Below are 142,245 nucleotides of genomic sequence, written 5' to 3'. Positions count from 1 at the left end.
TTGGAAACAAATATTGAATAAAAACCACAAACATTTATATTAATCCTAATAAATACATATTATGCCTAATCCATATAAATGAATAAATGAATACCGACCGTACCCGTTGTCTGCCAACGGTTCGTTGCTTGCCACACATGTTTAAAAAAAATACATATTTGTTAGTTAATTAATGCATTTACTTTTTTTATATCTTTTATTCATTATTAATTTTGTCAATCCTGCCGCTAGCTATGCGCTATTTTGTCCAGTGCCCCCTCTTTCACTGTTTCCCCTAACAACATAATTCCCCGCGAAAGTTTAAAGGGACAAGGCGACTTTAGTAGGTGGCCCTGCACTATGAATAACGTTTTGGTCAATATACTTCGTGTCAATATCAACAATAATTTGAAGATGTTACTTAAAAAATAGAGCCAGAAATCCATTAATAGTAATTTGTAACTTAATCATACAATAAAATACGAACTTAATGGCATTCTATTTTATCACCAACGCCTTAGCTTGCAACTCCCTGTTTTATCCACACTACAGGGCCGCGCTTTCCGCCAAACCACACGTGATGTACCTCTCCCGCGAAATACAACTCGCGCGCTTTGCCCAAATTAATTCACCTAAAATTTATTGCTTGGGTTTTGCTGGACCGGGCCAGTTGTTGCTGTTGTTCACCCTCTCGTAATCACCCCAATCCACCCCCTTTCATCAGTCATCACAACTTCTAGATCTCCATAAACACTCGTTAGAGTATCCTTTATCCACACATCTGTTTATTATTGTGGAATTTTAATCCGAACACCTGTAATTTGGAATCATTTTAGCCCCGAACTTTCCGAAAGGGAATCATAAAGGAACCCAGCTGTACTGTTTACAATACACCAGTGCAGAGTGCATAGAAAACAACGCATCACAACACAATGCCGAGGGGTGGCTTGCAAACTTCACGAAGAGGTAACTCCACTAGTAGTAACACAATCCTTCCCCAGCACCATCGGCCCCGAATTCTCATCACCAATCCAGCAAACCAGCAACAGCAACAACTCGAGGAAAATCTGACATTTTCAAGTCCGACTTTCGGTTCTGAAATCACGAACCCGTACCTGGACGACTCGAACTGGGCGGAGGGCTTCGAGGAGTTGTTGGACGTAGTGGATTGTACTCCGGATTTGACGACGAAAGGTTCTCGACCAGCTCTCGGCAGGCCACTGGTATATTTCCCTTCATATTTTTCAGGTTATGGTTAAATAAACTATGGAGTTTGTAATCAGGTAGATAGGTAATATTCGTGAACAAAACAAAGGGGGGGGGGGTACTTTTTAAAAATATATTTATAGCCTGTCATTGATTGTTTAGTTACTTTTGTCATTGCTTTGTGGAGCCATCTGGCCTAACTTCAAGTTGAAGTTAAACTTGGAAATCCAACTGACTTTTTGTCCAACATTTGTTGTAAACATTTATTACAAAAGAATTGCACTGAGTAGCAACAAATATTTCTATAAGTTTTCATGTTTGCTAGCTAGATTTTTTTTTTTTTTTTTTTAATAATGTTGCGGAAACATTTCTTAAAAAAGTTAAACTTGCTGCAACCACTTTTTCATGAAATAACTTAAATAAGAATAATAAACTCCCTCAACTCAAAATATTATTTTTTTGCTTCATTTTGATAAAAACTGGTGATGTGTGTAGCGCGTTTATACATGTTACATTTTTCCAAATTTAACAACCAATTAAACTTATTAAATGCTTTGTTTTTAGGCCCTACATGAATTAAATTGATTAACGAAGAAGGAAGAACTTTGAGGGGTCACTTCATCTGCTTGATAATTATGAACAATTCAGAACTGTAAACAATATCGAAGTATACAATGAAATAATAAACAAATACTAAAACCACCAGGCCTTGAAATAACCCACTGCACCAACAGCAATAGAGGGATCCACTAAGCTCTGTCCCATTGCGTATTGACCAATCACAACCCATTGCGCAACCAAAATAAAGTCTGACATGCATATGCTTGGCGCACGCGGCAGAGTTGTGCAGAAAGGCATTGGAGAGGCTCACATGTTCTACTTTCTTGCTCACACATGCGCTGTGGGTGGAGCCTAATGGATCGGTCTATTGCCATATGTTATTGCTGTTGTGCCCTTGGCAAAATTCCAATACAAATGTACATTTTTCCTCATGTTAAGGCCAAATAAAAAAAAATACCAGTTGATCGTCCCGATTTTTCAAAAAAGAGGAGGATGAGGGCCTTACTATTTACTATTTACTTTTTTTTTTCAAGATGGCCGCTAAGTATTTCAAATCAAACAGGCCACCAAGTCTTCAGTTTGATTCAACCGCAAACTTATTTATACCTATTAGTTGCATGAGGACCTGTGTTAACACTAACAGGGTCGGATAACACTAAAAAGATTTGCTGGTATAGGCATTCAATAATATTGTTTTATGAAACAGACGGTTACAAGTGTTCGAGAGCATCAAGTTAGATTCGGAAAAAGCTCCTAGGCCAGTCCTTTTGAAAAGATGGATTTTTTTTTTTAGAAAAATAGTAACTAGTTAAAAAAAGGATGCGGCCCCAAAAAAGGATGCGGGCGGGGACGATCAACTGAGTATTTTTTTTTTATTTGGCCTAAAGCCCAATTCATACTTCCTGCAAAGCAAATGCCATGAGAATTTTGATGTCACAACTCCGTAACTAATAGTTCACAACAGTTAAGCTGTGTTCAACTCCTGTGAAACACTCGCTGCGAAAACAGCCTTGTGACGTCAAAATACGATTTGTATGAACCTGGCTTTACCAGAGGAAAATTGCCTTGCCCCTTCCAGAGTGAAGTTCAAGGCCTGAAACACGCATTGCCTTTAATAATTTTTTCAATGAAGTATCTGTTTAACATTGGTAATAAGCTTGGGCGGTTCCAGAAATTTGGGGCTCGGTTCCGGTTCCAAAAAAAAGCTCGGTTCTGAGACATACCCGGTTCCACTCTAAATAAAACATAAGCCGCCCGTCCCGAGCTCACACACACACACAATTGAGCCGATCTATTTTAACTGAAAATAACCAAGTTAATCAGACATCGGTCCGGAGCTCACACACACACACACACAATTGGAGCCGATCTATTTTTAACAAAAAGTTAATACCAGAATACCCACCAAGTCAATCAGACATTGTGCCACCGAGCACCTATTCTCCATGCATTTATACAAGTCTGCAGTACATCCGTAGTGCAGTGTGTCCGTAGTGCATGCAGTGAGCCGTCTCTGTACATAGAAGTGTACATGCCTGTACATGCATACAGTACTGTGTGTTTTGTGCATGGGACAAGCTTTTATGAATATGGATATATCGGCAGCCAATCACAACGTGCTGTCTGGTTGGACTTTGGACTCTGTATATTCTCAGCATATGCCTAGGCATCTGTGCACTGTGTGTTGTATAATAATGCAGCCACATGTGATAGTTGATGCTCATGTCGGCTTGAAGCCTTTGCACAGTGTATCTGCGGTCACCGTTTTCATCATCAAGCCTCAATTTCTGGAGCCGGTTCGTCCCAGGATCGGCTCCACAGAGTATTTTATAATTGGGACTCGGGTCTTTTGAAATCGGAACCGACAAAAGCGGGTACCTGGTTCCACAGAAGAGTGGAACCGCCTGTCCGGTTTTCAATTTGGAACCAGGTAGAACGGGGTAACCGAAGGAACCGCCCAAGCTTAATTGGTAATTATTGATCTGTTAATTGATTAATTGATTCTATTTCTCTAACTATTATGCAGGCCAAGAGGAAGTTGGATCTAGACTTGTCTTCCAGTCCAGGTCTTATTAATGTTAGTTCTTTCAAAGCACCGAGTCCAAGGGTTACAAAGAAACGTGTGACCAAGCAAAGTCCCAAAAGTATGCCTAGAGGTAAAAATCATATCCGTTTACTTTCTTTTGTAATATATACTACAATCCCAGCCAAAATGCTTTGGCCACCAATTTGCAACGATGCAATAATCATTCCCTGTCCACTTGCCCCTGACAACTAGCCTTCTCTCCCCTGTCCCTCGTGTCCCCGCTCATTGTCCCTCATGCATTGTCCAGGACATGGTTATTGTATGTTTTTGTGTTTTTCAACAGCATCATCTTTCCAAATATATTCAGAGAAGAAATTCTTTAAAAGAAACTTTTTTTCTGAGAGTGTTGAGCTGTGCAACTTTGCTATTTTAAAAGAACTGAAAAAATTAAAAGAACTAAACCTTGATTGTTGTATTTTTAAACCCATAGTTGTTAAGTCACCATTAGAAAAGTCCCGCTACGACACATCGCTAGGTCTCCTAACCAAACGCTTTGTGGGTCTTCTAAGAGGCGCACGAGACGGGGTACTAGACCTGAACCAAGCAGCTGAGGTCCTGGAAGTGCAAAAGCGTCGCATCTATGACATCACTAACGTCCTCGAAGGCATCAAGTTAATCACAAAGAAATCCAAAAATAATATCCAATGGAAGTAAGTATATTTTTAGTCACTCTTTGGGTCGAACGGGTTCAGTTTAAGTTGGGCAAGTAGAGGAAATATTGGGGGTAATTGTGCCTTTGCTGATGCAAGAATTAAATTGTTTTTCCCCATGCACTACATGTACTTCTAGGGTGAAAAATAGAATTAGCAAACAACTTACCAACCAAATGGACCGAGAGTATAAATGCAAAAAATAGTTATTGGCCTGACGTTTCGACCCTAGCAGAGTCTTTCTCGAAGGCTAGGGTCTAACATTTTAGGCCTCCGAAACGCTATGTATGTTTTTCAATATGGTCATTGATAGATGAACATTTGATGGTCATCAGCTTTCAGTTTCCTTGTTAACTCGCCTTTCCAAACACACTACATAATATTCACAATAAGTAGCATGTGAGGCCTTTTTTAAAATGTCCTACGTAATACTCGCTGAAGTTTTGCTGTCGAAACAAAACTCAAATGGTGCAACCAACCATTCCTTAAAAAAGGGTGTTACAAGATTTCTAGCTTAATAATAATATTTATTACGGCAAACACATTAACAAGCACATCTAGACATTAAAAATATTTAAGAAAACAAAGTAAAACAACAGTGGTGTGCCCAGGAGAGCACAAAAGAAAAGAAAAAAAAACTATCGCCAAAAGGCGCATGTCTCCTAACATGGCTTATACCACACTGTCTTTATTTGTTCGTTGTTCACACATAGCGCACAAATGAAGATAGAGGGGTGTGTGCCAGAAGCGTTGAACGGGGACTTGAACCCACACTCTGCTGATGATAAACACCAGAGTTTAAGTACGCTGCTCTTCATCGCTTGGTCACTACACGCCAATAGCTTTTCATAAACACATCATTTAAGTTTATTGATGTTGAATCGTGTTGTCTTTTTACAGAGGTACAACCAACTCAGTAGCAGCCAAGCAGCACCAGTTCAGTCAGCAGGATCCCACTGCCCCAATTACAGCAGCTTCAGTCAATCTACATTCAGGTAAACTTGTAGAACTAGTTGGGGAAGTAGTGCTTTCTGCTCTACCAGATAGGTAGACTGGGCCCCTGTCTTTTTCCGCAAGGATAAAGACAGGTACCTGCTACTCAGATCCAGTGATTCCATTGGATACATGCGATGACATGAGCTTTCCATATGCCCAAACAGCAGTACACTCCTGTCATGTCCGCCATAGAATTTGACTGTGTATCTCTATGTGAAATGAATGTAGGTCAAAGGTGCATGTACACGCCGGCTGGAGGCCGGTCTCTGGCGTTATTCACGAGCCTCGGAGTGTGATCTTGGATGTTCAGGCTACCAGCCAGGCTTCTGATGTATGATACCAAAGCTAAAATCTGTATGGACTGTAGAGGGGGTAACCCTGTTTTCAGCCTCGGGAGTAGGTGGCAACGAAAAATAATTGATTGTAGCCCTAACCGGTGGCCTTCAGGCCTTGTGTGTCTGGCGACTTGCATAAAAAAAAAACATTCTTCATCAAATTTAAAGGCCTTGTGTCTGAATTATCATCTTTAAATTTCCACACCATGCAAAGCTTTGGAGTACTTTCCAATCAACACTACCTTTAAGGCATTAACCATTACTATGTTTGTGTGTACAGATATTGCAGACCTAGACATGAGGGATAGGAAACTAGATGATCTCATTCACAGTGCAACAGTACAATTAAAAATGCTCACAGAGGACCCAGAGAATGCAAGATATCCTTTTCAAAATTAAGCTGTAGTCGGGTTCACCGTTCCCGTGACCCTAGCCAGGCATAGTTCCTTCAGCCATGCAGAGTTCCTTCAAGTAGTTGGTACGACACTGCTCTGGAATGGCAAAGGTCATGGCTTCGAATCCCACCCTAGTAATATGCCTGTGATTTGTTTTCACAGAGCTCGGGAAAGTACCGAGTATACAGTGCTAACACACATCTGGGTATATGGGTCAAACCAAAATGAATATTCTTTATCCCTGATGCAAATTTAACATCTTTTAGAGTGAAAGAAAGTTTTAGAATTTTTTCAAACCATGTAGGCTCCTCAAAGCACCATATATTTGTTGGGGTCCAGGGCCAAAGTTAATAGAGCTGCTTAAGCACAAAAGGTAAAATTGTGCTTACAACTTACAAGGATTTGGTTACCAGGCTAACTGCATTGTCTCGTGTAGAAATTGTGGCTGGTATCCTGCTCATTTCTGCTTGGCAGAAAATTGTTATGCAATATTTTCTGCTTTTAAAAGCAGCTATATGAAATTGGGCCCTGTTTTGGCCCTAAAGCATCCCAACTCCCAATGTCCACATATCAACTTTTGGTTTCTCAATCTATCTGAGTACAGTTTCCTTAACTGCTGCTTACATATGCCTATGTAACATACCACGATATCAGGAGCATCGACAGCTTTGAAGACCAAACAGTAATAGCCATAAAAGCCCCGCCAGAGACCAGACTAGAAGTCCCAGATCCAAGAGAGGTGAGTCTAATCACAGGACGACTGTGTGGTAGGGTGATCTTTATTTTTTATTTTACATCTATTTTCCTGTAGAATTTATACTGGTCCTGGTCAGTGCATGAAATAGTTAACTGTAAGCGATTTAGGTTGACTCCAAAAAGTCATTGTAAACTAGAGCAAGTCAATTTACTTGTGTTTTGGTTTACGCCTGGTAATAGTAATAACTAGTTCTTGTAATAAACTAGTTCTTCTACAATAACATATTAATGTGCTTTACATTAGTGCCCTGGTCATTGGGCCCATAACATTCCTTTTAATCTTTCTTAGCTCTCTGGGAGTATAAAACCCTGGGCAACCGCAGCACTCCAAAGGTTTTTCATACACATTATCAACCTCTACCCTCGCAGGTACACATTTATACTTCTTGGTAAAGAGAAGCAATTATAGTAAAGCATCTTGCTCAAGGATACAAGTGTCATGACTAGTGTCATGGTAAGCACCATGCAAGCAGTCACAACTTGTTAAAGCCATTATACACTTTCGGTAAACAGTATTATCCAAGGCCCACACTTCGCGAATCACAACTTAAATATAAACTAACAAACCTGTGAAAATTTGGGCTCAATCGATCATCGGACTCGGGAGAAAATAACGGGAAAACCCACCCTTGTTTCCGCACGTTTCGCCGTGTCATGACACGTGTTTAAAATAAATCCATAATTCTCGATATCGAGAATTGATGTTTTTTTAAGCTTGGGCGATATCGAATTATTTTATTAAAATCGCCGATAACATATCGCGGATAATATATCGCGATATTCGATATAATCGCGATTAATTAAATTTGACATCATCAGTCTTCAAACTCCCAGTGAAAGTTGTAGAAGAGACAATCATAGCATAAGAGAGGTGTTATAATGGCCTATTCTTATGGTTTTACTCCAAACCTATGGGGTGCAAGATGTCTCAGCTAGGAAATACATCGCGATATTGCGATACTAAAACGATATTGCGATATATTGCGATATATTGCGATATATCGCGATATATCGATATTTTGATTAAAACCATTTGAACCGATATCGAAATCGTTTCCAAATTAACATCGCGATATTCGATAATATCGTGATATCGCCCAAGCTTGTATTGTTTTAATGTGTTCTCAAAAAGTCAAGCATTTCATGGAATAATATTTCAAGACAAGTCTTTCACCATTACCTTCTGCAAACCCTGTAAGTTATTTGTAAATCTGTGAACTTTTTTTCTTTTTTTCTGTCCGAAAGTGTCCAATGGCTTTAACAAGCTTGCACGCAAAGCATGCAGTCACTATCAGTACATCCCTACCAGGGGTTAGTGATAAGACATATAGAGGCTTGGCTGCAGTAGCATGAATTAAAATGTCGTGTTTGTTTGTTTGCTTGCAGAGCATCCAGATCTGGTTAAAGAGTACCAGAGGACAGATAGAAGTATATTTATGCCCTGAGGAATGCAGTAAAGATGACAACTCATCAGATACCAGTGGGTCGCCATGCAGTAGTAAAGGTAGGTCTCACTGACTGATGGTGTAACATGCCATGGATCACAGGAATAAATCCACAGCAAGAGGGTGGGATTATAAAAAAAAACCATTTGTTTTGCCCGAAAAGGGGCTGAGAAGATCTGACCCCCTACCCACTAGAGTGTCTGTTCGCCAATAAAACATGACCATAAGGTTGGAATTTCATCTTTGAGAGGGCAAGGCCATCATTAAGTTTCCAAAATCTTATGGTCTGTGGCAACCTTTTGAAGAGGCACCTAGGCTAAGACCCAGGGTTAGCAGAGGCCATGACCCTGCCCTCCGTCTAATTCCAGCCTAACCCCCAACAAGAATGTCCTGACTTTTGAAGGGGCATCAAGGCCAAGACTAAGTAGCCATGGCTTGCAGTCTGCATTTAATTTCAGGCCTGCCATAGAATCGGACCCATCCCCCCACACAGGCCTGTAATTTCGTCTTTAAAAGGTCAAGGCCATTGTTAAGTTTCCAAAGGGCACTACAATTTGAAAATCTTAAAAGTCTATGGCAACCTTTTGAAGGGGCACTAAGGCCAAGACCAGGGCAGAAGAGGCGGAGATCACTAATGTCAATCAATGAAAACATGCATGTCTGTTTGTACGTTCCTTGCACAACCTGCATCCAATACAGGCCTGTATGTGAGGGTAAGGGGCACATGGCATTTTCTCATTGAGAGCACCCTATGAGGAAATTGAATTTTTTTAATAGAGCCTTTCAAGGGAACCAGGGCAATGACCAGGGGGCATGGAGGCGATCGTCTTGGTTGCCTCCGTTAGGTATAAGGCCTTGCAATGTTGGGTCCTCTTTGACCTGGCCGAGGATGCTGCTTGATCATGTGGATGTATGTTCAGTTTGAAACGGCATCATCTGTCAAAATATGTTCAAGGAAACAAATTATATTAAAACAAAACTTTGTGCCCCCCAAAAATAATAAGGCCAATTAAGGATGCAACAATAATGGTTGGAGTGTCTTGCTTTAAAGAACATGATTGTCACGACCGGGACTCGAACCCACACTCTGCTTATCAGAAACCACCAGAGTTTAAGTAATTTGCTCTTAACGGCTCTACCACGGTGCGCCACAAACTTTTTTTTAAGACATTTTCTGTTCACCTCTCTTCAGGAGATCCAGCGTTAAAGTCTTCCACTCTTGATGAGGATGACATCTCACCACTCAACAAGAGCTTCCTGATGGAGACCGAGGACCAGAACAGCACCGATGACTTCGATGACTTTGTTCCGCTATCCCCGCCCGCCGTAGACGACTATTTATTTGCACTCGGAGACAACGAAGGCATTTCTGATCTATTTGATGCATATGATTTGTTTTAAGATGTTCAAGGGCCGTGCCACAAGAGGCAATTTACAGGCAACCAGTTTCAGGCAACCTCCAAGAAGATAAGATGAACAAATGTCCATTTCAACATAACTTTCTTTAGGGCTGTAAGAATAACAGTTGTTATTGTAATTGTTTGTAGAATAACCCCTGTGCTACCAAAGTGGTCCTGTAGCATGCACTGCATTTGGTTGCCTGTAAAAGTTGCCTTGTGTGACAAGGCCTTAACAATTTGTTTTTTAGCATCCGTGAGAATTAATCCTTAAGAATTCAGAGTGCTTGAAATCTGCTGTCAATCAATTTTGAATTCATGCACACCAGAAGTTCCACAATTATCAATCAATTGTTAAATTAATAAGGTGCCAATCCAACAGTCGTTGCTCATAGCGCCGATAAGCTTCATTATAATATCAAGTTACTCGTTGGATCAGTACAGTTTTTAATGTAATAATAATACATGTACAGGGAATTTAGATGGCACTCTACAAAGTAGACTGCGCCTGTGCGGCCTAACACACGTGTGCAATTCGATTGTTTGACATTATGGCAATGGTGGCCTTTACATACAAGGCATCTGGGCCTAATTTCATAAAGCTGTTAAGCAGAAAATACTGCTTTGCAAATTTCTTTGCTAAAGCAAGAAATGAGTGGGGTACCAGTTGCAACATTGTAAAGTTTCTAGAGTTTTGGACGGTAACCAGTTTCTGTTTTAAGAAATATTTTTCTGTGCTTAGCAAGACTGTATACTTTCAGGCTTTATGAAATTGGGTTCTGTTCACTCTCTCTTGAGTGAATATTGACTTTTATCGTTGGGCATCCATCTTGTACTTCTCCCATTTTAAATGAGTATAACCAAACTGAGGCCGTAAGGGCACATAGTCTGGTGCATATTTGGTAGAGATTTGAATTGGTATGAAAAATTTTAGAGGCGCTGAATGGCGCAAGATGGGGAACTAGAGCTCTTTCTATATGTGAAATAGGCATGGGCGACATTTCAGCAAGCAATATGTGATATCTTTGATAGCAGTGGTCGTTGTCTGCATTGATATATTGTTGCATGAACAGAGTTGCTCCCTGACATGGCCTCTTCCTGATATGGCCTCTGAAATGGCTCTCCATCTTGCGCCTTTGGTGCTCTAAAATATTTGATCAGTAATACAGTATGCATTAGGACCAGTCACAACTATGGGTGCGTTCAATTAGCGGCCCCGGGTGGACCCGATCTGCCCCTGGTACGTTCGAATAGCTGCGATGTCATTCCAGGGGCTCCACCCTGGTACAATAATAAATAGGGAAAATAGATTGGATAATGTTTTAATAATGTGCAAAGTTTAACTCTGAATATGCTTTCTAGTTGTATAATATTTGGTTTGGTCTCTTTATAAAATGAAATATTACTGTGCTTGATATAGGGGGGGGGGGTAGAGGGTAACCCCCCCCCCAATGTTCCAAAACTTTAAAGGAACACGTTGCCTTGGATCGGTCGAGTTGGTCTTTGAAGCGTTTGTAACCGTTTGTAATAAAATACATATGATTAGAAAGATATTTTAAAAGTGGAATATAATGATCCACACACAGATCACTCAAAATTGCATGGTTTTCCTTTTACCTGGTCAACTAACACGGTCGGCCATTTATGGGAGTTGACTTGAGTCAAATTTTTGACTCGCATAAATGGCTGACCGTGTTCGCGAAGTAAAAGGAAAACCAATCAATTTTGTGGCAAATTTGTGTGGATCATTATATTCTACTTTTAAAACATCTTTCTAAACCATATGCATTTTATAACAAATGGTTACAAACGCTCTTACCAAATTGACCGATCCAAGGCAACGTGTTCCTTTGATACTATTTTCCTCTTGTAAAGAAGTAGCTCTTGAAATTCCTTTAAAGAATTTCTTGAGATTCCTTATCAAGCATCAAATGAAATGAATTGCAAATGGAACAATGCCTTAACTTTTCTTATTAATTATCTGAAAGTGCCTCACAAGAAGTGTTCCTTATAATTTTGGTAAATTGTAATGTGTCTTTTTCTAATGAAGTGTTTCCTTTATATGAACTTTTATGAAATGTTAATAAAAAAGAAGTTGCCATGATTTTGGCGACACAGAGAATTAAAAACTTGTATCGAAAGATGTGTTTTGTTTTTCTCGTTTTCGAAGTGTTTGCCCTAAACTTTTCTAGTAGCAGTGGCCAGCAGGCAGATAGTTTGTCATACTCATTACAAACTAGTATGTCAGCTTCATTTGAAGAGAAGTTGGACTGGTTCTTGGTTATTTTAACTGCTGTTGGCATGCATACACTTAAAACAGAAAGCTGGTTACTAAGGTAGCTATCTGTAACCTGGTTAATCTCTGGCAAGAGAGGGTGCTATTACAGTTCAATTATTAAAACTATAATTTGTCACTGCTTGTTTATCGCGCACTAACTGGACTTCAACAATCTAGCACATTTCTGTCTAGAGTTTTTTTAAATTTTACTGTATGACAAGGTGTAAAATAAAGGTCTGATTATCTAACCTTAGATAATTACCAAGCATTGTCTTTAACTTCCGGTCGGTTCCATTTCCACCAACGTTCAATTTAGCCATGAACTTGTTAACTTTTTTATATATTAGTAGTTGTGTAAGATTTTATTTATGATTGAATAACACAACAGGAATGCTCCTTTTTGTGTGGGGGTGCGTCACTAGCACTATTGTTTGCTGAGTCACATGACAACATGGTACGATCAGAGAGCACCTGACCTATTGCCCACTTACGAGGGGTCAACAGTGAGTCAACACACTAAATACAGTAATCACACTTGTACGTGATTGGTCAATTTTAATGAATATTCATAGTGCATTTACCAAGCCGGTCTCAAGCTGAGGTATAAGCCTGTAAGACAAGCCACGGACCGACAAATATATATCTGTAAAAACAGAAGAAACTGATGAAAACGAAACCTGCTACTTTATTTCGGCAAAAAGAACACATTTAAAGAATCGAGCACCCAAAACATTATGAAAACCCCTGTGAGTAATCCCTTGATTTAATTTTAAGGGCAGCGTTCTTTGAACAATTCCAAAGTCTAAGAACCACTTCCTTTGAATGCAACACTGACGTTACATTGTCTATGGACCAGACTAAACTGGGTAGCGCTGACGAAATTCTACGCGAAATTCTCGTCTGCCATTCATTTTTTGACGTGCATGCGAGGAAAAGGGGGTTCCAAATCGCCTACGCACAAGTTCAGAGTTTCCTGCCTAAAAACGTGCATTCTGCACATTTTGCAACCTTCAAAGACCGCCTTTCTGTCGCGCACAGGAAATAGCTTAGTACCCGTGAACGACATAATTTGGAAATTATCGCCATTTTTATATAGAGAAAGTTGAAAGGACGGTCGAAATAATCATGGAGCGTTGTCGAAGTTCGCTGATGTTTTTGGTGTTGGGTGTGTTCGTTTCTGTTGGATTCGTGCAGGTAGGTTTGTTAGAAGTGTTTAAGTTATCACCATTTTGTCTTGATTTGAAACAAAACACAGAGCTATGTCTCACGTATCGGGAGGCCTATATAAACTAGGCTAGCAAGTGAGGTCAATATTAAAGACAATTATATAGACAAGACTGACAATCAATGACGATGAGTTGACAACATGACCGGTATGCCCGTCCCGTGTACGGTGTTGTTGTTTTATTTAAATTGACCAAAACATAGCAAAAGCTTAAATTTGTTCAATTCTTTCAAATTCTAAAGTAAATACTAATTGTTTTAGTTGTAAGGTTAGTTGGGTGTACTGTGTTAGTGTTGGGGTTTTGTGATAATATTCAGGGAAAAATTTTACGACCTCGCCACCAACTTTGCGCATGGACGATGACCGACTGATTGGAGCGTTGAACAACAACACTCACACACACAAACAGCATAAACATGGCGGAGTTCGATGTCACTGGGAGTAAAAAACGGTCAAATTTTGACCTTTGTTACGCTATTTTTCTCTCATTTTTTTCTGGATGTATATATGCGGTAACCCTTCTTCTCAGGTAAGAAAAAAATTCAGTGGTTTTGGAGTTATTTAACGCCGGATAAATTAGTGGCGACGACCGGAAGATTATCCATATTTAGCCAAGTTGGAAAGTTTTCCTTATCCTGCCACCACCTTTTCACATGTTTTGTTTCCCCCCCCAAAAAAAACCATTGTTCTTTAATTTTAGTTAGTTGATTAAGCAGGATTTGTTGGGCCTACCACTGCCTTGTGTCTTGTAGAAAATAAAGTGTAAGGTAGAGATTAGATTATTGTATAAAGATTAATTTAAAGACTCCAGAATTTAGAAAGGCTGACCAGCTTTTTTAACTGTTTGTTGTGACATGACTGTTTCTGAAACCGTCCTTGTTTTGGTCAAATTGTACAATTTCTAGCTATGCTTGTTTGTTTTTGTTTTTATCAACTACTTTTCAGATTTCAGAAAGGCCGACAAAATTGTTTGGTTACTTTTTGTGACATGAATTTCCGAAACCTTGTTTTGGTCAAATTGTACATTTCTAGCTCTAAATGTTTGTTTTTGTTTTTAATAATTTACTTTTCAGGTTTCAGGGAAAACACACGAGGAGGGATATTGCATGTGGTACGGCCAGTGTGGAAAACGTATTGGCACAGATCACCCACTGAACTGCTACAACAATATACCGGCTCCTGAACTAAAGGACCCAGAAGCCCTGTCTATTCTCCAAGAGCTGTGTCCCCATCTAGTCAAAGAGAAGACTCACACATGCTGTAATCTAGACCAGCTGAAGACTTTTCAGAACCAGACGAGTTTAGCAACACAGCTGATGACCCGCTGCCCAGCTTGTTACCGGAACTTCCTCAATTTATACTGCGGAATGACCTGTGACCCAAGTAACAGCTTGTACATTGATGAGGTCACAATTCAGGAGTCTATTGAGGAGACGATTGATGCCCTCAACTTTGCTGAGAAGGAAGCCGACGATGGTCTCTCAGTAGTCGAGCCTTGGGTGGATAGCGACCCAAAGAGCAACGCCAGCATCCTATCCGTCGTGTACTTCCTGCAGGATGAGTTTATGTACGGGATGTACAACAGCTGTAAAGGGGTCAACTTCCCAAGCTCAAACGAGAAGATTTACTCCCTCCTGTGTGGTCAGTCTGCCGAGACGTGCACCCCTCAGAATCTGCTTGACTACATGGGGAACATCAACAACGGACAGACGCCGTTTAACATCAATTTCACCATTATACAAGGGAATACACCCTTCCAACCGACCGCCATGAAAGCCTATGAGACTAATGTCTTTCCTTGTTCACGGGCCATCGATAACTCCTCCCAACCCTGTAGCTGTCAGGACTGCTCTGCAGCCTGCCCGCCTGTCCCTCCATACCCACAGCCTCCACCTCCTTTTACAATCCTTGGCATGGACGGCATCATGTTTATTCTCATCTGTGGCTACAGCGGTTTTGTCGTAACCTTCCTCTTGGCTGTTATGATATCCTGCTGCTTGAACCACATGCAGGCCCAACCAAGTCGCAGAGAATTACTCAGCATCAACGACGACGACGACAAAACACCAGTCCGTCCTTTAGTCTCCCAAGAAGACGTTGGCTGTCGGGAAAAAATCGGTGCAGTCTTCCACCAGAAGCTGTCTGGCGGCTTCCAATGGTGGGGGACAAAGTGTGCCCGGTATCCCTTCTTTGTGATTCTACTTGGTCTGATTCTCGTGGTAGGCTTATCCCTCGGCATCCTTCTCCTTGAAGTGACGACGGACCCAGTCGAGCTCTGGTCTCCTCCGGAGAGCCGCTCCCGCCAGGAGAAGAACTATTTTGACGATCACTTTGGGCCGTTTTACCGCACTGAACAACTGATCATCACTGCCCCGTCGTATAATTATACAACGTTTCAAGCGAGTGGCATCACTGTGAGACATTGGTTTGGTCCTGTGCTTGATCTTCGTGTTCTTATTCAGGTAAGCATTACATACATGTACTGACAGTATTGTTAATATCAAGTATTAAACCACAAGGGAAACTGACTGACTAACTGTTAAATAATTTTGGGTTGAACAAAATTTACTAGAGCGGGATTTGAACCATCGACCAACTGAGCTACAAGTGTATCTAACCCTCTATTTGCATATGGGACACCATGCTACATATCAAAAATGAAATGAAAACTAAAGTACAATAGACCCCTTACATTTGCCGCCATCATTGATGAAACTCCATGAGTTGTGCATAGAGCGTAAACGCGTTCACTTTGTCATTGTTCGTCATCAACGATGGCGGTCAATGGCGTCATGTGATGATACAGGACAAAGACAAACAAGTTATACCCTGTACAATACCTAAATGGTTACTAGTGTACAATTTACAAACGAAATTCTCAACTAAATATAGGCACAAAAATAGCACCCAAAAAACCACACATCAGGTTAAGCCCGGTTTATACTTACGAATGCGATACGCATGTTGACCTCACTTATTCAATACGAATAAATGGGAACAGTTGAGCTGTGGGCAACAGTTGAGCTGTGGACAGCACCTGCAAAATATTTGCAGCGAAAACAGCGCGATGATGTCAAAATTCCCTTCGCATTCGCAGGAAGAAGGGGCTTTACAAATATAAGAATTTGCATGCAGTACATTATTATGGGTTTGTTTCATTATTTTGTGGATAGGTACTGGACCTTCAGAACCAAATCGCAGGAATCACAGCCTTCTACGAGAAAGAAAACCGCACCATCGGCCTTCAAGACATCTGCTTCAAGCCAGAAGCACCAACCAATAATAACTGCACCATCTTGAGCGTATTGAACTACTGGCAGAATGACATAGAGAAACTCAACAGCTCTGTAAAAGATGGCCCATACTTTGTCATTGCTGACTACCACACTCATCTGATTTCCTGTCTAAGGTTAGAATACTAATATGAATAATAGTCTTATGTAGCGCATAATAGAGAGGTTTCACAAGCATACGGATACAGATACATACGATAATCGTATCATTTCACGTGCATGTAATACGCGCATCAGATTTGGTTTTGCAATCATAAAACTATTACAGGCCGGATATTTCACGGAGGCGACAGGCAATTGCCTCCATGCCCCCTGGTCATTGCCTTGGTGCCCTTGAAATGCTCCAGTAGAAATTTACAATTTCCTCATAGGGTGCCCCTTACCAAGGAGAAAATACCAAGTAACCTTGATGCCCTTGCCCTTTCAACGTTATGGCGTGTCAAGGCCGGTTTATAGTCGGTCGCGCGATGGTCCGGTGATGGAAATCTCGACGCACGAGATTGCGCTTCCAAATTTGTGTTGCGCTTCCAAATTTCTATCGCGCGACCATCGTGCGGCCGACTATAAAACGGCCTTCAGCCCTACTGTAGGCCAAAGTATAGACACATGTGAGAAAGGTTTTGTAAACATTTTTTTCACTTTCTTGTCACATTGGAGAATTTGATTGAATAGTATTTTTGTTCATTTTTATAGATTGTTTCGGACCCACACATTAAACGTGTGTCAATCATGTTTCCAACAAGCACATCAAAGTTGAGATGCTTGTTTAGTTGCATATTCCCCATATTTTCCTGGTCTTTAAAAGCATTAATTTTTACAACTACCAGGCTACTCATACAGAGGGAGATGTACTGGTATCATACAGAGTATTGATGCTGCATTATTAGAATGGGTTAAAGTATTGCCTAAATCTTCTTATGTTTTGGTAAACAAATCCTTGAATTTGATTTTTTTCTGCAGTGCCCCAGCATCTATTGATGATTCCACAGTGCAGCACTATCCTTGTCTGGGGACATATGGTGGACCGATCTTTCCTTGGACAGCAATGGGGAGCTATAATGGTAAGTCAAAGAAAATTAAAGCATGGCTTGAATTTTTTAAAGTTCTCCCTTTTTGGGTATTGTGTTGTAGACCAAGCAACCTTTGCTTACAGTAGGTGTGACCTTGTACATTCTTGGGCCTTTCTACCAGGCAAGATACTGCACTGGTCATACAGGAAAGTTTTTCATTTTGTGTCGTAATTTCCACGTAAGTCCAAGAGTTAGGAAAGGAAAAGCTGGACAAGTTGTAAAAGCTGGACAAGTTTTGAGATGTGCCCCCTTTCATCATATCAAAACTTGATACAAATTAGACATTGCAATCTTTATAAAATATAAAGATTTGATTTTTTCTTCCATTGAGCTGTGTATATACATGTAAATCATGCCTGCAGGAAGTCCAGGCTTGGTGGCTCTTTTGTAAACATGTAATGTCACAGGTCACATCGTCTTTATACAGTTATAACAGCAATAGTTTGTGAGTTGAGTAACCATTGCATCATTGAGAGGGCAAGGCCATTTTCATTTTGCAAAGGACACTAAGGCCAAGATCAAGGGCACCAGAGGCCATGGTCTCTGTGACCTCCATGTAATTTCAGGCCTGTGACGCAGACGACAATTTTCTGTGTGCAGTCACTGCATGTTATCAGACCGAAGGCTGTTATAATCTAGCATTTAAAAACCACAAATCATTTGAATAGTTGAATAGAACATTCCATCTTTCAACTCATGAACATAATCGCACCATTGCACTCATAAACATTCATTATTTGTAATTAATGGGAGCCAGTAGAGTTTGTGTCAACATATGTACTGAGTGCAGGGCATGACTGCATGACTTGACATTTTGGGAGTGCAAACACAAAAAAGATGAATTTAGATTGAAGTCTATTTGTCCTTCTTATAGTGGAGTCAAGGAGGTACAAAAGTTTTGTTTACAGAGGCTTAAAAATACCGACCGCTACGGGCTAGCACCAAGGTTTCAAAGTATTTGTCTTTTGATAACTCTTTTCATAACAGGCATTACTAAAAAAAAAAAAAAATGGTTATCTTTTTTTGGCAAACTATTAGTACAGTTATCTTCAATAGTTTAAAATCAAAATTGTTCATGGCCCGAGGTTTTGACCCCAGACATGCTAGAAGGCTGAAAGAAAGGCTATTTTTGGGGAATTGATATCATAGGTCCTTTTGGTAGGTTTTGAAACTGTAGTCTGAAAAGCTTACTGATTAAAGACACTGGACAGTGGACACTATTGGTAATTGTCAAAGACTAGTGTTCACAGTTGGTGTATCTCAACATATATACATAAAATAACAAACCTGTGAAAGTTTGAGCTCAATCGGTCGTCGAAGTTGCAAGATATTATTAAAAGAAAAACACCCCTGTCGCACCATAGTCACACGAAGTTGTGTGCTTTCAGATGCTTGATTTCGAGACCTCAAATTCTAAATCTGAGGTCTCAAAATCAAACTCGTGGGAAATTGCTTCTTTCTCGAAAACTACGTCACTTCCAAGGGAGCTGCTTCTCACAATGTTTTATACCATTAACCTCTCCCCATTACTCGTATCAATAAAGGTTTTATTCTAATAATTATTTTGAGGAATTACCACGTTAGTGTCCACTGCCTTTAAATTAAATAGTTACATTATATTTGAGAAAACCGTAAAACTGAAAACCTATCAAAGGCGTTTTGAATGTAGGGTTCAGGATTTCAGACTGTGTATTGTACACACAATGACACATCTTTTATCCTTAACCTGTTATGTAATTCAATTCCATTTTATCAGCTATTAGATTAAACAGTTGTTATTGTGTTGATAACAGTTGGTATTTGTTAGTGCGTCATAACTTAAACCTTGCTTGCAACTTCGTGCTAAGCAAAAATGAGCAGGGTACCAGTCACAAATGTGGGATTCAATGGTATTTTTGCTGGTAAATTGTCAAAGTAAACGCTAATCTTTGTTGGGCTGTATTAAAACAAATATTTAGAAATGTCCCAGGGCTCTGAGTTCAAGAACAATGGCCTATCAATATTTCGTGGTTTGTACACAGTGTGGTTTCATATCATAAAAAAATATCTTGTTGTAGGATACATTTTGACCTGGTTGATAGGTTTAAAGGCACCGGAAACTGTTGGTAATTACACGTACTCAAAATAATCGTTAGCATAAAAACTTACTTGGTAACAAGTAATGGAGAGCCATTGAAAGTATAAACATTGTGAGAAACGGCTCCCTCTGAAGTAACGTAGTTCTGAGAAACAGGTAATTTCTCACTCAAATAATAAAAGACTTAAGCTTGAAGCCTTTTATTTTGCATCTGATAGCACACAAACTACATGTAATGCAACAAGGGTGTTTTTTCTTTCATTATTTTCTTGCAAGTTCGCTGACCAATTGAGCCAAAATTTTTACAGGTTTGTTATAAATGCATTTAATGTTGGGATCCACCTAATGAGAATACTAGTCTTTGACAATTGCCAAAGGTGTCCAGTGCCTGTAAACCCTGGAAGAGCATAGAACTTGTATTATTCTTTGGATTCTTTGGTTGGTACTTTGTGGTTACTTTCGGTTTTGGTTTTTGGTGATTTCTACTTTCTATTTTTCTACTTTGTTATGACAACTTGGAAACGAACATTCTTTCATGTCTTCAAAGTATATTTCCTGTTCTGCAGTTTTTGTTTTGTTTTTCATTTGTTAATTTAAATTGAGGGAAGTAATTAAGGCACATGAACCAATATGTTCTACACATGGTCAACTTTTAATGTTCTGTATAATTATGGTTACATGCCTTTTTCTTTAAATAGGTTCTGTTGGTCTGGAAATTTTTGTGTTTTAAAGCTACATCTGAAGTGTGTACTTGAGAACGAAAGAGGTCCACATACATGTAATGTAAGGGCTTGAAACACTGTTACACACGTCCACTTAGTGTTATTTACAGTGTTAAAAAAATAAAATTGTCCCTATACAAAAAATAAGTGTTCATACAAAGCAGAGGAATGTCCACAGACAGACTGCAACACAGAGTTGTGTGTTAAATGTTTTTAATCTGATAAGTTTGACTAACTTACGGGATTCAGTTCATCCTCTAAACACTGTGTCCGTTTCCCTTGATATTACGAAGTACGTACAACATTGCATTCCCTTTATAGGGTCATCCCTCTGCTGCCGCTTCCCAGGTGGTATCGTAATCATCGGGTCCGTTCACCGGCGGCCCACAGTAGGCCCAAGGGGTCAAGGGTTAGGGTAAAGGCTCAGGGCTGTGGAGTCGAGGGGAGATGCCGTCCGCGCGGCCGGGGTCGGTCGCCGTCCTCCTACCCTACCCAGCCTGCAGTCAGGCCGGGGCTGGGGACCGCTTCCTTCCCGATGGCCGCGGCACTTGACATCTCGGTCGCTCTCGTCTCCAGACCCGTCTTAGCCTCTCGGCCAGGTGGTCCCTGGCTATAATTATGGCAGTTAGCCTACAGGTTGTATGGCTTCTAACTTGCTACCCTGAACAAAGATATGACAAAATAGGGAGACCACTAACCATGCTTGTAGGATACATGTAGGTAACTCAGTTGGTAGAGCACAGGTACATGTACTAAAATTCAGAAGTTGTAGGTTGAAGTCCCACTCCATTCAATTTTCCTTAGTTCAATCCACAATGATTTTTTAAAATGTCAGCTACATTATATATGAATAGGGTTTGAGCTTCACTCTTGAAGCAGCACAGCAATTTCCCTCTGGCAAGGGGCACTTTTTTTTAGGACAATGTTGAATTGTAGTGGAACTTTGCAAAGGGCACCACGACAATTGCCGTGGGTGCACAAAGTTCGCACATGTAAACAAACTAATAAACAAATAAATACTTTATTTAAATTGCAGACAAGATCTACAACAATGCTTCCAGCCTCTCCATTACGTTCCCCGTGAACAACTTCAAGACCGGTGACCCACGTCTAGAACCTGCGCTTCTTTGGGAGAAAGCTTTCCTGGACTTCATGAAGAATTACAGCAATCCTGATCTTGTCATTGCGTACCAGGCTGAGGTGAGCTCCTGACTAAAGATTACAGTATTATTAAGTTAAAGGCAGTGACACTTTTGGTAACTGTCAAAGACCAGTCTTTTCACCTGGTGTATCTCAACATATGCACAAAATAACAAACCTGTGTAACAAACCTGCACAAAGTTGCGTGCTTTCAGATGCTTGATTTAGAGACCTCAAAATCTAATTCTGAGGTCTCTAAATCAAATTCGTGGAAAATTACTTCTTTCTCGAAAACTACGTTACGGCAGAGGGAGCCGTTTCTCACAATGTTTTATACTATCAGTTTTAAAGTTCGCCTCGGGTGCTATTTTCCCCTCGTGTGTACAAAACGCCATGGACCCCGCCACAGCATGCAACAATTGTATTGGACCACTTTGGTCCTACACGTTGCTTTAATGTGAGGAGGAATAAACTTGTATATTGGACCACTTTGGTCCTACACGTTGCTTTAATGTGAGGAGGAATAAACTTGTATATTGGACCACTTTGGTCCTACACGTTGCTTTAATGTGAGGAATAAACTTGTATATTGGACCACTTTGGTCCTACATGTTGCTTTAATGTGAGGAGGAATAAACTTGTATATTGGACCACTTTGGTCCTACACGTTGCTTTAATGTGAGGAGGAATAAACTTGACACTTATAAATAAATTGTCAAAATGTTTGAATATATGCCATAGACTCGCAGAGTCTATTGTGTATGAAGAGACTCCCCAGGGAGCTGAGAAAGATTACAGGAATTTTATTGGTAAATGACCAGGGCATTGTCTTTGTCAAAACATGTAGTTATTATTATTAGAAATAAAGGTTTGCTTTCAGAGAGATAAAGGAAATAGAAGAGCATTATTTAAGTGGATTTCTTGAAAAACCTCTGCGGCTTTTGAACACTGTTCATTGATTAAATATACTCTAATTTATGTATAACAATACTGTATTGTGATGTGATTGCTTTTTGAACAATTCTGTAGGCCTATAAGTTAGTTTGTTTGTTCATTGACTGTAGATATTATATAGCAGAACTAGTACCAGCAATTTATCTCTTATAGTGATGGCTTGTAGAAGCCAAATGTTGTACATCTGAAAACACCCACAGGCCTGATCAATACTTCATGGAGGCAACAAAGGTATTTGCCTCCATGCCCCCTGGTCATTGCCTTGGTGCCCTTGGAATGCTCTCAATAAAAATTTACAATTTGTTTGTAGGGTGCCTTTTTACCGGGGAAAAAACGCCTTGGTGCCCTTGCACTTGCAAAAACGAATCATACAGACCTGTACCTATTATTGTGCAAGGGTGTGTTGTGGCTAGGCCGTCTTGGCAGTCTACTTAAGTTCTGTGCCCAACTTCATAAAGCCTGTAAGCCCAAAAACGTGCTAAGCACAGAAAACTTGTGCACAGCAAAATTAGGTTACCACTCAGTCACAATACAGTACATTTACCATGGCTGTGACAGGGTACCCCACTCATTTCTTGCTTAGCAAAAGAACTTTTAAAGCAGAAGTTTCTGCTCAACACTAAACAACTTTATGAAATTGGGCCCAGGTGGTTGAAACATCTGAGTGTGGTTTTTATTCCCAGTCATGACATTCATGACATTTGTCGTGGCTGAACAGATAAGAGCTCTGGACTCAAGCGCTCGTGTTTCTCATGAGCAGAGTCTGGGTTTGAGTCCCGGTCTCGACACTTGTGTCCTTTTAACTACATGTATGATGCTTCATCCTTTGGATGGGACGTAAAGCCGTTGGTCTTGTACGTATGTGTAAAGTAGATAACAGAACCTATAGTGCAAAGAGAGAACAGGTTTGATCTGGTGCCCCTGGTCCGATCGGCAGTATATTGCGCCACATCACATTGTAAACCAGTAATGGTGCTCTTTAAAAGAAATAGGTTTCAAACGTAGACCCACATATACCTTGCAGGAAAATACTGAATGTTGAAGTTCCTTGAGCGTCACTGAGTGATGAGTTTCTGTATATAAGAAACTGCTACTATTATTATTATTATGATCAAAACTAAAAGGAAACTGAGGGATTGTCAATGTTTTCCCATTGTGTTCTTAATCCACAGAGATCTATTGAGGATGAGATTAACCGAGAGAGTTTCTCCGATGTGACCACGATCGCCGGAAGCTACATCCTGATGTTTGGCTATGTTGCCATTGCTCTGGGAAAGTTCCCATACCATAGAATGCACAGAATCTTTGTAAGTCCCCATTTCATTTATTGATTCTGGTTATTAAGTCAAGGGCTCTCAGAAAAGCAAATTTAATGACTGTACTAACCAAGAACCCAATGGAGAGAAGACAAGGAGGAAGTTTCAGGTTTCGATGTTAGACATTGGAGGAAAACCCCAGAGAAATATACCATGGAAAAATCACGCAGTAAGGTAGGGACTGAACAAAAACCCAATCCATGTAAATCCTTGATGGGACAGAAAGATGTCGGTCCCGCATGTACAAGAACCCAGTGCACTTATTGTAAAGAGAAGGAGTTCGCCTCGATGTTTCTGGTCTGATCACAGAATATTGCGCCACAGAACCTTGTAAACCATAACCTGGTGCTATAAAAGGATTAGGTCTCATACTTCAAAGTGTACCTACACGTAGATACATACCTTGCAGGAAACATACTGAGCGCTTTAATGTGCCCCTTACAGCCATTATACACTTTCGGTAAACAGTATTGTCCAAGTCCCACACTTCGTGTATCACAACTTATATATAAAATAACAAACCTGTGAAAATTTAGGTTCAATCGGTCATCGGAGTCGGGAGAAAATAACGGGAAAACCCATTCTTGTTTCTGCGAGTTTTGCCGTGTCATGACATGTGTTTAAAATAAATCCGTAATATTCTCGCTAACGAGAATTTATATTGTTTTAATGTTTTCTCAAAAAGAAAAGCATTTCATGGAACATTATTTCACAAGAAGTGTTTCACCATTTCCTTCTGTAAACCCTGTAAATTATTTGTAAATCTGTGAATTTTTTGTTGTTGTTTCTGTACCGAAAGTGTATAATGGCTTTAAGGGTGTGATGAAGCATTATTATGTATTATTATCTTTATTCTGTTTGTATTTGTCCAGGTTGAATCTAAGATAGTATTGGGTCTGTCTGGTGTGCTGATAGTGTTAGGGTCAGTAAGCTCCTCTATTGGGCTGCTTGCCTACCTTCATATTCCAGCTACTCTCATCGTCATGGAGGTGGTGCCATTCTTGGTTCTAGCTGTGGGTGTCGACAACATCTTCATTCTGGTCCAGAAATACCAGGTATTGTTTATGGTTATTTTCAAATTGTTCTATAAAATATTTGACTACTGCAAGCTAGTCAAATCGTTGAGACCAATTCAAGAACTGACTCCGCTGTAGTGCAGTTAATCCTATAAACTAAAGTAGTAGTCCCAGCCAATTTTCTATACCTTCCGCTGGGGTAGTAGTTAAAAAGCAGGACAGTTCTTTTCAGAACTGAGAAGTCTCCCGACCATCCGATTTGTCTACTCCGCAATAGTAGAATAAAGAAAGACAGTTCTCTATGAACAAATTCTACCTGGCAAATAGATACACACATGGTGTTACTGCAAACCAAATATATATTGATACATTGTACTTCACCATGCTATGCCTCAAATCCTATATAGACATATTTGTAAATGGATGGTGGTTAAATTTTGATTTTGTGAGGAGCTAAATCTTGGCTTAAATATATAATCCAGTAAAATCTTAATTAGGATGGGTTGATTGCCATAGTGATTTGTACTGTGACATTGCAGTTTGCTTAGCAAATAAGATTGAAACACAGTTGCGATCAATTTTAGTGCTTTGTGAAATCGGCCACTAGGCTTGTTGTGGCAGAGCAGATAAGATTATTGGACTAAAGCTCTGGTGATTTTGATCGGGAGAGTGTGGGTTTGAGTCTTAGTTATGAATCATGACACTTGTGTTTATGGTTTAAACCATTATTGCTACTTACTGCGACAGCTGGATTCATGTGCCAGTGCTTTACCAACTGAGCTGTTTAGCCTTATGTTGGTGGTCTCCCTATTTTGTCAATATCTACATGTATGTTCGGAGGTGACAGTCAGAAGCCATTCACCCTTTCACTGCGGCATCACCAGGGATTACACCCAAGTTTGCGATACAACCTGGGAAGTGACAGGAGAGGGATCACGTTTTACTTCAAGTAATATCCCTAATGTTCACAGCTCCCTTTCTTTCAATACGTTTGTTCAGAATGCTGTATTACAAATTTTATGACGTTTTGATTTTACAGAGGGATCAACGCCTCCCGCATGAAGAGAAATATCATCAAGTAGGACGAGTCCTTGGGGAGGTTGCTCCGAGCATGTTGCTGTCTAGTCTCTCAGAGTCTGTGGCTTTCTTCTTAGGTAATCATACACCAAGGTTTTAAGATTACCTTCTCAAATAGAAAGGAATCTTTATGTTACTTAATCTTAGATCTTGTCTTTGTACCACAAAATTCAAATCTCTTATCAAAACTTATCTTATGTCACAGGTTTTCAAGGACTAAATTTGTTGTGTCTGTTTTTGTTTTTGTTTTGTTTTTTTGGTTTTACTGCGCCTTGAACACCCAGCAGGGTGGATATGTGCGCATTACAAGTCTTATTATTATATTATTATTATTATTTGAGTGTAATAAGTCTTTTAGTACACATTGCATGCATTTGAAAAGTGTCTCTGATCAGCAGAGTGTTAGTTCCAGTCCTGGTCTTGGCACTTGTGTCCTTGGGTAAGACACTTTGCTGTGTCTTTCGGATGGGACGCAAAGCCTTACGTCCCAGGTATTGTGTAATGTACATAAAAGAATCCACCAATGCACTTATTGTAAAGAGAATGGGTTTACCCAAGTGTTCCTGGTTTGATTGGCTGCATATTGCACTTCATTTCCTTGTAAACCTTTCCCATTTCTGGTACTTTCCCATTAGCCTTTTTTAGGTACATGTACATGTATGGTGGTCACGATAGGAGTACGCCGTTAGACTTGGATGTACAGAGACAAATTTAACCAAACCTAATCGTGTCAAAGTACTGTGCCCACCCTATCTCAAAAAAGCTTATTAGGTTGTCTCAATTAAAACTAATTTGACTTTTCATCACTTAGGTGCACTGTCCGTCATGCCAGCTGTAAAGGCATTCTCTCTCTATGCTGCTGTGGCAGTCCTGATCAACTTTATTCTACAAGTCTCAGGCTTTGTAGCCTTCATGTCACTTGATGCAGGAAGAGAAGACGTAAGTCTAATTTTAGTGTAAACTCTAAAGCCCGGTTCATACTTCCTACGAATGCGAATGTGATACAAATTTGAACATCACAAATTCGCAAGGGAAAATTTGAAAGAGTTGAGCTGTGATAAACTCCTGCGGAAATTTGCTGTGACGCCAAAATTCACTTTGAATTTACATTCACAGGAAGTATGAACCAGGCTCTGTACAATATGTAGTTTGTTAATACCCCAGAATTGATTGGTCAACTTGTTTTCTTTCGTTCGTCCGTCTTGGTACATCCCCAGTAACAACATAATAGAATTACATTTTTCTTTTTACTTCAATTTTTTAAAATTCCGTTACACATTCTTTTACACAAGCCTTGTGTAGTCTCATAGAATTTCAGTGACAAACTGGAGCCCTGGAAGTTGCTGCATAATTAACTTGGGTTTATTTTCAAATTGTAGAAAAATCGGTTGGATGTTTTATGCTGCGTCAGCATCAAGAGTTCCGGCAAATCGGACAAGACTCCGGGGGTGCTCTATCAGATCTTCCATAAGTTTTACGCTCCCTTCCTCATGGTCAGCGTCGTTAGAACTATAGTGGTGAGTAACCTCCTAATCACACTTTCATTAAGCTGTAAGCAGAAAATATTACTAAGCAAATTTCTCTGCTAAGCAAAAAATGTGTCGGGTGCCAGTCACAACAGTGTAAACTGTATGGACTTTTGGTTCGTAACCAGTTTCTGCTAAGCGATATTTTTCTGTGCTGAGCAAGGTTTTTTGTGCTTACAGGCTTTATGCATGGAACTACTGCTAAAGTTTCTGCAGAAAGTTTCCTGGAAACAAATCAATCTTTCCATGGTCTGATAAACAAATTTGAAACCCTGCTGATTATGTAAACTACTGCTACCATCTGTAAACAACTGGGGCCAATTTCATAGCGCTGCTAAGCACAAAAATTTGCTTAGCATGAAATTTTGGCCTCGATAAAAACAAAATTACCAACCAAATTTCCACGTGGTTTTGAGAATAAACAAACAACAGTTAAATACAAGTAACAAGCAATATGCAAAACATGGAGATATGGTTGGTAATCCTATTTTTATCACGGATATATTTGTGTGCTTAGCAGCGCTATGAAATTGGACCCTGGTTGGTAAGGTTTTTTTGGTTATTTGGGTCCCCACCTATGGAACAAACTCCCTCCAGAAGTCAGTCTGTCTGACTCGATGCTGAAATTTAAAAAAGTGTTGAAGACTGAACTGTTCAGAGTTCATTAATTTGTTAATCGTTGATTCTTTATTTGTTCAGCGCCTTGATCTAGTGTCCAATGTAGGATATGTGAGCTTTATAAGAACTCAGTATTATTATTATTATAGCAGCATTAAAGGCAGTGGACACTATTGGTAATTACTCAAAATAATTATTAGCATAAAACCTTTCTTGGTGACAAGTACATGTAATGGGGAGAGGTTGATAGTATAAAACATTGTGAGAAACGGCTCCCTCTGAAGAGCCATAGTTTTCGAGAAAGAAGTAATTTTCCACAAATTTGATTTTGAGACCTCAGATTAAGAACTTGAGGTCTCGAAATCAACCATCTAAACGCACACAACTTTGTGTGACAAGGGTGTTTTTTTCTTTCATTATTATCTTGCAACTTCGATGACCGATTGAGCTCAAATTTTCACAGGTTTGTTATTTTATGCATATGTTGAGATACACCAACTGTGAAGGCTAGTGTTTGACAATTACCAATAGTGTCCACTGCCTTTAAGGAATGTGGAATACAAATTATTTTGTAAACACTCATAAAATGACCACTACTGACCACCAGATGACCATTGGCCAGAATGTATGACCATCCCAAGATAGGGTAGGTGTCAATGTTTAATTTGACCAAATGTCAGAATGTGGTTGAAATCGCCCAAACAGTTTATGGAATATATGTCCTTTTTTTTTTTGATCATGGGACTGTTTGAGTAAAGAAAATAAGAGCGAATTCTAGCATTACTTGCAGGGATTATATAAATGGAAGGAAATGCATGTTTAATAGGAAGTTGCCAGTATTTCCTGTTTGTGGTTGCTGCGGTTACGCCCTGCAAGATAATATTAAAGTTTGCCCTGTATTAGAAAAACAAACATTAAAATATGTTGGTCTTTATATCCAATTATAACATCAGATTAAATATTTGTTTGTTTAGATGATCTGCTAGTCAAGGGAATGCGACAAACTCTTACAAGAAGGGGATATAAATCCAAGTTGGCACAGCCAATCTCTCTCATACAAACATTTGTCTAACGTTTATGGTTATACATTGTAAGTTGCACAAAACAAGAAATTGTGATTTAGTAATTAAACGACAACAACTATTTTAGTCATTGTGAAATCAGAAGTTAGCTTGGTAGGATTGGAACCCACAACCTTGTGATTGCAAGTCCTGCAGTCTAACCACTGGACCACAGTTGGCTTGGTAGGATTGGAACCCACAACCTTGTGATTGCAAGTCCTGCAGTCTAACCACTGGACTGCATGCCTTGAATTTACCCGCTGCACCAACATCAATAGACTGATCCATTAAGCTCCGCCCCATTGCTTATTGACCAATCACAACCCATTGTGCAACCAAAGGTCTGACAAAATAAGGTCCGACATGCGTGCGCGTATGCTTGGCGCACGCGGCAGAGTTGTGCAAAATGGTATTGGAGAGGCTCATGTGTTTTTGCTCACACGTGCCCCGTGGGCGGAGCCTAATGGATTGGTCTATTACCATGTTGCCCTGTACTTTTGCTGTGGTGCCCTTTAAAGAGTTCCAATGCAAATTGACATTTTTCCTCATAGAGATGCTCCTTACCTGAGGTAAACTTGCTGTGCCCCTTCAAGAATGAAGTTCAAGGACTTGGTTCAGTGACTGTTTTATTTAATAACAACAACTTTGTCTTTCTTGTAGATGCTGGTGTTTGTTTTCATGGCATGTTTCAGCGGCTACTCACTCACTAAGATCAGTGTAGGATTGGATCAGAAACTCTCAATGCCCCGAGTAAGTTACCCCTTGATATTGATTACTCCACATGTTAATCTCCTGCTTATTTATCTTAACTTGTACACCATTATTCCCCTACATGTAAGTATTGTTTGAAGTTTTGCATGGTGTGGAGAAACAGGAAGAAACTATAAATAAATAGTAAACTTGCGGGTACAACCATGTGTAAATCTCTTTTGTGTGAGTGTTGGCTCTGAAAAGAGAGACAGAGACCAAACCTGCTCTTTTCAGAGCCAACACTCACACATAAAGATTTACACAGGGTTGTTCCTGCAAGTTTACTAGTTATTTATAGTTTCTTCCTATTATTCCCCTACTCCGACTTTACAATCATCTCAACAGTCATTGCCTATGTATAACATGTATAATGTGTTGTTTTCTATGGCCACAGATCATTTCCTTACTCCACACCGATTTCTTTGGCACAGTCTTCCTGTGCATATTCGCCAGGCTAGTTCTTCACAATGTTTTATGTCTCTGTTAATCACTCATTCTACGACCATACTATGTTGAATGCACCGGTTCTCGGCCGATCACTGAAGTTGGGCAACGTCTGCCCTGTCAGTATTTAGATGGGAGACCCCTTAGCCACTAACAAAAGCACCTTTCCCAAACCTGTATGAACTTGAAACTTCACACATAGTTAGATATTCATTAGGAGAGGAAACTGTTCAAGTAACATCATATGACGCCATCCGTTCTTGAATTATGAAAGTTCAAAGTTTATTGCTTGATAACGTCATCATGTGTCACGTGGTATTGCTTTAAAGGTGCACTTTTCAAAGCTGTGTGTCTGCCAAACCAAAAGTTCGACTGAGGTGAAACTTTGTGTATTGTTAGTCAAGGACATTAACTTCTTGAACTGGAAATGACGTCATCATGTTGTTTTGACAATTTTTGCAATTTTGATAATTTATTACAAATCTTGAGACGGAGCAAGGTGCCATATTTGTTTTTTACAGCAGGCTTTTACTCACGGAAACCGAACACCTAGAGTTTGTTTAAACTTTAAATTGCTAGTCATTCCTATCATTCTAGGATTCCTACATGCTAAACTACTTTGAGAACCTTGAAGAGCATTTCAATAGCGGTCCCCCGGTGTACTTTGTTCTACGAGAGGGCGTCAACTACACGGATGTGGACAGCCAGGATAAGATTTGTGGAGCATCGGGTTGTAACGCTGACTCGTTGACCACTCAGATTTATGTGGATGCGCAGTTAAATAATGTGTAAGTTTACAGACTTCACTACATTTGTTTAAATGTTTAAAAAATGTTTTAATGTAATCTTTATTTTAGTTGTAATAGTACTAATAGTAACTAGTTCTTATGAAGTGCATTTTACATAGATCTTCTGTGAGTGCTTGTTCAACTCATTTTGATTCTATCCAGTATTAATTTCATTAGAACGTATTAAGTTACTTTTGAGTCTTGAGGATTTTTTATCCAAGTTCAAGTCCTGCCAGGTCTATAAGGTCATTAACCCTGTAGAGACTGTTCATTTATGTATAATCATCACAAAACGCTGAGACATTGCCAATATTAATTTTTTTTTTTTTTTTTTGGGGGGGGTTTTTACCCATACACCGATGTGTGTTAGCACTGTATACTCAGTACTTTCCCGAGTCCTGTGAAAAAATATCACAGGCATGTTACTCGGGTACTGAGTATACAGTGCTAACACACATCGGTGTATGGGTAAAAACCAAAAAAAAAGAAAAATTAATATTCTTTATCCCCGATGCAAATTTAACATCTATTATATTGCCAATATTGTCATTTCTTTAATCAAATGTTGTCAGTAAATATGTCAACAGAAATAACATGAAATAGACATTTTAGTTTTGTGTTAAGAAATTGGAATACTATTTAAACATATTACACTGAAAAATTTCATATCCGGACATGACCTTGACTCTGACCTCTTTATGTGAATGGAAGTACTTGTATAAGTCGAAGCTTGTGGTCGTTTTTCCTCGCTCTTGGTATTTTAGTAAAAGCCGCTCGTGGCCGCTATGGTCTCCAAAGAGTTAATTGTATTTTCACTATCCTTAATAGTTACAAGCGTTGCTTAATTTGCTGAAACTTTTTGTTTGACAGCACCTACATTGCTAACCCAGCGACATCATGGATTGATGATTTCTTCTCTTGGCTTGCCCCATCACAAGGTGGCTCACCTTGCTGTATGTACAACCCTAAAAATGGAAAATTCTGCCCATCTACTGGTAAGGTTTAGTGTGTTTTTTTCAGGGTGCAAACATTATTTGTTGTAGTTAATAATAATAATAACTGTTATATAGCGCATTTCACAATAACCGTATCAATGCGCTTTACATTAGTGCTCTGGACATAGGGCCAATAACATCCCTTTTATGTTTCTCAGCTCCCTTGGGAGTAAACAACCTGGGCAACAGTTTATATCGCTCCAAACGCTTTTTCATTCACAATATCAACCTCTACCCTCGCAGGTACCCATTTATACCCCTGGGTGAAGAGAAGCCTTGATATTGGGGTAGATAGGATAACTTTTGGGGGAACTGCACATTTGTGGGAATTCTTATTAGCCTTTTGTTGTTATTTTGTATTTCTGGTAATGAAACCAAGGATGTGTCGTAAGTAAACTTAATCACTGGAGCTCGCAAACCTGAGGACATCTTTCAACTAGGGTGCTTGCTATGTCAACCCGAGGTTATTTAAACCCTACTCTTCCACAATAAGTGTTCTAAGTTTTTAAGCTAAAATATATTTTGTATAATTGCCAAACGAGTTCTGCAGCCGATTTCACAAAACGCTAGGATTAATCCTATCTCGCGTTAGGACGAGTAACTCATCCTTACTTAGGATGGGTTCAATGCATCATAACGTCTATGAATAAGGAAGAGTTTTGGTGAAATCAAAGGCAGTTCCTTTAAATTTCTCAAGAATAGAACAGTTTTTTTTTAAAAACCAGCTTGAAACGATCGTCAAATTACGTGAGGAACATTTATCATTCACAGGACCGAGAGAGGGTTGTGTGCCATGCCGTCAATCAGGGAAGACCTTTGAGAGACCGACAGTTGAAGAATTTGAGAAGTTCCTTCCATTTTTCTTGGTGGACGATCCTGGAGCAAAATGCAGCAAAGGGTTCGTACATAATTTATCACAGTTTAGAAAAAGTATATACAGGTATAATATTTGTTATATGAACTATCACCCAACTCACAAGGCCATACGGCCACTTCAACATGAGGGTGACATTTAACTGATTTGGGGCTGTCGACCGAGATCAGGGATGTGGTGCTCCAAAGGTTTATTTCTAATACTGACTGTAATGTAACATTATAGTGAATAGACATGTAGCACAAATCTGTTCCTCAGTCATGTCAGTGATAATCGTGGTGCTAAAACATTATTAACCCTTCTCATTGGGCCATTTGTTTCATTCCTTAAACCATCTCAGCTCCCTTTGCGCAGTTCTTCTGAAAAAAATATGTACTAAGGAACTTCTTTCTCTGTAGTAAAAGTATCAGTAGAAATGTATAAAGGATTAAATTTAGTTTGTCTTTCTTTATCTCATTTTACAGTGGCCATGCTGCCTACGGAACAGCAGTTGTATTTCCAAACGATACCAAAGCGCACGTAGAAGGTGAGTTTCTTTCAAACTATTTATTTTAGACCAGAATTCTACAGTAGAATAATCCATTCCTTTGTTGTCTTTTGTTTTATACTATCAACAGCTCTCCATTGCTCGTTACCAAGTAAGGTTTTATGCTAATAACTATTTTGAGTGATTACCAATAGTGTCCACTGCCTTTAAGTACCAAATGAAGCTGAGCGGAACAAAGCTATGCTGACCAATCTAAGTTTACCAGCCAAACTACTATGTCTAAATTACAATTTGTGACTGGTGTTCTGCTCATTTCTGCTTAGCAGAAAATTGTTTAGCAATATGTTCTGCTTAAGCAGCTCTATGAAATTAATAATAGTAATAATAATAATAACAACAAATTCTTATATAGCGCATTCCACAATAAACCGTATCAATGCATTTACATTAGTCTCCTGGTCATCAGGCCAATAATGTCCCTTTAATCTTTCTCAGCTCCCAATAGGGAGCATACAGCCCCGAGCTGACGTGGTGCTCCGAAGGCTTTTTCATTTAACAATATCAACCTCTACCCTTGCAGGTACGCAGTTCTTTGAATCTTTCCGAGTATTAAGTCTAACATTGGTTTTTCTCTTTCCCACACAGCCTCATATTTCCAGAGTTATCACTCGGTGCTTCGTGATTCTGATGACTTCACCAACGCTCTGATCCAAGCTCGTAAATCAGCAGACAACATCACCGTCATGATGAACCAAACAGACCTTAACTTCAATGTCTTTCCCTACAGGTAACTTAATACATGCTAAGAAAATTGTAGTACGTTATAAGTTAAAAATAAAAACAATAATAATTAGAGATTTATAAAGCGCACATATCTGCCTAAAATGGCACCCAAGGCGCAGTTATCACACAAGCGCGAGTGGAAAACAGTAAAATATAGCGCTTCTAAGTCCCATATCCAACGAGGCTGAAGGTCGAGTTTGGATATGCAGACACGCTATATTTTCCGTACTTCCACGAGCGCGCGTATTATAACATATTAATCTTCAAGCAAACTTTGCGCGTGACATAGAACACACAAGGCGCAGGTAGTGATATTAGCCGTGCAGTATAGGTTTTTATCACCACTCCATTCTGATTGGAGGATTAGCGTGTACTTGAAGATAATTGATTTTGTGTATGTGTTGTAACCACTAAATGTTGCTTGACATGTATTGTGAGTGACCTGTGACATCACATGTTTACAAAAGACCACCAAGTAGAACAGATCTTTTCAGAACTGAGAAGTCTCCTGAACTTTGAAAATATACTTTGCAGTTGTATAGAAGTCTCCTGAATTATCTTGAAAAAATCTACTCTGCGGTTGTAGAATATAAAGCAAATGAACATGATCTTTGTTTATCAAGTAAGACAATTAAGATACCACAAATTTGCGTTACCTATGACCTTTTTCTGTGCCTCTTTCCAGTATATTCTATGTTTACTACGAGCAGTATATCACCATGGTCAACGACACGGCAACCAGTCTAGGAATAGTCCTTGGGTCTGTTTTCATCATCACCTTCATCCTCCTTGGCTTTGATCTCTTCTCGGCTCTCATTGTTGCCGTGACGATCGCCATGATAACCATTAACATGCTGGGGATGATGTACTGGTGGAGTATTGATCTGAATGCAATCTCATTGGTCAATCTCATTATGGTGAGTTTCGGATTTTATTTGCACATAGTTTGATTTCTGAACATTGAATATAATTGAATTGGTAACTCAGTGACTTCAAGTCACTTGATGGTATTCTAGTCAAGGTCTCTGAGTCCCTGCTTGCCTTTACATGGTTTGGGGAGTCACCAATGAGGTTGCTGAATGCAATATTCTTGGTCAATCTGATCATGGTGAGTTTGGGATTTTTGTTCAACAATAATCTAACTGTATTCTCATTTTGATTTTGGTTCATTCTTATTTTGATTGTGGTCTTGTAAGTAAAATTCTGGTCCAATAAAATTTCTGAGCCTTAAGTTATGAGGTATATTTGGTTTGCAAAACTGAATGGTCTCCCGAATTCCAAAAATCTATTCTACTCTGCAGTAGTACAGAAGTTTCCAGATTTACGAAAAAAATCTACTCTGCGGTAGTAGAATATATAGCAAGACAATTTCTCAAAAGAATATTATCTACCCAGCAATTAGGTATACACATGGTGTTACTGCAAACCAAATGTTATACATGTACATTAATACCTTACCGTGCAATGCATCAAATCCCATAAATAAGTTCTACGGTCTTATTTTCCCCCTAAATTCAAGCCCTCCTTCATGGCTGTTGTTCAGAGAGAGTGTAACAGTAATATTGTTCTGTTTGTCTACAGTGTGTTGGTATCTCTGTGGAGTTCTGTTCTCACATTGTACGTGCCTTTGCCATCAGTACCAAAGGGAACCGTGTAGAGAGGGCTAAGGATGCACTCACTCACATGGGAAGCTCGGTAAGTCAGAATACTCAGAATTACTCATATTAGAAACTCAGTAAATCACTGTCTTAAGAATTACTCATATAGAGAGGGCTAAGGATGCACTCACTCACATGGGAAGCTCGGTAAGTCAGAATACTCAGAATTACTCATATTAGAAACTCAGTAAATCACTGTCTTAAGAATTACTCATATAGAGAGGGCTTAGGATGCACTCACTCACATGGGAAGCTCGGTAAGTCAGAATACTCAGAATTACTCATATTAGAAACTCAGTAAATCACTGTCTTAAGAATTACTCATATAGAGAGGGCTAAGGATGCACTCACTCACATGGGAAGCTCGGTAAGTCAGAATACTCAGAATTACTCATATTAGAAACTCAGTAAATCACTGTCTTAAGAATTACTCATATAGAGAGGGCTAAGGATGCACTCACTCACATGGGAAGCTCGGTAAGTCAGAATACTCAGAATTACTCATATTAGAAACTCAGTAAATCACTGTCTTAAGAATTACTCATATAGAGAGGGCTAAGGATGCACTCACTCACATGGGAAGCTCGGTAAGTCAGAATACTCAGAATTACTCATATTAGAAACTCAGTAAATCACTGTCTTAAGAATTACTCATATAGAGAGGGCTAAGGATGCACTCACTCACATGGGAAGCTCGGTAAGTCAGAATACTCAGAATTACTCATATTAGAAACTCAGTAAATCACTGTCTTAAGAATTACTCATATAGAGAGGGCTAAGGATGCACTCACTCACATGGGAAGCTCGGTAAGTCAGAATACTCAGAATTACTCATATTAGAAACTCAGTAAATCACTGTCTTAAGAATTACTCATATAGAGAGGGCTAAGGATGCACTCACTCACATGGGAAGCTCGGTAAGTCAGAATACTCAGAATTAGAAACTCAGTAAATCACTGTCTTAAGAATTACTCATATAGAGAGGGCTAAGGATGCACTCACTCACATGGGAAGCTCGGTAAGTCAGAATACTCAGAATTACTCATATTAGAAACTCGGTAAATCACTGTCTTAAGAATTACTCATATAGAGAGGGCTAAGGATGCACTCACTCACATGGGAAGCTCGGTAAGTCAGAATACTCAGAATTAGAAACTCAGTAAATCACTGTCTTAAGAATTACTCATATAGAGAGGGCTAAGGATGCACTCACTCACATGGGAAGCTCGGTAAGTCAGAATACTCAGAATTAGAAACTTGGTAAGTCGTTGAATTACTTTATATGGGCAGCTCGATAATAGGAAGCGTGATAAGTCATTCTCAGAATTACTTGTACGATAAACTCGGTAAGTCATTATACCCTGAATTACTAGCATAGCAAGCTTGGTAAATCACTATTTTAAGAATTGCTCATAAGAAGCTATATAATAAGTAATTTTACTCAGAATTACTCACATAGGAAGTTGGTTAGTCATTATACGCAGAATTATTCATGTTGGAATCTCTGTAAGTCATTATACTCGGAACTACTCGCATGGGAATTTTGGCATACTCCGAAAAACTCTCACAAAAAAACTTTGTTAGTCATTATACTCAAAACAATTCACATAATATCACACCGGAAGCCATTATACTCGGAATTACTCACATGAGAAACTGGGTTAGTCACTTTGCTTGGAGTTGTCTGAAGCTCGAAACCTATAATGTGGAAAGGGACTCGGCATGAACCTCTTTTTGACCTCTATTGACCTCCAGGTTCTGAGTGGCATCACCTTTACCAAGATCTGTGGCATCTTCGTTCTTGCCTTCTCACAGTCACAGCTGTTTGAGATCTTCTACTTCAGGATGTATCTTGGAATGGTTGTGTTCGGAGCCACCCATGGACTGATCTTCCTGCCAGTACTTCTAAGTTATATAGGTAGGTTCAAAGCCAGTCTTTTTCCTGTCAGTTGGTATAAACTTCTTGTTAAAGACTTGCTAAACACCAACAAATCTTGCATAACACTGGCTGCTTACCAGCCAAAGTTCCATAAGGTTGACATTGATCCAACTGGTGCCCACTCTTGTTTTGCTTTGCAAAGAAATTTGCTAAGCAGTATTTTCTGATTAACAGCTTTATGAAAGTTGCCCCAATGTCTTTTAAAAAATGTTTGCAGTAGGTTGTTTCAAACCAAACCAAGCTCCTCAACACTCCACCCCGACATTCTTAGTGTAAAAACAATCACAAAGCATAACTCAAGTCTTTCTCTGTATAGGACCTGGACTTAACAATGCCAAACTCCTTGAGGAGCAAGAGACAGCACCAATCCCACCTCCCTCTTCAAGCAGTGAGACAGCCAAACCATCCGGTGATGGACAATTTCCAAGTCGACCCTCGTCGGAGCGTTCTCCACTTATACCCAGCCGAGACTCGCAAGGATATTTTTACGCTTAAAAAAGTAAATAGTGAGTTAGTTTGTTTGATATGACTTTATACGTGTCCTGCCACGCCTTGAGCAGCCTTTTTTTATTGGAGATAAATCTGTCTCACAATTAAGGGGAACCTACGTTATGTAAATAAGGAAATTGTCTGGTTTGAAATGTGTAAAGGGAACCCAAGCCAATCTCAAAGTTTGGGAGACTATTGGATTCCATTTTGAGTAAGTTAGAGTGCGCACCATGGTTAAATAAAGGTTGACTATTTTGACTTGAACCCAGGCTGGTCGATCATTGGTTGACTACTGTGGTCGACCATTTGGAACCAGCCTAAGGACCATGGTTTCCTCCGTGGTCCCGAAAGGTTACATGTGTAAAGTGCAGAAGGGAACCAGTGACACTAGAGCTAAAATGCAATGGAAGTGTTAAATACATGAAGCGATGGTTGCCCTAGGCTTCCATTTGAGTCATTCAAGTGAGTGCTTCACTGTGCCTGTACATTGCTGGTCAGTAGTCGACTAAAACTTGCCCTATGTTGTGGTTTAGTTTGTCATGGTTAAAATAAGTAAAAGTAACCTTCAAAGGTAAGGTCACAGATGGGATTTTGTAGTGCTTTTTGTATAAAAATTATAGAAAGATACAATAAAAGTCACAGGAGAAAGTTTGAGCTGAAAACATTGTCTACATGCTAAGAAAATGGCATAACACTTGAATCCATCAAACTACCAACTCTGGCCGTTGCATTTGCAATCGGACACCAATATTTAGAAATGTTTGAGAAATAATTCATGCATGAATGGTTTCTCGGATTCAAATGTTTGGTATGAAAAATTATCCAAACCGTATTGCTTTAAAATCCTTTCTCAAAATAGTTTACTATCAACAGCTGCAGTGCATCTAACCAAATAAGTGTTATTGGTAAATTAGTTTTTGGATTATTTACCAATCTATGACCCAACCTCTAAAAGCTTAAGTTAAAATGCAATGCTTCTTATACACGTATTGAATGGGCATGGTCTGTGATCTAGTGTATATAATACTAAAGTAATCTAGCCTAGAAGCAGACCTCAAAATAATCAAAGGCACTCACTGCGATTGGTGCCGTCTTTGTTTGCCGCCATGGTTCCCATTCTCAAAGCTCCCATACAAATTTACATTTTCGTCATAAAAGTGCCCCTTACCAGTGGAGAAATGCTGCGCCCTTCAAGAATGAAATTCAAGTCCTGGGCATGCATTGTGGGTTTCAATCCCAACCAGGTAGCCTGTGGAGTTTTCATCCACAGGACTTGGAACTCACTGTGCTATCAATTTGACAATACCCTTATTCCTTAGAAGCTCAGGTTTGTGCAAAGAATGAGGTAGGCCAGACAGTGTTCAACCAATAATTAAGGTCAGAGTCAATTGCTTTGCTACAAATTCCCTCCCTGTGCTTGATCAATGCACCTCCGTAGACCCCAAAAACACCCAATAGCATGCAATTTTATCCATTTTAATTGACTGCTGTGCAGTAAAAGATCATCCTGATAAATTTTAAACTGAAAATAAATCTTAGAGATTACAAATCTCATTATGAAGGTGACCTTGTTCTTTTGTGTGAGAAGTAAACCTGCAATTAACTCTGTGATTGCTTTTCCTATTAAGTGCTCATTGTACATTGTATGGGTTGGTGCAGTATGAAAACAGCAGTACATGTTTTGATAGGAACAACCTACCTACACAGCTGATAGCATGCTGTTACATCACGTTACCTCAAACTGAATGTTATAGTCCTATATAATATTATTTTATAATGCATACAGAATAACAAGTTTAAACGAAATGGCACTCCTTATTTTATTTTATTTTAAGACAAACGGTTTGGGTAAATTTTATTTATTTTAATGCCATTGTGCAGTACATCACCTCTAAATTTTAACTGTTTTAATTTCTTTAAGTTTTTATTTAGTAAACAAAGTTTTACTTTAAATGTTTGCCACTATGGTTCTCTCCCTAGATCTAACCTGATTACTACAGCCCTTGAAATGTTCAATTTTCTTTTAATTGAATAGCCTGTAAAGTCAGCTGTGGCTATTATACAAATATTGTCTGTTTCGAGTGCTATAACTCCCAAGGTGATCCCCGGAGCGTTCTATTTTGGAACGATCCGGGAATCACCGAGGGAGTCGTAGTTTTAACCATAGCACAAGTTAAAGCAGTCAATGTTTGTTTTATAACACTCCCAACAAACTCTTTATCATCCTCGTATATGCAACATTCGTACGAGCGTTTCAGATACACAGATGCAAAACTGATTGGGTCCGAGGTAGGTAAAAAGACGTCTGGGTACTGCACGATGCTGTGTGATAGTCGATGCACTATCACAGGGCAAACGATGCACTATCAAATGGCTGCCGTTTAGTGAAAATTAGGCATGTCATGTGACGCGCTGTTAACCAATGAAAAGGCAGAACATTTGTAAGTGGTGTTATAATCCGTAGTATGTACATGTTGGTTTTTTATTTTAAATTTGTTGTAATTTTGACATTACATTTAGTCGAGCCAAACGATTAATCCCATTCTTAAAGCCAGTGGACACTATTGGTTATTGTCAAAGACTAGTCTTCTCACTTGGTGTATCTCAACATATGCATAAAATAACAAACCTGTAGTAAAAATTTGAGCGCGATCGGTTGTCGGAGTTGCGAGATAACTATGAAAGAAAAAAACACCCTTGCCACACAAAGTTGTGTGCTTTCAGATGCTTGATTTCGAGACCTCGAGTTCTAAACTTTGGGTCTCGAAATCAAATTTGTGGAAAATTACTTCTTTCTTCAAAACTACGTCACTTCAGAGGGAGCCGTTTCTCACAATGTTTTATACCATCAACCTCTCCCCATTACTCTTTACCAAGTAAGGTTTTATGCCAATAATTATTTTGAGTAATTACCAATAGTGTCCACTGCCTTTAAAGGGGAGGTATACGTTTGGTAATCACTCTTAAATTTAATGGCAATACAAACTTACTTTGTTAGAAGTACAGCAGCTTTCGATATATAGTATAAAATATTTTGTGAAACGCTTCCCTTTGATGTAATGTGGCGATGGAAAAAGGTGTCAAGATTTAATTCCTCTAAGTTTGATTTTGTCAATAACACTGCTCACGTTGTATATTCCTATCAGGAATTATTCTTTCTGTGTGTAAATTATTCTCTCCAGATTTGTGTGTTTTTTCAAGATTAAAAATGTAACCTTTTGAAATGAAATGTATCTACATTTAAATAAGATTAAAGCAATCGAAAGGTAAAAAAAAAAATACACTTTTCCTTTGAGACTGTATATTATTGTAAGTTAAAAATCATGTGGGGTAACTTGTTGTATATACTTAGACTTAAAATACTGTGTTGGTCTTCATACTGTAAAATACATATCTGAGTAAATGATGAAATATAAGCAATTACGTGGACATTTCTTGTTAATTTCTCACCTGATTGAGAATGTTCTTTTCATGGGGGTAAATTGCTATTATTTAAAAGATGTATGTTTTCCCTCACCAATTGTGAATATTGCTGAGGCTCTTTTTTTTTGTATGATTGCATTTTCAATAAAAGATCAGTAATTTGTCAAATGAATTTTCGTGATCTGTATTTCTTCATGTGCATGTCTTGGTTTTATTGCTTGGAAAAGCTGTAGAAGAAAACACAAGTTGAAGCACTGTGTCTCAACGTATGCAGCTAAAACATGATGGTTGTGATAAAAATGCGCATGTTTGAGCATATAGTTTTGTTGGTCTTATTGCAAGCTTCCTCAACCCTTAGACCCCCATACCCAGCTCTTACACCCCTGCCCCGCCCCAAACCCGACACGACCTCAAATTACTACCAGAACCCTCTACCATCAAAATTGCCCCTACCCCCAATACATTCCCATACCCTCACACCCTAACACCCTGCCCCTACCCTTGGTTATAAAGGGGGTGGGGCTCCCACGCCACGGTCACTGACATTGCCAAAATCTAATACCGTTATAACGTTAACCGAAATACGGGAGCGTGATTGGTTAAACTTTCCTTTGACGTGTATCGGCCACTGCATGCCAACACTACATACAGTAAAGTGTTTACTGAAAGACAGGCACGTGATTGGTTAACCACATTCTCTGACAGGTGTTGATTAACTGTTCATATGCAAATGGGGCAGATTTTACCTCGTTTTACCTCAGTCCGCTATTGCTCATTTTCAATTCGCGAATCTTGAAAAAGAAATCCTTTTATTGCTTTGAAACCTATGAAAATGGTTTACATATATTGCTTGAGAAAAACATTATAAAAAATTGCTATCATTTTGGTGTAAAACTTCTTTTAAAACAACACAGGTGAACAAGTTTTACACTGTTTGTTAACAGACAAGTTGTTTTGGCAAAGGTACGAGGTAAAACTTGTCTGCGAAATGCGTGTGCCAAGTCGCGTGCCACCACACGCCATAATTTACACACGTGGACCATCATTTCGGTGAGTTTTCTTCAAAGAGTTCACCCGTTTTTATCAGATTTTGGACAGCCAAGAACGCGGCTTCATAAACCCACAGTGGAAAATATGATCTTGGGACATGTGCTGGATTCCATGGAGGCATTCCGGAAAAGAATGTGGTAAGTTTGAGCCTGAAAATGTCATTTTTGATTTGCAAAGTTTGTTTTTTGTTTGGTAAAAATTTTATGGGTTAAGTTATTCTGCTCTTTACGTCGGCAGGCGTGTCATACACTCTTTTTTTCAAGTCGACGAAATTGAATTTACCCATAAGAAAATGTTATTAGGTGAACTGCAATTATTACAAAGACCGTGCCAGGAACATCCTTCTATTGCTACCATACAATAATGTATTGGGATGACAAACAAAAATGAAAATAATCCAAAGTTTACTGGACTTCGGCACAACCGAATTCAGTTTGTTTAAGTCCGGAATCTGGGAGCCACTGGTGATTTGCATACACAACCCAAGCACAAACAACACTGCTCGCTATCAAACTATCATAGGTTTGCCCTTCAATTTAAGTTAAATAATGTCAGTTAGTTATTATGTAAACGGTAACTTTCAGTTGTACATAAAGAGTTAAGAAAAAAGAGTTGATGTGCAAAAAAGAGACCCCCCCCCCCAAAAAAAAAAAAAAAAAAAAAAAAAAACACAAAAACCCGAACCCTCCCTTAAAAAAATCCCACCCAAAACAGCAACAATAATCACATTACAAATACAAAACCGGAAAACAGAAAATACACAAGCAAGCAAGGACTTAACATTGGAAGGTTGCAGGAAAGGACGAAAGTAATTATGCCGCACACAGACAGAACACGAACAATAATAACAGCACACATTGCACTGCTCTAAGTAAGTCTAGCGACTACTCCTCGAGTATAGTCCTATTTGTATACAAAATGTATCACACATAACAATAGTTTCAAATAATTGTGGGTTGAATTTCTTTGTTCCACCCACATTACTTATCAGTAATCTGGCTCTATAGTTAGATAGAATGATAAAGCAGTGGTCTTCTTTTGTATTAATAAGCACATTCAATAAAGTGTTACATTTTCAGGAAGTACAAAGACAGTAACTTACACTGAATTTGGGATTATAGCATTGTTGTGTATGTTCACCTTACCCGAGTCCACAGGCATGACATGGTGTTAACGCTATTTATAGATGGGGGGGGGGGGGGGGGGGCATGTATCATGGTTGGTATTGTCCCCAACACTATGGCAATCCTGGCATTTTATCTCTGAGCGGGCAGGGCCATTTTGCAAAGGGCACTTCTTTTGGAAAATCATGAAGTCTAATGGGAAACTTTTGAAGGGGCGCCAAGGCTAAGACCCACTGGGGCAACAGAGCGCATGACCGCAGTGGCCTACGTGTAATTACGTGCATGCTACGGGTGCATCCAAAACAGCGAAGGCCTCATGGTTATTTTGTAAAAAAGAAAAAATTAAGATGGGAATAAAAGGGGGTAGGCATAGAGTAAACACAAAAAATGCTCATTGTTTTATTTGGAGGGTGCTTGACGGGCATTGGGACACTCCGTGTAAAATTGCGCAGAGAATATTAATTTTAGGAGTCAATGGATGAATTAAACATGATCGCCGTTAAATTAATTTGTATTATCGTTTGACAAGTCAATGTGATGACATTAGTTTTATAATGCCATCAAGGTCTGAAGTATTACGTGCATTAGGTTTGAATACTTCAACTATATATATAAAAAACGTATTAAAAGTGACGTGATAGCTTTGTCATCATAAGCACGTACAAATCAAAGTTGAAGTCAGACTGTGTTGGTGATAATTCCTTTGTTCAATCACGCAATACCGGTGGATTTCAGTAGGATTATTTATTCGATTTGAAGAGGATTATTTCATTCTCATCTGAAACAACCTTCATCTCAACTATTATTAGCGTGTCTTCAAAGATAACGACCGTACGTGTGAATTAGACGCACAAAGGCTTGTCAAATTAAAAGACAATGGTTGGCTCAGAACCATGAGCTCTCAGGGGGCAATGACACACAAAAGAAAAACAATATTAGAAGAGCACGGATACCACTGTAGTTGCATGATGAAACAAACTTGATGGAATAATTACAAAATCATTTGACTGACAAAACAAATGTACAAGCCTTAAAAAAAAAAAAAAATCTTCTGGTGTGAAGACATTTTCTAGGGGAAAATTTCCCCCCCGAAAATGGCTTCACACTAGAGCGAGTTATTGCATCATTTTTTAACTGATTTCTAAAAATCACAATTCCCTACATCTGCTGCTGGTAATTTTTTGTTTATTTGTTACAGAACATGGGGGAAAGCAATAAGGTCTATAATTCTTGTCTAATCTGTAATAAAAGCGTTATTTTCAATGTGTGTAAATTTTCTCAGTGCCAACAGCTAGCTACCTTAGATCATAATGATAGGTGACGTTTGTTCTACTCGCTGACTTCTGATATAAAAATATGATTGATGAAATGATAGTGCAAATAAGGCAGTATGGCAATAAATCAGGGATATGCACTGTTCACATTTTGAACCCATAATCAACATTACATTCCGCACAGACTAAACATTTTCTGGTCTCAATTTTATACTGCTCGACAACAGTCTTTGCTAAGCAAAAATGTTGGTTGGGAACAAGTCACAACAATGTATAAACTTGATGTAGTTTTGGCTGGTAACCTGCTTTAAGCATTACTTTTCTGTGTTTAGCAAGTTTTTGTGCTAAAGAAAAAAGTTGTTGCGCTTGTATACGGGCTTTATGAAGTTGGCCCCTGCGTGCATGAGCCCTATACCATAATCATCTTACGCATTCCACACCATACCTACCTGCCTGTCATAAAAGCGCTATAATCAGATAGGAACATAGAAGCATCCATCCTCACTTTTCACTGACCCATATTTTGTTGTTTTTAATCGTCATTGAGGTTTGCTGATAATCAAACTTTGCTCACTTTTTAAGAAATGACCTTCGGTACACTTAATATTTTATAATGTATTTTTATCTTAATGTGTGTTTCCGGTCAAGTGCTCTCACAGCAATAAACTTAAAGTGCACATTCAACTTGAAACCTTTTGTTTAAATATGAATACATTTCGACCTTGCTGTAAATTTCTTCGCATTTTTCCAAGTGTGGATGGCCTAGAGGAATCTCACTTCTTGACTGCATCTCAAGCATTCAGACAAAAACAAAATACTGAACGACCCTCACTCTGATGAATTTAAAGAAATTAATGTTAAATTGACGTTTGCCACTCTTCATCTTTCAAGACGACGTGTAATGGATGTACCAATGAGGCCAAGGCATATGTATCAAGGATATTACTGAACCTTCACCGAAATCAAAGTGGGCAGTCATTGTGGGCAGTCACGGAAAGCAATTTTTTAATGTCCTCACGTTTAGACCATGAGCGTTTCCAAGTGTGGATTTTTTAATGTCCTCACGGTTAGACCATGAGCGTGTGTCCTTCTCTCGGATATCTCCCTCTATGCCTCTTTAGGGTCGAAACATAAACACATTGTTGTTTGCGTATATTTATACAATTAATTCCTTTGGTTGGTTTACATTTATGAATAGATAATTATATTTCTGCACACAGTCTCCTTACAGCGTTGATACATGGTTTGTACATCAGGCTGGTGACACAGTAAAGTAGATGAATTCTGTGGTGAGAACACACAAACATGGGACGCATTTATGCCGGTTTTTTTTTTATAGAGGTAGCCATCCTTGGTATTGTACGATGTAGATGTGGTCAACAAGAACTAATTTTTGATTTTGGGGTTGTAACAACAAGAGGAGGCACTACATCTCATGGACCCTACTCTCCGTGATTGCATTGCCTCTCCTACGTGTTCCTAATCGTAAACATCACCCTGTGACTTATCATTGCTAGCGCGCAGAAAACTTGTCCCCAGTTTGACTCGGTTTGAGCAATAATTTCCAATCATTGAAAGAGTTTTACGCATAAACGCACCTTTCAAATGACGGTACTGTGAGAGAAAAACATGTACGGGTCATCTTCTTGAAGTCGCGAGTAAATTCAATTGTTTTTCTATTTATAAAATGAAAATTTGCTTTGTCAAACAATTCAACTTCACGCTGAAAACTTCTGAGACATAAATTTGCAAAGCTTCAAATCCCATTGTGTGTTGCAGCAAACATTGACAGACTACACAATGCAAAGTTTCAAATTCTGTGTCGAGCTAGCGTTACATTTGTCTTGGCTCAGACAATTTTAAACATAAATAATATGTAATTAATGTCCGAAGATTTAAAATAATAGAACACATCCACAATGAAAAGTTTCAGACGTCAACATATTTTTAATTGATTACTTTAATAACGCTAAAAGCTAAGCTGGAAACAGTTTGTGACCATGTACCTATTATAGTTACATTCTTTGAAACGCATTTCAGGAGTTATGAAAATTCGTCTGGCGAGGCCGCTGGAAATGTTTTTAGCCGTGGAATAATAGCCATCACACACTCTCCCAATGGTAAAGAAATTAACTCACTCTGTTGGGAAATAGAAAAGCCATCGCAGTTTCAATAATGCCTAATGGCAAATATTCAATCGTTGATTTTAAAATGTTATGAGAGGACGATATATTAATTACTTTCAATCTGTGTATATATATATAGCTGCTCTTAATGGTTATCAAAACATTGAAGAGGAAAGATTGAAGAGGAAAGTTTGCATGCAAACGTTTGTTGTGACTGCTTTGGCGATTGCTTCTTGGATAACTCACAATAATTGTAAAATTGCAGATTTACTTAAAGGAACTCGTTGCCTTGGATCGGTCGAGTTGTTCTTTGAAAAGCGTTTTGTAACCGTTAATTATAAAAATAATGCATATGGTTAGAAAGATGTTGTAAAAGTAGAATACAACGATCCACACAAATATGCCTCGAAATTGCGTGGTTTTCTTTTTACCTCGTCCAATAACACGGTCGGCCATTTATGGGAGTCAAAATTTTGGCTCCCATAAATGGCCGACCGTGATAGTTCACGACGTAAAAAGAAAACCGTGCAATTTTGAGTGATACTTGTGTGGATCATTATATTCTACTTTTAAAACATCTTTCCAACCATATGCATTTTATAACAAACGGTTACAAACGCTTTTCGTAGACCAACTCGTCCGATCCACGGCAACGTGTTCCTTTAAGTTAAGAGCTCTGTTAATTGCAACGATTACTGAATATAGCTAAATGACTTTAAAAACGAAGACAACGAAGTTTTCCACTAATGGATGGGAAACTGTACCGTAAAACTATTGTGGCATTGATGAGCTATACCTACCTATGGGTGTGTAACCTGAAGTGAAAACCAAGCGATTTAAAACGGTGGATTTCTTTGGCCGATGTAAGACAAGAATCACCGACTTGGACTCCCAAATGATCCCTTGTCACAATGTTATCGGTAGTAATGCCAACACAAAGTCTATAAAGGGTGTGCTTTGTTATACTGCAACATAGAGAACAATTTTTCCAGAAAGTTAAATTTAGATACTGTTGTTTCTATACTTGTTTCTCCTCTTACACTTTTAAACGTTTCGTATCAAAAGAAAGCTTGGGTGGACTTGAAACTACACATTATTTATATTTTAGAGTAGACATTGGTTACCTGAAAGTGAACCAGTCACGATGGCGTCGTCATATATCAAAACACGAAATTGAGGCTGAAAAAATCATATTATTAAAAAGTCAGAGGCTTGACGAGAAATTTTCGTATATGGTAAGACACAAATCTTGTTGAGGGGAGGGGGTGGGCGGTAATTAAAATTGTATCGAAATAATCCAAGTGCAATTTTCTTTGTGGTGGTGGTGGGGGAGGGTATTCTGAAAAAAAAGGTTTTTTATTCAGATGTGTTTTCGAGTATGTTTTGAAGGTATCTGTTAAGTGCTTTTTAAAGTAACTTCAGATTGAAGGTTCTATGATGCGACAGTGTCAATAGCCCTGCGTCAATGGACGACTCGTACTCAGATGGTAATGGAGAGCATCCCTTGGGGTTACTGCCATCAACTGTTCTCTTTTAATTGCCGCTATAAGCACCTTTTTCACGTTTTAACATTATCTACCCGGCGCCTTAAAAAGTAAATGAAAATCACTTGGAGCAAGGACATGAAGTTGCAGTAATGGGCCTTTGAACATCGACTTTAGCCTCCAGAAGCGAAATAACCATTAATGGATTTGCAAGTATTAATTGAATACAGGGGTCCATCGGAATACTGACAGATGTTATGTCATACGAGAGGTCACTCTGCCGATTCATGTATTACGCATCGTCCTCCGATCGTATCATGAAGACGATGGAACACACTTGGTGAAACGTCGAGTTGTTAACCACAGCGGTGGTTAACAACTCAACGTGCACCGGGCCAAATATTAATATTCATGGCTCTGCTTGCCGTAAGCAAATAATCCGTATTTGCGAAGTATTTTTCACATCATCTATGAAACCAAACTGGAATCGTAGGGGGAACAGTTTAACAGTTTGTATTGGAGACAAAGAAGAGGCGATCTGTCCGTTAGGCGAGACTATAGACCAATCCGACGAAACAAAATTGGTAGCGCCCTCTATTGAAAAATTACCAACTGCGGTGTCTTTTTGTGCACAAATTAGGCATAGACCTTATCGCAAATACCAATGCGCAAGCGCAGACTGTTAGACAAGCTAGACCACAATGCATCTAATTCCAAGCTTTACGCGCGCGCCCCAGTATTTGCGAAAAGGTCTATTGAAGGTACAGTGGCGCGCGGTGCTCAATACCTGTGCGCCCGGTGCGCGCCTGGATTTGTCTATTATGCATGAACTGGGCAAGGTTGATTACCATTGACAATAAATGGTATCATCCAATAAGGACAATGAACATTTCTACTGTTGCTTTTCAACTGACAGAAAGGCAGAGCAGGTACCGGGATAATTGCCTCTGTTGCCTCCGTAAAATATTATTCTTCCCGTGTGATTACCATTCCAGATTAACGGTGACACATCAAAAACTATTACCACCTTTCAAAATTCACAAAGTGTTGTTGTTTAATAAAAAACAATTAAAACATTCATTATGACTAAAACAATCGAACGGTTAAAAAAAAAGGTTTAGCCTACTTTGTACTTTGCCCCCCAACCCCCCTACTATTTGATAGAGTACTATGTTGTCCCAAAAGAATTCATTTCTTATTGCGATTATGAGATGTGCGAACGTGCACAGAGCCTTAAGCAATATCCTTGCAATCTGAATACCTAAACAATAAAATAGTAACTTAGGTGTACACAACGGTTGGTAGGATTGACAAAATTATAAAAACGAAGGCAAAAACTTCTGTCTGCGGATTTAAACAAAAAATCGATTTGCTCCTGTTTTAGACTTTTGTCTTTATATCATCAATTGTCTTGGGAAATATTTCTAAAATAAAGCGAGAGACGAACGTGCATGACGACAAAAACACACTAATCAAATCGTTTTAAACTGTTTTTTTTTTTTCGGAATTCGCTTAAAATAGGTTGTTCACGTGCTTAAAATGGAGGATAATGAAGGACAGACAAATCTGGACTTAATGAAGGACACAAAGAAGGACACGAAGCCGGGCCGCAATTTCTTTTTGCTGCACACTTAGTTGTCATCCTCAAAAAGTTTCCGGTTTTTGTTTATTAAGGATGGCTTTTTCTAAATTGATTTATAGAAACAAAAATCCCAATTAAAAAGCACTACGATGGCAAAACGAGGTTTAATGGATGACCGCTTGATTCTAAAATAAGTTATTACCAAGGTTTGTTGCAGCATCTAATTAGGGTAAAACGTTAGGGAGGCTCAAGGGGGGGGGACCGTTTTTTTATTACTTTTTTACAATTTGTTTTTACACAGGGGTACTTCTGACCAAGTTCACTTTGCATTTTTCTTCAACAAGCCCTTGCTATGTAATTTTGTCTGTTTTTTGATAATACCAGTTTTGAAAAACAGCTTTGAAAACATCACATTGTCACATTAAAGCGTATAGAATGTGTTTTACTCTGGAAATGTTCGGTTCATAACGTCAAGACTTCGCTATATGGCCCTCCTTAAATGCACTGCAAATTAGATCTGTTGATAGTATAAAACATTAGTCTTTACAGCTCACATCACACTCAGAAAAAGAATGGTAAAAAAAAGTTATGTTAAATGTGTTAAGTAAAAAAATACTTAACATAAGTAAAAATTTATGAAAAATTTAAACAAAATGTTTGTGTAAATAAAAAACTACTCAAAAGGTTAGTAAATCTAATAGTTTACATAACTTAGCAACTTTAAACACATATTATGTAAATTTTACTGAACTGGTTGTAAAAGTTTACATAGTGTTTAGTAAACCACGATGTTTTACTCAAGTGTTGTGCAAAATACGCAGCGTGTGACTTGTCTGCTGGGGTCGCGCTCTGCAGTACCACAGTGTAACCACACACACATTCAGATGGATCTCATGAAGGAAAAACTTCTTGAGTGGAACTTCCCTCATTTAGTTGAGACGTTTGAAGGTAAGGACTATAACAGATTTCTGTATTGATGTTATTATCTGTAGTGATAGACTATCATGACTCGTTAGCACAGATAAAGGGACAGTTGAACGTCATATTTTGACTGACAAAACTTTTGAATAGTGACTTGAATATCACAAACACATACTTAGGTCTGATCAATGGTCCCCGTATTGTGCACACAATACACGTACAGCATGCATCGTTGGAGACCATTGTACACATGTACATCGCCACTGTGTTAAAGCACCACCACTGCATACAGCCCCGGTGCATCAGGCCAATGATTGGGCTAACTTTTTGTTCAGAAGTACAATCAAATAACTTTTCAACATTTTGTCTTTACAAGATACTGACAAATTATACAATTGACTTAAAATGCAAATTCTGGGAGAGGGGAATCGCACAAACACATCTACCCTTTGTTTATTTTAACCTTTTAATGGAATTATTCAAGAAATCTCACCCCCCCACACACACACACACAAAAAGGAAGAAAGAAAAAGAACAAAAAGAACAATCAGATAAAGATCAAGAAAAATCAAAGTTTTCAGGTAGTCTACTGTTATGTGGGATTGCATATACAGCACCAAAATTATCTCTCCCCTGGGATCCTATCACCTTATTCCAGAACTGCAAGTATCCATCCTTAAACATTTTGTTAATTTGTTTAATTTTTAGGCCCCTATGTGTTTGTTTATTTATTTTATTGATAATATGATAATTAAACCACTATTGATATCAAATAATGACTATTGATATCAAATAATGATTTAATCTGACATTTTGTGTACCCCATCCTTAAGACAATCAGATTAAATCATTATTTTTACAGCAAAATTGGTTTAATTGTACAACACTTTGAGTTCATACACACAATATACACGTGTAATACAATTTGTACTGCACCCCCATTGAAATTTAACCTATTGAGTTTAATATTATTCCCCTTTATGCAGGAAAACACAACTTTGGACCAGTATTTGAAAGACATCAACAGGGACACCAGATCGAAACCATACGCTGATACTAGGTGGGTCTGCACTGGCTCCAAAGCAAGTGTTCGTAATTTTTGAGCACAGTATGCATTTGAACAGTCATCTCTTGTGAAAGCACTGGATGTGTGTTTCAAAACACACTTTGTCTTCGACTTGAGCTACCAGGAGAAGTGTTCTGGCATTTGGGAGTTCATTGAATCGGTTGTGTTTGAACTGAAAGGCAATGTGAAGAGCAGCACTATTCGAGAGTTCAGGGCTTACTGTTCATCTCATGATTCATCTGATTAATGTTGACCATTCCATAAGCATTGTAGTTAAAGAAGTTCTTGCACAAAATGTTTGCAAATACGTATCAAAATCATAAGAGATGTGATAGTTGTGATAGTTTGGATTTATGGACCAACCGTACAATTCAATACCCTTCCAGTTTTGTCAAATTTGTCAAAATGTCAAATTCAACGCCGTTTTGATTGCTTGGCGACAATTAGGATAAACCAACAATTCCCCATACAAATTGTTCAAACCCAAAATTGAGTTTGACCTTGGAGTTCTTCTTTAAGCTGTGTTAGCCTGGAAGTATTTATTCTGACCTTGCAAATTAATGTTGACCATTCCAGAAGCATTGTAGTTAAAGATTTGCACGTATTGTTTGCAAATAAGTATCAAAATCATATGGAACAACCTTACAGTTTAAGCTGTTTTAGCCTGGAAGTATTTATTCCGACCTTGCCAATTAGGTAGATTTTTTGTAATTTTTTAAATTCACTGAAATTGTTGATTGATTATGAAACATACAGAACACCCCATTTTGCACATGTGATGTTTTGGATTGTTAATGTTGTTACCATTAAATTTTTATTAAAAAGTTGTTATCTTGAAATTCATGTTGTGGTCGCCAAGTCTCAGTATTTATAATGTGTCCATTTATTACAGCCCTAAACTCCATTAGATAACACTTTGCTAGTATTCAACCCAAGCATTGTGTATATTATTACCAGTTTTAAAGGCAAACAGTTTACATTAAAAATCGGTAAATACTTTACTTCAAAATTAAGTAATTATTTTACATGAGTGGGTTTATACCCAACAATTCAGTAAAGAAAACTACCCAATATTGATGTAAAGTTTTACACAGCTATTAAGCAAGATGTTACCCAACGCCTGTTGGGTAAAGTTTTACCTAATAGTTATGGTATTCACCCACTACATCTAAAACAGGTAATATTTTACACAAGTTGTGTAATCTTTTCTCTGTGTGCAAAAGCAACCTGACTTACAAAACTGTATTAGGGATTTAGTCTTTACAGCTCACATCAAGAGCAACCCGACCTACAAAACTGTATTAGTGATTTAGTCTTTACAACTCACATCAAGAGCAACTTGACTTACCAAACTGTATTAGTGATTTAGTCTTTACAGCTCACATCAAGAGCAACCCGACCTACAAAACTGTATTAGTGATTTAGTCTTTACAACTCACATCAAGAGCAACCTGACTTACAAAACTGTATTAGTGATTTAGTCTTTACAGCTCACATCAAGAGCAACCTGACTTACAAAACTGTATTAGGGATTTAGTCTTTACAGCTCACATCAAGAGAACTTGACTTGCAAAACTGTATTAGTGATTTAGTCTTTACAGCTCACATCAAGAGCAACCCGACCTACAAAACTGTATTAGTGATTTAGTCTTTACAACTCACATCAAGAGCAACCCGACTTAGAAAACTGTATTAGTGATTTAGTCTTTACAGCTCCATCAAGAGCAACTTGACTTAGAAAACTGTATTAGTGATTTAGTCTTTACAGCTCACATCAAGAGCAACTTGACTAAGAACAAAACTGTATTAGTGATTTAGTCTTTACAGCTCACATCAAGAGCAACCTGACTTAGAAAACTGTATTAGTGATTTAGTCTTTACAGCTCACATCAAGAGCAACCCGACCTACAAAACTGTATTAGTGATTTAGTCTTTACAGCTCACATCAAGAGCAACCTGACTTAGAAAACCGTATTAGGGATTTAGTCTTTACAGCTCCATCAAGAGCAACTTGACTTAGAAAACTGTATTAGTGATTTAGTCTTTACAGCTCACATCAAGAGCAACCTGATGTAGCAACAAATAGGGACTTAAATAAGTATACTTGAACGAGAAGAAAGAAGAAATAAGATTTTATGAAACTCATTGACAAGTGTTATATGACCAGACATGTTTCTGATCAGCAGAGTGTGGGTTCGAATCCCCGGTCGTGCCACTATAAGTGTCCTTAAGAAAGACACTTAACCATTGCTTCGTCCTTCGGTTGGGACGTGAAGCCGTTGGTCCCATGTGTTGTGTAACGCATGTAAAAGAACCCAGTGCGCTTATCGAAAAGAGAAGGGGTTCGCCCCGGTGTTCCTGGCTGTGGCTGCTGAATGCGCCGTAGCACCCTGGAAATCCTTACAAGATACTACATACTTGGGTCTCAGAATTCATAATTTCCAATAACATAACTTTCTGTATAAGTAAAACTAAGCGCCTTGAGTACCTTGTTAGTAGATTATACGTGCGCTACATAAGACTTCGATATAATGTTGATATTATTATTCAGTTTACATTCCATAAAAAATGTTTGTAAATACTTCAAACAAGTAATTTTGACCTGAACTCAGCGTTGCGTTTCGCAAAAAGCCCCGTGACGTTCTCCTTCCCAGATGAACAACCAATTTGTCAATAATTTTTAAATAGAGCCTTATGTTGAGAATAACAACTTATAACAAATTTTTCCAGAAATAGCATTAATTCGATTTGTTTAACTTGGTAGGGTTTGTCTTCCATTGTGATATTGTAAATACCTTAGAAATTATTTAAAAACTGTGGCTCTAAACTTGATGAATACTGTGCCTGCCTTTGCAATCATAGGCTTTGCTGCTTAGACAGTTATTGTCAAATATGACTTACTTCAGATATAGGTTTGGCTTCAAATAAAAAAAGAGGGGGGGGGGTGGTGGTTAGTAAAAACAGTTTATTTTAAAGGATAGACAGCTGAGTTTTGTCACAATGAAAAACACACACACACACACACACACCTTAACATCACGCACAGTGCACATAATACCAGTGTAACATGCAAAACTATTTGTACATGATGGCCAATGGGCATGAGATCGAATCGGGATCCTGACGATAAATCATTAAAAGTTTCTTATTAATTGTCACCTTTCATTGAAGGATTTGTTTTATAATATATTGCCTTAAACGGAAGCTGTTGTATTCATTAAAATGAAAATAGCCATTTCAAATTTAACTGCATATACCGGTGTCAAATCGGCCAGAAATTGTACCTATAGCATCTTCGAGATATGCATGTGTGTCACTTTTGGGAATTTGTCCACTTTGAAATCTTTGACTGGTTCGTATAAACAGTCGTCAACTCAAGGTTGAAAATCATTCCCTTCGATCATAACCAATCATGTTGGACCTTCAATCCAACAATAATAATATCTCTAAATGTATGTATGAATGCAACTCATTTAATTCGGTGATGCTTGAACATCTGGGACATAAATGTGAAAAATAAAAGAGGAGCAAAGGCGAATGTGAATAGAAGTAGAACCCAGGAAAGCCTATTACACATTGGTATATGTGGCAAAACAGGTTATCCCCATGATGCACGATTTACAATGTTTTATTTTCTCCTCACAAAATTCTCTAAGGGTGTAGCCCGTTGAAGAGGGACAAAACGGAGCGTCGGCGTCTTGAATAATTTGTAGACTTCTTAAATTAACTTTAAAGAATAAATGAGAAAGTTTTTTTACAGCACAGCACGAGAATTCAATGCAAAATAACAACATAATGCCCTCCTTCTTTTGTTTATTAACTGGTCCATATGTAGGGGCATGAACAATTTTTAACCCAGTTTAAACAGTTATTATCCACCGCACTTTTTAACTTAATGTTCATCATCAATGTTCCATCATGGATGTTTGAAATCACTCCTCTGTCATGACTGCGTAAACCCTTTTGTAATCAGGTACTTTCCAGTCAAGTATAAAATACTTTCGAGCAATATGAGTTTTTTTAGTAGTATACTTGAGTATCAGTATTAAGGTCTGCTAGTACCAGTGCATGTGTCCGAGCACCGAGTAATTGGACTTCGGAGCAGGAGAATAAAAAAGAAGAAGTTTCTTGAGTGCTTGCTGTGATAACATCATTCAAACACCATAAACAACTTCAATCTTCTTTCTATCTCTGCGTTAGTGCTTGATTTGTGTCACAATCGGGAATTTTTCCACATTGAAATCTTTTACCGGTTCGTAAACAGTCGTCAGCTCAAGGTTGAAAATCATTCCCTTCGATCATAACCAATCATGTTGGACCTTCAATCCAACAATAATAATATCTCTAAATGTATGTATTAATGCAACTCATTTAATTCGGCGATGCTTGAACATCTGGGACATAAATGTAAAAAAGATTATTTGATTATTTCAACTTCATTTCGTCGTAATGCGGTGTAACTAAATAGTGTCCACCAAACGAACAATGTTTATTTAAAGACGCATTCTTGCTTTAAAAAAACTCATCAGGATTTGCTTTTAGAACTCCTCTCTCTCCGAAGAAATTTTCTTTTGAAAAGGCCAAGTTTACGTACTAAACTAAAATATTATGAAAACACGTAATTTTAATTACGTCAGTAGTGATACGAAAATTTGAATGCCATGGAAGTATTGATCTCTGCATTGTTTGATTTCATTCCATGGATTATTAAATTATTGGTTTATTTGAGGAAGTAGGGAGAGAGTCCACGAGACGAATTTTCTTGTTTGGCTAAATTTTCAAAAGTTCAAACGTGCCCAGAACTTTGCGCGGTATATTTTGCTTCTTTTGCAAACCATATAGTCCTTCAAGCTATCATATAATTAGATTATTCACTCATGGACGTGATGCCTGTCGTACAAATCACTCCAAGTTCGTCCTTAAAAATTATAGGCGAAAAAAAGAAGAATTATAAACACAAGGAAGTTTGATCTCTGAATTATGGTGCGCAGGTAAAAAAAGTTTGGTTCTTTGGCAGAGTCTCTCGTTACGGGAGTAGACAGTCGTTATTTTTTACACCCTTCCATGTTCACCTTTGGGATAAATTTTTACTGAATAACACAGTAAAGTTAGTTTCAGTTTGCTCTGCTTCAAGTTTGGACAGGCGAAAGAGTCAAATTCTACATACACATTTACATAGCATTTTTGTGTGCATATACACTGTAATCTCTGTATTTTAAACTCAATTCAGCTTGTGGCTGCGATGTTTGAATGTGTTTTAATAAACCAATAATAATAATATTGTATCCACGGATATATCACTGGTTCTAATACCTGTCTTAATCCCAGGGGACCAGTGTACTTCGGTTCGAGTCCCGCCTCGGACTGGTGTTTTTCAGATCGATCAGGATTTTACAAACACTTTATTAAAGTTTGTTTTCTCCTATTCGTCGTCACCCAATAGTTTGCCATTTCTTCTGTTTCACAGGTACATATCGGCATACTGATTTAAAAAGTACCAATTGTAAAATAATTTAAACCAACATTTTACGATGTTTTGTGTAGAGAAGCAACCAGAACACAACTTAATGATCGAAATTACTGACTGCGGGTTCCTCTATAGGTCTTTATAAATGACGCAGTGAGGAAGAGTCAGGCAATGTATAGGCCCAATTAACTCGCTTCGATTTCAACGAATAGAGTTACACGATTAGAATGCAGAATTTCTGTGTCATGAGTGAAGATATATAGTGTATTGTTTGATACGCAGATGGATTCCTTTTAATGTTTAATGTTTTGTTTTTTCAATGACCCCCCAACAAAAAATAAAATGAAAAAATAAAATAAAAATGTAAAAGTCAATAAATCAATAAACAAATAACAAAATGGTCGATTATCTTATCTAGGATCTTTAGAAGACGCAACGAGAGCCATCTCGTTATGTCATCGACGAATCAGCTTGCTGCAATAAAATCATGCGCACTGTCATTGTGACATCATGATCTTGGACACTCTGTTCAACCAATCAGAAGACCGAAGCCCTCAATAAAATCAGTGAGCGTTTCACCCCCGGTTTGGAAGCGGATGATTTTGTTTTACCTCAGTACGCAATATCATCAAGTCTCAATCGGCAGTGGTTTAGCAACTGGGGTGAGCGTCGGTAGTTAAATTGCTCGCTTGGTTTCTCCTGTTGTTGTGTTACGTTAGCGTCGATCAAAGGTGTTCCTGAAATAGCTTTGATTTTTTGGTAAGTACATGTTGTAAAAGTGTTGCCGTAAAGTAAATAGGGATTTATTTTAACATGTGATCAATACAAATTTATAATAAAGTACAACAATTTAGGGAACTAAATATTAAGGAATTAAATAAAGAAAACAACCAGATGGCATAGGAACAATAATAGAAATATTTTATTTAATTGAAAGGTAAAAAGTTAAATACGTAAATAAATGATCAGCCATAAAGACTCTGCCAGGGTCGAAACGTTAGGCCGTTAACACTTGTTTTACACCATATATGTTCTTTTGCTTGGTACGCAGTATGTGAAAGCTCATACTGCACTTTTGTAATAAAAACGAAAAATACAAAAAATTAAAAATAAAAAGAAGGTTTTATTATGGCGATAACATAATTATTTCACAACAGATTTGTTTGCGGTGGCATCGCTGCTAAAAATTGTGTTCAATTGCGAGTGGTCTAAAAAAAAATCCTTTATAAACTTTCATATAAATGTTGTAACTCACGCATTCGTATAAACCATGATTTTGTTTTCTGTTCAAAATAGTAGTCTGAGATTGGCAACTGTGATCACTAGAAATTTTTGGTTTTGATTGAGGCGGTCGTGAAGATTTGATACTTCGGCAGCTTCCGATAGTAAAACGCATTTTCCAGAATTATTTCACTTCGAATTCACGTGGATATGTTCAAAGCTATTAGTTTTTATACCATCAAAGTTGAATCTGAAAAGCGTGAACGCGGTAATGCTGTTCAGATTTTGAATTATTCTTCCTGCGTGCTGGTCGACATTAGGCCTACCGCTCCGGATTTTTAGCGATATCTAAAAAAACGCTTTTGAAATGAATTTTCACATGAAAGTTTTTACAGTAACAGTATATACATCTATACATTTAAATAGGATTCAAACAATCGAATTGTTCTTAAACAAAATGTATGCTTTGCCTTTAAAATACAGATTTCGGCGCTTCTGCAACGTGGCTGTGTAACAGTATAGCCTAAGTTAATGAAAGCAAAAAAAAAAAAAAAAAAAAAAAAAAAAACTCACCTTGCCAGTACGAGCTGTCCCCTACAACCACATACAAACCTTCTTCTGAGTTAACTGTTGGTTGTGTTTTACCGATACTAATTAATACAAAACCTTTTCTCATTAAAACTGAAATATTAATTCACAATAATATACAAATATTGACTGCTTCGAGAGCTATGGTTAAAACTATGACTCCCGAGGTGATCCCCGGAGCGTTCTATTTTCCCGAGGCGAAGCTGAGGGAAAATAGAACGCTACGGGGATCACCGATTGCACGAGTAAAAGCAGTCAATATTTGTTTTATAACACCCCAAACATTTCTTAATACTGTACTATTATTATTAAGTTACAGACCTGCATGCTACAATCCACGGACGACGCGAATACAGACTGAAAAAAACTTTTACTGTGCTGCATGTAGTGTCGTACAATCCGAAATGGTTACAGACTATTAATTTATCATCCTCGTACACGCAACGGGCGTCTGGGTAATGCACGCCATGTGCTAGTCTTCGGACTAGCGCACGGCAAACCGACGCACTATCACACGGCCGTCGTCTAGCAAAACTAAGACATGTCATGTGACGCGCTCGGTGAAACAATACGGTTTGCACTCAGCTGTTATGTATTTGATCCATAAATTAGGGTCACTATGTTGCTAAGGTAACGTGAGATCAGATGATGACTTCAAAGAGGTGTTTCTGAAGCGGTCATGTGTTCATGACTTTTATAGACGGCCCATGAGGGATCATCATGTGACATTAAATGTCTGTCACATATCACATACAAACGAAACCCTATTTTATGTCATTATTATTAGAATTCATTTAGTTTGTTTAAGACGTCGACGTCACAGATGCAAACACAAATGAAATGAAATTTGAATGGCTCTGTTTCGTCATTATTATTGGGCGTTCAAACTATGATTGCTGAGGAATATTGGTATTTGCTGCTCCGTCTAATCAATTTGTATTGCGTAATGCAAACCGTGGGTGTAAGGTAATAAAAATACAAACAATATTTTCAAGGGACGAGTTATACTTCATTAAATAGTTTATAAAGAGCAGCTGAATGGGAAATTAATGGATTGAGTCTTGCCGAGGCCGACATCTTCGGATATTAAATTAATTGCTATCAAGAAATAAAAACTACATCAAGATATCTAGGCCACTAGTGCTCCATCGAGCATGATATTTGAACCTTGGAAAATAATAGAATTGTTGATCACCGGAGCTGGCCTACATTATTTGCGATAAAAGGTTTTGACTTTCTCAGGTCGCAACTGTTTTAATTGAAGGACAAGCATAGAGCCATAGATAAAAATTAAATTAAATCAACAAATCTGGAAATCGGAGTAAAATATGAAGATTATCAGTGCCCAATTTTATAAAGCTGCTAAAGAAATAAAATGGGCGATGCAAAATAAAATTAGGCTAACCAGAACAAGGTTATCCCAAATAACAGGTCAAATGTACAACTTGTGAATGGTATCCTGCTAGTTCTTGCTAAGCATGGGATTTTTGAGAAGTATCTTTTTTTGGGAAATTCGGCTCAGGTCAATTGCTTTCATTTCTGTTGTCAAACTGGAAATCTTGATGAATGGGATACCAATCACAAATTGAACACGCGGCGTGTTATTTTCATGGTAACCTTTTTCTGGGTTGCATATTTTTTTGCTCAGCCTTCGCTTTATGCTTAACCAGCTCTATGAAATTAGGCCATGTTTGTAACGCTTCAAAAGATAGTGTGCTTGTAAGTTTTTGAATTACTTTTTAGAGTGGAGGGGGGGGGGGGAGAGATCCACGTAAAATCTACATAGGAGGGCAGAAGGACAGCGGGAAGTTCGGTCAATCGTTCCTGATTTTTGTTTTTTATTAAATGTTTGCTTTGTGTTCGTTCACCTTCTTTTTGATTGGAAACAAAATGTCAGTATGGAAACAAAAAAGGCAAAATTGCATTGGAACGTACCTCCCAATTTCACCTTTGGATGCACCATCAGATAAGGCAATAGTAAAATCACAGGGTATTTTTGTTATACTTTCCAAACAGGATTAACAAAATGAGAGAATATATTCATAATCAGTTCGAATCGGTCTAACATCAGACTTAAATAGCAAGAAAAGATTCAGTGAGATTAGTCTATCCTTCGCCCCTGGCACTCGCACAATGGCGATTTAAATTCCTTGCGTAAGGAGATAGAGAAATAATAAGCAAAACATTGTTTCGATCAACTGATCCGAATAAGTCATTGCAAATTTGTTTGTGACGTCATGTTCGATCGCACTCGCAGGAAGTATGAACCGAGCTTCACTCGGTTAAAATCGGATTAAAAAATCAAAATGAAACCGGACAGACCATGATCGGTTTAATTGCATTATAGATCGAAAAGGTGATTTCATTTAGCCTTTGAAATGGACACGATCTGATGTTGATCTCGGCATATGACCCATTGTTATATAGCCCATGACATTATGACAGAGAAAAGTCTCTATATTATGCGCTTTAAATACACTGGACACTATTGGTAATTGTCAAAGACTAACCTCCACAGTTGGTGTATATCAACATATGCATAAAATAACCTGTGAAAATTTGAGCTAAATCGGTAATCGAAGTTGCGAGATAATAATGAAAGGATAAAAAACACCATTGTCACACAAAGTTGTGTGCGTTTAGATGGCTGATTTTGAGACCTCAAGTTCTAAATCTGAGGTCTCGAAATCAAATTCACTGAAAACTACTTCTTTCTCGAAAACTATGGCACTTCAGAGGGAGCCTCTTTCACAATATTTTATACCATCAACCTCGCCCCATTACTCGTCACCGAGAAAGGTTTTATGCTAATAATTATTTTGAGTCATTACCAATAGTGTCCACTGCCTTTAACATGAAAATAGAAAACTATAAGAAAATGGAGACAAAAGTACATAAAGGAACATTTAGTTGACAAAAGAAGAAATATTTAAACGGCTATTGCAAACAATTAATGTGTCTTAGCATTTTATTAAATAAATTCACTGTGTGTATGTAGACTATTTCATAATTCTGCTACTGCAACAACTATGGCGCCATAGAAACAAAGGAAATTTGAGGGCCATACTATTGCTATTTTTTTTTCTAAGGCCTTGAAGATGCTAAACCTTGTACACAGGAATAATACAGAATCTGGCTTGTATTTTAAATACTTAAAAACAAAACCGGAAACCAGTGTGTTTCACGCAAAAGGGAGAATGTGGTCATGGTAGGCCACGGTACGGATTACAATAATGAGTAAGTCAAAATTGAATCGCTGTAAAACGTCTTCTCGTTAATGATGGAATGTTTGTGAAATGTGCCTGGCTCTCATTCTTGTATTTACAGTAATGTCCCTTTCTTGGACCCTGGCAGAGCTAAACACCTATCTTTGTTATCTCCAGTGCAAAGCAGGCACTTTATACTAATAAATAATACTTTATTGTTTTACAGTGACGTGGAAGTACTATTGTACCTTAAGAATAATGAATACTACCGAAGCTGGGGTGTTCTCTATTGGCCACAACATCGACTACACCAAGGATTTCAGTGCCAATGTTGTGTTCCTCATCTGTACAATCATTATGCTGATCATGGGTTTGGTGGGGAACATTCTTGTGATAGGTGCAGTTTTGGTGCACAAGAGACTTCGGGTCCTCAGCAATGTTTTCGTAATTAACCTCGCCGTTGCGGACCTGTGCGTAACTATCGTCATAGACAGCTTCGGTATCGTAGGAATAGCGAGCGAGGGGACATTCTTTGACGATAAACGCGTGCTTTGCGACATGGTTGGCGTGTTCTGCGTCACGTCGTGCGCATGCTCAATGTGGAACATCGCCCACATCAGCTTCAATCGTTACGTCCGCATCTGCCACCACACGGTATACCCAAAGATCTACAACGGACACACTGTGCCGTTCATTGTGGCCGGTACCTGGCTCATATGCTTTTGCATTGATCTGCCCAATCTGCTTGGCTGGGGAGCTCATAATTTTGATGCTAGGATCATGATGTGTACCTATGATTACAAGGAGTCGTACACCTACACTGTGTTTTTCGTGAGCCTTGGGTTTGGCGTACCGCTTCTTGTTACATCTTTCTCGTACGTCCGTATCATCTTTATTGTAAAACGGGCCGAGAGTAACGCAAGGCGGTCCGCAGAGGATGACGTACAGACTGTTACTGGTAACGTACAGTGGGCGAGCTCCGTAAAGGGAACGACCAATAAACGCAACAAATTACGAAATACGGATATCCGTTTGCTGCGTTCCGTTTTCACCATATGGGTGGTGTTCACTGTGATGTGGTCGCCGTACGCCCTCACCGTCCTGGGGGATGTGTACCACGTTTGGTCTCGTAATATTTATGTCGTAGCTGTAATTCTGGCCCACACCAACAGCAGCATCAACGGGATCCTGTATGCTGCCACCAACCGTCACTTCCGGGAAGGTTACACCTACCTAATTTTGCGTTGCTTCAGAGGAAGGAGAGTGTCACCTGAGATGATTGACATGGACACCACAATGGCAGCAAAACCGAGTGGTCGAACCTCCGACGAAGAAAAAGAGACACTGTAGAAAGTTTTGGTAACTGAAATTGAAAGAAAAATTACACTTGAAGTGAAGGAGAGAGGCACCCACTGCACTGCACACATTAGAAGCACTTTAGCACAACCAGAGTATAAGGACTATTATGGCACAACTGACAGTGTTCTACAGCAGTGTCTCGTTTAGACTGGTCCCCTGCTTATCCGCAAGGATAAGGACAGGTGTTGGCTTTATATGTATACACATGTACATCGAATTTTAACTGCGAATCTCCAGAAGCATGAAGGACATCTGAAATGATGCAGGGCCAAAGGTGATTATGTACGTGGGCTCAACAGCAGAACTCTGCCATAATTCACGAGCCTCGAAGTGTGACGCCAGATGGTCAGGCTATAACTCGTTATCCTAAAACACATTTAAATTGAAAAAACAAAGGTTTGAAAAAGCCTGGATCAAGATGCTTGCCCTGTCAAGGCAGTCAATCACAGAAACGTACCCAGTTCTGTGTTACAACACTCTGTGCGTTCTGGTACACTTAAATACAGCCTTTAACACTGTATATAAACCACTGTGTGGAACTGTCAAAGTCTACAAAGAGTTTGAAGATCACAAACTTTGTGGATTTCTTTTGTCACTCAAGTTATTAAATAAACTCACACCAAATGTGTAATTTAATTACAACGATATATTGTTGTTTACAAAAAAAAAAACATAGGGCTACACTTCTTAGTAAGACAACTTAATTGTTGGATGGTTTTGATTGAACTGTCATCAACTTAAAACCATCAGGAAAAAGGACGGTACAGTCGAATTGTAAAAAAACAAAAGTGTAGACGTAATTTCAACTGTTCGTCAGCGAGACGCAAAAAAAGTATAATTGTATTACTCTTTTCATTTCATTCCAGTTGAATTGAAGATTCGTTTAGATTCATTCTTATACGTTTATTTTGATTCGAGAAATTACATAAACCAGCGCCGGTTTACAAGAACAATTAGAAAGACAGAATAAAACAACAATGCAATCAGTATTTTGTATAATAAAATTACACAGCCTTGAAGTTGAAATTGAATTAGTCAATGTGCATTAACCGACGGTATTGTCTGATCATAATATAGTTATACTTGTATTTTCATCGGCTTATTCGAAAAAAGAAAAAAAAAGTGAAGAAAAAGAGGTCGTACAAAAACAAAAACCCGAAACGATCACGCTTTATCCAAAAAGTCACCAAAAGTACACTGCAAATCCCGTTGGTCAAAAATTTCCCAACTTTTTTGCCCAACGTTGGTTCAAATATCAACTGACTACATAATTGGGCATAACTTAACCAACAGTGGTTGGGCAATCACGTTTATCCAATAGTTGGGCAAACAGTTTAACAAAAAAAGTTGGTCAAATCATTTTACCCAACAGTTGGGTAATAACTTGTGACCAATAGTTGGGCAAGTTTGTTTACCATTATGTTGGTTAAGATGTTGCCCAATAATGTAGTCAGTTGATATTTGAACCAACGTTGGACAACCGTGTTGGGCAAAGGTTGCTACCCAACAAAAGTAGCAATGATCGATTATTTGTTGGTTACTCCTTTATTCAATTGTTGGTTAGGCCAAAAAAAAAAAACGTTGATCGTCCGGATTTTTCCAAAAAGAGTGTCACATACCCAGGACTCAACCCAAGTCTGGACCTTCAGTATTCGACCCCACCCCCTCGACACACACACACACAAGAAAACTATGATGACGCTTCTCATTTATATTTACAAATTTATTTACAGTTTACTTTCTACAATATTTACAAGCTCTCTCATTAAGGTCACTCGGGTCTGCCTTCCTCTGACTTAGGAGGGGGGGGGGGGTGTCCCGTCCTTCTGGTCTAAACGGTCCTCTTCTCACGTGCGCTTCTCCCAAGGCACAAGCCCTGTACATAAATACATAATGAACACCATTCTAACTACTCGGTCAATTTACAACAAGTCATCTCACAATATCATAAAAGAATATAAACTTATTTCTCAAAGCCTTTGTTCCACTCGGGCCCATTATTAAATGCCGCAAGAATAGGGAAACATAATTTTAAATTCGGTTGGCTAACTCGCCCGTCTTGGATATTAAATCACACACTCTTTGCATTGTTTAAAGGTTGGACAACTTCCTTCCAGTGACAATAAATAAAATACATTCTCTAAAACTGTACAATAAATGCAGAGTTCCACTTTAAATTTAACAACAATTACTATAAAGTTAACTTACAGGAATACTGGCGAATCCTGGCTTTCTCGAATGTCTTCTCACAATCGCCACATATAAAATATTTATTAGCAAGCGACACTCCACTCAAAACTATTATTGACTTGAACTCTCACTAGTTCTCACTGCCTAAGGCTGGATATGCCCTCTCTCCTAAGGCTCGCAATTTCAATCTTCTGGGCTGGATTCACATCCTCTCCTCAAGAAGCTCTCATGTCGAATGCCAAAAATATATATTCTATTCCCATAGGGTCTACACACCCTCCCAAACAGAAAAGAAACTTAGGAATTTTATTTGTATTCCCCCTGAACTTTTTATCCCTGCTCGCTCAAGCCTGCTCATGAATATTCATTGTTCAAAATAACCCTTTACTCCACCAATCAAAACCTATGTTGAAGTCACATTACTTCTTTGCATAAAATAAGATGGCTCACCAAGTTTAAGGAATTTTGAGGCGCGGTTTGGCCACTCAAAAATAAAAACTTGTTATCTTACACGACGAATTTAAAGTACTGTACATGCACTCTGGCCATACACAAATTATATTATGTTACTCTACTACCGTAAGATCCGGAGTAATTTCGCTACTTTTATTTCACTCTGTGACAAGAGGAAGATGAGGGCCCTTTTTTGTAACGTAAAATATGATGCAACAAACTTCAGTTCGGAAAGGGCATCTAATTTGCGGTACTCAATCCACACTGGATTCATCTGATATGTGCAGATGTTTTCAGCCAGTCATTCCTCTTCACTTCTGCTTCAACTTCTGCTTTGTTGAATCTGCTGGAAGCTGGGCAACTGTTGGGTAAAATGATTTGACCAACTTGTTTTGCAGTGCAGGCGGCCAGCATTATCATAATGTGCTATGCCCATTTTGTGTGTGCGCATGGTCGGCCTGCCAGTGGTCGACCCAATGTCTACATGAAATGGCTGTTACAATGTAGATGACAAAATTCTAGGTCACCGAAAGCGTCAAATGCTCGGACTGACTAATAACTATAGCAAAATAAACTAAGGTTAAATAATATCATCGCCACAAACATTTGACAAGCAATCTTTGAAAGGAAAATTAAATTTGATCTATCGAAACCCTTAAAACTAATTGTGTTCATCCTTTTATAAAAAAATAAATAAGAAAAGTCATCCATACAATTCCTGGTAGCCGTTAACGAGACGCACTTATCACTCCTACGGGGATTATCGTTGGTTCCAATTTCCTGCCCTTTGTGTTGAACATGGAGGTTTGAGTTAATTTATACCTTGCTCAGGGCAGCCTGCTACCGAGTAAAAGTTATTGAGTTTATTTTTTTGGCCCCGAGCCGCATGACTTGTCCTTGTTTTCCCCGTGTTACAATAATAACAATAATAATAACAATATCTTTTAACGGGTTGTATGTAGTCTTGAAATCAAGTCGGTAACTGTTGTGCGGTAAAATGCCCTTGGTGTGATAATATATGCATTTTGACAGAATCTAATTCTGACTATATACTGCGTTGCAAAAATTATTTTATTTCTTGACTTAATACTGCATTATGGCTTGTAATGGATTATTCCTCAAATCCTAAAGGCCCAAATTATACAGCTCACAATTTAAAGGTAAAAAAAATTATCATGTCAGAAGTAACCTGGTAAGAGTCAGCAATCAACAGTGTTCATTGCCCCTTTTTTTTCTCTTTTTCCGAATTATAATTGGAATTATATTGGGTCTATATAATTTTGTCGAGATAACTGAGCCCGATCAAAAAGTCCGGAACACAACGGATTTAATCTAACCCTTGCCTTTCGATCGTTAACGACAACGGACTGTTCAGCCTTTTCCCCAACACGGGAGTAAACATCAAACTATTCACGGTGAGCTCCGTCCTGCTTTACTTCTGAAAACTAAGCTGTGTCCCTACACATTAATCAGTGTACTCTATTGGTAAACCTTTAAATATTGGTTGTTTTTGCATCTAACCTATAACGTTTCAGAGTAGCACTCCATTCCCCAATCTCGAAGAGTATTTTTGACAGCCGGCCGCCATGATGTTGCTTGTGTGTGTGTGTGTGTGTGTGTAGACCTACCACTACTACATACAGTACGAACGTTGTACATGTACATGTACACTAATACTAAATCATTACAGTTTTGTTACAATATTGCGCACCGGTAACTTTGCCCAACAACCAGAAAGCTTTGTGCACAACACCATTGGTTACTGTGGTAATTTTGACCAACTTTCGGGCAAATCTTGCCCAACTACAATAATATATACATTTGACCAACCAGTTAACCAATAATTTGGTCACCTTTGCCCAAGCGTGTTGGGCAACGGTTTTGTTTAACCAACGTCCATTATTTGTGACCAACAAATTAGTAATGCATTTACCCAACACATTTTTTGACCAACAAATTTGCTGTGTACCCCGGCATTGGCAAAACTCGAAAAACAATATTCTTAATTTACCGAGTACAGTGCGTATAAGAATTACCTTAGATACTAAAATAAAAATGTATTGTTTCACAATTGTTTATTTGTTTATTTATTCATTTATTAATCACAAGAAAACCACCATGCAATGCACACACCTCTATGCAATGAAAGATAATCACATAATATTGCTTTTGTAAAAGTTTTTAAAAGTCCTATGAGAATTCGCACAACACCATAACAAGAAATGTATTATAAAGAGATCGTTTTATTGTAACGTCTTGAAGGCACTAGACACTATTGGTAATTACTCAAAATAATAGTTAGCATAATACCTTACTTGTAATGGAGAGCTGTTGATAGTATAAAACATTGTGAGAAAGAAGTAATTTCTCACTAGAATATTTGAACTTGATTTCAAGACCTCAGAATTTGATTTTGAAGTCTCGAAATCAACCATTTGAAAGCACAAAACTTGTGCAATAAGCCCTTTTTTCTTCCATTATTCTCTCGCAACTTCGACGACACATAATCTACTGCCACAGTGTTGTTGCTTGGACTCTCGGATTTCATTCACAATCCATCGCGCTGATCATTCGCATGGCACTCGATGTTGGCTACCGCGGTACAAGTTGTTTTCTCTTTTGTTTTCGTTTGACTCAACTTATAAACGTCATCAAAGTGAAAGTCAATCGAAAGGGTACATCTGTGTGCCTATACAAAACTTTTTGTATCAGACACAAAGATCGACTGTGAACTGTTTCCTTATAATAGGCATAGATTGTGCATAACGTGCGCATCATTACAGGTGAACACAAGGGCTGAAATGAACAAGCATTCAATCAATTCTGCTACACCCTCGTTACTTTACGGTACACATTAAATAAATGTATTTATTTAATCATGCCCATCATTGTGACGTCTAATTTTGGACGTCCTGTTTAACCAATCAGAAGACAGCCTTCCGCATTAGTGAATGTTCCCCCGTTGAGGATGCGAATGATTTGGTTTACCGGGTACGCAATATCAAGTCCCAGTAGACAGCGGGTTCAGTCAGTGTTGGTAAAAAATTGCTTGCTTGTTCTCCTTTATTTATGATGCATTGGTAACGATAGCGACGTATATTGTGCTTCAATATAGCTCCGTGCTTTTTAGTGGTAAGTCTAACTGCAAGATTCAATTGATAAAAATCAAAATTAATAACACGTACAATTAATTAGTATTGTCTTAATGCAGATAGGAGCATGACACCGTTATTGTAACTTGTATAAAATTAGTAAAACGCATGCAGATACTGAAAAGATGACTTCGGGTATTTAAAGAGTATTTCGATCCGTTTTGTTCTTATGTGATCGTCTTTATGAGCCAGAAATTTACAAATTATAAAATAGAAAAGCAATTAACTAATTTATTCAAGAAAAACAGCAAAATAAAATATTTTCAAGGGGAAATTTTCTTATGCATTTATCGCTCGAGAAATTGTGTTATGGCGCTGCGACAGTTTCTTTCAATCATAATTGTACCCAGAAACCATGGTTAAACAGTGGATAGAATTGGATTAATTTTTATATCAACAGTTGAAACAAGACCGTCGTATAAAGTAATGCGATGTAGCATCTTGCACGCCTCCTACAATCTATCCTCTGCACAAATCAGCCTTTGGCTGCGATATGTGTTAAGAGTCAGTTCAGGTAAATAATTGACATAGTTGCTAATAATTGACATAGTTTGATCAGGGCCAAAATTTGTCTTTTTATTTCTGGTAAGAAAAACTTGGGCAAGTGTATCCTGATGTTAACAGTACTGTCTCAAAAATAGACTTTTTCCCCTAAACAGAAAAATGCATTTTGAATTTTTTTTTCTTCATATTGAATTTCTAACATTAAAAGTAATAATTCTATCAATCTTGCAGCTTTTCCTAAGCACTAGTGGATTACCCAACATTGATCAGGAACTGTTGATGACCTTAATTTTAGAATTTGCCCGGCCCAGCCCCAATCATATTTCTTGACATTGCATAAAACAATGTTTTGTGAATAGCGCCTCTTTTTTGAAAGTGTTCCCTTTCGGTTGTTGTTGGTGTTTTCGTGTCTTCTGGGTAGAAACACTGTGTTTATTGTATCCTGTTGTGACTGATCATGCTCTAAGTATAGTAATTTTTCCAAAAACAATGCATGCTTGTTAAAAATCTGGCACTGTTTCCAGCCCTTTGAGTAATGAATACAAAGTTTTTATTTAAACATAATGGTATCCAACCAAATCATAACCGATGCTTTGCCACTGAGAGTTCTTGATTTGGCTACTTTACCTATTGTACAGGTATGATTCCCATTGCAAGTAGAGTGCGATGAGCATTCTTTACAAGTTGTCTTTAATACAGGGCCTACTCTCCTTGGTCCCTGCCTGCTACCAAATGTAGTTTCTGTGCTTGAGGCAGATGGTTTGGAGCATCCAATCATGTCCAACACAAATGTGGGAAATTAAAAAGCCCGCTTAAAAGTGTTGGAAAAGTTTGCCAAGATCTTATTAAAAACAATGATACTAACGATTTGCAAGATGAGCGTAAGAGATCATTTAAAAGGAACACGTTGCCTGGGATCGGTCAAGTTGGTCTTTGAAATGCGTTTGTAACCGTTTGTTATAAAATGCATGGTTAGAAAGATGTTTTAAGTGGTACTTGTGTGGATCATTATATTCTACTTTTAAAATATCTTTCTAATCATATGCATTTTGTAATAAACGGTTACAAACGCTTTTCAAAGACCAACTCGACTGATCCAAGGCAACGTGTTGCTTTAATGAAACAACATTGAAAGAAGTTGTAAATACTTGCACCTGCTCAACATAAATAAGTAAGATGCATTTGCAGTGACAAAAAATTATTCAGGCTAGTTTGATTATTTTTTCCATTCACTATCTTACTAATTCATAATTATTATATTATGTCTCTGAGAACGATCAACAAAAAACATTGTCAAACATTACCTGCTGAATTGTTTATCACGTTAAATAAACCAACTCTTTTATTGTTTGCAACAGTACAATTGAAAGGAACCCCACCATGGATGGGGGAACTGCTTACAGAAGGCCAAAGCAGGTGAATGGCCATTTAGATACTTTGGATACAGTACTTGCTCACTTTTAGAGCCTCTTTGTTCTGATAGGGATGAAAATGTTTAGTTTGGTAGCGGGCAGGGGACCAAGAAGACTGTTATAAGGCCATGTATAGACAAGAATAGTAAGGAATGCTCATCGCACTACTTCTCTTCTTGCAATGTGAATCATACCTGTACAACTAGGTAAAGTAGTCATGACAAAACAAGAACTCTCAGTGGCAAAACATGGTTATAAACTTTTTATTTGTTACTTAAAGAGCATGGACACAGTGCCATATTTTTTTAACAAGCATGCTCGTTTTTGTTTGTTATCAATTCAAACTAAGGGATAACTTCAAAATGCATTTTTATTGTTTTTGGAAAAATTACCATGTTTGAGGCAGAAGTGTCACAACAGGATACAATAAACCAAAGTGTTTCTCCCCAGCAGACATGCAAACCATAATGATAACCCAATCACAACCAAAAGGGAAATATTCTGAGAACCAATAAAACAATAAGATAGTACAAACTTTCTTGATGTGCAAGGGGAATTCAAAAATGTGACTTTCAAAAAAGAGGCGCTGCTCACAAAACTTTGTTTTTTTTATGCAATGTCAAGAAATATGATTGGGCCGAGGCCGGGGTGGGGCCGGGGCGGGGCAAATTCTAAGATATAGGTCATCAACAAGTCCTGATCAATGTGCTTATGAAAAGCTGCCAGATTGATAGAATTATTACTAACTTCTTAATGTTATAAATTCAAAATGAAGCAAATTTTTCAAAATGCATTTCTCTGTGTTTTCGGGGAAAAGGGTCTATTTTTGAGACAGTTCTGTTACATCAGGATACAATTGCCCGAGTTTTTCTTACCAGAAATAAAAAGACAAATTTTGGCCCTGATCAAAACCGAAAGGAAAATATTCTGAGACCCCTGAAAAAATGAAATTTTGAGGGCAAAAAATATGGTAAAAATGTTGATTTTGCAAGTACTAAAAACATACTCTAATGCACGTTCTTAAAATAGCACAAGGGTGAAATTTGTAGTAATATTTTTTTGTCTCAAGTAAAGCCAAGGATGATAATTTGTAGTGATGGAAAAGGTTTTATGTAATATTTTTGTTTTTTGGTGGGGTGGAGTTGTAAATATTAATAAAAGAAAACAGTTTTTCAGACCCCAAAATCGGCCTAAACAAAAAATGAACTGTTACCATGGCGACGTGTTATATTATGATTTGAAATGTAAATGTTGTTTATTTGGACCCCAAGTCCCTACCATCCACAAAGTATAAGAAAAATATTCCTTTTTTTTTACCGTGAACACGTATGTCGATATTATGTGAAAAGACCCTTAAAAAGGCATTTTTCACGTTTTGGGGAAAAAAGTCTAGTTTTGAGGCAGTACTGTCACAACAGGATACAATTGCCAATACATGTTTTTGACACCAGATATGGAAAGACCAATGTTGGCCCTAATCACAGCCGAAAGGAAAACTTTCTGAGACCCCTGGCAAGTTGACATTTTGGGGTCCAAAAATAGGGTAAAAATGTCGATTTTGCAAGTTCTAAAAACATACTGTAATGCATGATGAAAAAATAGCACAAGGGTGATATTTAAAGCAATAATTTTTTTCTCAAGGAAGGCCAAGGATGATACTTTGTAGTGATATAAAAGGTTTTTTGAAATAATGTTGCATTTTGGTGGGGTGGAGTTGTAAATATAAGCTAAAAACCAGTTTTTCAGACCCCAAAATCGGCCTAAAATGGCCAAAAAACAAAAAGAGCCGTAACCATGGCAACGGGCTATATATAGAATTGAAAATGCAATTTTGTTTACTTGCACCCAAGGCCCTTCCACCCATAAAGTATAAAAAAAATCATTTTTTGACCGTGAGCAACTATGTCAATTATTTACCTGAACTGACTCTTAATATTTTTAAAAACCAATATACTTAGGACCACTGTTTTCTTGTCTAAGGAGAGCAAAAATAAATGGGAGCAAACTTACTGCTCAACAGATGACTACAAGAGAATAATTATTTACAGAACTTGTTTTTTATTTGCCATTGATCAGGCCTCAGACCCCTCGCCAGGGAAGGCGTCGCAATGCACACTAGCACTCTCCACTTGTCCTCATTGAATTACTATAGGCCTACTTCCATTTAGTTGAAGGAGCAAATTGGAAAAAACACGTAAACCACTCAAAAGATAAGAGTATGCACCATAAAAGCGTCTTCATCACGTTTCAAGGCCAAATACTATGCCTTTTATTTGCTTCGCTGTGATGCGCATCCACTTTCGTAAGAAATCCACCTGTATCAACCACTGACATTTAAAAACTAATATTGATATTTGCATAGAAAACATAAAGCACATTTCAAGGAAGGCTAAAAACTCCGATTAACAGACTCCATGCCCATCAATCACCTTAATAGCTTGGCATTCGCTCACTTAAGCTTCAAAGCACAATTAGTCATTTTCTCAAATAAAGTGACTATTATGATCATGTACCATTATTAAGTGCTCATTCAACCCAGCACATGTATAGTTGCAATTTATGGCAGTCTCCGCATAATTTCATTAGACTATAAGTCGGCGAAACAGACAATGTTGTTATATTTTTTTTGCCAAAAATAAAGTGCGGTGGGCGTTTTACAGGCATCTGTAATTGTTCCCTACGGCCTTGGCTGACGATTTTTTTCTTCATGTTAACCCTTTTTTATGTATTTTGTATTGTATTGAGGGGAAATATTGCTTAAAGCTTCATAGCACGAGTTTTTAATAAACTTGTGGTTATTTAATTTTGTTTTCCCCTGAATTTTTTTCGACACATGATGATGTTTCTATTTTTAAAGCAATGTGGTATTCAACTATAAAACCTGGCTTATTGTTATCGAAAATAAAATACAACATGACGTTTTGCAGCGCTTAGAAACCTGGTATTAAGCGCTACATAAATGCATATTACTATTATATGTTATTATGGCGTCCATTATTGGCAGCTTGAAAAATTTAGTAACTTTACTTGTTTTCCCAAGATGCACTGCGGTATTTTTTGTTAACGATGGCGCTCGTGTGCAAGTGGACTAAGCGGCTTGTTTCATTGTTTGCAAAAAAATATCTGAAAACTACTGCAAGGCCGCTTCGGAAAGTGTAGACGTGTAGCCTAGTTTGTATGGTGGTCCCCTTGACATAACAGGTTTGTATAACCATGTACGTTGGATTTAAATGCAAATCTCATAAAGGCAATGTAAAGTGATGGTTGTCAACGTTGATTATGTTTGTTAGCTCAAACGGCAGATCTCCCAGTGCGTAATTCACGAAGCCCCTGTACCTTTCTCCACAGGCATATACAATGAAAGACATTTGAACGCTAGGTGGCAGCACAAATACCAGGTTAATTTCCATCGCTTATACGTAGTTCTGAGCACGCTTACACTTCTAAGGACAGTGGATTTACCTATACTGTTAGTCTAGAATCCCCAAAGTCTCCCATTTCTCGTTGCATTGCCCCACCCGGCATCTAATACTAACATACTACTTTATTGTTTCACAGTGACTGGAATTAATTATCAAGAACTATGAATACTACCAGAGCTCATGTGGATGGGATGGTCCCGATAAGCGCCAACGTTGATTATACAAATGACTTCAACTCCAATGTTGTGTTTCTCATCTGTACCAGTATTATGCTGATCATGGGTTTGGTTGGTAACATTCTTGTGATAGGAGCAGTTTTGGTGCATAAGAAACTGCGGGTACTCTGTAATGTTTTCGTAGTTAACCTCGCCGTTGCGGACTTGTGCGTAACTATCGTCGTAGACAGCTTTGGTATCGTAGGAATAGCGAGCGAGGGGACATTCTTTAACGATGAACGTGTGCTTTGCGACATGGTTGGCGTGTTCTGCGTCACGTCGTGCGCATGCTCAGGGTGGAACATCGCCCACATCAGCTTCAATCGTTACGTCCGCATCTGCCACCACACGGTATACCCAAAGATCTACAACGCACACACTGTGCCGTTCATTGTGGCCGGTACGTGGTTGTTTTGCTGTTTACTCGACCTGCCGAATTTGCTGGGCTGGGGAGCTCACACTTTCGATTCGAGGACTATGATGTGTACCTATAACTACACGAAGTCTTATGCTTACAATTTGTTTGTCGTGAGCCTTGGGTTTGGCGTACCGCTACTTGTTACATCTTTCTCGTACGTCCGTATCATCTTCATTGTAAAACGGGCCGAGACTAACGCAAGGCGGTCTGCAGAGGATGACGTACAGACCGTTACTGGTATTGTGCAGTGGGCGAGCTCTGTAAAGGGAACGACCAATAAACGTAACAAATTACGAAATACGGATATCCGTTTGCTGCGTTCCGTTTTCACGATCTGGGTGGTGTTCATTGTGATGTGGTCGCCGTACGCCATTGCTATTCTTGGGGATGTGCACCGCGTATGGCCACGTACTGTTTACGTAGTCGCAGCCATTGTGGTCCACACCAACAGCAGCATCAACGGGATCCTGTATGCTGCCACCAACCGTCATTTCAGGGAGGGTTACTCCTACTTGATCTTACGTTGCTTCAGGCGAAATGTAGTGTCGCCTGAGATGATAAACCTGGACAAAGTAAAGCCGAGTGAGCGGTGCTCTAAGAAAAGAAAAAGGGACATAAACATCGTCTCTTACTGAAATGTCTTTATACATAATGCACACACATTATGTTTACTCTATGAATCGTGAAATCCCCTTTGTTCAACCAATGTTTAGACTTGGTTTTTAGAGTGACGTCCTTACTGGTTTGATACTTCAACTTCCACACACACAGCTCTGCTTTACATGCACTCTATGGACGTTCTTATGTTCTGTGCACTTCGGTAAAACATATTCTTCAACTTTGGTCAAAACTCTGTGTGGACGTGTAATATTTGACTGTAAATATATTGACATTTAATTAATTTTACCAAGATCATCGTTGTAAACGTTTAAAAATAACACTCTAGTGTTCAGACTGAAAATTGTATTCGTTGTGTCGTAGGCCATGGCCGGCAGTTTGTAAAACAGCTTGGACTCAAAGTATTGTTTTGGGCAATATTGCTTCGTCCTTCGGATGGGACATACAGCTGTAGGTCCCGTGTGTTGTGAAATTGCGCGTACAGAACCTTTTACACTGACAGTGGCTGCTGAATGCGCCAATGCACCGTGTAAACCCGTGCAAGGGGTTGCATTAATTGAGTCTCGCAATTCATCAATTTCAAAAGCCTGTTTGTAAATAATAAATGATAAGCGTTTTGAAACGCCCGTAGATAATACATGTATATGAAAATTATATATGTTTTTATGTAGATTTTATTCAAATATGAAGGGGCACCACGCACGCGCAAAGCCAACCCAGCAGAAAGTATCGGAATACTTTTTTGACTGATTAATTATTAATTGATATTTTTGATCTTATCGCAACGTAATATCTGTAGCTTTACGTAAATCGAGATTAACTCTCCCTTCACGATCATTTTGTATTATATTTATATATTCAAGAAGAAAACATCCTGTGGATGTTTTCTCTATACATCTTGGTGTTACAAAAGACATAGAAACCGGGTTTTAAAACCGTACATTTGATTGTTGTGATAAATCGGTAGGTCATGTTTTGGTACCACATCTCCTTGTATATTTCAAAATGACTATTTATGTTGTCACATAGGCGTGTCATCTATATGTCACCATTCCGGTTGACTCAAAGCTGATTGGTCAACTGCTTTATATATATTACCACAATGAGATACAGTATTTAATTTTGATAAAACATGTTCATAATTAAGTGTGACGTGATTTCACTTAACCACGCCGTTTTCACACAAACTGGCTCCACTGATCACGAAGCCCGCCAATACAGAAGTTGATTTAGCTTGTCTTTTTTTTAAATAATTTTATGCAACCGAAAATTTACAATTGGAATTGGATTCTACATTCGTTCTTCAGATATTAATTTCCTCTCGGAATTATAAGTATTATTTCATTAAAAACGCCAGTTGTTAGTGCTAGTTTTGGTGTCCTTTTGGTTTACAGCTTAATACGCACGGGTAAGACGCAATGACATTGCAACTGTTTACAGGAACAATCGTACAAAAAGTACTTTCTTGAACCGAAACTAACGAAAGCCAAGAGCAAAACAAACTTAACTGGTTTGGAGTGAAAAACGCGGATTCGGGGCAAAGTTTAATGATTATTGGGAAACGAGGAAATAACACAGACCTGGAAGCTATCTTCCTGTGTTGTGAAGGTTGTCTAAACCATCAAAGATATGTCGATTTTGTCAACATCTGAAGGCATGGAATATCCGCTACTAAATAAAAGCTATTCAATCATGGTTGACGTAAAGCACGGGTATCGTGATCCGTACTTTTTTTAAGGATCCTTGTCATTGTCAGTCGGGATAGTCATTACAAAGCGCTAGCACAGAAGTTACAATTATCCTGCCGGGAAGTAAATGTCAAGATCACGTGTTCATTAAAGGAATACGTTGCCTTGGATCGGACGAGTTGGTCTATGAAAGCGTTAGAAACCGTTTGTTATGAAATGCATATGGTTAGAAAGATGTTTTAAAAATATGCCTCAAAATTGCACGGTTTTCATTTTACGTCGCGAACTAACACGGTCGGCCATTTATGGGAGTCAAAGTTTTGACTCCCATAAATGGCCGACCGTGTTTGTCGACGATGTAAAAAGAAAACCACGCAATTTCGAGGCATACTTGTGTAGATCATTGTATTCTACTTTTACAACATCTTTCTAACCATATCGATTTTATAACAAACGGTTACAGAACGCTTTTTAAAGACCAACTCGTCCGATCCAAGGCAACGTGTTCCTTTAATAGGCTGACCAAAAATGATAAATAGCTTAAAAATACGTTTACAATAATTTGTATTGACCTTTTCATTACGTACAATTAAAAGCAGATAACAAAATAACCTTGGTGTGATCACCTTTATACGTGCACTTTCCAAGGCGCTGACTGGCATGGCAAGACTATCTGTATCGTTACCAACGGATTCGGGACGGACATGTACACAGCGCTCGATTTCACAAAACTCTGCCTAACTTGAGACTAATCTTAGGACGAGTCCCAACCCTGCACTGTAGCATGCAGACCTTAAGATTGTGAAATCGACCCCTGGACTGTTAGTGAGGGTCTTGACATGTGTCCTCTCACTTTACTCGGTCAATATTGACTCTGAATCTCCTCCCCAGGGTGCTTGACCCATTTGCGGGTCAGACTGACCCGGGAAGTGTTACAAAATGGGATTCTTAAATGTATCATTTTGACTCATGTCTGGGGGCATTCTGACACTACGGGTCACAACTACTTGGTAAGGCCCAACAGTATACCCGTACCGGTCAATTCCGACGAGAATGTATTGTCTCCATTGTGGAGAATTCAATGCGCTTATACAGAGAAAGAGGAGTCATGATCCAAAACCCGGTTGTAATCCTATATTTGGTCATGGTAGACAACGCGATTGGCTTTTGACCTCCATACTAAAACATGTGTCAATCACATTAGTATTATGTATGATCCTCTTTGGCTTCAGATATTTTGTTGAGAATTCATGATTTTCACTTTAGTACATTCGTATAAAACGGCCTATAATTATACACTATTACAACTCCATTGTTTTAGTGAAATCTGACAATCCGATAACGAAACCAGTGACGACAGGAAATCAGGTTTTGTGCGAGTTTATTTAAGTTGTTGCTTTTTTCCCCAAACTAACGCGAGTTTCACATTCAGAGTGCTTATATTTCCTCGTTTAAAACACCCGTGCAATTGATGGAGACCAATATCTCCATCATTTATCATAGAGAGCTATACCACCTTAGTAGAAGGTACTTGGACCAATACCGGTTTTGAAAAATATTGTAAAAATCAACAAAGTTTATTATTGCAGGTTCTTACTATACAAGCATAAGTAGCAAAAGGTATTACATAATACATTTTTAGTTGCCATGGTACATTTTTGCTATTTAACATCCCAATTTATTATCACCAAAAGACACCAATATCTGACCCATTAATATACAACGATGTAACTGACTGTGTACAGTTTTTAATTCGTGGTTCAACCCCACATTTATACATAAATAAAAGTTAACTTATGATTAATTGAAAACATGGTTCACCCACTAAACTTTCAATTGTAATAAATCCCAAAGTAGGATTGCATTTGCCACTTAATTGTTTATCTGTCTTTGTATACATCGCAACAGGTAACCTCACCATCTTAAACTGTTTAAAAATTAATACTTTCTTAAAAAGACCACTAAAAATAAAACAACATGATTAAAGTTACAATATAAATACATTACTTTGTTGCCTTCAAGGTTTGCACACTCATTTAAAGAGCCACGAACTCTTACAGTTATTTGGAGAGTTGCTTCTGTAGCTCTGGCGACCTACTTTGAGACAGATTACCACTTCGTAAGAAAGTATACTTTCTTTTCAAGAAAATGAGATGTTCGTGTAGGTCTACAGAACATCTTAAATCCTACAAAGTGTACATGTATTCTGTTCTCAAGTCTACACACTTGGTGTGTAATACTTACCTTGTCAATTACAACCACATGACTCTTCGGTAACCACTAGAAACTTGGTATTATTTGGGTCATTTTTTTCACTTTATATGCAAAATAAATCTTATATCATTTATTTGTAAACAAAATCAGTACACTTTTTACAATTTTTACACTATATACATGTTCATTGCTTTTACATTGCTTTCGAAAAGAAAAAAATTTACTCGAGATTTGAAAGACCGCAAACTGTGTTTAGGATCGCATCAACACTGTGATTGGCCAAACATTGAGGGAGCCTCTCTCTTGATTCACGATCCCTGTTTCACGCAACAAGTTGACGAGTATAGATAGCATTACCCAGACTATGACTCAAATCATTTACTTGTCTAGACTACGACAATGTTGACCCGGAATTAAGCATGGCTCAGATGGACCCTTTTGGGGGTAATTTCTGAACAAGCACTTCTGATAGACTGTACTAATATGTGTACAGGTATAAGAGTAGAACACAAGGCCATGATACTGCCATGTTAGTCAATGACTCCAACTGTTTTGTTTTGTTGAATACTCTATAGTTCAGAATTCTCCGGAAGACGATCAGAGCATACTGATCGAAACGTTGGGTTGTTAACCACCAGTTATTTTCAGAACCAACACTACTCCAAAGAGATGTTCACTTGGTGTTACCGCAAACCTCTATAATTTTACAAATGCAAAGTTTGAAATCCTACTCTATAGTTTATTAACTGGCAGTGGGGAGAACCGTTCGAGGTAGTCTTTTCAGTTTGACGTGTAGACGATTTGTGGCTCTGATTTTGAACTGTCATTTTTTTTTTCGATCCAAATATTGTTTCGAAACAAGATCGTTCTCTCTGGACTTTACACAAATCTTGGGGGAACTGGCGGGCGATTGGTGGGCCTCGTCTGTGGTTGCCTTAATCTTGCTGGCCTGATGTCCTCATCCGACTGAGGATCATTGACGTCATCAAAAGAGAGGTACTCAGGTGCAGGTGTTTGAGGCTCAGAGGTTTCTTCTATGGACAGCCTGAAAGCATGTCCATTCAGGGAAGGAGGCGGTGGCTCGACCAACTGGTTGGCGCTGTTGCTTGCTGGGTCTCTAGGCAAGAAAGTAGAATAGCTGTCCGGTTGATACCCATCACGTTGATCTATATCCACGCGATGTTCAGATTGCTGCTCCAGGTCGTTATTTTTCCGTGATTCTCTTGACGTCGGATGATGGGATGTATGCCGCCGAATGAGCAAATAGATACACAGGGAGAGAACCAGAAGTCCAGCAAATGGTATACTGAGTAGAATTAAGGGTGAGGTTGACTCGGAATCCTCTGCGTTACCCATGCTGTCCATGCTCTGCCCGTCTGATGGCACAGGGCACGCGGGCAGAGGTTCCTCAATACTGGCCAGCGTCATGTTCAAGTATTCAGCCGGGGTTGCACATCGCGCATCGTCTGTGGGGTTCATATTTTCGCGATACCAAATCCGGAGTGTTTCCATCTTACAGGTACAGTCCAGTGGGTTCTCCTTGATGGAGATCTGTAAATCGCCGTCTTGCAACATGTCGAGAAACGGTTCGTCGACCGTTTTGATCATGTTGTCTGCGATGTCTAAAGTCACTAAGTTGTGCAGTACCGCTATGCCTGATACCGTTGTAATGTGGTTCGAAGAGAGTTTCAGCTCTTTCAGGGCGTCCAATCCCTCAAAGGCACCTGATTCGATGACCTCAATGCGATTGTACCGCAGGTCGAGACGTTTGAGCTCGCCCAAGCCTGAAAACACCCCACTGACCAGCCTCACGATACGGTTTTTATCCAGGTAGAGGTATTCAAGCTCACCCATGCCACTAAACGAGCCTGCCTCTATGGTTTCAATCAAGTTTTTATCAATGGCCAGAATGTGGAGTTTGTGTAAGTTGTCAAACACTCCCTTAGTAATCTGCGCCAGGCGGTTGCATCGAAGCAACAACCGGTCGTCGAGACGTTCAAGACCGTCGAACACGCCACGCTGAAGGCTCGACAGATTGTTAGACTGAAGGAGGAGTTCATTCGGCCGTGTCAGATCACGAAACACTCCCATTGGAATGGTCTGGATGATGTTATTGGAGAGAGCTATTGTCTCCAGCGAAGTGAGCCCTGCAAATGCGTCTTGCGGGAGCGTTTTAATCTCGTTGTTGCTGACGTCAATCTCGCTGACTTGATTTCGGCAACCAGGGCCAAGGGGAATATCAGGGAATGTCTGAAGATTTCTGTTGGCACATTGAACATTTGCTCCACACGTAGGACTGCATCCTTGCTCTGTGGCCGCACCTGAGGAGTCCAGGTGCGAGACTTGAAGGATAAGCCACCAGACCAACATTAAATGAATTCTGAAGTGCAGCATGCTTTACTTTGCAAAATCCTGACCATAAAATGACAGAACTTGTGAAATGTTGGCAATTATAGTTTATGAGAAAAGCCTTCCAATCGGATTGATTCAAATAATTCCATAGACTCGTTAGAAGTCCAATACGGGCTGATTGTTGAAGGCAGTATGACAAGCAAACTGTAAAAATAAGAACAAACATCATTTGAATTACGTGTGCTAGCTTGGAGGAGAAAAAATAACATCGTGAGTAGTTTAGACTTGAGCAAGTCCTCCTGAGAACTATTGCTGTCTGAAATACTGTTACGGTTGAAAGAATAATAGTATTAAAAGACCATCCAACTATTTAACGTAATTCATTTACCATTTATATGAAATGTATGCACATTACATTCCCAAAGCACAGCGTTATATTACAGCTAAACATGCTGCTACTGCAAATATGTTTTCTTGTCTCGGTGGTTATCCAAAGGAAAGTGTACAATAATTTCGCTTCAATTGTTTATACACTTACTACTAGTGGTAACGGTTCGCACGCCCACCACTGAACGTCCAAATGTTGCTTTCCGATTTTGGGTTTAATAAAAACGAGCGAAACTCAATTTTTTTTTCTCGCAGTTTAGATACTGACATTTGAACTCATAACCCATTCACTATATAGTAGATGTATTTACGCAAGAGTTTGAAAATAAAAGGGTCGTCGAGTTTCGAATTCCTGCTTCAGCCTGTTTGTTTTACCCTGCAGGACTCGGGAAAGTAGAACTGAGTAAAACTATACAGTGCTTTGCACACATTAATGTTATAAAAATAGTGTTATTTTGGTATACAGCTTTACTTTTAAGCACAGAGTTTTCTTTACTGACACTTTAAACCGTCAAGGTCTGACAAAAATCAACCGGCTCTTATCAGAGCCACCATGCTTCAACGAGTACAATGTCCATCTCATACGACACAAACACCTATTTTTCGGTTTACTTTGCTCCAAGTGTTTCTGGCAGTACACTAATTGAATTCGTGTTCAACGCACCCCCCTTACCCCAACTGCAGTTCTGTTTAACTGTAAGCTGGCTAACAAACTAGACAACTGTAATAGGGTGACAAAAATAAAATATTGTTTTACAGTTATGCAACTTCATTAGTGCTTAAAAATAAGAGATGATTGGAATTCTAAATTTAACATTAACCGCAAACCACAATAGGGTATTACCTATTATTGTAATAGTCACTTTAATATAGATTTAATAATAACCCGATTAAAGTGTTTTAGTGATCAACAATTACTTATCAAATATTGAGATGGCAATGGTAGTAAATAACCTATACAATTCGTATACGAAATACGCCCATTGATCAATAGAAGATGTTTGAATATGAGAAACAATTCATGCATGAATCTACCTTTAAAATAGTGTTACCTCTACGATCCAAGACTGGTCAAGATGACTCATAAAAATTACATAACATTTGAGCTCGTCTGGTCCAAAAAACACCTCACCGCAAGCAAAGATTAACACTGACTGGCCAGCTTGGACCAAAGTGAAAGCTGGAAATCCCGCAGAAAACTTCCCCTTCGTATGAGGTATGAAATACATATAGTTTAAAGCGAACCCATAGCTTTTATTGTGTTGTAAGCCCGCCCCGCTGAAGGGAATTTCCACTTCGCAGGCAACGTGTACACTGAACGTGCATGTAGCCTTGTTTTCAAACCTGAGATCGCGGTTATTCATCTGCATCAGCCAATAAAAACTCTAGAGGGCGCTATTTCAGGCAATGATGTGTTGGCTAATGTCGGGTAGGGAGACAAAAAGCCACGATCACATACTTGGAACCAAGTCTAAAATGCAACGCAGTGCCGTAGACTGGTTTTCCCCGGCATTGTAAACGTTTCCATATATATACATTTCTATACAGAATGATTGTGTCTTACAATAACAGAACATTTGTAAATAACAATATTGCGGATACGTAGTGTTCGAGAATCCATGCAATCATGAGTGAGCAACAAAATCCAGCTCGGTCAAGCTGGACAATTGTTCTTACAGTTGAATTTTTGTATTCATGCAAAGGCCTAAAATTGAAAAAATCGAAAAAAGCAAAAAAAAAAAAAAAAAAAAAAGCAACACGTCTATGAAATTACAGTATGAAAAAGCAACAATAACAACAACAACGAATTTGCCACTCAATTTTATGCTATGCCAGAACGAGTGCTAAAATTAAACAGGTGGGTTGGTGGGGTGGGGGGGGGGGACCAATGATCTAGATAATTTAGTCATGGGTTTACCTTTACTTTGTATGCAGTTATTGATATTAAGTCGACTTTGGAAAGATAAATGTCTCGTTATTTGGAGTATTATGCAGCTCCATATTCTGAGAAAACATTGCCTTTCATGTACTCGATCCTCCAAATTACTACTTGAAAGATAATTATGTTTGTTGATAAGACCCGGGTATGCTGATGTCATGGTTCTCGACTAGCAATGTATGATTTTGTTTTTGACAGCACCCACAGTCATTATGCAAAATTGATTTGGGTCTCAACAAAAATGCCTACAACATTAAAAAGGAAGGTGGAAAACACAGTACAGAAAACAGACCGTAAACAAATTTATTGTATTACCATAAGCCAATAGCATTGGTAAAGCAACTTGATGCTTATCAATTCATTTACTGTTAATAAAACCCATTATGAAGCTAAACACGGCATGGTGTTTTGGATGAAACCTTTGTGTTTTAGCTCAGATCTTTGTTGCTGAGAGCATTACTTGTTATAGAATCAGTGCTCTACGCGCAGCAGGGCCTAACAAACCGATATTACTTGAGGTAGAATTACACCTCACTGCTTGTAGCTAACAGGTCACTCTGTGCTGGAATGAAATAAGGCCAAGGACAGCTGGAAATGAATTTTAGGAAAAGGTGTATATAACTTACCGTATAGCACTTGCGAAGAGTCTTGCTCACCCAAAGTATCACACAATACTCCCCAACTACTATTGCGTGCTCGGTAAACAGATCCAAGGTACGCACAATACAATTTAGAGCTTTGTTGCCAAGCTCAAGGGCTGAAGTCAAACCAGGGCTACACTGCACATGAACTACATGAGTTTATAAACAGGGGAACTGCAAAACATACCTGTCGTGATACTGCCAAGGTTGTGATTTTGTAAACACACTAAAAATAACTTTTTGAGGGTCACCATTGTGCGTCAACAGTATTGTTGAGTTTCGCATCAGAGAAGTTCTGTGCAATGAACAAGTGAGGCGTGCATCAAACTCGTTGAATGTTTGTATGATTTCCTTGTCATCCAAGTTCAGGATAGCCTTATAAATATTTCTCAGTTGAAACATGAACTCAAAAGCAATTGCAGAAACAAAGCATTTGAATTAGGAAAGTTAGTATGTTTGGGTACGAACAGCATTCGGCATTGCAACATTGGAGAGCCAACTTGTCCTTCTAAGTCATGTAATGCCCTCTTGCATTTAGTTCGATCAAAGCAGGTTATAACAAGGTAGTTGGTGGATTAAAATAAAAAGACAACTATGTATAAAACCCATACACGATCATGGTCACCATAATATATCGATACTGAATGTGTACTGTAGCGGAAGCGGAACTTGAAGCAAAACGAATGCATTATCATAAAGTGCCTGTTTTATCACATAGAAACTTTCACTGTCAACTGAGATCTAGTTTTTATTTTCCTTTCATTGCAATTTTGTAGAGCTTTTTATACATTTTAGTCATTAACTCTCATGTGAAATGTGAGCAATTTATTTCATAGCTGTTCATCTGCGCACCGCAGTCTCCGTTTGATTATAGACCGGTCATTTTCGGCAAATAAACGATCACAAACCTCGCATTATTTTATTTCGGGAGAATTTGACAGATCATTAAAACACTAAATCGATTCCACTTTTAATAATGTTTTCATCAAGCGATGGGGAAAATATATCAATTCAGTTTAAAGGGAACGTATAACTTAAAACGGTTTTTGAACCGTTCGATATACAGCAAAAAGTAACCTTACGAAAAATCCATTTCAAAATGAATTTTGAGATATCGCTAAAAACCCGGAGCAGTTGTCCACACGCAGCAAAAAATAATCCGTATAATTAGAATACACAATCTGAGAAATGTTACTGACAGAAACGTTTCTCAGATTCAAATTCTTGGGAATGACAACTTGTACTTTTCCCATAGCCACATTACTTCCAAATGCGACGATTCTCAACATGCATTATACCATCGAAAGCTGCAACTATAATGCAGGCCTGTATGCTTCGTTTTTGAAAGGGCAAGGGCACCAAGGCATTTTCTCTTTGGCAAAGGGCACCCTATGAGGAAATTGTAAATTTCTACTGGAGCATTTCAAGGGCACCAAGGCAATTGCAAGGGGCAACGGAGGCAACCGCCTCTGCTGCCTCCGTGAAGTATCAGGCCTGATAATGGATATTATGCATTGTTTGGACAATCTTTTTACTAGGAAATACTGCGATAATGGAATAAGATATCGCTTTTAATCTGAAAAAAAAGATTAATTACCAAACGTTTCTCAGATAGTGTACTTAAAAAGGTGTCACTTCTTAGAATGTTTTACGGTCTCAACAGCTCTCAAGAGTTCAAGTAGGCCTGTGTGTATGGTCATTAGTTTTTACAGTAATTACAAAAGTCATTAGACCCTCCTTTTTACGCAACCAGAACTTGCAATAATTTTAAAGTCTCCGGACGCCGTTGACCTTATTGACCAATACAATTTGTATCATCATTTTGCCAACGTTTGAGAATTAAGGAAATACAAAATACATGAATGGAGGAAGTACTGACATAACTATTCCTTTTAACACAATGGTAACAGAAAGGGAATCAACTGTTTGCACCATCGATTATTGTTTTGCAATTTTGTTTGTGCAAATTTCATTGCCAGCTTCATTGCCCCAAACAAGTGTCATCAGTGTCGCCTCAATATAGTGGGGCAGCTACGGGAAATATAATTGTGCCTGTTGCAACATGTTGGTGATTCAAGCAGGGAAACTTTACAATCAGAGTATGTCATGCATATTGAGCTATATATAGACTATCACAGGTTATATTTTTGCACAAATTAATAATAGTTAGGTAGCATAACAAGCAATCACTCAAAATTTCAAAACGGATGCCATTGTTTATTCAAGGAAAATAATACACTGGTCTCTGTTAAAGCTAGATTGCTGTTCAAGTAAAACAGCCCCAGCCCAGCCGAACCTCATGTGTTCATTTGAATAGACTGTGCAAACCTTGCGCATTATTCAAACTTTTTGGGACCTTTAAGCATGAATGAAACAAGCTTGCGCACTTTAACGGGTCCTACTAATGAATACACGCGAGACTTGCACAATCCATACAGATTCACATTTCACAACCTTGTGAGTTACTATTGACTTTACTGTGAAATTACACAACACCATCCCATACACTTTTAGTGTGCTGTAATTTGTGCACATTATTAGTTTGTTATTAACAAGCAAAATCCTGTGAGAAAACTAATTCCAAACTAGTTACATTACAAAGTCTCATACAATATATACAGATTGTAAGACTTATTAGGCAACAGAAAACCACAAGCAATATTGTCAAAACTACACACACAGTATTATGTTTACAATTAAACACATATTGCATATAATTATAGCATCTGATGAAGCAGTTGCTGCTGTACGGAAGCTCATGCAGTTTATTTTATTTCAACTGTATGTTGAAACCTTTCTGTTTAGTACAACCAGTAGTGTTTGTTTCACTATCGAGTACTATAATGCATGTAACTTTTATAGTCCTATGAATCAAGGCAACTTCAGGGCCAAAGATGACAGTAATTTTGTCATCAAGTGATAAACCTCAAGGGAAACTGACTGGGTAAACTTTAAAATAATTTAGGTTTGAAGACTGAGCTGGACTTGAACCTGTGACATTAAAACGTGGGTTGCAGGTTCAAGCCCGCTTCTAGTCATTTTTTGTTGTTGTTAAACCCCAAACTGTTAGTTGTACATGATTTGATGCAGTGATATACATTTTAAGGATGTTAGGTCAACTTTTTGGTCGATTTGATTTTAAAATTAAGAATTGAATTTAATATTTTCAATGATTTGAGAAACTTGCTACAAGCTTTCATGTATTGCACGAAAAAATCCGCCAATGATAAGTAGTATTTAGTAACAATTAAAATGAATTAATGTTGGAATCCTGACGAATCTTGTTCGTTTTGAAACAGCATCAGCTGCCGACTTTGTTCAGAGAGAATAAACGTAACGTCTTTGACTTTTTAAGTGTCAGTCAAAGCATTACAAAGTTCGCACTGATTGGTGCTGATAAAACCAAACAGATACAGCTGTGGTCAAAGCATTAGGGCGTCTTAGGCTGCATGAAGCAGTCTTACGGCTACAGTTATGACTGCTGCTAAGTGTGTTGCCAAGAAAGGACTATACTTTGATGCATGAGTGCAGATATCTAGCCATGCCATAGCTGTAGCTGCCATATTGTACTTAGGCAGTGCCCCAATTGGCAGCTACACCTAAGACAATGGCTGGATTTCTGCATCATTATGTGTTTAAGTAAAGTATGTCCTTATTAACACCCATAGAAAAAGTGCTAGCCCCAGGTGCCCATAGCTGCAAATTCGGATATGACATCAGTCCAAAATGATAGCCAAACAAGGCGATGTCTGGGATCAGATATCAATAGAGGGCCTACTTTGATAATGTTATGGTTCTTTTTTAAACCACAACGCTGGCTTCGGTTCCATAAGTTATTACAAAAACTTAAAAAACGCTTTCGGTATGGTGCTTAATACGGGTGGAGCTGCACCCTATGCTTTAATCAAAACACCCAAGCACGCTAAATAAAGCTTACCATTTAGGTTATTCTTTAAATATTGGAATGTAAAAATAACTACTTTAGCACCAACATCAAATCTGTGCCAACTTTAAGCATGGTTCAAGGGAGAAAAGTAAAAAAGTATAACAAATTATCAATCAAAAGTTGCATAATTTAAAAAGATTAAACTTGTACAATTTCTTACTACTTAAAAAATTAACACACTTGATAAGACAATTAGTACAAACTCAGATTTACAAACCATGGGACTGCTCAATAGTGAAACATTCCCATGTTATGAAGATCCTATGTTCCAATAACCTCCTGTGCTCTACACACTAAGGTTAGGGTGAGGGTTAGGGCTTTTAGGATGAGGGTAAGGAATAATAGGCCTGTTTGGATCAAATGTGTGTAACCAGCGTAACATGATGGGTTCATTCTGAAGCAAGTTTTACGATAATTTTGTTGTTTGATTATTAAGAAAGAGAAGGGTTTACAACTTGATGGAATGTTGAAAGTGACATCTGAGCACTCAGTCCAGTTTGTCCATCTCAAAGTCATAGTCTGCATAGCCACCTGCATTAAAAACAAACAAATACAAAAATACATAGAAGTTAAATGCCGCAAGAATTATATGCCATCTTATGTTATGTGGGCTATCGGTCAAGTGCACTGGACTCAAGCTTTGTAGTCTCTGATTAGCAGAGTGAGGGTTCGAATCTATGTATTTAAACTTATGTTAAATGAAATGGACTCAAGCTCTGGTGTCTCTGATCAGTTCGGTGTGTGGGTTCGAAATCCTGTGTTGAGACTTTCGTAAAATGCACTTGATTCGAGCTTTAGTGTTTGTGATCAGCAGAGTGTGGGCTTGAACCCTGGTCTTGAATCGTAAGCCAAATTAACTGGATTCAAGCTCTAGTGTTTCTGATCAGTACAGTGTGGGTTTGAGTCCTGCTCTTGACACTAATGTCAAACCCAATGGACACTCAAGCTCTGGTGTTTCTGATCAGCAGAGTGTGGGTCCGAATCCCGGTCTTTACACTTATGTCAAATGTAATGGACCAGACTCAAGCTCTGGTGTTTCTGATCTTAAAGTCACCTGGAAGTGGTATTTTTTCAAAATAAAGCTTTTGTCACTAGTATATGTGTTTTGATGAGTGGAATGTAAATAAACAGTTAACTGAGGTTTTAAAAAATCAGTTATGTTATTTACAAATTTAATAGTAGACCCCGACCCGAGAGGGCGCTGTTCGTGATGTCAATCGAGGCAGACTTGCCTGTAATGCGTAGAGTAAACACAATTGCAAAGTACATGTACGGACCAAGTCGTGAGTTTGTACGTTTAAAAAAAAAAAATGTTTTTGTTTTTTTCCGGCAATGCCGACCAGGTGTATTGCTGCTGAATGCAGAAAAACACTTTTTGAAATGTACCAACTCACGACTTGGACGTACATGTACTTTGCACGTGTGTTTACTATACGCATTGCAGGCAAAGTCTGCCTCGATTGACGTCACAAACGGGGTAGGTGGAGTCAGCCCCCCAAACAACTTTATATATTTTTTAAACATATAAATCGTGACAAACAATTACTAAAGAAATTGTTTTATTGTTCGTAAGCATATACTCTTATGTTTGAAAGAAAAAAAATTCTATTTCCAGGTGACTTTAAGCAGAGTAAGGGTTTGACTCCTCACTTGACACCTGTGTCCTTTTGATCAATGTTGCTTCATGAAGTTGGATGTGAAGCCATTGGACCTATGTGTTGTGTAATGCAAGTAAAAGAACCCACTAAGAACCCACTACACTTGACTCGTTAACCCTTATTCTTCCTATGGGATAGTATAATCATGGGTTCTGTGTGTTGTGTAATGCACATAAAAGAACACAGTTACACTTTACGGGATTTCCCTTGTGTTTTGGCAGTGGCTTATGAATGCGCACGCAGCATCATCTTGTAAACCATTAGAAAGTACTACATAAATGAGTCTCAATATCTAAACAAGGCTCTGCTTATCCTGCTGAATTTTTTTTAGCACTTTGATGTGCCCATAAGAGTGTGATTACGCACTATGTAGTTTTATAAATAACACCGGGATCTTGAACCCAGTTTTATGATTATTGTTATGAAATTTAAACTAACTTAAACGTAAGTACAGTCCTCACTCATATGGCTACATGTAGCTCGCATATTTTTGCAGGATTACTCTTGTCAGAGCGAAATTATAGATTCCTTGAGTGCCCGTTAGTGGAATGAAATTGAACCCACATACAAGATGTCCAAAATTAGACTCCTTATCAGTAAATATTTAGTGCATTATGTGTAAATTAGCGCATGCATAGCTTGCACGCCATCAATATGTTTAAACACTCTTCACTGTGTTTATATCACACCTGACCACACGACCATAAGATCTCCTCCCAACCAATCAGAAGGGATTTTCTGTCCCAGGTATTTATGAATACATTAAATACTTCTACTCACTCCAGAATATTTTGCAGAGTTTCTCCCCGGTGAAGTAGAGTACAAGAAGTAGAAGGGCTGAGACCAGGATGAAGGAGCCAAATACTGCACCATTTAGTACCTTCAGGAATGGGTACACCCAGATGTCAACTACAAACCCAAGCCATAATATCCTGTTGGTTAAAAAACAAAGTTAGCATCCAGCATGAGTAATAATAATAATGACTTAGAATGCGCACATCTCCGGACACCAAACAAGGCGCATACCAACAAAATAAAAAAATGTTCAGAACATGTTAGAAGAAAAACTAGTGAAACAAATGCGACTTCAAGTCTCTCTTGAGAATATTCAAAGATGTTGTTTGACGTAGTGTGGCACGGAGCTTGTTCCAAATGGGAGGTGCAGCATTGGCAAAGGCACACTGACCATAGCGAGAGGTTCTAAATCCTGGTTGAGATACATTGTAACATATAAAGTAGAATCTGCGTGTAAATGTCCGTTGTAGAAAACACAATAACAAAACAAATCATAGTTGCTTGGGATACTCAGTAACAGTATACATAAAGATAGCCCCATCCAGTAATCAACCAGATATGGGGGTGGAATATGAGCCAAACTACAACCTTCGTTTGTTTGCGTCTTTAAACATTGTGGTTTATTTCTTACAGACTTGTGCAGGTAGTGTTGGTCGCAGTTGTCACCTTCTCAGTTGCTTGTCCAACTAGCTTTAAAGGCAGTAGATACTATTGGTAATTTTCGGACAATTACCAATAGTGTCTAGTATCTTTAATGCAGTATTGGGCAGTATTCATAGGACAGATTTTGAAGAGGGTTGGGATAGTCCCTACATGTATTACTTACCAACATGTATATGACAGTGCCACGAAGGCTAGTCCTAGAATACCAGTTGTTTTGGACGGATACCGGTGTCTAATCATGTACATATCCAGTAACAGAATCGGTAGTACAAAAGTGTGCTGGAGAGAGAAAAACAGTGAAAAGATGGATTCCAATTCACAATCACAAGATCTTGATTTCTAGTCTGTTGTCAAACAACAATGTACGATTCAAATTAACATGACCAAAGCAGGAGTTGGAAGTAGCCTACACATCCAACATAACACTTCGAGGCTCATGAAAAACGCCAGACCGGCCCTCCAGCCAGCTCGTACATTCACCTTTGACCTACATTTATTTCACATAGAGATATGCAGTAAAATTTTACACCAACATTATATTCAAGTACATGTGCATGCACTGAATACATACGTGGACACAGCATGCAGACGACCGCAAATAAGCTTTCCATGTATGTGTTTTAATTGGTCGTCCAAGGTGACATCAGACCAATAAAAGCAATCCAGCTAAGGAAGTTTTTAGTCACTGCATTTATTCAATGATATATCCTTCTATCCAATGGAATCACTGGGTCTGGTGGCAGGGTACCTGTCTTTATCCTTGCGGATAAAGACAGGGGCCCAGTCTAGGTTGGAAGGGGAAAAATAGTTCAACTCCTTCCTAAATTGCAGCATACTAGTGACTAGCCAGCAAGACCACTTAGTGCTTTTACTAGTCCACAAGCTTTTTCACATGTCCATAATTTGTAATAGGGATGTTGTCAACACTAAATTAGCAAAAACAACTTAAATAGACCACATGTGTTTTTACTGACATTTGACCAACATTTGATGTGCAATTCATTTTGCCAGTTAGAATTGAATATTTGGTTTCTACTATTTGTAAAATCTCAAGTTGCTGCCTAATTTGAATCATGTTGACATAGTGGTAAGCTTTTGTGCCGAGACGCAAGAGAAACACCCATTACACAACTCTGAATGAACGTGCACGGCACAATGGTACAAGGGTTTGCTCATCTAAGGTTGCTTTATTTCAGTGCAAGCATTTGTATACAAAATCATGTAGACATGCTCTATAGGGTGCTGAACATGGCATTTGACAAATTAAAAAATAAGAAACTGCGATATAATATCAGATAAACATACCATCACATGATTGAGCCACGCTGGAAAAAATTGATCCAGAAACTTTGGGAAGATAAGCTCTCTGTCTATTGCCCAGATGGCCCAAAATACAACCACTACCAACTGCGGGAGAGAAAAAAACAGGAAGAAAAATTATATAAATGTATCATAGATTTATAGGAAAAGAGATCTACACTGTCCAAACAAGTTTGTACAAAACATAAACAATACACAAAATGAATATCTTAAGTTGCTACTGTGTCGACATTCAAGGATGATTTTGTTTGCAGAACCACTTTTCCCTTGAATGATTTTCAAAATTAATAACAATTTTAACAAACTACAGGGTTGACCTGAGATGAACTGTGTACAGCATGGTTTGCCCAATCTTCTTTGAGTGACTGGCCAGCAGGACCATTTCGTTTGTCATTTCAATAGTCAGCCACCTCTTCCACTGGTGCACTTCTTGAAAGATTTTCTATAAAAACACGGCCATTTTGTACAGTACCTCAATTTGAAACCTCTGAACATAAACAACAATCAATGTGGGATGTAGCTTCCATGCAGCGTTTTGGCCACTCAGAGTTGTATCATGATGCAGACTGTGGGGCAGAGAGTTGTATCATGATGCAGACTGTGGGGCAGAGCACTTCAGCCCCCCACCCCCTCCCAACCCCCTCCCCCCAAAAAAAATTGATTTGTTTGTGCCCCCTTGAGCAAGGCACTTTGTCCTATTTAATTGCTTATCTCCACCCAGGAGTATAAATGGGTACCGTCAAAAGCTTGGGAAGTATTCTGTGGTAGACTAGCACCCTGGCCAGTGGGAATAGAATATTCTCAGTTAGTTTTCTGTCATTAAAACCAGATAATAAACACTGGCCTGATGAGCTATTATTGGCTCCAAACAGACTTTGCTTTACTGATATTCTGTTTGGGAAAATGTCTCAATTGTAGTTCCAAAGGGTTTATGTTGATTGTTCAATGCAGTGGAGTTGGTTGGTTGCCTGGCTCCAAGTTGCCTGAAAACAATAGCAGTGACAAGTCCCATGTGAAGTACATACACAGAGTTCTGCATGTTTAATCCCATCACTGTGTGTCCTATGAACTTGTAATAGCGATAAACCTTTTTGAATCACTCACTGTTCCAATAGGAAAGGCAACTGCTGCTAGAAACCAATCTCTGAATGAAGCAATTTTTCTTGTGATGGGACTGTGGGCTCCAGAGCTGGTCACCAGATCACTGACGCAGCAGATAAAGAAGTAAGTCAGCTGAAACACCTGTTTAATAAAATACCAAACAAGTGATTAATTCAGTATCAATATTATATATGGAAACATAATGTGTATCTACTTTGCTGTGTAGAGATACACACATGTTTCTCCTGAAGGCGAGCAGAGTACATTGTTTGAACCGTCAAGAACACACCGGCTCTTTTCAGAGCCAACACTCCTTGAAAAGAGAGACATTATACATGGTTGTAACCACAAGTTTACTTTTTAGTATTTATAGTTACTTCATCTTATGTGTACATGTAGATTTGTTCTTTGAGAATTTCTCTTGCTAACAATAGTATTCTGCCACTGAGTAGATTTCAGAATTCGGGAGACTTTAGATTTAGTTCTGCCGTGCTGATTGTTTCTACCTGTGCGGGAAAATAGGGCCAGGGAAAATTATTGTAATTTCACTTTGGATTGAGGGGACTTCTGAAGTTTACTGCATGCCGCGGAGTGAGATAGCTTTCAACGGAAAAACTCTGCATTTTCCGTTTCCTGCCGCCACTTTAATTTTTCACAAAATTTTACAAAAAAGATCATGTCCATTTAATTTTAAACAAATGAACAAGTGGTGGCAGGATACAGAAACTTTTCCGCTGGAAGCTTTTAAACAACTTTGAATCTTTATAATCTGATAATGACATCCATTGCGTGGCCATGTTGACAAGGCAAGCCCTAAACAATAGCGCCCCCTCTCGCATCAGTTTCAATTTGGTTGGTTTAATTACCTGAATTGATCATTATTGATGATATTTTTGGTTGAATTACCTGAACTGATCATTATTGATGATATTTTAGGAAGAAATTCCTTCCTCCATGCATGCAACGGGTAGCTTGGCTTGCACCATTAGTAATAAACAACAACGAGAAAAGTGCAAACCTAGCTAGTTATTTAGTTACAAATACAACAAAACCTTGCCTTATATAAATGTAGGCCTAAAACAAGCCCCTATCATGCGTATCCACTCATTGCTCCATCGCAAGGCCTCTGCAGGGTCCAATTTCATAATCATAGAGCTGAAAATAGCTTGGTTATTTTAGACATCTGGCCAAAATGTCATGCCATATACATTGCTTATGACTAGTATTTAGCTGTTGTTTACATAGCATAACAGTTGAGTGGAGTCTTGGCCGGTAATCTGATTTTACTAAGCAATGAATTTTTTGCTTTTAAAAGCAAAATTTTATGCTTAAGCAGCTCTATGAAATTGGGCCCAGGTGATGATGCGCCCGCCCGCCCCCGGTGAAAAATACACTCGTTCGAATCGTAACTCACCATATTCCACATTGTAAGGAATTTGTACATGCCGTATACATCTTTTTCATCTATCGAACCAGTTTTAATCAAGTGTGCTCTCATTTCCCTGTTGCAATAAACATTGTTGTAAAAAATACCGTAAGTGTACATCAGCACCCCGGTAAAGTGGAGAACAGTCCCCAGAACGAGGGGTAGACCGGTGCCCGCCATCTTGTTAATATAATTGACACTTTTCGATTCTTTGCAGGTTTACTTATGTAGTACACAGTGAAGAATCGATTCTTAGTTGATGCAGAGCATACACACCGTGACCAAACGCCCCTTTCATTTATCAAGTAGGCTTATTCGATAAAACTTAATATAAAAAACAAAAACAAAAAAACACCTTGGGACTGTTGGCTGCGTGAAATTATAAAAGTTGGACTATAGACAGCCTGGCTGTGGTTCTAAAATTAACCTCATAGAGATAAAGCTACCTGCGTAGGTTGACACAGTGATCAAAGATTATCTACCGAAAATGCATAACCGGAACAATGGACAGAAATTACTTTGAACCCAGTGTAGACAATTCTCGTCAAGGCTTGCAACTCTCAAACGGACCGAGGACAAAGTACGCCCTACATAATAAAAACACGGAAACTATTGCATTTAAACTTATTATAGCTAAAGACATTATTATATAGGCACCTGCTGTAGGGTTATGCGAAACTTAAAGTAAATGCGCCCCAAAAAGAAGTAGAAAAAGGTACTAGAAAATGTGCACAGCCATTACACTTTTGTTACAAACACAAATTTAATGAACATCATAAAAACAGTGAGTTTGTAGGCCTATGACTCTGTGCAGATCTTTTACTCTTCCAAGATTACGAACTTTGTACACAGAATTTTAATTGATCTATACATAACATTTACTGCCTATACAAACCTTCAAACTAATTTATTTGACACCAAAATATAATTACAAATGCTACTGAAATAATGATATTCGTTAGGTGGTCCTATAATGGGCCCGCACTTGAACCATAGATCGTGGTTGCTCTAGGTTTGACTTTGAACCTCTCCAACATACCATTGAGGAATGAATCAAATGAACCCGGGTGCTGAGCCAACCAGCGCATCAGTGCTCAGTTATGGTTAAACTATATTTTCTAAGAGGGCTGGGAATTCGACCCCACCCCATTCCCCAGGTCATTGGTGGGGCACGTGCACAATGAACTGAAAACAGCTAAGTAAAACATAAGTCAATAAGAACATAATATACAAATAAATAAATAAGTAAATAAATCAACAAACATTTATTTTTTAATTTAAGACAAAATAAATTTTAAATAAAAAACAATACATAATTAAATCAACCCAACTTACCGCATTCCAAGATGTGAAGTATAAACACTTGTAAAGCAGCGTGTGATTAAACATGGCAACAACTTCTTGGTTTATTAATTTGGTCTTCATGAAGACCCCAGATGCGAAATAGCAATCGTACCACATACTAAAAATATACACGCCGAGAGCGACTACGTGGAACAACCGGGCAAGCATGGAGGGTGCAGAGGGCCATTGGTGGCCCCCCTCCCCGTTGGCTATTAGACCCTGCCTGGACCTTTTATTCATTGTGTGAACACTGAGGTCCAAATGGTATGAAGCTTCAGGATATTGGTTCTGATTCTTCCTCATTAATTTACCCGAACATTCGCCGTCTCAATCAGTGCAAGTGCGTATTTTATAATGAGTGCCTATATCTATAGATATTATGCTGTGTCCTGTACGGGAAACAAGTTTGAACAGAGAGTGACATTATTATGACATAATAAGGTCACGTTATGAGCTGCGTTGACCTTTGACCCAGATAAAACTACTGCCTGCTTTTGGACTTTGTTCATGCGGATGGGTTATTATTTTATACTTCACCCATATCTTTTTCACTGTAACAATAATACAAGGTGTTCGCGCTGTTTCACATGGTTAAACGAACACCTTTAAAAATGCATGCGTTTTGAGACTAACTAATTGAATAATATACAAGTCAGAGTGGACGTTGGCCTTCCGTGTCATCAGCACCTTTATATATCACCTTATGTGCAATTATGTATTATTAAACCGAAAAGAAGAAAACAAATTGAACGATGAAATCAGATGAGATTGATCAGTTATCTGGCTAACCTTGCTAATCTTAATCTTACAGAATGTGATTGATTGAGAAATAATCCGTGACCTTTGACACTAGGGGACGTACCCACGTGGAAGCCCAAACTATGTTTCACTCTATTCGATCAGGGTTGTTTGGTTGCAAACGCACACTTGAAATGGAACATGCCATGATGGGTCCTACATGAGTCCCCGCGGTGCTCACTCGGGAGCCCCTGACATGAGCTAATCCAGGCCTGGAATGGCGTCAGAGCTATTCGAACGTACCGGGGGCAGACCGGGGTCGACCCAGGGAAGCTATAATCGAACGCACCCATTCATTCTGCCACCATTATTGGTCATTCCCCGTGTCGTAAATAACCAAAAGGATGCCAAAATTCGTTGGAACCAAACTAGTTGCCCTTCCAGCCTCGGTTTGGTTATAACTAACCCGAGGTCACGGATCCCGGCTGAGGATGTTATGGATGTCTGGTTTTCCTGCATTGCATACCTGACACTTGCAAATTATACATAGGAAGCAAACGAAGTCAAATTTGAAACAGGAACTAACTATAGAGGTAGAACGAATGAACATATCCTACGCGAGAGCGTGCAAATAGTCAACCATAATTGTCTGCATGTTCTCAAAATTCGAGCTAACACATAACAATATTGTAACCAAAATACAGCACTTTTGAAATCAATACTTTTTGTAAGTTCGGAAGCTTAAAATCACAAAACAATGAAAAGCAAACCCCCAAATAGTGGTACATATTATTTCTACCTCAATCAATGATTTTGCTATCTCAAAACTTACCAGATTCCAGTACGTAAGCGCTAGCATTTTATGGTAAACGTACACAGTCCCAAACGCGGCAACGACATCTGGGTTGACAAACTTGCTGTACATAAACTTAGGCGTTGAAACATTAATGTCATAGATTAATGTCATGACATAAAAACATATTACACTGAGGTGGAATATAAACATAGTGGACTCCATCATAACAGCAAGTTATGGTGTAAAGTTATGGCTGTGTGTTGTTGGAGATTATTTCCGGGATCCACGTGTGGGGCGCAACAGTAAACTCGCCACCAATGTTTCTTTTGATAAGGTTCCTAAGACCGATACGGTGACTGGGCATTAACACTTTGTTGGATATGGTGCTCTTATTTATTCTCATTGAAGCCCCATCCCCAGTGTAAAAGAGCAGTGTATGAGGGTGTTATAGGGCCAACAAGGCTAACCATTGATGGTGTATAGGATAATGCCCGAGGTGCGCGCCATTCGTGGGTAAGAATGGCACGAGGGCGAAGCCCGAGGGCCATTCGTACCTACGAATGGCGCGTTCACCGAGGGCATTATGCGACTTAACCCACACCTGTGACGTCTTGCTATTGTTAAAATCATGTGGGTTAATCATCAATAATCCCCCCATCAGATACGCCCAACGTATTACACTAAGCATGAATGTCGAAAACCTTTCCCGGGGCCCTTAAGCGGCGGGCTCCCGTGAGCCAATCTGTGTTTACCTTATTTCAAAACAACAATAAGGTAATATTATAATTATGACTTAATTTGTATTATGTCAAAGACCAGTCTTCTCACTTGGTGTGTCTTAACATTAAATTATGCACAACATTATTACATGCAAACATGTGAAAATTTGAACTCAATTGGTCGTCGAAGTTGCGACATAACAATGGAAGAAAAAACACCCTTGTCGCACGAAGTTGTGTGCTTTCAGCTAGCTCAGATGCTTGATTTCGGGACCTCAAAATCTCATTCTGAGGTCTCGTAATCAAGTTTAAATATTTTAGTGGAAAACTACTTCTTTCTCGAAAACTATACATCACTTCAGAGGGAGCCGTTCATCAAAATGTTTTATACTAAACAGTTTTCCATTGCTTGTTACCGAGTAAGTTTTTATGCCAACTATTTTGAGTAGTTACCAATAATGTTTTTTTTTACAAGATTAACTGCCATAAGCTAATCGATTCTGCCACTCGAGACATAAATTTATTAATCTCCAAATCATTGGTTGGCTTCAGTTGAAAATGCCGTGTAAATCAATGGACGCGTCACCATCGAATTGCCAAGAGAGTGGCAAATAGTAAAAAAAAAAAAAAATGATTTGTTAATTTTTTTATTGAAAAAGTATTTATTTTTCCGAGTCCTTTTTTTTTAAAGACTTTAGTAACGAATCACCCCATTGACATAAAGGCCTCTTGAAAGAAGTGAAAGTTCCGTCTTCCGTGAGCAAACTGCTAGATGAGGCCTCGGCATTCCAAACCCCAAAATTTACAGAGAAGAACAGTAAGGGATATATATTTATCAAGTGCAGCCATCTCAGTTTCTCCTAGTGATATCAACCTTACCAAACCGAGGCTGGAAGAACAAAATAGTCTGGTTCTTAACTGCAAAATGATCATTAGCATTCATTCTTGTTATTCGATCCGAGGAACATGACCAAGATGGATGCAGCATGTAAGGGTTTATACCAAAACCATGAATAATTTCTTCCTTGGTAATTTCTCATAGACAGTCGCGGGCGGGCAATAGGTGGCGCAGAATTACCCCAAATTTGCGAAATCTTGTGGCATAATGATTTGCGAATTCTAAAACGTTTGGTTCATGCCGTGTTTCTGCAAACTACTCGCGCTCCCCCATGACTCCAACTCAGCTAGGCTTCAACTACGTCTCCACAATACCCCTTCACTAAACTTTAGCATGAGTCAAACATTTACTACAACACTAGACTGTGAATGGGAACATCCGGCCCTGGAGCCACGAAGCACAACGTGCCCCCCCCCCCCAAACAAGTTAAAGACAGGTAAAAAAGAACAAGCGATACCGCCCTCTATCGATGGTTTGCAATGTTACAAACGGAACATGTCTATTTAGGCCCATAAAATATTTTTTTTAATAATGCGTATACTATCCAAAGTTGCAAGAGATAATTTTGGCTGTGTGAACATTAGTCAGAACAAACCGGAAAGCTCGCTCGCTCCTCTGAGGTGCTCGGCCTAGGACCCCATTGCCCCTCGGCCGACACCGTGCTCTCTCCGGTTCCCGGACTCCCAACCAGTGGGATTATGCGAAGTGTGGAATAGCTAAACGCCAAGTGCAAAAAAACCCTGATGGGTTTCCATGTGTAAAAAAAGAAAGTTCAAAACCACCCCCCCCCCCAAAAAAAAGGGTCGCAAGGGGGGGGGGGGGACATGTCAAAACCAAGAACTCTAAACTCAAGAACTAAAATTTTGAAAGGTTTGAACGAGCATTAGACCATACCCGGTCCATGCAGGACTCTCGCGCCTCAGGCCCCGTGCTGCCGGGCCCAAGACCCCCATTGCCCCTCGGCCGACAACTTCTCTGTTGCCCGGACCAGTCGGACCACTTCTGGGTTCATTATAAATTGCATACAATTTAACTTATATTGTAACATGATAAACTTGAAATTCAAGTTGAAAAATTAATGGGTTTCCTTATTACCCCCCCCCCCCCCCCTCAAAAAAGAAGGAAAAAAAAAAAAATGAAATCGCTGCCCGGTCTACCAACCCATATTATCTCTAACCTTCGTCAAGAACCGAGCTCCATTGGGCCCAAACGAGGGTCTACTGGGGTTCATTTTAATGAAAAGTGTAAAATGATTAGATTGCCAGTCAAGTTAAAAAACAATGTTTTTTTCTTGTTGCCCCCCCCCCCCCAAGAAATACTTATTCCAAAATTACAATCAAATAAAAATGACTGCTCCCCTTATAGTTCCCCCGTGGTATGTCGACCGACTCTTGGTATTACCTATTGTATTGTAAGAAGATTAAAAAAGAAAGAAAAAAGGTGCCCTCCTAAAAGAAGGCTCTCAAAAGAAAAAGGAAATACCCCGTTAAGCAGATAATTTTGCTTTGCTTAGACTGGGCAGTTAACCAATGACACACGTACAAGACACAAATATAGTACTCTACGAATAATTTCGTTGTGCTTAGCTGCCTTTGTGCTTAAAAGCACCGGACACCTTTAGTAGATGTCAAAGACCAGTCTTCTCACTTGCTTCACATATGCATAAAATAACACACCTGTGAAAAGTTGAACTCAATTATCGGTCGTCGAAGTTGCACGAGAATAATGAAAGAAAAAAACGCATTTGTTGCGCAAGTTGTGTGCTTTCTGAGACCCCAGTTTAGGTCTGGAAATCATTTAATATGTTTAATGAGAATTTTGTACCTTCCCAATAGATTCTACTTCAGAGGGAGCCATGTCTCACAACCTGTTAAACTGTCAACAGCTATCCATAACTCGTTGAAAGGTAAGTTTTTATGTTCATTATTTTGACTAATTATTTCCATAGTATCCAGTGCCTCATTGTTTCCCTGGATGGCCCAGACAGTTCTGATAATGTTTTGATGCCAATTTATCGGAAAAACTATGAACAAGACAATAAAAAAGTCCCCTGTGAAAAAGGACACTGAAAACTATTGGTAATTGTCAAAGACTAGTCTTCTCACTTGGTGTATCTCAACATTATGCATAAAACACAAACCTGTCAGTGAAAATTTAGCGCTATCTGTCGTCTAAGGCATGGCGAGATAATAATGAAAGAAAAAACACCACTGTCACACGAAACTACGTGCTTTCATGCTTGATTTCGAGACCCCAAATTCTAAATTTGAGGTCTCGAAATCAAATTAGTGGGAAATTACTTCCTTTCGCGAAAACTACCTATTTCAGAAGGAGCCGTTTCATGTTTTAAACTACCAACAGCTCCCCATTATTCGAAAGGTTTGAGGCTAATAATTATTTTGAGTAATTACCAATAGTGTCCACTGCCTTTAAGCAAACAACCGTACAAAATACAGGTAATAGTTTTGCGCAAGTTTCGAATCCATCTAAACGTTTAGCTGTGATGGCAGCGGGGTACCAGCCGCATAGTAGCCGTTAAATTCACGGACGGCCACCGAGCCCTCATAAATGAACAGGTTCAAGAGTTTTTACACATTATCACTGCTAGGGCTGGAACAATTCTCCAACCATTTCGATTTCGAAGAGAATCCCTTCTCAAAATATGTTATAATTTTCAACAGCTGAAGTGCTTCTCACGGGTTAACATTAAAAATGTTCGAAGTATTATATTAGACACTACACTGGACACCTTTGGTAATGTGTCGAAGACCAGTATTCTCAACAAATGCACAAAATTACAAACATGTGAAAATTTGAACTCAATTGGTCGTCGAAGTTGCGAGACGAAATTCTGAGGTCTCGAAACCAAATTCGAATACTTTGGTGGAAAAACTACGTTACGAGCCGTTTATCACATGTTTTATACTACTAACACTACAGCTCTCCATTGCTTGTTACAAAGTAAGTTTTTATGCTAACAATTATTTTGAGTAATTGCCAATAGTGTTCAGTGCTTCTTTGATAATTACTCCTAATATCAATGACCATAACAACCGGCTTTCGTATAAGAAGCACTGCAGCTGATAATTTCATTTCGAGAAATAATTTGGTTTATTTTCAAGAGAGGGTGATTCAGAATACACTAATATAGAGCCTACTGAGAAACGTTTATGTATGAAACGGTTCTCGGTTTATCATCCAAATACGAATTCTTCATCCTTCGTGGGACACTATACACCTATCCATCTCGGCAATAATCTCAAACGAAAACGCGACCACATTTTTGAAATGAAAGTTTCGCAGGTTAGTTTTTTTCTTGGTGTATAGAATTGTTGAATCAATAGAACGGCTCAAAAACTAAATGTGTAATTTGCTTTGAATGACGAGTCCGTTAGGCTTAAATGTTACTGTTTGGATGTCATCATTTTTTTACAGGCCCAGACAGAGAAACATTTCCGTAAAAAAAGGACATTTATTTGAGCACTTTATTTCTCCTAATTAGATTAGTGATTACTACATCAGAACATTGTGCATTAGTTCCGTATCCCACAAACCGATTAACATAATTGCCAACCAAAGACACAGCAAAAAAGAATAAGTAGTATCTGTGTTTAAAGTTGAAAAAATATCCCCTAATTTGAAATTGCCATGCCGAAATTGTTTTGCTGTTTATAACAATAAAGTGTATTTTGTATTGCTCATCATAGTATCCAATACGAAATTTGTCCACTACAGCGATGTAGCAGCTGTCAAAGTCCAAGTACACTCTACAGTACAGTCATAATATTATAATGTAGGCCAAATTGATTGTTAGTATAAAAGCAGTGTTCTGTCAACGATCAGTAAAGAATGTATGTTGATAGAAAACCCGCGCCAAGAGAGAGAGAGCTATAGAAAAAAATGATAATACGTAGCCTCGCTCTGGGGCGTGGCGCGGCATTGCTGGCCGTCCGTGTGTGTACAGTTTGCGGGAGACCCATCAATGACGTCACCAAAGCTCATAACACAAACCGACTCGTCGTAAAAACCAAACAGACGCCGATGTCTGCCGATTTGATCACGTAAAAACACCGCCATATTCAACATTTATCTACCTCCCGCGAAGTTATTTCAGTACTACAATGGCTGGTGATCAGTTGCGGTAAAATTGTTCGTGTTGACGTTGTCGTAAGGAAAGGATATTTGGAGTTGTGGACGGGAATTCCCGGCTGCTGGCTGACTGATGGCGTATCGAAATTGAGTGAAGCCGCCAAGTTGCGTGTACTACCGTTGGAAGACACAGTCATGCCACGTCAAAAACAATCAAAACCCAAGGCTCTAAAACGTGAGTATTTTCACTTCAAACCTTCCTATATGTTAATTTTGTGTGTGTCAGTGTGACTGCAGGTCCATAGAGGACCGTTTGGGAGTGAATTTGTAGCGTCAGTTGGTGAAAGTTGCCATGTTTTTGTGATGAATCTAGGGTGCATTTTGGGGAAATACCTCTCTCGTATTCGAGTTGGGGTTCCCTCATTAGCTATTGCGACATTCCCGTCATGACGCGTCATCCCTCCGGAGGTCACAACATTGAGGGTGATTCATGCCACTATTTCTGTGAAACGGGACAATTTTCCACAGGAATTCCACCAACTTATTTAATATCAGTAATATTCACTTCGTATTGGAGTGATTTTCAGTCTGTGGGGATGAGTTTGTGATGATTTGAGGGCAGTTTGTGGAGAGTTTTTCCCAAAGCTAGTGAGGGGGTGGATTAGTTATCCGGGCTTTCAGTCATGGAATGCTATTCATTGACTGGTCATGTGATGATGTGTGTGTGGTGCATAGAGAGGGATAGTAATTTCTCATCACACACACAGTCGATCGTATGACTACCATACATGACATACGTGTACTACAATGTAGTATTCACAGTGCAGTGTTTACATGTATTTTATTAGGTCTTTTTTCAGGTGTAACACCCCAAAATAATATAACAAATCGTGTCTATTGTTAATAAATTCCTTCATTTTATGATGATCTATCATGTACACACTAGTTTAGTTGTAGACTGGCTGGTCAATGATAGGCCTATTATAAAAATTGTTCAAGTTTTTAAATGGTGGGATATTTTTTATTTCAATGCAGGGTATTACCCTTTTTTGTTAATTTGTATTTAACACTCCAAAAATGAACAAGTGCAAAGACTTACTTGCTAAGAAGCAGTTTAGCTGTTGATGATGCAGTGAAGCTGTTGTCTTGTGTTGATAATTAATAATTTTGAGAAACACCTTTCATAAACATTTCAATCTGAGAAACGTTTTACTAAGATTAATATTTATAAGAAGCGTTTGTCATGTGAAATTGGGCTCAGTTGATAAGCTGTGATGATAGGGTCTATGTACATGTTCTTTAATGTTTTGGTAATCATGAGTGTCCTGCTAGTCTCAGAAGATGAGACAATGTTGATTGTGCAGATCATTTGGTTCATTGCCACACAGTTCAGTATTTGATAATAAAATATGTTGACTCCAGGCAGTATACACTGTCAGCATTTTCGGTTTTCTCCTTTGGTACTTGGTAGTTATCCTCCTGAAACTTCCGCTGGGTAACTTGACAAGGAGGTCAGGCTTAAATTGTGAGTGTAATTGCTTTTGAAAATTTAGTGGGATTTGAAATCTATGAGGGATTGTTAAATTGTTGAAGATTATTCCGTACATTCAGGGATAACTTTCCAGATGGTGCCACCACTTTTTCACTCATTTTTACAAAAAGAGATCTCGTCGAGGTAAATTAGATACTATATTATTTCATATCGAATGAAAAATTGGTGGAGCCATACGGAAACTTTTCCTATTTCAGTTTTCTTGGGGAAAAAAGATTGTTGGTAGATGGCAGATGAGATGATAGGTATTTGCTGGGTATTGTTTGTCAAAGCCTTTTCAGCATCTTGACAAGGTGAGAAGTTAATGAAGAAATTTCAGTTTTAGAAGTGGGAGAAGAGAATTGTTCTAGGGAAAACCCACAAAGTCAAGTAGGGACTGAAAAACTCAATCCACATCGTGCCCTTGATTTGAACCGGGGTCCCCAGAGGTGGAAGGCGAGGCTAGACACCACTGCACAAACCCGTCCATTTACTCTGAGTCAATACATTGTGATTGTCATCCCACTGCTGTGTTTCCATCATAACACTTTAGGACTAAATGTGTAAAAGTAAATTATCATAATACCTATTTTAGACAGTTCATGCATGCTTGAGATGTTAAATTTGTATCGTACCATACATTGTTGTATACTCATATTACCCAAATGGAGTCCAATGGTTGTTACCATGGTGTTAGATTTTGTTACGTACATTGTAGCTTGAATTGATCCTACATTGTACCTATAACTGTAGTACATTACATATACAATGTACAATATGGTCTTGGCAGTTATTAAAGGCAGGGATATGCACATGCAGGGAATACTTGTCAAAGACCAGTATCCTCAATTGGTGTATCCCAACATTTGCAAAAAATAACAACTGTGCAAATTTTGCCTGAAGCCTTTCTCAGACAAAGTAGAGTGTGGATGATTAAAATGACTGGCTTTCAACTTTATGTTCTGGTTCATGTACCAGCACTAATTCGCTAGAGTTCCAGGTGATTGCTGTCACTGTGTCACTGTCAGTGAAAATGTTATTTGAAGTCCCAATCATTTAAATGTTTTGATCTGCAAAAACACTGTACAGTCAGTGTGTACATGGTGTGTAGGCCCACATATTGCGTACACGTACTCTACATTCTTTTTGATACGTAGCTACATGTACATGTACAAAGGTGCAAATCATTGCTGGATGTAACACTGCAGTTTGGGTGATGTGTTTCTAATCAGATCTTTGTTTTTCATATATATTGCACATTTGCAAAATGATTTGTTTTTCTTTGTGGGTCAAGTGCCTTTGCTAAGTATGCTATTTTGATAAGTTTAATACATTATGAACAAAATCTCATTTCCATTTGATAATGTTATGATTTTGTTAGTCAGCTCGGGCTTTTTATGTTTTGTTTTGTTTTCATTTTTAAAAAGCAAAACTGTACAGCTATCCTTTGTCAACTCGATGTAACAATCATATTAAGAAGAACTGCATAATTTTCATAGAAATGGTAACTGCAGAATTCCATGCATGACCCTATGGGCGGTGCCATGATACATCATGTACCTATATTGGATCGGCCCTGCTATTATATAGTACATGTACGTGTTGTCAAGTTATTTTGATCATCAATCTGCAATTAGGGTTTGTACCAAAATGCATCAGTCTGCTAATGTAAGTTTACAGCAACTGTATTCATATTTGGCATCCTGCCAGTAAAGAGGAAAAGATTGTTTGTCCAGCTTTAATATTGATCATTTAGAAAGCATGATACATGTTTGAAGTGTACTCACTCCTTCACTGTAATGTATGAATATGTAGGCAATCGCCCACTGGTAATAAATTTCCTTTTGGGTGGGGGTGGGGGGGGGGGGGGGGTGGGTGGGGGTTTGGTTCAGGGGTGTTATGGTATGGAAGTCAGTGCCAAACTTTAGAGTATGACTAGCCTGGGTCGCCAGACTAATTTCTGAAACAAAGAAATTGATAGGACTGACAGACCGGGGTGGGAATTTCACGAAGAGTTCAGACGGTAGTTTTATCTTGAGTTTAGAATGAGTTTCCTGACTTACATGTATGTAGGACTAGCCTTAAGTTTTTGTTAACTCCTAAAATAGTCCTCAAGGACTAAGTCCTAATTTGGAATATTTTTGTGAAATTGACTCCAGGGCTCACACCTGCTTAATGGTCAAATGCAGTTTTTCACTCACTCAAAAATAATCAAAAAGGTTTTAAACAATTCACATCTGAAAAGGAAGAAATATTCATGGGCATTTTAGGTCATAGAGTTTTTACACGTCCACAGGGCAAGTTATTACTGGACAAAATGTACCAGGGCTAGCATTAAGGGTGAGCTCAGGATAAGTTGTCTGTTTCAGATATTCTGACATCACACATTTCGCATTTTCGCCAACTAAGATTGGTACCGTTTTAAAACCAATCTATATGTAGCTTACATAAAGCCCAATTTCAAAGAGCTGCAAAATGCTTTTAAAAGCAAAGCAACTAGACATGTGTTCATGTAAGCACAACATTATTTGGCTTACCAGAATAAGGTAACCAGCAAAAGTACTATTTCATGTAATGCAATATTACAGGCCTTGAACTTCGTTCTTGAAGGGGCACAACAATTTTCCTCCATAGTACATGGTGTAAGTGCCACCTCTAGTATGTACGTGGGGAAATTTGAAGTTGTACTGGAACCTTGCAGAGGGCACTACAGCAAAGCACAGGGCATCACGGCAATTGCTGTTGGTGCCATGGGTTATTTTAAGGCCTGCATAAATTCTTGTTGTTGTTGATTAGATGATCTTCCTAAAAAGGGAACTAGGCAAACTCCCACAAGGGGATGTGAACGCCAGGCTGGCAACAGCCCATCTCTCCCATTAGACTGTATGGTGCCAAAGTATCCTGGATAATTTTCAGTTATTCCGTAATTATGTTTTGCGGTTGGCCATGGTGAGGTACTTTCCCTTTCGGTTTGGTACCAAACACTGAAGCCAGTCATGTGGTTAGCTGCTGATGGAAATATTGTGTGATATCTATTGTTCTGCAGACAATCACTCAAGCTTTGACTTGGTACAAGGTATTTTCATAGGACTTTTTGACTTGAGTACAACAGTCTGCAGACTTGTACTTAAAGGTCACAAACCCTCTTTCTTTAAATTCATTGATAATTTTTGCAAACTTTATAAAAGAAGAATTCTGCTTTTCTGCACTTTTATTGACAATTTCTGATGAGAAATGGCTGTATAATCTGTCTTAGTGCAGTTTTAGATTTGAATAATGTCTGGTACTATGACCCTGCAAGGTTTTAAACGGCAGTTTAAGAATGAGTCACTACTCTTTTATTCCCATTCAAAAATGCGATTTTGGTTAAAAGGCCCGATAAAGTAGGAAACTCTTATCTGTTTTTCGCAACCTTGAGCTCTGTACATCTGGTGCATTATATGAGACAGTTTTTGGAGTATACATTTGTCTGCGTAGTATTCCCATCCTCGTATCCATGGGCTATAATGGCACGGCGAGATCGATCACCCCTGGGAACGAGGTTGTGGGCTAACCCGCACAAATGCTACCCGAAAACAACCGGTTATAAACAGCTCTTACAGCTGGTCATTATCAACCATTTTAAACACCTCCACGTGACGCTCTCCACCAATAGGAATAGCGAAACTGTCTGGGGTACTGATGAATGAACTTTAGATGTAGATTAGAAACATCAATGTACTGTACTTGTGTGCACAATGAGACAATAAGTAACTCAATCTCAGTCTCACCATGAGTCCTCCATGGTCTCACTCTTATTGCCTTTCAATCAATGGCCCATTCCTTAACCACTGTCAAGGCCCGAGTACTACAGTAGTTCTGTACTGAATACTGTAGTTTGTGAGTAACACAGTAGCTAGCTTAATGAGTAACACAGTAGCTGGAATATAACACAGTAGCTGGAATATAACACAGTACATGTAGCTGTAAAAGAGTAACACAGTAGCTGTAACACAGTAGCTGGAATAGTAATGTACATTGTACATAAACTGTGCAGTTGTGTGATATTGTACTAACTATATTGTGAACTTGTACAAAACTATACAATGGATGTATACACGTGGTGTCAATTGTGTACATCTTGAGGATGATGTTATTATGAGAATGGAGTGTGAGAGCTTTATGAAATGTGAAGCCTTTTGCTGAGTGGGATCCTGGGCACGCCTAAGAGCCGGGGGAAAATTTTGATTAATTTTGTTGTAGCTCTGAGTATGCACTCTGATGGGGTTCCTAATTGCCACTTCTTCCTGCTGACTTCTTTGAGCAAAGGTCTTCAAGATTGCATTTGATCACGAACTTACGTATACTTAATCCACTGAGCGGGTGCCACAGAAAGCGTGTGGTGTACCAGCTTTTTTAGCATGTTGCAGAGCACTTTTTATGTACATAAAAAATAGGCTCCCTATAGTTTTTCTCAGTAACACTAATAATCTGATCAGTATAAATAATCTGCAGATCAGAAATTATTAATCAGGGGTCTTAATCCCCTGGATTGCATGGCTGCATCCATCAAGCTTAATCCCCTGCCATACATGACTACATCAGGCTTAATCCCATGCGTTGCATGACTACATCTTGCTTACTCACTGCTCACTGTGAGAACACAATACACATCACAGTCTGATGATACACACATCTAAAAATAGACGCAGACACAGAGCAATGTGTGCACTCCCTACACTGCCCTTTCTCTACTACACTTTGGAGGAAGAACCTCAATGGTACTACTACAATACTACTACTAGTCATTGACTGATTGACTGTGATTCAAGGCCATGAAATATTTAAGATTTTACTGACTAAAGTCTTGCAGCTTGCATACATAATGAGAAAGTGAAGTGCACTTCATGGTCAATGCATTGTAGTGTACTATGATTTATGAATGTAAAAGTGAACAGTACAAATACAATGCAGCAAGTACATTGTACACTGTACACTCATTCATAAAGCTAAACTGAATTTTGCTGCAATACTGTACAAATATGCACTTTCAGAGGCATCACCAATGGAAAATTATAAATAAAATTTACATACACGAATGTGGTGCTAAATTTACGTTAAAACAAACGACAAAGAAACAATTGGTTTGCCCTCACATTTTATTTTAGTGACTGGCCAGCACCTTGTCATTTCAGTAGTCCGTCACATTTTTCACGTGGTCAAAATTTCATTGATGCTTTTCAATACTGAACTATGTATAGGCCTACAGCCGAACCATTTGGAGTGAATTTTGACTGAAAATAAAGAGGCCACGCCCCTCGTGGCTCTGGTCTTTGCCTTAGTGCCCTTCCAAATTTTCCTTTTCCTTTAAGATTTTCGAATTGGAGTGCCCTTTACAAAATGAAAACGGCTTTCCCCTTGCACCAAGAGGAAATTCCAGGATGGTCCTGCCTCATATTGATGATGAAACACATCGCCCTTCGTAGAGATGTACTGTACTGTACGAAGACCTTTTGCTCTTTACTTTAAAAGGCACTGTACACCTTTGGTAATTGTCAAAGTTCTGTGCAAATTTGGATTCGATTGGTTATCGATATTGCAAGAGAACAATGACAGAAACAACATCCTTGTTGCACAAATTTGTGTGCTTTCAGATGCTTGAAAAAGGCTTCAGGCCTGAGTCATATTGAGTGAGATATTACATTGTCCCTCTTTCTCAAAACAACTGTTACTTGAGAGGTTGAGCCCTTTCTCACAATGTGATACATACTTCCTACAGCTCTCTATTGCTAGTTACCAAGTAAGTTTTTATGCTAAAGATTATTTTGAGCAATAACCTATAGTGTCCAGTGCCTTTATGTATAAATAAACACCTCTTTGTTGACATCATGTACAATATAAACATGTGTGAACGAACAAGAATGATACGTACTTTGTACATGTAGGCATACATGTACATTGTAAGAATTCATATTATGCCACAGAAAAGGGTCATCATCAGTCAGTTGTGCAATGCTTACATCCGACCACGGATAATAACGGATGTTATGGTTACAATCAGTGATGTATTACATTAATGGTTTCACCAATTAAGACACTAGGGTTTGCTAGACCGACCAAACCCAGCACATTGACTGTGGTCGTCTGGCTGAATGTTATGGTTGTCCCTGGTTACTAGACATCGTCTTCCTCTCAATAAACAGGCCAGATCCTGCTCCACAATGATTACAATGTTTTGTTTTTTAAAACATGAATTGGAACGTGAAACAAGAATAAGCTTCGTCTGGTTGATTTTTTTTCTAAATATTGTGTAAGTTTCAGGGAAAACATCCACAGGACAAGAGGTTTACTGAACCTGAACCAAGTCAAGGGGTCTATTTCACAAAGAGTTAATTTAGGACTAGGCTTAGCATACAAGGATTTTTAAAGGCTAAGTTAGGATGAGTAACTCCTGTTACATAACTCGAGATAAGACTAGTTTTAAAAACTCTTTGTTAAATCTACACTCTAGGGCTCAAATTCACAAAGTATGTTACTTAGATAAATCTATGAGTTGAACCATGGAGGAAGGAATAGAAGGAGCTCGAACGAAGGGACTTCAAAAGTCGAACCTGCGATACCGCGGTCGTTTAACAAGACCTCGTAATCACCGACATAACTTATACAGACAATGGGCGACCTGGCGTATGTGAGTTTGCGCGTGCGCACTTGGTTCTTCACTCAACCATGGTGTCGTATGTCGTATGGATATAACACAGAAAAACAACTTTTTTGAGACCTGATAAAAATTGTGTACACTTGTGCTCACCAAATCGAAAAACACAATTGAATACCAACCATCCTCGTGTGCTAATACCCAAATTTTGAACCACCGCTAGTGACCGGAAAGTAAAAAAAAATGATAAAATATGCCATGATGTTTCAGTAAAACACCACAAACGGTAAATGAAAACGGGTATATTCACAAATTCTTGTCTCCAATGATTCAACTTTACACGAAGGCAACGGTGCAGAGCGGCGGTACCGCACGTTCTGTACAAAGAAATCTAATCCTGCTCGTTAATCGGCCGTCCAGCTGGAGGTCTCCTATCTTTTTCCACTAGTTAGACGGGGGCATTGTCAGGGTATTCTTTTGTTACTCTGCGGTTTTGCGGGTCGTTTGAGCTCCTTCTATTCCTTCCTCCATGGTTGAACTGGCTTTCCAAACACAGTATCAACCTCTTCCCTCACAAGTACCCAATCCCTAGGTGAGGAGCTCTAAGCAGTTATAATTGTCTTGCTCTTACATGTCACATACATGTAAGTGTCGTAATAATAATAGTAATAGTCAATATTTATAGCGCTTATGCTTTGTACACCCGAAGGGCGTCTTAAAGTGCTGAAACATACAGTATTTCCTGCAAGGTATACATGGGACTAGGTTTTTTAATTATGAGATCTACTCCTTTTACATGTAATGGTTTACTAGGTGCTGTGGCGCAATATGCCGACAATCCAGCCAGGAACACCGGGGCAAACCCCTTCTCTTTTTGATAAGTGCACTGGGTTCTTTTACGTGCATTACACAACACACGGGACCAACTTCTTAACGTCCCATTCGAAGGACAAAGCAATGGTTAAGTGTCTTGCTTAAGGACACAAGTGTCACGGCTGGGGATTCGAACCCACACTCTGCTGATCAGAAACACCAGAGTTTGAATTCGGTGCTCTTAACCGCTCCGCCACGACACTTCCACTGGGATTTGAACCCACACCCGTATTAAATTACTAAACCACCAGAACTTGAAATTAGATGTTCTAAACCACACAGCCATGGTACCCTTTGCTCGTTTTATGAAATGAGGTCTAGACAAGGATTTCCAACCTGTCACTTAAATGGGAATTATATCCTTTTATTCTGTAAATTGATCTGCTGCTCTAGCTGACTTGGCTTGATTCCAACTTTCTCATTGCATATTGCGCTCTATCTGGGGCGTGTTTGAGTACAGAGGTTTATTTGTACATGAATGCATGAACTTTATACTGAGCGATAATGAAATGCGTTACGTATAATGTACTATGTAATGGCAAGGCAGTTGGTGACTCCTGAAACTAATAACAGAGCACACTGTGCATGCTATGAGGATGTATTGATAATGTTGCTGGAACATTTTTTAAAAGAGGCATCGAGGCAAAGACGAGTGCATGGAGACGATTGTGTCGATGCTGCATTACAGTGGCTTCTACTCAAATCTGTCACTTGGTAACACTCTTGCACTGTACTGTAAACATTGTTAATTCATTCTTCAAGGCATGTGGAGCTATGTCTTTTAAGTATGGAACCTTTGCCTTTATATGATACCATGTTTTGGTTTACAAGGTGCTGCTGGCAACAGAACAATTTGTGCACCCAATCAAACACTGGGCGAACGTCTTCTCTTTTCAAAACATGAAACTTGAAAGTGTACTGGGTTCTTTTACGGGCAAAACCTCGACAAACGGGACCTATGGCTTTTTGTCTCTTCTGTCATGTGTTGTACCTATAACGTTGTTTTTTTACTGAAAAGGTTCGCAACCAATGTACTGTACCTGTGGTGATCAATAGCAACAGTTCAGCTTCTTGGTACCTAGACGTCTCGGAGGCAGAAATATAGAGGCTGATAAAACAGACACTCCAGGGATCACTAATTTGTTCTTCTTTACAAAATTCAAACCAACTCATCATCAATCAAAAACCTTTATCCATACAGGCAGCAACAATGGATTGTTATTTCAGGTCTGATTATTACGTAGATCTCAATGGACAAGGCAATTTTTGGTTGATTAAAAGGCACCTTATGAGAGAAAGGTACAGTTGTACAGGAACATTTGTTTCAAAGGGCACCAAGGCAATGAATTGGGGGCAGTTTGTTCTGTTGCCTCATGTGAATTTGCTGCTTTCATTTCATTCCAATGGCTTGAACTCCTGTATGTGTGTGGGTTGTTTTTTTTTTTTGGGGGGGGGATGGGGGGGGGGTAAAAATATTTTCAAAAATAACCTTACAACGTGTAGATAAGTCTCAGATTTGTGTATTCTGAACAGAATAATTTCTGGGCAAGTTTACATTAAGTTGCTCACAACTTCATATTAGACAAATGTATGGACAGACTTTGTAAACCAGTAAATGTGCCAGATTCTAAGGTTTCAGTGCTTGTATTTTGGGGCTGTGTCTACACTGTACCATGGAATTGATATTGGGATTGCCTGGCAAGTGAAGTGCGCCCTCTGTTGAGCAATTGTTGACCAACCAAAACACATCCTGACACTACTAAAGCCTTTGGCAGTACTGTTTTGTACACATTGCTTAGTGGTTTTGAGGAAGGATTCTTAACCATGTATGGTAACGCATTTTGATGAGTGATACACACGTAGTTTCTGATGTCAAGTGGGATCATATTGTGTGTATGTTGATATGAGGATAGGCTGTATTGGCAATCAGGATATTTGCAAGCCTGTCCTTCCGACATGTCATGGATGTGACGAAACATCCTCTCAAACTAGACCCATTTCCTCATTCCTGAATATAACTGTACATTGTACATAACCTGTACACTGTAGTGCACTGACTAGTGTTGTGTCTACTGAGCGTGAACAATTTTAGAAGTAACCACCAGTCAATGTGCTGATTATTCTTTAAAAAAAACCTACAGTTTTGTAAATTGTTCAAGCATTTAGGCCTATAACTATATAGACCATTGTCATGCTGCCACACAATTTCAAATTTAATTTTGTCAATCCAATACATGTAGATCCTACTTTAAAATGAAAGGCCTATCATTTCGAAACAAACACTTTTTATACAGTATGGGGCCTACATTTATGTACATGTACATACATGTAGCCCAATCCGAAGGCAACATAACCCCTTTAAAGTTGAACTCTTTACAGAAAACTACGTGTACAGCCAACATTTAACACCATTCGTTTCGAAAGGGACTCTGAAACAGTGTAGTGACATGTTGTTCCCTAGGCCTAATGTTCATGGTATTGAACACCTTACTACATGTAGGATGTATTGTTCTGTGGGCGTGTCGATTGCATTTTTTTAAAAATGAGTTCAACAATTGAAATGAAAATAATATTCCAAGTCTCTATCTTGCCTGAAAACTGGCTGGGCAGGAATATACATAGAGCTAACCCATGACATGTTTGACGTACATGTACACATCAAATACATTGTACATGTATAAAAAAATTATGTGTTCAGTAGGCCGAGACAAAAAAAAAAAAAGTTAAAGCGATGAGCACTACAGTACATTTTATATTGTAACAGGATAATATTTACAATCAAGGTTTTTGCACAATTTGTTGTTCAGAGTTAGTTTTGAATTTTTATTTTGTTGGCAGGCAGTCTGATAAAGGAATTTGTAATAAATTACCCATCCACTTTAATGCATCATGTACATTTGTAAACATGTACAAACTGTATGATTATAAAAGTGGATGTTGCAGAAAACATTTCCAATTGGTTCAATTTTATATATAATATTTTATTATTTGAACAAATACCCATTTGTGCATTAATAATACATGTACATGTAGTTCACTATAATGTGTTAAGTTTTATAACACAATTTTGTTTGCCAGTACAAACTTGTGAGATGCTGCAACCATTCGGTGCAATCCCCTCTCAGTGTACAGTACACATACATGTAGCTGAATCAACCAACTGAGGAATTACCGCCATCCAGCCAGCGAGCTATTTATAGCTTGGCAACCAGATTATCAATAGGAAACCAGTCCTGTCACAGCTGACCCCAAAGCTTCCTCTCTCAGCCTCTACTGCAACAGACATGTCTCTCTACTGGGGATTCCAGGCTGTGCAATTGCCAGAGGGGGTGATGTGTGGCATGCAGTGTGGCAGGTGGCCTTGTCAGTTGTCACCTGAAGGTTCCCTGGATTGGGGAGACTCAGTTGGATGATGAGGGGTCTGATCGGGGTTTAATTTCTCAAGGGGGGTACATATGCACACGTAGTTTGTATCCTTCAAGATGAAGTATGTACATGTAGGCCTATGTTGTGAGGAACATGTACTGTACGTGGTACATCGTGTGCAATTCTTGTAGTATTAATACAAAATCAAGGTAATAAAACAAAGAGACCTTTAAAGTCATGCCTCAAAATATCCCATGACACCCACAGCAATAGCAATGGTGCCCTGTGGTGCCCTTCCTATACAAATTTACATTTTCATTATATTGTAATTTTGTTGAGTGACCCTTCAAGAGCAAAGTTTAATTATCGGGGAAGTATAACTTTTTGGTTCATATAGCTACATTTGTAGCACCCCATTGTAGGTTTTCTAAGGCTTGAGAGTGCTCGGTCTCATTTCTAGAACTTTATGATAAATTAGGGCCCATTTTATACAATTAAAATAAAGAACATGCTTTTGCAATTGTACATCATGTACAGTACATGTACATTGTACATGGTATGTAATGTAAAAAATCCCAAAACATTTGTGTTTTAAACAGGTTAACCCATAGAAAATAAGCATCATAAAAGAAAATTTGAAATCCTGTTCATGGGCCTGGAACTACTAGTAATATATGAAGGAAACTCTCCCCTGAAATGATAAGGGCAACCGAACTCTGAAGGCTAACCCACTTTTGTAATGAATGTACTGGGTAACATCCCAGAAGGGGAAGCCTGTCTGGCCAACTCTCCCTGGCATGACATTTGAGCCTTCCCAACAGTTTAACTTGCCACTCCAGATGTGCAAGGAGTAAAAGGGTGCCGTCTGCTCTGGGTGCACAGTTGTACTGGGTGAACTTGACTGGACGGTTACACACTCTGACTCCATAGTTTGTGAATGTTTGGTTGAGTGACTCTTTTGAGAGTGTATTTACTTTGATGCTGTCTCGTTGGTCGTAAGGTACGGGGGATGTCGTGTTGGTTGTGTGACTCAAACTTTAGTCGGTAGAGACGTCAAACTGGGATGAGCTGTTTACTTAGTGGAGTGTCAGCCTGGTGTTTTTTCCATTCTTTGATTTATGCCAACAGTCTGCGTTCATGTTGTAAAGTGAGTGTTTTATAAAATTGTTTTTTAATATATGGGCCATGTTGAAGAGAAAGTGTTTACAGGATGTGCCCCATTGTATCATACTGTGTAGCTGTTTTTGTTAAAGCGAAAAGGTGGTGAAATTCCACTCTTTTTCCTGGAAAGCCTGCATGTGTGTTACAGCTAATACAATGTAGATTGTGAATTGGCAGAACTGTTTGATGTCCATTGATCATTGTGTTTGTGTGTACAGTAGTCTGTTTGTTTGCAGGTCATTTATTAGTCTGTTCAATTCTAAAACTTGTCTAGTACATGGATAATATGTACAATGTACATGTAGCAGGTTTACATTTTAAATTGACCACAGATACATGATACATGTATTTGTACTGCTGATCTTTGATTGTGCCTCAGAAGGTAATTAGGCACGATCGTTTTTTTGTGTGATAGCTACTCCTGCACTGGTGGTAGCTGCAGTGGTGTGTGTAGGCCCTACTAAATGCATTACAATGTAATTTGATGATGTAATTATGAATTGCGTTTGTCGTTCTTTACAGTTGTATATGAGGATTTGTAAATTGATATTAAATTTGGTAGGCCTAAAGATTAAAGTTCGTACATCCTACATGTAGTAAGGTGTACGCACTTGTGTTAAGGCACGTACACCTGTTGCTTGAAGGAAGTGTCAGTCCCATTTGCACTCACAGGTGATTGCTTGGCCGAGTTTAAAGTTTTGTTTACACCTTTGAGAAAGACTGTGCTTGGGTCAAAATCTCCTTGGTTAGAATATTTTTTTTATAGGAACTTTTTTTCCAAAGTAAAACTGTAAAAGTTTTGTTTTTAGCCCTTGTGAAGAACTCTGTTGAGCCATTCTTTGTAGTTTTTTTTAAATACACATGTACATGAGTTTCAGTACAACAATTTACAGGGGCTCACAAATTTCCACATAGTGGTTATATGAAATCTTTGTTTTAACTTTGGGTTTCTGTGATTGAAATTGTGTCAATATTTTTTTGTTACAGAGCAACGTGAGGAGGTTGAACAATTGATCCGTGATGGTGGCAGCACTGATACCAGTAAACAAGGTGAGTTTCTTGATAGGCTTACTCTGGTAGGGGCATACAGTAATTGGTATTTGACAAATAGCCATTTTCACATTACAATGTCCCTCTTATCCCTGTGGAATACAGTACGGTAGTACTTCTCTTTTAATAGATGGAAATTTGCATTTGAGATTAAATTACCTCTAGCTACCGGGCAAGTGGTCTACTTGGTAAGACACTGCTCTAGAATTGCAGGGTCGTGGGTTCGAATCCCACCCGAGTAGTACATGTATGCGTGTCATTTTTTGTTTGACAGGGCTCGGGAAAGTACTTGAGTATACTGTGTGTACAGTGCTAACACAAATCGGTGTATGGGTAAAACCAAAATCATTAGAAAGCTACTCTTTGATTTACTCCTCATTCTAGCGCTTGGCACGATATTTTTCGCAAAAGCTCCCTGAAGTCTATAACTCAAGGGGTTGCAAAAAGGGGAGGAACTTTCTTTTCTACTGTGATGTTTCCAAGGGAGTTTGACATTTTTGTCAGTTACAGGCTATGTATGATTCGCAACCCTGCCAATGGCAAAAGTAATGATAAGTCAATTGTTTTTCCCTCGTGTACCCTTAGCAATGTGTGTCAGATGTATGCAAAGTCTGCCTCTAGCCACCCAAGGAGCAAGAAATGCTCCGGCCCAATTTATGAATTGTCCCAAAGAGTTGACCCTAGTCCATAGAGTTATATATATAAGAACTAGCCATGTAGAGGGCGCACTAGTGATGCTACGCGCATTGAATATGAAGTACACGTTGGAATTTGTGTTTGTTGAACGCTGACGCGATGCTGTTTTGTCAACTTACAAAATGGCTGCACAAACACTAAGCAATGCCTGTTTGTTCAACTTAGAAAATGGCAGCCTGCGTGCATGCCGGGTCGCGTACATAGGCCAGTGCGCCTTCAAGTTCTTATGCCCTAGTCCTAACTTTAATGTGTGACAGCTGGTACGGCCTACATTGTACTGCATAGTTGGGACTGGGACTATGACAATCTTTGGATCCCAGCTGTAGTTGGGCTGCCCAACAACAGTTAGGAAAATTCTACAGTGGTTCCTTGCTTGGTCACAGTATTTTTGATCACAGCTCTAGTTGGGCTCACTAGTTCCTTGTTTGGTGACAATCTTTGGATCCCAGCTATAGCATGGTTGTCCCAAGTAACACTTGGGTCCAAACTAAAGTTGGGAGAATTCTTAAGTTGGGTCAGAACAGAAATACCCACTAGCACTTGCAGTCTACATGTATAGCCCTTTTAAATCCATGGCTTTGGCTCCAGATGCGGTTGTTTTGACAATTTTCACGTGCTTTTGCATACGCGCTCAAGGCTTTAGACAAGAGGACGGAGCCTGATGCCAAATCCAAAGCCGAAGCCGTGATTTTGAAAAGCCTTGTTTTTGTGATAGCAGAGTTGCTTGTTCCTTGCTTGGTGAAAGATCTCTCGAAAAATTCTACAAACATTAGTTTCCTTTTCTACTTCGCATTTTTTATGAAAAAGACAAAACAAACACACATTACATGGGAAGTACAGTTGTATATGTACATTACATACTACGTGTACTCAGTGCCTACAATTCAATACATGTATGTTTGGAAAAAATTGAATTTAGTATTCCGATCCACCTGATTGCAATTAAACACATGTCATGTCACTTCTTACCCTGCCAGGGGAAGGATTGTGAAAGCTAGAGAGCATGAATGGCTTTAGTTAACGCCCTAAACTTGACTTGTCAAAGTTGGACAAATTTTCCCACGAGATTGGTGTTTGTGCAAAAAGATGATGACTAAGACTTTGTTATTATAAATGAGCAAAATAAGGTATTAGGCTATTTTTGGTCATAACAAATAGCAATGTGGGGAGACACATTACAGTCACCTACATGTACATGTAGGTTCCAACAACTTAACTGTTATCTTGAAATAATTGTTTCATCGCATAGAGATTTATATAAAAGAGATTTTCTTTTAACCGAACAAAAATGAGAGGTGTTCGGGCTGTATCCCGAACACCTAACAAGTATCTAAAATTCGGTATCAAATGAAAGCAAACATTCTTGAGTTGTACAAAACTAAAATCTCACCTTGGGTCAAAATTTAGGGCTTTGCTAATACCAGTCACAGCACAAGTTCAACATGTCAAAATGACAGGAAAAGGTGCAAGAAACGAGTACATACGGAGGGTTTGCCCATAACTGTTTTAGTGGCTACTAGCTAACCAGTTAGCTTGTCATTTCACTATGCTGCAAGTTTTCCACAAATGTGTTCTTTCAATTTGTTTACAGTGATATTGGTTAATGCATTAAACTCTGACTGGAAGTCCATGGAGTCCACAGAGCTCATGGCTTCTGTTGCCCTGGTCTTGGACTTGGTGCCCCTCCGAAAGTTTGCCATAGACTCTAAGATTTTCCAATGGAAGTGCCCTTTGCAAAATGGAAATGACCTGCCCTTGTAGGCACATTCTAAAGCGGAAAAGTTTCTGATCTGTACATGAATGTACATGATCATACTGTTTATGTACTATACATGTGTACATGTAATTGTGTTCAGCATTTTCTATTGCTGGTATCTGATCATTCTCCATCCATACAGTTAAAGTTTGTTAATTGTCTGAGGTTGTTCACCTACATGTGACACGTGCTACACATATTCTTGCACCAGGTTCATGCATAGAGAAAGGGTCCATGTAAACTTGCAAAATGGCAATGTTACAAAATAAATGACATTTTCCTTCTGTATTTTCCATTTACAGATGAAGAAGCATTGGCCAAGACCTCTACACAACCTGCCATGCCATCTACCACTGAAAAGGGCAAGCACAGAGCTACCAAGAAACAGCATCGTTACAAGAGTGCCATGAAAGTGAAAATCGCCAAGAAAATACGCAACAAGCGCATTGTCAAATCTCTTCAAGCAAAGCAGTCTCCAAAGATCCCTATTGTTAATGACGGCCCTTCAAGTCTAAATCAAAACAATAACAAGGAGCAGGTGTCCGAGGATACAGAACTCAAGTCCCCACCGTCGGGGGAAGACATCGGGTTCGATAGCAGTATCTTTGACTTGGACATTTACAAAAACAAGTATGATATGATCAAGGAGAGAAGTCTCAAGAGAGCAACCAAAGTCAAAAAAGACGTCCAGGACAAGTCAAAAGACACTGAAAGTAGCTCCAGGAAAGGTTCTGACAGTCCTAAAAAGAGCCCAGTATCTCCAGTGAAGGCACCTGAGAGCTGCGTTCAGACAAGTCAAACAGAGGTTGAGGTACTAACATTGCAGACGTCACCAGAACAAAAAAACTTGATTCCACAGTATCAGTCAGTCAAAAGGGAAAGTGCTGAAACACTTGTTAGATTTCCAAAGATTAGCGCAGATATTGGGCAGCGTAGGCAGCGCTCAGTGTCCGAGGGACTGCCTTCTAAACAGGACACGGTCTCAAAGCAACAAGCTCTTGAGGCTTTATTGCAAATAACTGATGTTGAACTAAACACGATGAGCTTTACGCCCACTTGTGGAGACACAGTTCCTGGTAGGGTGCCAACAGTGACCAGTTCAAATCGCATGGTTTCCCAGAGTGCACATGCTGGCTTTAACAAAAGAAGCTCAACGAAAATCAGTGAATCAGATAAAGGCGTAGTGAAATATCAACTGCACTCTGACTCTCTAGAAGAACAAGGTTTGAAACTTGTTTATACAGCACCAAGCACTCAAGACCCTGTCACTTTCAGTCACAATCGCACAAGGAAGTCCAGCACGAGAAGTAATGCTTCAGATACTGCTGAGGACACCACTGCCAAAGATGCACAGAAATGTTGTAAGAAACTGGGACGGCATGTTTGCCATTTCTGTGGACGCAGGTGCACCAAGCCTAGCGTCTTGAAGAAGCATATCAGGTCCCACACTGGGGAGCGTCCTTATCCCTGTTTACCTTGTGGGTTCTCCTTTAAGACAAAAAGCAACCTTTACAAGCACTGCAAAACCCATGCACATGCTATAAAGGCAGGAATGACTCCAAACTCTGATGACCTATCTAAGCTCTCACCGGTGGACCTTGATGAAGATGATTCAGAAGAAACTGAAAGCGAAGATGAAGTAGCAGCTTGTGATGCAACCACCTGTCAAACGGAATTGACAGACAAGTGTTCACACGCTACTAACCAAGTGCAAGTTGGCTCTAAGCCACGGTCAGAGACGGAACAAATGACATCACTGACAGACTCAAATACCAATCAATTTAACATTCCCATGATGCAAGTACATAGGAGCCATGCTGCAGTACCAGATGTTCCTAGGCATCAAGCAGACAGCCAAAGTAGCATGGAAACCATGTTAAGACATTCCAACAGTTTGGTTCCTACCCCAAATTCAGTACTACCAACAGCTAATATCAAAAAGGAAATGCCACTTCTGAGTACATTGATCCCTGACCAGATATCAAAGTCATCTCACAATTCATTTGCATCTGTTGTTGAACCTTCACAACAAGATTTTCAGGGTGTTTCCGGAAGTAGACCTGATGAGGAAGTAGTGATGTCAGCATCAGGGGCTTCCTCAAGCCAGCTCTTGAAGACACTACTACCTGGAGAGCTTGCTGGTTTTCGAATCGATATGGAAACAAGACGGGCCATACCTGTCCTGAACCCTCAACATGGAACTCCAGGAGCAACTCCTGCATCCCAGCCAAACGAGGCATCGACAACAACCTCTGGTAAATTCATTCCGATCACAGGGTTTAACATCGTCAAGTCAGGCGGTCAGTATCACGTGCAGATTCCTGTGCAGGGTATTCCTGAAGACTCTCTGACCATGGCTCTTGAAGGAGAGGCAGGCAACCCTAGTGTTGGTGATACAAGCAACGGTTCAAGCCAAAATAAAGGTGTGTCCAAAGAGTCTCTGCAGGAGCGGATTCAGCTTCTTATTTCTCAAAACCGAGCTATTGTGGACAATGCCGACCTTGAATCCGTAAAGCCACGCCGCACTAGTGTTTCTCGGAGGGATAGTGAAAACAACTCACCAAGGATGGACTTCGCAATGGACCCATTACATATCAATGAGAAAAAGACTACAGATGCAAGAAGTGTACCTTCTTCAATTTACTCGGAGTACACTACATTAAATTCTCCTACACATCATAAGAGGGACTCCTCATCTGAACTCCAATACCAATCTCGTTTCACTCATTCACCTCTGGCCGATTATCCTTTGCCAGGAGAAGGAAACCTGCTGGAAAAGGTATTGAAATCCCAACAGCAGAATCCAAGACATCCAGAATTACAAACAGCAAAGCTAGACACTCTAGTCCATTCATCTGGGAATCTTGGAGACAATAGTAATCCCATCAAAGACCTCTTAATGAAAGACAGACCTCACAGATTAGCACAGATTGCGCAGCAGTCTCCTGTTCATGTTTCAGGAGAATTCAAAGTTGAACCAGGCTCTCCAATGATGAAATTTTTCCAGGGAACGTCTTGGCCAGTACCGCAGGGTGGAGACTCTGCCATGACCCAGCTGCGTGGTTCTCTCCAACAGCAAAAGATTGGGCCACAGATGCAGAATCAAAGACAGCCTATATCATTTCCTACAACCGAAGATGTTAATGTCTCCCAAAGGATCTCCGAGTTGAGAGGTCACAGAAGGAAATACAAATCCGAAAGTGAAGCACTTGGTGGGCACCTGCCTATGGGACCCTCTTCTCCAAAACGACGAGCCAGAAAAATCAAGGACATTCCCACTGCAGTATCACCACTGGCCACAAGCAATGTTAAACACCCTGTGACAAATCTTGCTTCATCTTTAACACCCGCAGATGTTCAGAAGGGTCTTGACAAACATGTTGCTGCTAGTCCTCATGGTTCTCACTATGCATCTTTTCCAGGACATGTGACTTCACAACCAAGTCCATCACACCCTCTCACGGCAACTACATCTAGCTTGACATCAATGCCGAGCCATTCAATTTCTGGACAAAGTCACTTGACGTTAGTTCCGGGCCATATGATGACATTGCAGAGCCGCATGTCACCCGGTCACAGTCACATGACTTCTGTGTCAAGTCCTTCAATGCCAAGACACATGTCAACTGTTCCCAGTCGTATGACATCTCTGCCAAGTAATACAACGTCATTACCTAGTCCGATGATGTCAAATACAAGTCAGATGATGGGTATTCCGAGTCACATGACATCATTGCCAAGCCATATGACATCCAAGCAGAGAAGTGTCACATCAGTTCCAAGCCACATGGCATCTTCTCAGAGTCAAACTAATCACTACTCTAGTCCTCTATCCTCAGTTGCTGGCGTTTTGACATCAGATGCTTGTCATCTGTCTAATTATTCAATGCTCCAGAATCAAATTCCTGGTCAAAGTACATCAGTGAATCAACAGAGTGGAGGATCAGTATCAAGTGTTTATATACCGCCGTCCACCTCAGAGGTGTCTGTTATTCAGCATACTAGAATGCAGAGTAAGGGCGAACCAACCAATATAGAGCTGAAGCTTGAAGTTAACCAACCCAGAGAGAAACAATTCGCAGGGTTTCCATGGCCATACAAGTACCCTATCTCAACAAGAAGTCCAGGGGCAGCGTCACCAGCAAGTCAAGGATTACATCTACTGGCAGTAGCTTCAAAAAAGCCCAACCTTTCTCCAAATTTATCCTCTTTGGCTGGAAACAGGAAGCGGAGTTTCTCCATGACTGAAGCATTTGTTGATCCTGAGAGACATACTGAAAGGGTGAAGTCCCCCTGGCCAAAAGAGGATCCTACCAAATCTCTGAAGGGAAAGGTGACCCCAGATTCTGATAATGCAGCACCCATCGCTATGCAATTACTTGCAGCAGTTGCACACAGTTCGTCATATGCACCAAGACTCAGTCCAGGAGATATGGAGAATAGAAGCCATGTGAGTGAAACTGAACAAGTGTCTCATTTCTTGCCAGTCTCATCATCTAAAAGTGGTTCAGTACATCGTGGAGGTAGTCCTAGATACAGTGAAAGTCCTTTAAAGCAGGAATCTCAAATGCCACCTACCATAACAAGCCCCAATATTATTAGCCAGCAAAGAGAGATGGCATCTCCTGAGCCGAAAAAGATGAAGCTAGATAGGAACACTCGGAGTCCGAGATCACCACGGAATGATGGCAGCAAACAAAACAGTACAACCATACCGTCAGTTCCTGCTTCTAGACGCCATTTAACATTAGACCTGAAGTCCCCCTTGACATCACGTGTAAAATCTCCTGGTGGTACTGATTCTCCAAAACCTCTTCTACAAATTGATCCCAAAAGTTTGCTGACACCAGAAGCACTCTCCATTGCAGAGTCGGTGATGAAACTAGCATCTCCTATGAAAGCAAATACACCCAGCACTCCCGTAGAGTCGGCACGTGAACTAGGGAGATTGATGGCTCATGCTTTTCACAATGCAGGTGGGAAAGTTGAAAGCTTGATCACATCCACACAAGGAACAATGATGATAGGACCCATTGCAACCCCTACGCCAGGATCTAAGAGTGGTTCAACTCAATATTTCATCATTCCATCTCCATCTTCAACACAACCTCCGACTGGTTTCCCAGGTCCACAATCTATGTTTTCTCCTTCAACTCCTAGTGCAGCCTCAAGTGCATTAGTTTCACCCTTGAGAAGTCCTATGGCGAGCTTTCAGCCTCCTGGAGAACAGCCAACGCTAAGTACCAGTCTTTCACCCAGATACAAGCGTGTCCAACCACAGAAACACAACTCCCAGAACAAGTACGAAAAGTATAATTTGAGTCTTGTGAAGACAAATTCTGCGCTAAAACAGAGAATCAAGTTGCCACCGTTGTCACGCAGTACAGCACGAAACCCCAAGGTCACACAGACAACATTTTGCTGTGTTAAACGGCCACAACCCATGTTTGTTCAACAAGGACCAAACAGAAAGGTATCCATGTATTCAAACTGGAGACCTAGTGGAGACTTTTCACATCCGCTTGGAATCTCTTGGAAAGCTCATCTCGGTTTGTACGATTCTGGCCGAAATAAAAAGCCTCGTTTTTACTATGTCACAACAAGTATATCTCCACCACAGTGTGGTATAGTGACCGACTCTGCTGGATGGAAGCCTGAATCAGCCATCAAGAAATCTGAAAGTCAAACGTTGGTGGAAGCGCAACAGAAGCAGGAATTGGATAGTGGATCAAACCGACCTTTTGATGCTGGATCTTCACTAGAGAAAGCTACTATTGACAGTAATTTGCTCAAAGTTAAAGACAAAAAACCAAAAGATGGTTCTGACCATGAACCAAGCCGTATTCAGATATTTGCTGGTGGATATAAATCTAACGAGGATTATGTTTATGTCCGTGGTCGAGGCCGTGGCAAGTACGTCTGTGAAGAATGTGGCATCCGATGCAAAAAACCCAGCATGTTGAAGAAGCACATCCGCACTCACACTGATATGAGACCGTATCAATGCCACATTTGCAACTTTGCTTTCAAGACGAAAGGTAACCTCACAAAACACATGAAGTCAAAAGCGCATAGCAAAAAGTGTATAAAGAATGGTCTCTCACCAATGGATGAAAGTTGCATGGAGCATCAATTTTCAGATGCTGATGACGAGGATACTGACTCTGCAGATGGTGACACATCGGATGAAGATGACGAGGATGATGAGGATGATGACATATCTGAAACTCACTCCGAAAGCGCTGTCCCAATAAACACTACAGTGCCACCAAGAGAACGCTACAGCTCTGTTCCCAATATCCAAGAGATGCGTGAACCTTCAGATAGCCAAGGGAGACCTTTAGTGTGGCACCAGTGCCATCCGGAAGACATGAAGAAAGTGCACAGCGACAACCAAGACAGGCCCAGGCGAGATTCTACTGGCTCAATCCCCAGCACTGTTTCCTCAGCATCAAAAGAAAATGTTGATGAAAAGCAACCAGTGAAACTTTCCCGTTCAGAGGTTGTTGGAAAGTTGAGCCGACATTTGACAAACAGGCATCAGCTTAGTCTTGAAAAGGCTCAGAAGGCTCAGACAGCTTCATTTGGGAAATCAGAGGATACCAAAGTCCAAGAGAGTAGCTTTAGATTTGACATGTCACAGCTGCCTTTACTGTATCCAGGTACCCTCATTTCTCAGCCTGCACAACGCCCAAGACCGGTCCAAACTCCACCAGATCCTCCAGTTCTAGACAAATATGGCCACATTGTGTTGACAAAGTCACCTTCAACAGCAAGTCAATATAGACTGTCAACAACTGTACAAGAAGACCTCAGCTTCAAGGCAAAAACTGGAAGTAGCAGTGACAGAGTAATTGAGACATTGCCTTCCCCAAGACCCTTAAGTCAGCCTGTTTCAAGCTTTGACAATATCTTGTCAGCAAGGCAGCTTTATGAGAAGCCTAATTCGGCAGCAATGACATCTGTGCATACTAAATTCTCTGAAAAGGCTTCGTCATCCCCATCTACCTCAGAGATGCAATCACGAATTGAGCACTCGACGAATCCTACACAAACTTTGAATAACTTTTCTGAAATATCCTCCCATTTCCCATTTGTAACACCTTCTCAAGGCAAGTCAAGCAACACACCTCAAGAAGCTGTTGGAGTGAAGCCAATGCACACCATGCAAAACAAACATTCTCCAATATTTCCCCAGCATGCGGTTTCTAGTGATTTACAGATCGCCCCTGGAGGTAACCCAGCCTTCCCAAGCAGCTTTATGCCATATCCTCATCAGCAGAGAACAATTGCACCTCATGGCCTCCCTACTATTCAAGAGATCACTCGACCATCAGACACCTCAAGCCTCAACCTTGGACGACCACTGCATATTCAGTCACCCACACAACAAATGAAATCACAAACCTCACCGAGAGGTCATCCAAGTGCTGCTCTTGCACACCAGTCAATCAGTAGTTTTGAGCCAGTCAAGCACAGTACATTGCCTATGTATGTTGAGGCCATTTCAGATGACGAAGATGAACACTGCCAAAAGAAACGACCAGTTGCTGCCGAGAAAAGGCAAGGGTTCATGGTATCAGGTAGTATCAATAACACAGGAAACCGTCCACAGTCCTTTCCCTCCTGGATGCCTGAATCTGTTACCTTTACATGTAGTGCAATCAAACAGCTGCTGTTGGCAAGACCCTCTTTAACCCCCTCGCAACAAGACAGCGCTAAGGCCCAATTCGTGTCACCCTTTTTGCCACCATCATTAGCTTCTCCAAAGTTACCCATCGCCAATCAAGGAGTGTCTTTCAGTAGTTCTTTGCCAATGCACCCCCCTTTGGTTTCCCCAATGTTACCTTCAAAGATGATGCAGTTGCCGCCCACGATTCTCTCTCAAGTAAGGACGCCCACAGTTCAATCAACAATAACTTTTCCCCCACAAGATGAGAAGCGAACTTCACCCGGTCCATTTGTGCCACCTGTTTCACAATCCAAATCTCAGCACCATTGGGTGTCTCATCAACCACAGTATGAAAGCTCACCCAGTGGTGATTCACTAATTGGCGAGGCACCGGAAGAGCCATTCTCACCTGTACATGTTGGGAATCACAAGTGCTCAAGCTGCAATAAGATTTTCATGAAACCAAGTCAGCTTCGGATCCATATGCGTGTCCACCTTGAAGAAAACTCTTTCTCTTGTCCAGAGTGTGTACAGTCGTTCCCAACGCGGATCATGTTGGCCAAACATGAACGATCTCAAGAGCATCTCTCTAAAGTGGACGCTGTGGAATTACCATCTTCAGCTGATGATACGGACCCGCGCCCGTTTAAGTGCAAGGAATGCCAAATCGCGTTTCGGATACCAGGTCATCTTGCCAAGCATCTGCGCTCCAGAGGTCACCGGATGACCCTGGAGCGAGAAGGCAAGCTGCCACTACCCAAGGAGGACCTGACTGGTCATGAGGCGTTGTCGGACCTAGATCAAGGAGATCTGATTATCGACGACTCTCATCAGCCACTCAGTCCAACTGGCTCATCTGATAAGACAGACAGTGCTAGTGAGAGTGGTGACTTATACCAAATGGAAGATATCAACGCAACTGCTCAAAGTATGTAGGTTTTGTTTGACAAAACTTCTGTTATCAAAACCAAAAAGCAACAGCAATAACCAAGAAATATTGACAAAATCACTTTGATGGCGCTTAAAGGGAACATGATTATGTTCTATTTCATTTGTATAGTGACGTACTACCTTAAAGAAAGTTGTGAAACTGTAAATGATGTTTAAAAAAAAATCACTATTTTATTTCATGGGAACAAAAATGCAAATCATTTGTTTTTTTTGTTGGTAGTTCACTCGATAGTGTCATTTGGAACAGTCTTTATATGCACTTCCTTTTCAAACTTCAACAAATCCATCAAAACATCTCTCATTTTTGTTTGATTTGTGAAACATTTAAAATATTTGTACACAGAATATTAATGAGAATGTGTGATGTTCGTGTACAATGTCCATCAGGAAAGTATCATCAGGGAAAACAATGTTTGAAATACACAAAACCTGATATCATTTGGAATCAACTTTGGAATGTGCATGTATCACTTCAGCTTTGAATCTAAAAATACTATTGTCACACTACAACTGATTGTGATTTTTTTTTTCAAGGGAGTTATTTTATGACAATTTGGATTAGAAATGTTTGTATAACAGATTATAAACACAATGCACAAAATGTGAACTTGACACTCGTGACAAGACAACTAGCCTTTTTGAGGTATGGTGGCCATGTTAGGAGCGCACAGTTTGGTTTGGGTGTATACAGGAAAATTTATCTTAACCAAATAGTATCATAGTATTGTGTCCACCATACTTCGAAAAGGCTAATGTTTTCTAATTGGCAGCTCTCACTTTACTTTTGATCATGGTTGACAGTTGTAACTTGTTTCACCTGCCTCCAAACTTAAACAACATTGATCAGTTCAACTTCAGCAGCTTTGTGAACATACCTGGGTCCATGTTCATAGAGCTGCTAAGCACAAAAATTTGCTTAGCATGAGATTTATTCCTTTATAAAAACAGTATTGCCAACCGAATTTCAACCCGATCTTCAGGACAAGCAAACAATAGCTGAATTCCATCAACAAGCAATATGCAACAAATTTGAATTTGGTTGGTAATCCTGTTTTTATCAAGGGAGAAATTTCATGCTAGGCATTCTTTTGTGTGCTTAGCAGTTCTATGAAATTGGGCCCGGTAGAGGACCCACCTTTGCAAGTATAATCAGGAACTAACTTCGTATATCTTTACAGAATAAATAAAGTATAACACATTTTTCTATAGATACTTATAGTAAATGTCAGTATATTTCACCATTGAAAGAAATGTTTATATACTCGTTTGTGTGGAGAGAAGATTTATATTTTAAATTTGCGGTGTGTAGAAATAATATTGAGAGGTTTAGAATACGTACCTTGCAGATTGAACTGACAGAGTGGGGAAAGAGTTTTTATGTACATGTTTTATATCACAGTTATTGTACTACTAAAGAGTTATGCGTTCTTGTAAATTCTTCAAATAAACACAATCAAATTGTGTTTTTATGTATATTGAAATGTGTATTTTTAGAAAGATAAAGGTTTTGAGGTTCTTAACAAGTAGCTTTACAGTCATCAGTGACTTTCAGAGTTAGACATCTTTGACAAAGAGTAATAATTAAACTGTGAAGTAAGATTGCACACACAATTTAGCAAGTGGCGTGTTTTTGGTACTTTATTCAGCTTGTTAACAGAAAGACATAGTAAATCTAACAGGATCCTACTATTTACAAGGCAATATCGTTGGCGAAGAAAATGTACAATTCTGAAAGAAAATATTTGTTTTGTTTACACTGCAAAGTTTAAGGTTTTGTTGTGTTATTATAGTATATTTCTGATGTGAAGTTGCAAGTTCATAATAATTACACAAGTATTCAAGTTGTTGGGGTTGAACAAAGACGTATTAATTAGAGTGGGATTTGAAACAACAACCTGCCAGTGCTATAACCAACTCCTTATAGCTCATTGGGAGAGCACTGGCATGTTTCCAGTGGTCTTTGGTTTGAACGCCACTCTCATCTGTTTTTCTTTGTTTAACCTCAATTGATTTAAAATATCTATTCTTATGCTCTCTGTTTGTTCTGATTAAAAGTGTTTCTTGGATGCACACCTAAAATGTACATGTAACTACAGGGCCCGATTTCATAGAGCTGCTTAAGTACAAAAGGTAGCAAACATAAGAAAAGTATGCTTACCAGAATAAGGTTACCAGCCAAAATAACATTTGACTCAAACAATTTGTGACTGGTATCAGCTCAGTATCAGAACTTGTTAAGTTGTATTTTGCCACTATAGGCAGCTTAACCAAATTAGGCCCAGGGCCCAATTTCATTGCGAGGCACAAGAAAAGTATGCTTACCAGAATAAGATTACCACCCGAAATGACATTCGACATGCACAATTTGTGACTTACTGGTATCCTGTTCATTTATGCTTAGCAGAAGTTTGTTAAGCAATGTATGCTTAAGCAGCTTTTCAAAATTAGGCACAGGGAACAATTTCATAGAGCTGCTTAAGCACCTAGAGTAGCTAAGCACAACAGCATGCTTACCAAATGCTATCTCACATGTTCAATTTGTGACTGGTATTCTATCTTGTTTTGCTTAGCAGGAAATTCGTAAAGCAATACTTTGCTGGTTAAGCAGCTCTACATAATTAGGTCTAGGTCACCAATATTTTAATAGAGTTGCATGGTAAACTTAATTTAAACAGAATTCATGGTCAGAACTTGACATCTTAAATGCTTGTCATTTCCTTGTGAAACAAGAATAGCGGATAAGGTCGGTTAGCAATCTAGGGAAAGGGTCAAGACGTTAATTAACAATTTGACCATAATTGATGTTTTAGAGGAGTGATATTTGTGGGATCTTCTATGGAAATTAGAATGAGCTGTTTGAAACTACCTATCAATTAAAATTACCTACATGTATAGTATAATTGGTCAAAAATAATCATGTACAGAGCCGAATTTCACATGGGCCCAATTTCATGGAGCTGCTTAAGTATAACAAGTTGCTAAGCACAGCAAAAGTATGCTTAGAATAAGGTTACCAGCTTACCAGGTTACCATGCACAAAATGTCACTGGTATCTTGCTTCTTTGTGCTAAGCAGAAACATGTTGAGCAATACGGTGTTTTCTGCCTAAGCAGCTCTGTGAAATTGAGCCTAGTACATTTCGGTTTATGCTACCAAAAACGTCTTTGTTGAAATGTGGCATCGTGTACCCCCCCCCCCCCCCCCAAATGTAACATTATTGTGTTTTGGTAATCTCAGAGAAAGATACTGTATTAGAGTCAAAACGTCAGGCCACTAACCATTTTTTGGGCATCTTCTATAAAAACAACACAACAACAAAACAACAAATGAAATGTGAGGATCAATAGTTTGTGTTCATTCAGATGGGGTACATGCTCATTCCAAAATTTAAAGACGACTTCAAATTTTGTTCTAGCAAAGTAATGCACCAGTTCTACCACAATTACCTTCACCATATCTACTGACACGTGAAGTTTCCATTTGTGTGTAAAAAAAAAACAAGAGTATTATTCTAACAATAACACCAAGTTAAAAGAATGCTGATGATGCGGATTATGAAATAATTTGTATCACCTTTCAAATTAGACGCTTTGATTATGCTACTTTCATGTTTTTCAGTTTATATTAGTTCATATTTTGAAATGTGCTGGATTTATAAATTTATTAGCAGCGATGAAGGGCACGTTGTACATGCCTGGCTATTTTGTTTGTCTCGATTGTAATGACTCGTAATTTTACTGGTGATTTAGCGAAATAAGACGGAAGTTGGTTTAACTGTGTTATTCTTTCATTGAACCATGGAGGTAGGAATAGATTAACAGAGTCCACTCTCTCTATAGAATGCATTTTCATTGTGGTGTTGTGCACACCTGTGTGGAAAGATAACAGTTTGGTTATCATCTTGTTTAGATAGAAGGTTTAAATCTCCTTCATTACTCTTTTGTGGTGTTTTTGAGCGAATGTTGGTTACTTTTTCATATGCCACTGGTTTTCATTTTGCTTTGTCTGAGATAATTTCGCAAGGATTTTAGAACATGTAGGCTACACACTGTCGTTTCACACGAAGTTTGTTAGCATTGTGTTAAAACATATCGGGTACGCCCTTAATTTGTATGGGATTGAAACAAAATGTGATTAACAATTTGAAGTGAAAGTTGTAGTTTTGGAATGAAAGTTTGATAAAGTTCATATTTTTAAATATGTTTTCTGGTTTGGTAGATTAAACAGCTTTAGAGTAAACATGTAATTGTTCGCAGCTTCGATATCAAGTCCAAGTATCGATATCGAGTCTCGGTATCGACATAAAGTCTCGGTATCGATAAAACTCTTAGCACGAATAAAAATGTATCGATTAAAAGTAATAGTTTTGATAAAACTATCCGTATCGATAAAAATTCTCAGTATCGATATCAAATGTAAATTAGAGTTGTATTCTTTATGTTGGATTTTCTCCACAATAATTCGTCTCGAAACAGAACCGAATACAGTGGGTACGTTTTCCAATGCCACTATGGAGTCATGGCTTTGTTTAAATATATAACTGCCAGCAATATAATGGTACATGTGTATATTGCTTTAAGAATTTCTCAATACCCTTTTGTATGTTTTCAACGGTTGCCACGCTGGTGTTTTTTCTTTTCTCTTACAACTTTTGATCAGTTCTTCAAATTAAAATAACTTTGTCATAATGATAAACCAACAGCTGAAATCTTCTTAATTTGTCCTCCCTCTTTTCAGTTTTGCTTAGCACCTCAGAAGCGTAGTATGTTTTATTTAAATATGTAATAAATTTGTTTTGCATAATACTATTACAGTTATATACGAAGTGTATATACGGGATTACTTTAACTGTGGTTCCGCACGTGGTGTTTTGTCAGCTATTATCAGATGTTGGAAATTTTATATTTGGTATTCTATTTGAACATTGGTGGTAGATTTACCCCTTGTGTGTAAGAAAGAAAAGTATACAGAAATATATTTGGCGATATTTGCAAACTATAGATTTGAGTTTTGTGCGTTTTTATGTTGGAATTCAGCCAAGGGATTCATGTCTAAGCTGCTAAGCGTAGACAGGTATTCGCTTAGCAGAGAGTATCCCTTATCCCCGTGGAATACAGCTCAATGGAGACCCGAGACTTGTTTTACCCCATGGTTGCTCCGGCGCACGTTCACACTATCCCTATTCCCCGGGGTATGCCCATTTGCCGGGGCAGACCTTGGGTAGAGCAGTCACACAGTGTGAAAAGGTCGGCTGCAATTCCCCGGGGCAACCTCGGGTAATAGAGTAGTGTGAACTGCTTTTAATCCATACCATGCCCGGGAAGAGGCAGAGGATACCCCTAACAAGTATTACCATAATTGAACACGCGATTTAAATATTCTTAAGAAGCACACCCTTTAAAAGGGAATAAATAAAATATGTTTTAAAAACATATTTAAAAAACTTACACAAACCAATTTAAAGGAACACTTTGCCTTGGATCGGACGAGTTGGTCTATTAAAAGCGTTTGAAACCGTTTGTTATGAAATGCTTATGGTTAGAAAGATGTTTTAAAAGTAGAATATAATAATTCACACAAGTATCACTCGAAATTGCACGGTTTTCCTTTTACGTCGCGAACTATCACGGTCGGCCATTTATGGGGGTCAAAGACTCCCATAAATGGCCGACCGTGTTAGACGACAGGGTAAAAAGAAATCCACGCAATTTCGAGGCAACTTTGTGTAGATCATTGTATTCTACTTTTACAATATCTTTCTAACCATATACATTTTACAACAAGCGGTTACAGAACGCTTTTCAAAGACCAACTCGACCGATCCAAGGCAACGTGTTCCTTTAAAGCCATTGGACCCTTTCGGTACAGAAAAAACAAAAAAAGTTCACAGATTTACAAATAATTTACAGGGTTTACAGAAGGTAATGGTGAAAGACTTCTCTTGAAATATTAGTCCATGAAATGCTTTACTTTTTGAGAAAGCGGTAAAACAATATAAATTCTCGTTAGCGAGAATTACGGATTTATTTTAAACACATGTCATGATACGGCGAAACGCGCGGAAACAAGAGTGGGTTTTCCCATTATTTTCTCCCGACTCCGATGACCGATTGAGCCTAAATTTTCACAGGTTTGTTGTTTTATATATAAGTTGTGATACACGAAGTGTGGGACTTGGTCAATACTGTTTACCGAAAGTGTTTATGGCTTTAACAAAAATAATTTTATCGAGTAATATTTTTTTTCTTTTTTTGTAATAATTATAACATTATTCATCAAAATAAAAATAAACACAAAGTAATAAATCAATAAACAAATGTAAAGTAAAACCAATCTGCCCCCTATTGGGCCTGGCCGAATAGTGTATGAAATATAAATGAACGTGATAGGAGTCTAGTTGTCAGAATACTTCTGGGAGCGGACTTTCTGGAACTCTCTGAGCCCGTTTGGTGCCATAATAGCCTTCAGAAACTTCTGTGGTTTTTTAGTCTTCGTCATTCCGGGATACATTAAGAGTTTTCTTTAATTTCCCTCTTCCGTTGCCTTTTTGAATCTTCCTGACTTGATTCTTGGAACTGAAATGATTACCAGACCGCAGTTCTAAACATCCCACTAAAGCTCAAAGTAGTTTGAGAGAACACGAAAAGTTTGGACTTATCGTGTACACACGAATTTTAATATTTATGTTGTGGCAATACGCTTCCATAACAAACCGGGTTTCCGATCTCCAAAATGCTCACTTGAAAATTATTTAACCATTTGAACAAAGTAAACGAGCCATGATGCGTACACACACGCCTCTCAGACCACAAGGCTGTGTGCCTTATAGTTTGAAACAGCAAAAGGTGTTCAATTATTGTCAATACTTTAATATTGAAACATTCCATTGGGGAGAATCTGTGTATTGAAATAAATAAAACTATTACATCACTGAACAAAACGCTTTGTGTTTCCTCACAAGCCCAAATCGACTTGTGGTGTGCATTCTAGCGAACTAAAGTTGAAATTAGTTGTGGTACTCGTTACTTTGAACAGCATTCGGGCTCTTACGGCATATTTGTGATGAGAAGGTGGTACCTTCATACATACATACATACATACAACTAAATATTTGGTTAGCGCCTTTTTGGCGCTAAAACCAATGGAACTATTACTACAGCAAATGACATCTAATACAAATCAGTTTTGATTATTTGTAACAATGTCAAAGAGTTACGATTGCTGACGCGTACGGGGAGGTTGTTCCATATTTGGGGAGCAGCAAAGGAACCTCAAGTCCAGTTGTGAGCAGGGGAGAGTGTTCTGATGGATGAGTGTTCGGTTGGCGTGTGGTGTCAGAAGCTGATCACAAACGATACCCTGATTATTATTGGTAACTTTGCTAATGTTGCGCTCATCACTTTTAAAGTGAAGGATATCCATACAAGACGCATTTATAACCTTGACGTCAGCTCTTCTGGCTTCCCGCCAAAAATGTGCAAATCTCAGCGGCTGAGTTCAGCCAAGAAGTTTGACAAGTTCACCCGTTCCCAATCAGTTACAAATAACAGCTCTGACTTGACCTTTTCCACTCCTCCATAACGCTAATCACAAACTGCCCGTCGTAAATTGGCTCTTAATGCCCAGATCCTTCCGCTGACGTAGTACAGCGACTACCCTCATTCTGTCAGACATCCGGGAACTCCCGGGATTCCTCCGGGTTGTCCACGCATGCGTGTGACGTCACGGGGACGTGTTCTCCCACTCTGTTGTTTTGGGTGAGCCCTCCACACTCTTGACGTCAGTCAAACGCGGTTATGGTGCCCTATATTTTGTCGATAGTGCTAGAAGGAGGGACTGCTCCGAAGCAGGGTTCACAATTTAAAGGTCGTGGACTATAATGGTAATTTAATTCAAAATAATGTTGAGCAAAACCTTTTTAATTAAAATTGGTAACGATATTAATGGGAAGAGGTCGATAGTATAAAACATTGTGAGAAACGGCTCCCTCTGAAGTAATGTAGTTTTGGAGAGGGGAGTAATTTTCGGTGTATTTGATTTCGAGACTTCATAATTAGATTTTGAGGTCCCGAAATCAAGCATCTGAAAGCAAACAACTTCGTGTGACAAGGGTGTTTTTTCTTCCATTAGTACTATCTCGCAATTCTTCGACGACCAATTGAGTACACATTTTCACAGGTTTGGTATTTTATGCATATGTTGAGATACACCAAGTGAGAATACTGGTCTTTGACAATAACCAATAGTTTCCACTGCCTTTAACGATAAAGTATAATGTCTTCCAATACCTCCGCGTACACGATGCATTTTCATTGAGCTCTAAACGGTCTGTCTTATTAAATCTGTTTGTCCGTCTGTGCGTTCTTGTTCCTGTTTACGTTCTGTTTGTCTGTCCATCAGGATTTAGGTATCTCACCGCGAGTCTCGGCTTCTCAAAAAGCCTTCATACTTATTTAGAATTCTAAATATTATTATTATCGATAATTCACAAATTATTATGATGCCCAATTTGCCGATTTCCCCAAAATAGACCCCTCCTTCAATCTTACAAAATGCTCTTCCCGCTTTGTGGTTTCCAAAAAATTATTATTAAACTAAATGATTATAAAGAACCTTATAATAGTACACATAATAATTAAACAACCGGGTGAGGTTTGCGGTAAGTATAAATATCTTTTGAGTAGTGTTGGTTCTGAAAGGAACTGGTGGGCAGGCTCCACGTGTATTTTCTCATGAAGACCATCGGAGCATACTGATCGAAACGTTGAGTTGTCAACCACCAGTTCTTTTCAGAAACAACAATTCTCAAAAGAGATTTACACATGGTGCTACCGCAAACCTCACCTGAGTATACTCCCACCATGCAAAGTTTCAAATCCTACTTTTGTGTCATACAATTACTAACTTTTACTAATTATTTTCAAGATTCGGTGAGCTGTTGTATCCTGTGAACATGTGGCCATGTACGTTATTCTAGACGTAACAATCTATAAAGGGCACCAAGCAAGAAATTAGGTGAGGAAATTTATGTGGTTTTGCAGACAGTCTTCCTGTGTGCGGTTTTCATAGTCTTTGAATCTCCTGGGGGCCTTCAGTGTGAACGGTCTTGACTGGGGACCTTTGATATTCAATTTTCCCTGTGGTTTTGTTTCATTTCCAGCGCGTCTTTGATCCTGAGTAGAATATACAGCACGTGTGGGCGTTGCAAATCTCTAGACTTATAAACTTGGTAGACTGGGATGGTTGGGTTTATATTAAGGTAAACTTGGGGCAATTTGGGTGCGGTGTATGCCTTGGAGGACGCAAGAATTACCGTGTCGGGTTTTGATGTCTTTCTGTAAAGAAAGTGGGTACAATTATTACGTACAGCGCCTACGCACTACAAAACCACATTTTTATAATTATTGCAAAAATGTTTAATGGGAATTTTAAAATATATGGAGACCCTTGAGGGGGAATATGGAATAAAAACGGCGCCATACGGAATTCTTAAGACTATCATAGCGATTTGTGTGCAAAGGATAATGTTAAAGGAAAGAACCACATAGTGTCTCCGCAGGATAAATCTGTTTTAGGTCGGGGTGTTTTCGTGTGTGTTTATTTTGTAGAGGCAATATCAAAGCTTTTTTTGTTAATTGGCTTCAAGAAATCATTGGTTTAATCTAATGAATAATTGATACATCGAGAGAAGTTAGATAGTTGAAGAAACTTCACATAGGCATGCACTGGTGTATTGATTACCAAATTCACCGCATGATGTTTATTTTTGTCATTAGTCATTTGCCAGGGCAAAACGAATTTCTACAACTTTTAAATGTGACAATTGTTTTTGTTTTTTGTTTTGTTAATCTAATCTAATTTTATAGTGTGGTATGTCATCGGCAAACATCCTTCATCAACAAATCCCACCCACTAAACCAAGCTTTTGAAAACTAACGAAATCCCAACAGTACAAAGAATAACCAACAGAACCACAAACCACAAACGTGATGTTTTGCTGGAGAGAGCTAGTAATGAGCCATTCATAAACAGTTGTTATTGGACAAAAGTTCTTTGAGCAACGGACAATAGACACACTTGACCAGAGCAGTCACATGGTGGCGCTGTTTGTGGGCTCACAACAGAGCTGTGTGCCTGCTCTCTGTATGTGAACTCCTGAACTTGGAACTTGAAACTTTGTGGAATCTTTTTGGTCAAGTTTGTAACATTTTCTATATCAGGAACATTCTATAATGTAATGTTGACCACTAGAAATCTAGAATGCATAACTATGTACCGGGAATAAAGCATGTCGAGTTGTCCTCGAGCTGTCAAATAATCTCCTAATTTACACCGCTAATTAAGTTGAAGCGAAGATGCTTGTTGCTAATAATATCTCGACCAGAAGTTGCAAAGGGCCTGCTGTATATTACCAAATGAAGCTGTTTGTCGTGGGGTGAGCAACCTTGTTAGTTATTAATGCTACTTTGCAAACTGTGTGCACACAACCTTGAAGCTTTGATGTTATCGTCTTTTTGATCAAACTTGTAATGACAGGGGATTACTGACTGAACAACGAACACGTGTCAACTGTATTCAGGACAAGAGTAGTGTAACTCTAAGACAAAGAAATACGCAAATGGAATAACTATTTCTGTGAGAGTCCAACCTTTGACCTAAACTAAGGTGAACAGATGGGAATCGAACCACATACGCACGCTACAACACTCACGGGTGAGAAACATTCCTTTTACACTCTACATTGTATTTATCAAAAGTTCACAACTCAACAATGTTTCCCTCTATATAGTATTATGAGGATAGCTCCATAAATAGTGCCAAATCCGCTGGACTCTCTCAAGAAGCGGAGGGAGTCCATCGTAAATTGGCACTTGGGGCTATGTGAGGTAGCGCTTACTGTTACACCATTTTTGCTAAGCAAAGAAATTTGTCAAGCAGTGTATTTTTCTGCTAAACAGCTTTTCGAAATCGGGCCCTGATGATGAACTCTTTGAACTTGCGTATACATTATTTCCCCGTGATTGCATTGTGCCCTCTTTCCGCATGAGTTTACTGACACTGGAACTTGTGGTGAAAAATACAAACTCTCACCAGGTGATCAGGCGGTTATGATTCTTAACTCCTGTCCTGAAGTCACCTCTCGGCATTCCCTCGAGATTCCACGAGGCTCGGGGACAAAC

At 38.9% G+C, this 142,245-nt stretch overlaps 7 protein-coding genes across 13 annotated transcripts; 5 read left to right on the top strand and 2 right to left on the bottom strand.

Annotated features, from left to right (window-relative positions):
- The first annotated feature begins 610 nt into the window (after window positions 1–610).
- Window positions 611–11,929, top strand: LOC139949903 (transcription factor E2F3-like). Its single transcript, XM_071948474.1, has 8 exons — window positions 611–1,202; window positions 3,773–3,902; window positions 4,263–4,482; window positions 5,383–5,477; window positions 6,094–6,197; window positions 6,837–6,947; window positions 8,351–8,468; window positions 9,602–11,929. The coding sequence occupies exons 1-8, from the start codon at window positions 912–914 to the stop codon at window positions 9,808–9,810; spliced, it is 1,278 nt and encodes a 425-aa protein (XP_071804575.1). The 5' UTR covers window positions 611–911; the 3' UTR covers window positions 9,811–11,929.
- A 1,053-nt stretch (window positions 11,930–12,982) lies between these two features.
- Window positions 12,983–41,981, top strand: LOC139949642 (NPC intracellular cholesterol transporter 1-like). Its single transcript, XM_071948093.1, has 20 exons — window positions 12,983–13,278; window positions 14,383–15,771; window positions 16,483–16,718; window positions 17,563–17,663; window positions 21,508–21,671; window positions 23,738–23,872; window positions 24,754–24,936; window positions 25,937–26,051; window positions 26,786–26,913; window positions 27,354–27,491; window positions 29,840–29,929; window positions 30,971–31,161; window positions 32,032–32,156; window positions 32,928–33,054; window positions 33,495–33,556; window positions 34,163–34,304; window positions 34,986–35,217; window positions 35,882–35,995; window positions 37,714–37,876; window positions 38,214–41,981. Exons 1-20 carry the CDS (start codon window positions 13,210–13,212, stop codon window positions 38,390–38,392), a joined length of 4,083 nt encoding a protein of 1,360 aa, XP_071804194.1. The 5' UTR covers window positions 12,983–13,209; the 3' UTR covers window positions 38,393–41,981.
- Window positions 41,982–63,153: 21,172 nt separating this feature from the next.
- Window positions 63,154–64,268, top strand: LOC139950070 (melatonin receptor type 1B-B-like). Its single transcript, XM_071948703.1, has one exon. It carries the CDS (start codon window positions 63,177–63,179, stop codon window positions 64,266–64,268), a length of 1,092 nt encoding a protein of 363 aa, XP_071804804.1. The 5' UTR covers window positions 63,154–63,176.
- Window positions 64,269–75,571: 11,303 nt separating this feature from the next.
- Window positions 75,572–76,678, top strand: LOC139950069 (melatonin receptor type 1B-A-like). The gene has a single exon (XM_071948701.1). The coding sequence runs from the start codon at window positions 75,572–75,574 to the stop codon at window positions 76,676–76,678; it is 1,107 nt and encodes a 368-aa protein (XP_071804802.1).
- A 2,660-nt stretch (window positions 76,679–79,338) lies between these two features.
- Window positions 79,339–86,139, bottom strand: LOC139949722 (uncharacterized). Of its 4 annotated transcripts, none has more exons than XM_071948226.1 (2): window positions 86,070–86,139; window positions 79,339–83,119 (listed from the first exon to the last, which is right to left on the bottom strand). In XM_071948226.1, exon 2 carries the CDS (start codon window positions 82,955–82,957, stop codon window positions 81,443–81,445), a length of 1,515 nt encoding a protein of 504 aa, XP_071804327.1. In that variant the 5' UTR covers window positions 82,958–83,119; window positions 86,070–86,139; the 3' UTR covers window positions 79,339–81,442. The 4 variants fall into 4 exon arrangements, with proteins under 4 accessions (XP_071804327.1, XP_071804324.1, XP_071804325.1 ...); XM_071948223.1 differs by lacking the exon at window positions 86,070–86,139 and adding an exon at window positions 85,868–86,021; XM_071948224.1 differs by lacking the exon at window positions 86,070–86,139 and adding an exon at window positions 84,338–84,476.
- A 1,939-nt stretch (window positions 86,140–88,078) lies between these two features.
- LOC139949943 (androgen-induced gene 1 protein-like) lies at window positions 88,079–99,948 on the bottom strand. Of its 3 annotated transcripts, none has more exons than XM_071948532.1 (6): window positions 99,706–99,948; window positions 95,369–95,506; window positions 94,250–94,351; window positions 93,108–93,223; window positions 92,267–92,418; window positions 88,079–90,359 (listed from the first exon to the last, which is right to left on the bottom strand). In XM_071948532.1, the coding sequence occupies exons 1-6, from the start codon at window positions 99,892–99,894 to the stop codon at window positions 90,316–90,318; spliced, it is 741 nt and encodes a 246-aa protein (XP_071804633.1). In that variant the 5' UTR covers window positions 99,895–99,948; the 3' UTR covers window positions 88,079–90,315. The 3 variants fall into 3 exon arrangements, with proteins under 3 accessions (XP_071804633.1, XP_071804631.1, XP_071804632.1); XM_071948530.1 differs by lacking the exon at window positions 99,706–99,948 and adding an exon at window positions 98,127–98,478; XM_071948531.1 differs by lacking the exon at window positions 99,706–99,948 and adding an exon at window positions 96,780–97,029.
- Window positions 99,949–105,312: 5,364 nt separating this feature from the next.
- LOC139949558 (uncharacterized) lies at window positions 105,313–136,063 on the top strand. Of its 2 annotated transcripts, none has more exons than XM_071947947.1 (3): window positions 105,313–105,610; window positions 119,928–119,990; window positions 122,745–136,063. In XM_071947947.1, exons 1-3 carry the CDS (start codon window positions 105,571–105,573, stop codon window positions 131,048–131,050), a joined length of 8,409 nt encoding a protein of 2,802 aa, XP_071804048.1. In that variant the 5' UTR covers window positions 105,313–105,570; the 3' UTR covers window positions 131,051–136,063. The 2 variants fall into 2 exon arrangements, with proteins under 2 accessions (XP_071804048.1, XP_071804049.1); XM_071947948.1 differs by lacking the exon at window positions 105,313–105,610 and adding an exon at window positions 118,797–118,926.
- The last annotated feature ends 6,182 nt before the right edge of the window (window positions 136,064–142,245 follow it).

Source organism: Asterias amurensis, chromosome 17 (assembly GCF_032118995.1).
Source record: "Asterias amurensis chromosome 17, ASM3211899v1".
In the NCBI taxonomy this organism is placed as follows: domain Eukaryota; kingdom Metazoa; phylum Echinodermata; class Asteroidea; order Forcipulatida; family Asteriidae; genus Asterias; species Asterias amurensis.
This window is presented reverse-complemented; position numbering and strand designations above follow the sequence as displayed.

What these genes read in the sequence shown, in the direction of transcription:
- LOC139949642 (XM_071948093.1), top strand. Translation starts at nt 13,210, where the DNA reads ATGGAGCGTTGTCGAAGTTCGCTGATGTTTTTGGTGTTGGGTGTGTTC. An exon ending in TTCTGGTCCAGAAATACCAG is followed by an intron (nt 24,937 to 25,936) that starts GTATTGTTTATG and finishes TTGATTTTACAG; the next exon opens with AGGGATCAACGCCTCCCGCA. An exon ending in AGAAACTCTCAATGCCCCGA is followed by an intron (nt 29,930 to 30,970) that starts GTAAGTTACCCC and finishes CTATCATTCTAG; the next exon opens with GATTCCTACATGCTAAACTA.
- LOC139949558 (XM_071947947.1), top strand. Translation starts at nt 105,571, where the DNA reads ATGCCACGTCAAAAACAATCAAAACCCAAGGCTCTAAAAC. An exon ending in AAAACCCAAGGCTCTAAAAC is followed by an intron (nt 105,611 to 119,927) that starts GTGAGTATTTTC and finishes TTTTTGTTACAG; the next exon opens with AGCAACGTGAGGAGGTTGAA. An exon ending in CACTGATACCAGTAAACAAG is followed by an intron (nt 119,991 to 122,744) that starts GTGAGTTTCTTG and finishes TTCCATTTACAG; the next exon opens with ATGAAGAAGCATTGGCCAAG.
- LOC139950070 (XM_071948703.1), top strand. Translation starts at nt 63,177, where the DNA reads ATGAATACTACCGAAGCTGGGGTGTTCTCTATTGGCCACAACATCGAC.
- LOC139949903 (XM_071948474.1), top strand. Translation starts at nt 912, where the DNA reads ATGCCGAGGGGTGGCTTGCAAACTTCACGAAGAGGTAACTCCACTAGT. An exon ending in AAAAATAATATCCAATGGAA is followed by an intron (nt 4,483 to 5,382) that starts GTAAGTATATTT and finishes GTCTTTTTACAG; the next exon opens with AGGTACAACCAACTCAGTAG. An exon ending in TTCAGTCAATCTACATTCAG is followed by an intron (nt 5,478 to 6,093) that starts GTAAACTTGTAG and finishes TTGTGTGTACAG; the next exon opens with ATATTGCAGACCTAGACATG.
- LOC139949943 (XM_071948530.1), bottom strand. Translation starts at nt 98,438, where the DNA reads ATGAGGAAGAATCAGAACCAATATCCTGAAGCTTCATACCATTTGGAC. An exon ending in ACTTCACATCTTGGAATGCG is followed by an intron (nt 95,507 to 98,126) that starts GTAAGTTGGGTT and finishes TTTATTAAACAG; the next exon opens with GTGTTTCAGCTGACTTACTT. An exon ending in TTGCCTTTCCTATTGGAACA is followed by an intron (nt 94,352 to 95,368) that starts GTGAGTGATTCA and finishes TCTCTCCCGCAG; the next exon opens with TTGGTAGTGGTTGTATTTTG.
- LOC139949722 (XM_071948226.1), bottom strand. Translation starts at nt 82,957, where the DNA reads ATGCTGCACTTCAGAATTCATTTAATGTTGGTCTGGTGGCTTATCCTT.
- LOC139950069 (XM_071948701.1), top strand. Translation starts at nt 75,572, where the DNA reads ATGAATACTACCAGAGCTCATGTGGATGGGATGGTCCCGATAAGCGCC.